The sequence below is a fragment of the Necator americanus genome, chromosome III (assembly GCF_031761385.1).
Source record: "Necator americanus strain Aroian chromosome III, whole genome shotgun sequence".
In the NCBI taxonomy this organism is placed as follows: Eukaryota; Metazoa; Nematoda; class Chromadorea; order Rhabditida; family Ancylostomatidae; genus Necator; species Necator americanus.
The window spans coordinates 11,157,035-11,293,732 of NC_087373.1; the positions used below are offsets into that span (position 1 = coordinate 11,157,035).

At 40.0% G+C, this 136,698-nt stretch overlaps 16 protein-coding genes across 23 annotated transcripts; 6 read left to right on the plus strand and 10 right to left on the minus strand.

Moving 5' to 3' along the window:
* Window positions 1-7,389: 7,389 nt before the first annotated feature.
* On the minus strand, window positions 7,390-7,923 carry RB195_009245 (uncharacterized protein; the record flags this gene model as incomplete). The annotated part of the gene is made up of 1 exon (XM_064189708.1): window positions 7,390-7,923. One exon carries the CDS (start codon window positions 7,921-7,923, stop codon window positions 7,390-7,392), a length of 534 nt encoding a protein of 177 aa, XP_064047292.1.
* On the minus strand, window positions 7,390-9,125 carry RB195_009246 (uncharacterized protein; the record flags this gene model as incomplete). Of its 2 annotated transcripts, XM_064189710.1 has the most annotated exons (3): window positions 7,390-8,018; window positions 8,082-8,779; window positions 8,854-9,125. In XM_064189710.1, 3 exons carry the CDS (start codon window positions 9,123-9,125, stop codon window positions 7,390-7,392), a joined length of 1,599 nt encoding a protein of 532 aa, XP_064047291.1. The 2 variants fall into 2 exon arrangements, with proteins under 2 accessions (XP_064047291.1, XP_064047293.1); XM_064189709.1 differs by lacking the exon at window positions 7,390-8,018 and having other exon boundaries at window positions 8,026-8,779.
* A 65-nt stretch (window positions 9,126-9,190) lies between these two features.
* Window positions 9,191-12,634, minus strand: RB195_009247 (uncharacterized protein; the record flags this gene model as incomplete). Of its 2 annotated transcripts, XM_064189711.1 has the most annotated exons (3): window positions 9,191-10,105; window positions 10,262-10,370; window positions 12,600-12,634. In XM_064189711.1, the coding sequence occupies 3 exons, from the start codon at window positions 12,632-12,634 to the stop codon at window positions 9,191-9,193; spliced, it is 1,059 nt and encodes a 352-aa protein (XP_064047294.1). The 2 variants fall into 2 exon arrangements, with proteins under 2 accessions (XP_064047294.1, XP_064047295.1); XM_064189712.1 differs by lacking the exons at window positions 10,262-10,370; window positions 12,600-12,634 and having other exon boundaries at window positions 9,191-9,964.
* Window positions 12,635-13,183: 549 nt separating this feature from the next.
* Window positions 13,184-19,982, plus strand: RB195_009248 (uncharacterized protein; the record flags this gene model as incomplete). Its single annotated transcript, XM_064189713.1, has 21 exons — window positions 13,184-13,291; window positions 13,920-14,052; window positions 14,110-14,221; window positions 14,318-14,459; window positions 14,515-14,624; window positions 14,703-14,824; window positions 14,878-14,949; window positions 15,006-15,161; window positions 15,836-15,960; window positions 16,271-16,414; window positions 16,677-16,802; window positions 16,857-16,958; window positions 17,027-17,078; window positions 17,164-17,285; window positions 17,583-17,705; window positions 17,777-17,976; window positions 18,038-18,138; window positions 18,211-18,290; window positions 18,353-18,444; window positions 18,534-18,597; window positions 19,881-19,982. 21 exons carry the CDS (start codon window positions 13,184-13,186, stop codon window positions 19,980-19,982), a joined length of 2,388 nt encoding a protein of 795 aa, XP_064047296.1.
* A 2,004-nt stretch (window positions 19,983-21,986) lies between these two features.
* RB195_009249 (uncharacterized protein) lies at window positions 21,987-37,947 on the minus strand (the record flags this gene model as incomplete). Of its 3 annotated transcripts, XM_064189714.1 has the most annotated exons (15): window positions 21,987-22,058; window positions 22,478-22,575; window positions 22,632-22,710; window positions 24,201-24,325; window positions 24,382-24,525; window positions 24,596-24,694; window positions 24,767-24,856; window positions 25,744-25,968; window positions 28,403-28,615; window positions 28,672-28,692; window positions 28,768-28,926; window positions 31,689-31,865; window positions 36,977-37,061; window positions 37,535-37,673; window positions 37,832-37,947. In XM_064189714.1, 15 exons carry the CDS (start codon window positions 37,945-37,947, stop codon window positions 21,987-21,989), a joined length of 1,842 nt encoding a protein of 613 aa, XP_064047297.1. The 3 variants fall into 3 exon arrangements, with proteins under 3 accessions (XP_064047297.1, XP_064047298.1, XP_064047300.1); XM_064189715.1 differs by lacking the exons at window positions 36,977-37,061; window positions 37,535-37,673; window positions 37,832-37,947 and adding exons at window positions 31,935-31,944; window positions 33,098-33,286; XM_064189716.1 differs by lacking the exons at window positions 21,987-22,058; window positions 22,478-22,575; window positions 22,632-22,710; ... (7 more) ...; window positions 28,768-28,926; window positions 31,689-31,865 and having other exon boundaries at window positions 36,969-37,061.
* On the plus strand, window positions 26,901-27,284 carry RB195_009250 (uncharacterized protein; the record flags this gene model as incomplete). Its single annotated transcript, XM_064189717.1, has 1 exon — window positions 26,901-27,284. One exon carries the CDS (start codon window positions 26,901-26,903, stop codon window positions 27,282-27,284), a length of 384 nt encoding a protein of 127 aa, XP_064047299.1.
* A 6,859-nt stretch (window positions 37,948-44,806) lies between the features above and the next one.
* RB195_009251 (uncharacterized protein) lies at window positions 44,807-46,217 on the minus strand (the record flags this gene model as incomplete). Of its 2 annotated transcripts, XM_064189719.1 has the most annotated exons (2): window positions 44,807-45,232; window positions 46,092-46,217. In XM_064189719.1, 2 exons carry the CDS (start codon window positions 46,215-46,217, stop codon window positions 44,807-44,809), a joined length of 552 nt encoding a protein of 183 aa, XP_064047301.1. The 2 variants fall into 2 exon arrangements, with proteins under 2 accessions (XP_064047301.1, XP_064047302.1); XM_064189718.1 differs by lacking the exon at window positions 46,092-46,217 and having other exon boundaries at window positions 44,807-45,064.
* A 7,692-nt stretch (window positions 46,218-53,909) lies between these two features.
* Window positions 53,910-60,180, plus strand: RB195_009252 (uncharacterized protein; the record flags this gene model as incomplete). Of its 2 annotated transcripts, XM_064189720.1 has the most annotated exons (22): window positions 53,910-53,996; window positions 54,101-54,181; window positions 54,514-54,678; window positions 54,767-54,879; window positions 54,957-54,973; window positions 55,037-55,112; window positions 55,241-55,376; window positions 55,547-55,654; window positions 55,720-55,829; window positions 56,262-56,432; window positions 56,502-56,646; window positions 57,122-57,223; window positions 57,298-57,460; window positions 57,515-57,611; window positions 57,751-57,898; window positions 58,023-58,113; window positions 58,167-58,254; window positions 58,600-58,698; window positions 58,783-58,924; window positions 58,979-59,130; window positions 59,280-59,402; window positions 60,105-60,180. In XM_064189720.1, 22 exons carry the CDS (start codon window positions 53,910-53,912, stop codon window positions 60,178-60,180), a joined length of 2,490 nt encoding a protein of 829 aa, XP_064047303.1. The 2 variants fall into 2 exon arrangements, with proteins under 2 accessions (XP_064047303.1, XP_013298202.2); XM_013442748.2 differs by having other exon boundaries at window positions 54,957-55,112.
* A 4,067-nt stretch (window positions 60,181-64,247) lies between these two features.
* On the minus strand, window positions 64,248-71,752 carry RB195_009253 (uncharacterized protein; the record flags this gene model as incomplete). Its single annotated transcript, XM_064189721.1, has 3 exons — window positions 64,248-64,318; window positions 64,375-64,478; window positions 71,673-71,752. The coding sequence occupies 3 exons, from the start codon at window positions 71,750-71,752 to the stop codon at window positions 64,248-64,250; spliced, it is 255 nt and encodes an 84-aa protein (XP_064047304.1).
* RB195_009254 (uncharacterized protein) lies at window positions 68,228-68,557 on the minus strand (the record flags this gene model as incomplete). Its single annotated transcript, XM_064189722.1, has 1 exon — window positions 68,228-68,557. The coding sequence occupies one exon, from the start codon at window positions 68,555-68,557 to the stop codon at window positions 68,228-68,230; it is 330 nt and encodes a 109-aa protein (XP_064047305.1).
* RB195_009255 (uncharacterized protein) lies at window positions 68,715-69,213 on the plus strand (the record flags this gene model as incomplete). Its single annotated transcript, XM_064189723.1, has 2 exons — window positions 68,715-68,998; window positions 69,048-69,213. The coding sequence occupies 2 exons, from the start codon at window positions 68,715-68,717 to the stop codon at window positions 69,211-69,213; spliced, it is 450 nt and encodes a 149-aa protein (XP_064047306.1).
* On the plus strand, window positions 69,887-71,073 carry RB195_009256 (uncharacterized protein; the record flags this gene model as incomplete). Its single annotated transcript, XM_064189724.1, has 2 exons — window positions 69,887-69,937; window positions 70,876-71,073. The coding sequence occupies 2 exons, from the start codon at window positions 69,887-69,889 to the stop codon at window positions 71,071-71,073; spliced, it is 249 nt and encodes an 82-aa protein (XP_064047307.1).
* Window positions 71,753-78,515: 6,763 nt separating the features above from the next.
* RB195_009257 (uncharacterized protein) lies at window positions 78,516-91,201 on the plus strand (the record flags this gene model as incomplete). 2 transcript variants are annotated; one of them, XM_064189726.1, is made up of 13 exons in its annotated part: window positions 78,516-78,594; window positions 78,662-78,716; window positions 82,671-82,806; window positions 84,010-84,082; window positions 84,148-84,232; window positions 84,340-84,471; window positions 87,506-87,684; window positions 87,747-87,794; window positions 88,655-88,752; window positions 89,830-89,946; window positions 91,020-91,059; window positions 91,109-91,129; window positions 91,197-91,201. In XM_064189726.1, the coding sequence occupies 13 exons, from the start codon at window positions 78,516-78,518 to the stop codon at window positions 91,199-91,201; spliced, it is 1,068 nt and encodes a 355-aa protein (XP_064047308.1). The 2 variants fall into 2 exon arrangements, with proteins under 2 accessions (XP_064047308.1, XP_064047312.1); XM_064189725.1 differs by lacking the exons at window positions 78,516-78,594; window positions 78,662-78,716; window positions 91,109-91,129; window positions 91,197-91,201 and adding an exon at window positions 82,467-82,480 and having other exon boundaries at window positions 91,020-91,088.
* On the minus strand, window positions 79,198-79,602 carry RB195_009258 (uncharacterized protein; the record flags this gene model as incomplete). Its single annotated transcript, XM_064189727.1, has 1 exon — window positions 79,198-79,602. One exon carries the CDS (start codon window positions 79,600-79,602, stop codon window positions 79,198-79,200), a length of 405 nt encoding a protein of 134 aa, XP_064047309.1.
* Window positions 79,822-80,577, minus strand: RB195_009259 (uncharacterized protein; the record flags this gene model as incomplete). Its single annotated transcript, XM_064189728.1, has 1 exon — window positions 79,822-80,577. One exon carries the CDS (start codon window positions 80,575-80,577, stop codon window positions 79,822-79,824), a length of 756 nt encoding a protein of 251 aa, XP_064047310.1.
* Window positions 81,267-81,740, minus strand: RB195_009260 (uncharacterized protein; the record flags this gene model as incomplete). Its single annotated transcript, XM_064189729.1, has 1 exon — window positions 81,267-81,740. The coding sequence occupies one exon, from the start codon at window positions 81,738-81,740 to the stop codon at window positions 81,267-81,269; it is 474 nt and encodes a 157-aa protein (XP_064047311.1).
* Window positions 91,202-136,698: the final 45,497 nt, after the last annotated feature.

The following is a 136,698-nucleotide window of genomic DNA, read 5'->3' on the forward strand; positions in this document are numbered from 1 at the left end:
ATCAAACTCTAAAGTCATTCAGTGAACTTAGATGACCAGCAGCATCACCCCACCAATCTGAGGTGGTACGACTTTCAGGTGGAGTATTCGTATACGGGATCGTAGATTATGGAGAGGGGGCTGATTCCGCCCATTTCTTCCTAATTGCCGTGAAAAACGGCCTGGAAGATGCGACGAGTGCACTAGGCTGGCGTGCTCCAATCGAAGTCGTTGTAAAAGGTAGCGCGCCGTGACGCTCGAAGCCGTATCTTTTGCCTGCTTCATCTACGATCCCGTATACGAATACTCCACCTGAAATCCGTACCACCTAAAATTCGTGGAGTGACTGGCTTTAAAATTCAAGGAAAACCATTTGTCCCCTTATTGCGTCCGTTTCAGGTATTTTATAGGCATGCAAAACCAACTGCTTGACGAATTCCATTAAATCCTCAATGGTTTTCTGACGGAATAATTTCTTCATGTAGGCTGCAATTTGATAATATTCTCACGCACTTCCTCCCAGCCTTGTGGTTCTACAAGCGACGGCCATACGAGACGAACCTTCGGGCATATGCAGAAAATTTCCAAAGATAGAATATTCATCTATTCTCTACAAAGACAAGTTCAAATATTTTAATTGGCTCTATAGACAACTGTTGCATTACTGGAATTTGGACGGCGAATATTTAAGAATCAAAATTTAATATTTTCAATCGGTATACATACATAATCCAATACAGAAGAGATTGAGAATACGCATAAAATTTTCAACGGCAAAATTTTTTCCGGCTTACTGATGTGTCCAAGGGCTCCCTGAAATGTCCTGAAGAAATCCAGTTTTGAGACTGCGAGCCATCATTAAGGAATGTAAAAGAAAAAGAAATGAAATTTATGAAGAAAGTGCAGTTTAAAGTGAATGAAATGAAAGTTGACATGAAGGAAGTGGGAATGACATGTGAAGGTGAAGCGGAGCGGAGTTGCATGATGTTCTCGAGTAAGTTGCTAAGATGACTTCATAAAATAATAAATTTGGACTAAACCATGATGTGATGATGTCTAGGATGATCCATAAATTGCTGCTTAGAAAATGTAAGTATAAGAAAGTAAAAAGTAAGCGAGTCATTAGTCCCCCTTCGATATTTTGCTTAGAGTGTGTTACGATAAAAACAGCAGCCCTCTTTCTAGGGTCCAGTCTTATAGTTCTTAGATAATTTTCTATCTGTAATTTTGTTGTTTTTTTATTGGTTTTCACTCAATTGTAAGTGTGAAAATAGAAAACTGGTAATCTTATCATAGAATATAAGTCAGTCGTCAACTTCAGAGTCGAGAAATCCTAGATCCTAATCTGATTTTTCTTAAATTATTAAAGATTGCTGATCACGGAAAGTGATTGGACCGAATTGGACCAGCTCCTAACCTCAGTGAAAATCTGTGAGTAATCATTAACCTATTTATTTAATTATTAAGATTTCATCCTGTTATGCTGCTTCTCCAACGTTTATAATTACAGCATTATAATAGCATTATAATATTGTCTCAACATTTTGACATTTTTTTAAGGTATTTATCATATATTATCATATTTATATTTATTTGTGTTATTATTTTCTTAAATTTGTTTATTTATTTTTATTTGTTTAAATCATACTTAAACTTATGCATTTAGTTTTATTTTGATATTTTTCATTCATATTCAATCACTTCTATGAAAGAGAATATGAAAACCACACACACATACACAAGTCCTGCAAATCATTTCCCTAATTGGCATTAAGCCATACCGCACTCTGTTCGAGCAATAAATTTTCCCGCTAATTTTACTTTTTTGCTATTTTAACTTCGCTGTGATGTCGATTTTTCTACTCTAAATCTCTATATGAAGCTCTCATATAGTTTATTATTTTGGAAATTTTGGAAAGAACCGAAACACATACCTGTCTATATGGCCGGCGGCGAATGCGATGTGGTCGTCGACTAGGCAAAGAAGCAGAGAGGGGGAAGGCGGACGTGCTATCTGGGATGCATGAGGAAAGCCGCTTTGCTGTCACAATGACTGCCATATAAACGTTTTCAAACGCTTTTGAAATATTTGTTCATTTTTCGAGTTACTGAAAGAGTCATGTTAAGAAAATAAATTAGATTTGCATTGGGGAGCAATGAAGATGAAGTGGAACATGTTTGGAGCTGACTGAACACAGCTGAAACTCTGTTTTTTTTCCTGAATGTTTATTTCAGATAAATCCTGTATCATTAGAAAACAAATGTCCAATATTAGCAGAATCCTTCCATTCCTACCAATTCCCAAACCACTGAAGTATTTTTATACATTACTATATATTATATACATTTTACATTTGTTACATTTATTACATTTGCATACATTATTATATATATATATATATTATATTGACATTAATATACTATTCAGAAATTTTCCTCGGATTGCTTACATACCTGTAAATTACCTGATTTAGAAATAGTTAGGGATACCTCAACACAAAATATGTATTTCATGCCTGAGGTTATGCTGTATAGCAAAAAAGCAGGTGCCGGTTATTTTTTGAGTTTTCTTCATTGCTCGCTTACTATCCGGATTGTTTAGAAGAAAATACTAATTGGGATGCAACCTGCATTGGACACAGTAGAATCCATCATGGTCTTAATAGAAAGATAATAAAAATAAGTATATAAATGCGAACATTAAATAAATAAATAAAAATAAATTAACAATTAAAACAAAACAAACAAACAATAATAACATAAATAACAATATAGGCTCCTAGGTCACGGCCATACATTCTTCCTTTCTGGCCATTTTTATTCTTCCTTTCTAGCCATTTTTCAAAAGTCGCATACCTATTGAAAATATTTTATGTCTCACTAGTTCTCAGCGTACGATGGATTAAATCTCCAACGGCATGATATATCGACTTTTAAGGTCTTCCTCTAAAAGGTCTGAAATTGTGTTATTCTATTTGAGATTTAGGCTTGCGAGTTCCTCATCCATTTGTGAGAAAAAATAACTGCCGCAAGATTTGGAGATGAACTCTTCCTAAGCCACAAGAATGTTTCTTTATTTTAAAAGGAAAATTCATTTCTTGCCGCGTCTTCACATTCGCATGTAAGAAAATTTCAATAGAGATGGAGGACTCTCTCCTCGCGAAAAAAAAGTCCGTCCTTTGTGAGGATTGCGTGAGATTTCAAATTGATATTTCATCCAAATGTCCCAAATTCAGCAACTAATCTACGCAACAGTTCCGTTTATTTCTCGCTCTTCCTCAAAATCCACCTTAGAAATCTAACCGAAAGAAATTTTTAAGTAAAGAAGTAAGAAACTGATAAACTAGTGACAGATTTATTTTCTTACGGCAAAAAATTGTTAAGGAGAGGATATTGTCGAATCTAAAGACATAAGTACAAGGCATCTCTGCTTAGATCCCATCAATTTTGCGCTCTCTCAGGGCAATGGTGGAACTTTGGCGCTATGTGTACTTACAAGAAATTAATTTCTTGCCATATACTACCACTATACCCATAAAACCTGTTTATTATATTACCCTCATTTCATTTCGTCGTTTTTTTTTTGAGGTTTTAACGGATTTTCCCTAGCGTCCTTCACATTAGCGTAAGTGGCGAACTTTTTCTCTTTTGTCATGCATGAGAAGTGAGCCCTCCTCTCTTTTGAGCCTATGGACAACGAATATGGGTGAATTGAGTCGAATAGAGACTTTTAGACTGGCGATGAGAGAGATCCCAAGAAGCATTTTTGTATTTTAGCTCCTAACAACTCCCTCCAATGTTATTCTGCTTGCTAAATCCATTAGTTTTTTTTTCGAATATAAACTATGCAGTGGTAGCGCAACTAACGAATATACTAATAGTCCGCGACGAATATGTTCATCCAACTGAATTCGGTTGAAGCACCGCAAAGAGAACGTATGAAAAATGTGTCAAGCATAGAATATGAGCATGCATCGCGTTCGGCGGATAAAGCCAGCATAGCACGAGAAGATCGATGCTGTTAGGTTTTCTTTTCCACGAACACATGGGTTTCAGGCTGCAATTCACGAGTACAAGTGCGCAGTATAAGCTCAATTCTCTTTAATCATCCTGAAAACGGCATAAGAACCGGCTTTTTCGTGGCAAATCCCCCTACGAAGCACCTAGCTACGTGTCACGTATGCCAGGGCGGGCACATGCGCCGCGTCTGCCAACGAGCGCGAGAGGCAGCGTAGATAGTATCCTATTGATCGTGCACTTGTCCACTCGCGGATACAGCGCGTATGTCTGCTCTAGAATATATGACACGTTGTTAGGTGCATCGTAAGGAGATTCGCTCCTGTAAGATTGTTTCTCACGCTGTTTTTCTGGAAAATTACGAGTAATTGATAGATGATTGCGCCCATACTCGTGACTTGAACCCCTCATTCTATCTATTCGCGGAGAAATCTTAACATTCTCAATTTCATACTGTGTTCCCATTAAACAAAACAAATAGGCAACGACTATAGTTAGGTTGGTTTTACGTTTGAAAGAGCACAGTCTATTTTGATACATTGCAAAAATGATTTTAGAATTTAAAAACATTGTAAGAATACCTTTGAAAGCTTTGTTTCCTTTCTTTCTCATGTATTTAATCTAATGAATTTGCACACAAGGCTTATGCTACACTATCACTTTCTAGATCACCACTTTAATTAGAAACAACGTACAATTTTCTAATTTAGAGTGGACCACATGAAAAGTGACGGGCTATGGAAAATCCAGACATACGGTAATTCCTTGAACCAAAGAAGCCGGTAAGGACACTGTACTCTAGAGCAGATTCTTCAAAAAGCCTGCTTTTTTAAGTGTAAGTCGTTGAATTCGCAGAAAGGTGGCATGAGGCATGGGGCATGGGAACTGATGGCGCGCATCTTCAAAAATTTTCCGAAGACATTGGATGCTTGTATTGAAGCTATGGTCATTCTGTATGTGATGTGTGAGAGCTTAAGTATAATTTTCTGACTATTAAATAGAAAAAGTATTTTTTATTTGGATCATTTGGTGCAAAATTGTGGGTAATTTTTTGCGTCACGCTTCACGTAGACCACAGTGTACATTTCCATGGCTTTTGCAATAAAAAACGAAAACAACAGTTAGGAGCAAATTCTACGTGAGGAATCAGCACTTGTAGGAGAAACTTAATGCAACTCTTTGTAATTTTCAAATTTCTGTCACATTCGCTAACGTAAAAGAGGCAAGTGTTGTGAAAACAAAATCATATTGTAATAATTGAGTGTACACCTGTTATTTATCTCTCTGCCACCCAAAATGCATCAGTTCAGTCGTATCTTTACAATGTACATTTATATATAATATGCATATATTCCTTATGTATATTTATAATAACAGTAGTAATTGTTCTTTCTGATGTTACCACTTACGTAAAGACGTGTGCATATTTCCATAAAAATCTTTCTGCTTTTGATACCGTATGTATATTCAGAGCAGAATTTCTGTATCCTCTAGTTACAATCTCAAATGATCCGCATAACAATGCTACCCCTATGCGAGCACTGATCTCTAAACATGGCTCTATTTTCATTAAAAATTTCATTGATTTCAACTTTTACTTCTAAACCAGTTATCGACACTGTCAAAGAAATAGTCTGTTTTCGTTGAATCTCCTGAAGTTGATCTATAATGCATTCCTCTATTCTCACATCTTCGTTAAGTACAAATGTACTCTCTGCACTTCATTACTAAAATGCATGCCTCTCTTTGAGCATAAATCCAAAAAAAAAATGAATATAAAAAAATTAAAATTAAGGTTAAAAAATATAAAAGATAAATTCATGCCAACACGGACAACATGCTAATTTGAAGCACTAACTTGGCGTATTGGTTGAAGACTGAGCACTACCGGCTCATACTCTCTACGTGGAAGAACAACAAGTCCTATGCCAAATACAGTTGGGTTGAAACGACCGAATGCGCTAAGCGGCTGCGCTCGAAGCGGCGCGGCAAAGTTAGTGATTGGGACCCATCGCAACGCTTCGAGCGCAGCGTTGCTTACGCAACTGCGCCTAACTTCATGTCATTTTGACCCCACCATAGTTGGTCGGATTCGATAAAGGATAAAAGATAAAGTTTCTGTTGTTAATCAATCCGCTTGGGATGCGCCCCCACGTTCACTTCAATTCAGAATCGTTTGAGGTTTATGAACGTGTAACCGGCTCATACAATGACTTGCGGTGGCTGCCGATGTGTCGCGTCAGTGTTTTTATCCTCCCAGACAAGTCTGGTACCAATTTATCGACCCCGGAGGGATGAAAGGCTTGGTGAGCGCTAGGGCGGATTCGGTCGGGTTCGATACCCGGGTATATAACAGGACATAGCATAGCAGCATCCATTACTCACTAATACTTTTCTATTGCTGACGGTCTTTCTCAACAACGTGCACGAAGTCTTCGTCGGGAAAACTCCGAGACGTTGTCGACTCGATAAATACAAGTAAATCGGCAAATAGGCCCAAATTCTCTATTTGCGATCACTAGTAGGATGCCTGTAAATCACAATGGAGCTAGGAAAAGAATCCAGATGTAGGTTTGCAGACATTTTATTTTAATGTTTTATCAAAAATTCAAAGCCAATTTGTTTGGTCTATTGCGTTGATTGAATGCAATTTTTTGTCTTTTCTTCACATGCATTTCTACAACTTTTATAAAGTGAACACCTCCGAGAACAGAACAATTGATAACTAAATTGTTTGCACAGAAAGGAAAAAACAGAAATCCTGCACAGTGCTCGTATTCAACTCTTCCGCACATTTGAGTGTTTGCTTGTAAATATCAGGGGAACGAAAAGAATTTTGAAGTAGAACTGCGGTGGTTCAGTTGTTCTCATTTTCTCTTTTTTCGCTTTCCTTTTTTCTTTTTTTTTCTTTTTTTTTCATATTCTCTCTTCTTTTCCCTTCTCCTTCTGGTGAACCGGAAAAAAGTCGTTGCCAGAAGAAAAAAAGGAAAACAAAAAATTAGGTTGTATATACAAATATATAAACAACTAAAGATCTTTATAAAAGTCTCCACTACAAGCTTACTTACTTGAACATGGCCCGCCACGACGGCGGGCCCCAGCATCCTTCCACTCGTTTCGTCCCCGCCATTGTCATCCAAGATGTTCTCAAGCTCGTGAGGACGAGACGAGGCCTGAGCCGTATCCACTGAGCCCAGCTGGCCACCGCAGCGAACACGCACCCATCTCGTTGGCGGCCCCTCGGGGGCGTTTAGCGTCCCTGGGATCCACTCTAGCGTTCTTTTAGTCCATCTATCGTCGATTCTTCTCATGATGTGACCGGCCCATCTATGTTTTGCTTTCGATACATATTCCGCTGGGTCGCGAAGACGGGACATTACTCTTAAGTCGGAGCTACGAAGACCGACAAGGTGTTGTGCGCCGGTTAAACTTCAGGAGACATCTCTCAAGGGCTCTGTGGGTAGTAAGTAGCTTCCTAGACGTGGCCGCGGTGTCTGCCCACGTCTCCGCTGCGTAACAGAGCGCTGGAAGGACTGTCGAGTCGAACAGATGGGCACGAAGATTTTGGTCCGTAGCTTCCCTGACGGCTGCGAATGCTGCCCATGCTGCTCTCATTCTTCTATTCAGTTCTTCCTTCAAGTCGTTTTCCATGTTCATAGAACGTCCAAGGTATACGTATGACGGAGTTTCCACGATTTGGAAGCCTTCAAGTTGTACTCCTCCGTCCTCGCAGTTCTTCATGAACTGTGTCTTCTTTCTGTTTATTCGTAGTCCTATTCTCTTCCCTACTTCGTTCAATTCGTTGAGCATCGTTTCTGCTTCATTGGTACTGCTCGAAAAGAGAACGATGTCGTCCGCGAAACGAAGGTTCGAAAGAAATCTTCCATCAACACGTATGCCCCTTTCTTCCAAGGATAGTGATTTCATTATCCATTGCAATGCAGCCGGAACAGCTTCGGCGATATAGTATCGCCTTGTCGTACCCCCTTTCCAATGGGTATGGTGAGAGGGCGGTGGAAAAGCTGTATCCTAGTCGCATCGTTCGTAGCAATTGGCTAATGTCCTCACATACGACGCGTCCACACCTTGATCGACCAGCGCTGACAGTATTGCATTCGTTTCTACGCTGTCAAAGGTTTTCTCGTAGTCGACGAAGGTTAGAACTAGGGGCAGGCGGTATTCCCGGCAAACCTCAGACCCCGACACGGTCTGGATGTGGCCAAGCAGCGAACCCTTGGCGGAATCCAGCTTGTTCTTGAGGCGGGCTTCATCCAGCGTCCTAGATATGCGTGTGAGGATGATCTTGGTGAATAATTTGTATAACACGCTCAGCAAGCATATCGGACGGTAGTTCCGAAGGTCCTCTCGGTCACCTTTCTTATGGATAAGAACGGTTCGCGAGGTCTTCCACTGGTCTGGGATCCTTTCCTTCTGAAGATAGGATGTCATGTGCGCTGATAAGATTACATGAAGCGGATGGCCACCAGCCCGAAGAAAGTCTGCCGATATAAAATCAGGTCCGGGGGCTGTGCCAGATTTCATGCTCTTGATAGCGACTCGTACTTCCGAAGGGAGAATCCGTGGTGGAGCTTCGCCAGTGGGGATGATTGGGCTTAACACAGGAGTTGATGAACGGAAAAGGTTCGAGTAGAACCTCTCCGTAATGATTTCCATCTCACGACGAGAAGACGTGCGAGTCCCGTCTTCGCTTAGCAAGGTTGCTAGCGGAATTCGCGGAGATCCCTGCGGCACTTCTTTAGACTCGTTCTTCTTTGTGCTGCTTCTAGAATCTTCTTCTGCCTGTACTTCAAAAGATCCTCCTGCAACGCTTTTCTGCAGCTAATGTTTGCTACTAACCGCTCAATGTGCGATGCATTCGGATCAAGCCTCAAAGCCCTTCTTCTTCCTAACAATTCCTTGGTGGTCTTCGAAATTCGATCCAAGTTTGTCGTGCGCGACTTCGAGGCACGTTCAGCACAGGCTCGTAATCCTCTGAGCAGCATCTCGTAGTCCACGTTTGGGTCCTCCTCGATGTGCCAGTCACCTTGGGACAGGGAGTCCTCGAGTACGCAATCGTCGTAGACGACTTCTTTTCTCCTTCGTTGCCGATAGCACATGTTCTTTTCCATCGTGTGGCTAAGTCGTATTTTCGCACGAAGGAGACGGTGATCAGAACCACTACAAAAGGATGGTACTACTGAGACGTCAAATAGACACCACCTCCGGTTGGTGAGTATGTGGTCGATCTCCGCACGAGTCGCGCCATTGGGCGATTCCCATGTCCACCGACGATGATCTTTTTCATGAAAAGAGAGTTCCCATGAAAGAGGCGAGCGGCGGACAACAGCCCGGCGAGACGATTGCCATTTTCATTCCGGTCCCCTAGTCCAAATCTTCCAATCCTGTATTCCTCTTCTGTGGCCTTTCCTAGTTTTGCGTTGAAGTCTCCGACAACGAACTTGTAAAAGGACTTCTCGTTGTGGACTACTTCCTCCAGCTCCTCGTAAAACGCGTCCAATTCGGAATCATCAGCTGCTGATGTTGGTGAATAGCAGTTGATGATACTGATGGATTTTTGGCGCAGAGGGCGGAGGCGAAGAATGGCCAGACGAGGTGACAGGATCTCGTGAGAATCGACGAGATGGACGACAGATGGGTGCACAACGAAACCAACACCGCCTACATTTCGCGACGGAACCTTCTCTCCACGAATGACGAGTGTACCGTCATTCATCTGTCGTACGTCGCTCCTTCTGCACTTGGTCTCCTGCAGAGCAATCACGTGAAATTTGATACGCTCTGCAGCTCCGAGAAGGGCATGCAGGTCGGCGTCTTTGGAAACTGTTCTCGCGTTGTAAGTACACAGTCTGAGACAGTCTCCATGGCGAGTCGTGCGTGTGTCGCCTTGGTCCAGAATCAATGACGTCCTGAGCAACCTGAGATTTGATCGCCTCTCACCGGTCGCCATACCGTCCGACGTCTGAGACGGCAGGGCCCAGTGTGCAGGGTACTGAGGCAGTGAATATGCTGGAGTGGCAAAGAGACTTTTCCCCAAACTAAGCAGCCATGCCACGGCGAGCTTAGCTTTCACCACAGGTCGTCGCCCAACCTATATGGATCATGGAACCACCTTGCGACATTTTGCCAAGACGGTGGTGAATCTTAGCAGTGGTTTACTCTTAGCTAGGCTTCCGATTCCGAGAAGTCGGAATGTCGGATGTGTCGAACTCCTTCTCAGCTTGGGAGACCCTGCCGGAGGACGAACCTCCGCTGTGCATCGCAGTTCGACGCCCAGTGTCACCTCCACGCCACTATGAGGCGGTAAACCGTTGTGGAGGCCACTACAAGCAATAATTGGTAAATGTGTATCGAATCTAAAATAAGATTTATATCTTCTCTATCTGGAAAACTCAAAACAGAACCTCCTCCTCCAATCAAAAAAGTCCCGGAATCGACATTAATCTCTAATTTTACTGTATTCTACTTATTATTATTTCAATCGCCAAAATAGAAGAAGAAAAGTCATTTTTTTTCTCGAATCAAAACCTGAAAGCCGGATATCGATCGGGCGAATGTATGGACACATCTTAGCGGGGAACTGCACAATATGACATTTTCTTTTAAAAAAAAAGCACATGCATCTTAAAGTAACGCGAAAAAAATAGTAGCGTCGGCGCCGCCGCCCTTCTATCCCAGGAGCACTCATTAATCGGGCGGAAATTAACAGTGCATAGTGCACACATCCGGAAACACTCCAAGTTTTTGAATTTCGCTGTGCGGGGTTTGAAGCGAATCGCTTTGTTTTTCTTTCCTTTATGTACGCGAACATTTTCGAATAAACATGCTGTTCTGATGTTTTTCACAGCGTTGTTTTCGAAATTTGCCAACGTCTCTTCACTATCCCAGGAACAACCCATTAGGAAAAAAACCGTCCACTTTCCTTCTCTATTAACTCGACATTAATTCTAGATTTTTTTTGTCGACACTAATTCTAGATTTTTCAATTAAGCTTCTCTCAGTTATCAACTTTTTCTCGAGCAAATTCTTTGAGAGTTCTAGAAAAAAAAAACATAAGAAAGGACAACCGCTTCTCCACTCCATCTCTCGTCGAATTCTCCAAACAAACCATTCATCTTGTCGCTCTCCTGTCCCTCTCTTGTGCTCAAAAGTAAAATTAGGTACTCAGTGGGGGAAAAACCTCGGAATGGACTATTTAGAGTAATGCTTCAGTACATTGATAGTTTCTAAACGATCAAAACTTCGGAACCTCAAATTCTCATTTTATAACACTAGACGAGTAGGAGCATGATTAAATGAACTTTTGAGTCATGTAATAAATAATCGATACTTTGGGTTCCCTTTAGTTTCCATAATTAAACCGAGACTTTCTACACCAAAAACATGTCCTCCCTCATTCGCCAGGCACGGCTCTCCCACCTTTTTTCTCAGTAAACTTTCAACGTCTCTCTTGTAAAGTTCACTCGACGCGAAAAAAACACCTCCGGTGCAATTGGAAAATCGAATTATTTATGGGATAACCCAATACAATAAATTAGCGTCAACAATGTCGTGTTGGTAGGAATGACGGGGAATCGAGCCCCCTCCTCTCGTATTTATTTGAAATCGGACCGCAGTTGCGTCCGTGCTTGCTGCTCACGTCTAAATTTCCCTTTCTTCTGTAATATTTTCTTCTTCACGTTTTACGATCCTTTCTCATCTTTATAAAGGTGTATGGCCTTAAGAATGAAAATTCGAAAGCAGGATAGAACGTGTTTTGTATATTTGTAAATTTGTATTGTTGTTATTATTTGTATATATGTTGCATCGCATGTTATTATTTGTAAATACATGTAGATTTGCATATACTACATTATATGTTTTACTTATAATTTTTCTTCTATTTTGTTTGTCAGTTTATATTGGTTTTTGTTATGTTTGTTTTGTGATATTATGTATTTGTATATAGAATAGGGGGAGGTTGAGGAAATGAGGGTTAGATAGAAATCTAAGAGGAGTTCGGAAAAAAATGTAGTTTTTTCTTTGTTTTCTTTGAGGGGGAGGGGGCACTCGACCGCACTCTTAATTCTGGAAGCTCTATCTTACTTTTTTCTCTTAGTAATTTTAGCTTACATGTACATAGATCCTGTAAGACTAATGCTTAGGTTTTAGGGTCCCCGACTCTTTTAGTCATTTACTTCCATAGATTTGGGCGCGGTTGAGTGCTGCCAACCATATTCCTAAGAATTATATGTATTTATGTTGCACTAGTAATTAGTTTACCCGAGAGTTTTTGTGCTGAAACATTTAACCACACCACATTTAAAGGCATCACCCTGCTGAAACCCGGACCACCCCACGAATTTGGGGTGGTCCGGGTTTCAGCAGGGTTATGCCTATACAGGATCGTATATTATGGAGAGAAGGGTGATTCTGTCCTTTTCTTCCTAACTGCCGTAAAAAACTACGCAGAAGATGCGGCTTCGAGCGTTCCGGGGCGCCATTTCCTACAACGAGTTCGATTGGAGCGCGCCAGCCTTGTGCAAGCGCCGCATCTTCTAGGCCGTTTTTTTTAACGGCAATTAGGAAGAAATAGACGGAATCACCTTCCTCCCCATGATCTACGACGACGTATAGGCATAACTAACTACATAAATGCTTATGGTATTTGTTGCAGGTGACCATTCTCATGAGAAATTTGACCCAAATCCAAATTGTAAGTGTATATACTGCATTTTAATGTTTCGTTTCCGAGAAGTCAGAGTCATCTGTCCGCGCTAGTTCGCTTTTTTTTTCCTAACGATTACTCATCCTCGAGAACACAGCACGAAACACATGCCTCGAAACATTTTCACCTCACAGCATGCTAGTGCTAGTAGTACACCAACTTAATCCAGTGTGAATCTGAGAAACCTGACTGTATCCGAGCTTCAGAATCCTCTAATTCGAGTCTCTTAGCTAGAGATTTAATACATGAGAATTTCACGTGCACTTGCTCGGTGAATCGATACCTTTGTTATTCCCGACGTTTAAACGTCGTCAAGGTGTCATGACAAACATTTCGTTTCCTCTCTGACAGCTGTATTTACGTTGTTGTTTTTTTTAATGCGTATTTTTGCTGGAAACATGAATGATATATTCTAAGTTTTGAATAATTCCGATTTCAGTTGTTTCCCCACAAACCGTCGCAATGGCGACGGACAGCTCTTCTACCGCCTTGATGAACCGATTCACAACGAATCAAGACCAACAAACAGCTATTCAATTCGCTTTTTTTAATGCACTTTTATTCGTTCTGGTGAGTCATGTACTCTTCTGTTGAGAAGATATTTTTCTAATATTCTGCAGAGTTGGAATTGAAGCACTTTCTCCACACGAAGTATTTATGCATTCCGCTTGTAAAACGAAAAAAAAAACACCTAAACGGTCGATAACAACAATCACTTAGCATCGATTGTAGGTCCCAGCGCTAGTTTCATCCTTTTCTTCCTCGGAAACAGCTGCACTTCGCACACCTTCAAGTGGTTTTTTTTTCGGTTAATATCATAGAACGTAAGTGGCTAACGTAGCAAGTATGATGCAAAGTTTTTAATCAGTAAAGAATGTTCTTATCAATTAGGATTTAGTAACGTTCTTGGATTTTTGTCGTTGCAGTACCTTCACCAAAGATCACCATCCATTTTGTTTTCTGGTCTTTTGACTTGGTGACTCTTGTCTTTCTTGGATTTTTTAAATTATTGGATGGAGTTTTTGCAACACTAGGAATGAGATTGAAGCAAAACAACTAGTAACGAAACATCTAAACCTCTAGTGCAGTGTTACTTATTTGAATTTGAACCGCCACTGTAGAAATGTATTTAAAAGACTGGCACCGTTCAAAAAAACCTTCGATTCTTAATTTTTCGAAACAAAGCCAACCACTTCAGACAGGAATATGCCTCTGCGGACTGCTTGCTTTGTACAATATGATGTACATGTTTCTGTCACCAATGTTGTGGGCAGTACTTGTTGGTACTGTATTGTTCCCGTTCAAAAAGAAAGTGACCGATGTTGTCCAAGGTAAATCATCCCTATTTGGATTCGCGTTAATTCTTCCTGACTCTTTCTCTGTTTTAGGATGGTTGAGTAGAATACAGGAGAAGAATCAAACTTTAGTGGTTGGGCTTATAACAATGCCATTTTGCAGCTTTCGAGACTTCTCCGAGTTCATTTATACAACGTTTATGAGGTAATCGACGTTATTATACAACACTAGCAATTTTCTCACTTTACAGCATTTTTACTTTGTCTTACTTTTGTGAGAATAAATAACTTTTTACTTTAGTCGCACGGGATTACAAGTGGCCATCGCATACATCGTCTTAAAGCTCCTCACTTACGAACGCACTTTCGTGTATTTGATTAGTTGTGCTGGCGATATCTACAGCATGATTGATAGCTTCATTGTTTTCTTCTCCAAACCTTGGGTAAATTTTTACCTCGTTTTACATTACCTTCGTTGTCATGTCATCAATTTTGCAGGTGCTCCCCGTAATCTTAGTCTACTTCTGCGCCTATGCGGCCTGGATTTACGTACAACAACCTGGAGCAGTGAACAAAAAACTGGCTCGTGTACTTTCTCTGCCAGTGTGGTAGGATGCCTGAAATTCTCTATTACTGAAGTTTTCATTCTTAATTCTTATTACTGTATGTAAGATTTCCATATCTAGGCTCTACGCTCTTTCGTTTATGTCATTTTACTTCGGCGTCTTCCGAGCGGCAGTGTTCAGTGCTTCAGGTGCAGTGCTTGGAGCTTTGTCGGCCGGTGCTTGGGTTGTGGATAATGGGACTGGTAAAACAGATACTTTCCTGGCATTTGTTCCTTCTTTATTCTATTGAATTCAGAACATAAAGATGACGACGAGGTTAAGCTCATCAAAGAAGAAGAGCCAGTTAAAAGTAAACCTCCAGCAGATGGTAAGTATAATATATGCGGAAATTCTGATTATCAACAATGATACGAATTTCTACAGACTCTGCATCCGTTGTCTCCATTGACAAGGCACTTGGTAGTGATAAACTCATCCTTATAATCGCTGCTTTATGTGCACTCTCGTGGATTGTTCGTCACGACAACGCCTTGCTAATTGTAATAATTCCCTTCATTTTTGCTGCGTTCGGGAGACTAGGTGAGTTCGAACTCATAATCGGATATATCCTTTTCTATTATTTACGAATCCTGAAGAGCAAATAGAGCTCGTGCAATACAGCAGCTTCTTGTCGATAGCCTTCAAGTCATTCCTTTTAAATTTGAAACAATAGGCTTCCAATATACAAACCACCACCGAAATTTGCACAGAGAACTGAGTTACCCCACGCATCTAGTTCAGTGGCTTATGAAGTTATTAAAGAGGATTATATGCTTAGGGTTAATCAATAAGCATGTGGTACGACAAGAAAAACGGTTACATACACGGTTTGCAGTTCCAGTCTCATATTTTCTATCCAAATAGTTTTTTTTCATCTATTTTTACTTTCACGAATTCTCGATTATGGTCTCTTTACGCGACCCTGTGGACCTTTTTATTCGAATACAGACATCTCTTCGGAAACTTTTCGATTGCTAAGGCTACTTCTGGTATTTCCTCCCATTCATCAATCTTCAGAATATTATTCGTAGAGTCTCTCTATATAGAAAAGATTCTGACAACGCATTTCCTTCAAGTAGAATCACCTCGGGGTTCTTCACAGAAGCATTATAATGGTTAAAATTGATGTGTGTTTCATCTCACAGCCTTTCATCGTACTTTCTGTAATATCATTTCCACAACAGTGTCGTCATTTCGTTAAGACACTTATTCAGGGTCTAACAGCGGCGTCTTTGCGGCAATTGGTGGAGCATTGTCTTCTGTATGGGAGCGCATTTACCCACAGGCTAAGAAACTCGTGGATATCACCGTTGCGGGTTCTTTGCGACAGTTCGTCAAGGTAGAGCTGTTCTAGCTAGTAAACATCATTTATAAGTCAAATAATTTGGTTGTTCTAGTTGTTTAAATAACGTTACAGTTCTCCAATGGTCGTAGTTTACCCTTCTTCCTAGAAGAATTACCAAACCTATCTGTTAGAACGAAAACTTGTGTTATAGTTTACAATCTTAGCATGTCTTAAAACATAGAAATCTTACAAAAATCTGCAATAATGACATAGAACAGCGCTGATAATTTTGATGTAATTTTACTGGAAGGATGATGTGCTTGCTCACTTTTTTAAAAAGATTTTTTCCTTTCCATTGCTTTAGGTGCTCTTCACCTCCGATCAGATGTTGGTGTCTTCTCTCTACGCAAAGATGGACGTGCTATCGTCTGTGGTTGTTATGCTTCTTTTGGCATTTTCTGCTATTTCCGGATTGATATTCGTTGGAATTCAGCTGCACAATGAAACGGTTAGTCAGATTCATGCAGTAGTAAGTCATTGAGTTCTAAAGTGTTTTAGCGGTCTTTTTCTTATGCACAGTGGAAAATAGTAAGACCCAAATATTTTCATCTGTCTGTTTGAAGGATGATAACATAACGGTTTCAGTTACATTTTTCGCTTAGTTAATATTTATCTATCTTAGATATATTCCTTGTTTACTGGAATTTATCTATGCTGCTCATAAGTTACGTGTATTTTGACCATTATGGGTGTAGTCAGATTCTGCTCAGGTTCATATTGCTCGCCTTGCTTCGAATGTTGTCAACTCTCGTCCAGATTGGGTGAATGCGGCAATGAATTTCACTGAGGATAAGCTGGAGGATCATCAAATTGACATCAATAATTACGTAGAACAGGTCGTATATGTTGAGCTGAGGTGTTGTTGCCAACAATTATTTTTTGCTTTCCAGGCCTATCAACAAGGTCGAGCTTGGCTGGCTTCGAATGTGCGAGCATTGGCAGATCCTAAGGATACTGTAAGAGCAGATATGCTTGAGGCGCAAGTAAAGCAGGTGAGTTTCTAGTATGATCCGGTTATCTCGTTCCTTATTTCCCTACTCTCAAAAGCAAAGCAATTAAGATTGTTGATAACCTGTACAAGATGTGGGAGCAGAGGAATATCCCTCAACCGGGTAATGTGGCATGATGCTTTCACCTCCGACTTTTTTATGACTTCGTCCTTCCTTTTTTTTACATAATTCATCTGGTTTAATTCAGAATCTACAACTACGCAAGTTCGCGTTGATTGGAAGACCCAATTGATGTCAGTCACAGATATACATGCTCTCAAGCAGGAAATCACTTTGATTGTACAGGAAAACATGGACACCTTGATGAACGTAGGTCTCATTCTTCATTTTCCAGATTTTTCTTTCTTGGATTTTCTCTTGACATGCCTGTAGAGGGTATTTTTGCCCTTACCGAGACCTCTTGCTGAAAATCTTTGTTTCTTTCCTGCCTCCTCCAGTAACAGCAACACAACCTTCGACTACACAACAACGGGTTGGTTAGCTCTCCTAGAGAATTTTCCGACGTTTCTCTAGGAGGGTCAGCAACTCGTTGTTTTGGCGAATGTTTGGTGTTTCCGTATTTAACTGTTGGTTAGAATTTAATCCTTTGAAAGGAACTCATTCTAGGTAGCGCGATCCCTGTGGGCTGTAGTTGCTACAAATTTGACTTTCATCATTTCTTTACTTGGTGCTTTTGCTGGTCTCATTCTCGACTTTGGAATGGATATTATCAATTTAGTCATAGAGATAGTGAGTTACTTGATGTTTCTTTATTTGAGATTCACGACTACTCAGTTACATGCAAGTAATTGTAAATGCAGATCGTCTTCCTTACTATGGTTTATTACCTTTTGTCCGCCTCTCGCGATCGTTGGCTTCCAATCGAATGGATGAGTAATTTGGCAGAATTGGTATCGGTGTCTGACTCCCAATCAAGAGCTGCTAGAAACGCGGTGTATTCTAAGCCTGCTTCAGCGGTATCCACTTACGATGTGACTGCCGCTTTCGAACAGGCCATTTTGTATGTGCTTCATTATTTTAACCAGGTTTTGTATAGTCTTGATGACGTTGAATTTATCTAGCGGCGTTTTTGTTCTTTCGTCGAAGATGGCTGTTTTTTACGGTCTCTACACGTATTTTGTGCACAGTCTTTTTGATCTTAACGTGGTGTTTGTTCCATGCAGTAAGTTTTTCAGTTTCTTTCAAGGCTTCGGCCCACCTTTTTTTTATTAGAATCCTTCAATTTTTTCTACAGTGCTCGCTGCTCTCTTCGCTGCCATCCCAATCATGCCTCCATATATTGTATGCATTTTTGGAGTCTTCGAATTATGGCTGGTAAATCATTTGAAGTCCAATCTTTCATCTGATATTGTCAGTAAGTCCATTATATTTTTCAGGCGCGTAGTGAATTGTCTGCCGCGATAGTATTCGCTTTGATGTCATTCGCACCGCAAATGTTCGCTGATGTCACATTCTACAGGGAAGTCAAGTAAGCATTACATTGCTACCCATTTTTTAATCAATTTGAACTGTCACATTGTCCTTTTATCGACTTTGATGGGAAGATTATATATTCAGATTTTCTCATCCTTACGTAACTGGTCTATCTATCATCGGTGGCATGTATTGGCTTGGACTACAAGTAAGTATTTCTTAACTAATCTTTATCCCATAGGTTATTATGCGCAAATCTTTGTTCTTAAAAGTTGTAAAAAAATGTAGAAATGTAAAATAACTCATACTGATTAAGTAAAGCCATTTCCATAGTTTTTGCTGAAAGCTTTTTCTTTGTGGAGTTTGAAAATTTGTTTCTGCATAACCGTCAGTTATCAGTTACTTTTGTCCCAGTTTCTTCATCAATTACAGAATTTTATCGCTGATGATCCTTGACACCGCATGTAATAGCAAAATAGAAACCTGTGCAAAGCAAGTAGTTTCTTCGGCATGTTGGCAACTTTCCAAGGTCATTACCGTGTTGGGTATCAGCAGAACGGAATGTTCAGGCTTTTGTTCCGATTATTCAGAAAATGCGAAAAGTTAGGAGAAAAACAACCCCAACTATTCACCTGTTAACTTACACGCTCCATGTAAAGTTCTTCGCTTGAATGTTGCTTTTAAAAGTTGAAGCAGTCAAATATTGACACTGTCATTTGACTATTCTTGTTTCATTGAATTAAACAGTTTTATAACTCCTTACTTATTTTGCAAAATTTATTGCATGTTTTTGGTAGTCGCCGCCAATTCGTGACTAGTATATGTTACGTAATTCGTAATTTCATGCTTATTTTGCTGCTTCAACCTGTGGTTATCTGAACGGCCTTACCCGTATCTTCCTATATAAAGATTCACTTTTTTGAGATTTCATGAAGTCTCCTGTTACCTGCAGTTATTCACGTCATTTGTTTCGAAAAGCTGTTGTTTCCAACTAATGAGGGGTCAACAGATTTTTTTTAGTTCAAGAAAAATCCCCTTTTAACCACAGATTTAAAAATAAGTTCACCTTGGTGCTCAGTTTCTCGTAGTCGCTCGTCGTGTCATGTTCTAGCAATGTTCTGAATAATTTTCGACACTAGTCATATGGGGTTAAGTGTAATTTCTACTGAAATTTCTTATGGATAGTTAATTTCTTAGTAATAATACACTGCTCAGTTTAAAGATTAAGCTATGCATGTCGAGTTCATCTAAAGAGAAACTGCGAACGGCTCATTAGAGCAGATGACACTTATTTGGAAAGTCCTTTTGGATAACTGCGGCAATTGTAGAACTAATACATGCGAATAAACCATAACTTTCGAAAGGGTGCAATTATTAGAGCAAATCAATCATCTTTGGATGTAGTTTGCTGACTTTAAATAATACACAATAACACATATCAGTACCATACATACAATCAGTAATAATACACTCTTCCTATCTATATTTCAGGGTGCTATAATTGGACCGATTGTTCTTTGTTCGTTCTTGGTACTCATCAACGTCTTCATGCAGTATGCAGGACCCAAAGGAGAGAAAGTGAAAACTGGATGAAAAAAGGATTGACTCAAAGAAGACAGGAGTATTTTGATGGAAAATCTGATGACTCCTTATGATGAACTTGCCACATTGTCAGCTTATAACCCCGTCTTTTGATCTATACTACTCCCACGATACTTACCGGTGTGCCACGTTATCCTGTGCTTTTTATTTTGGGTCATATGAACAGCTTGGTTTAGTCTTATCATCTCGAGTGAATTCTTCCTAGTAATTTTTGTGCCTGATACGCCATCATAACGACTTCATCCACTCTCTTATTTCTATTGGTAGTTTGTAGACTTTTATAACATCCAACTGAAAAGATCCATTACAGCAGTTGTTTCGTTGTTTCGCTACTACACTTGATAGATGATTTTTTTTTGTAGTTTTTTCTTCGCTCTGAAATTGTCGCTTCCTGCATTTAGTCACCTATTAAAGTCGTGTTTTATTCACGTCTTACAAATTGATATTTAGATGAACAAAAGTCACAAAGCCAGTGGTTACGGCCAAACCAACCATATGCCATAGAAAAGGGTTTGCTCTTGTGTAAGATAGGTGTGCTGCGCCTCATGAACACTCTCTGCATATCCTCCAAATTTTCGTCAAAATCAGCTCATTTACTCAAGAATTAGAACAAACAAAAAACTGAAGGTTTAGTTCAAAAGCCCTGTCTTTTATTTAGTTCCTCTCTTCAGTATCCTTAACGATTATCGAAATACTAATCCAAGGTGGAGGGAGATTTAAAGGCATCACCCCACGAATCTGGGGTGGTGCAGATTTAAAGTGGACACTTCCTATACAGAGCTCTAGATTATGGAGGAGAGTGATTCCGTCCATTTCTTCCTAATTGCCGTAAAAACCTGCCCGGAAGGTGCGGCGCATGCACAAGGCTGGCGCGCTCCAATCGAACTCGTTGTAGAAAATAGCGTGCCGGAACGCTCGAGGTCGTATCTTCCGAGCCGTTTTTTTTTAACGAAAATTAGGAAGAAATGGACGGTATCACCTTTCTCTCCATAATCTACGACTCCATATAGGCATAACCCACCTGAAACCCCGAAATAAGCTCAGTGCAGTTGCGTGTGCGGCTGTGCTCAAAGCGGTGCCATGGAATGTAGCGGTTGGGATGGTAGGGATGGTCCCACCTCGATCCCAACCGCCAGCTCCAACGCACCGTTTTCAGCGCAGCAGCTTACGCAACTGTACCGAGCTGCATGCCTACTATCCGTTCTATGGAATAATAGTATGTCTAAATTCCATCTATCTAATTTTTTTTCAGTCTCTATGCTTCCCAACTTCTTCAAACCAAGTTATTTTCAAATCCATTCCAGTCATTTCTTCTATACATCATAAGATGTGCCGCTACCACTAAGGAAAGAATTTAGTAGTGCACCTATTCCATCAATGCTCATATAAACAAATGAGGATGAACTACTACATGGGACGAAAGTGGGTAGCCTGTTTTTTTTTCGACTTGAATAATTGAAATAATTGCTTGAAAGGGTACCACCCTGTTGATATTTCTACTACTTTACCGCAAGAGCAAAAATCTCGCAGTCAAAATCATAATTTTGAAAAAATGATTGTCAAAATAATCATACGAGATATGACCTTGAAAATAATCACGATCCAGGAACATAACTAGGATGATCCATTCAGAGGCGAACGTGAGACATCCCTTAATTCGCAGTGAACTACGGAGGTAAGCTTGGATGGATGTTCCCCGTTGAATTACGCCAAGGATGACTTTGGAGATAACCGCGACCCATAGAAAGTACACAACTGGAACCATTCATCCGGGGCGGACACATGACTTCTCCATGATGTGGTAAGAAGTAAAGGTGTGAGTTTGGGCGGATGCTCGACGGCTCAGTACCTCTGGAGATATAAATGCATGTGTAATAAAATCATAGGCATCAATTCATTGTTGAAATACTAGCTAATTATGAACGTTCACTTCATTGTTGAAATTCTAGCTAATTATGAAAATGATGAGTTTGACTGTCATATAACTGATGGAGCTTAATGACTCTGTTGTTGGAACTTGCTGTTCTGGGCTTTGGACTTCAACGTTGATTTTCGCTTTTTCTTGCCCTGGAACTATTATCCTATTACTATGTTGTCGCATAGAACTTCCTCGTTTGTCATCCTTTGTTTTAAAGGCATCACCCCACGAATCTGGAGTGGTGCGGATTTCAGGTGGAGTATTCGTATACGGGGTCGTAGATTATGGGGAGGAAGGCGATTCCGTTCATTTCTTCCTAATTGCCGTAGAAAACTGGCCGGAAGATACGGCTTCGAGCGTTCCGGCGCACTGTTTTCTACAAGGAGTTCGATTGGAGCGTGCCAGCCCTGTGCGGCGCCGCATCTTCCGGGCCGTTTTTTACTGCAGTTAGGAAGAAATGGACGGAACCACACCTCTCTCCATAACTCCATAATTTACTATGCCATATACGAATACTCCACCTCAGATTCGTAGAGTGATACCTTTAAGGTAGTAACGATTCACACACCTTCTTCAAATTCAGAAGCAGGAAGGTTAAAAGTATGGCCATAGCTATGTTTAGAAGGATCAGCAAACCAAAGTAAAGCACGTACACGACTACTAGTCCTGAAAAGAAGGAAAGATATGTTGGAGAAGCAGAATAGCACGTTCGTGACTGATACCTCCTTCCTCCGGATGTCTGACTACTGCTTCAATTTCCACCTTTCCAAAAGTAGAAGTACGCAATTGATAACTCGTTTCCTAAATACCGTAAGCGCTCGGAATATTTTGAAATATTCACTAAGACATGTTGGTAAGGCTTACGGGAAAAAAGCTAAGTACTTTTTAACGTTTCATGTACACTTCGTTTTGAGAAAACCAAAAAACCGCCTATGGTGAGGATAAAAAACGTACAAGAGTGCTTGGCGTCTAGTAAATTGGTCCTGGCAGAGATTCGATGAACTGAGCAAGTGTGTAGTATCGGATCAATGGAATCGGTCTGGGTTCCGAGTGATGACGTGATTAACGAAGGTTGCTAATCCTTCAGCTGTGTTAAAACGACGTGAACTGAGGTGATGGTACTGTTGCGTAAGCGACTGCGCTTGAAACAACTTGGTGTATGTTGCGGTTAGGATCCACGTGCGACCATTGGCAGCTGCAAGAATGTGTGGGGTTAGCAAGGCTCCTTGGTCGATCCTGATCGCTACGCTCTACCATTTACGCAACCGCACTGAGCTTCATTCCGTTTTGACCTTACTGTGCCTACCATCTTATCGGAACATTTTAATATAAGGTACACACGAGTGTACAATGTACGGCGTACACTCGCGCCAGACTCTAACTTATAGTCCAGTTGCGTAAGTGGCTGCGCTTGCGTTGGGACCCTCAGCAGCTAGCTCCTTGACATGCGGAGTGAACATTGCTCCATTTCGAATGCAACCATCTACGCAATTCTACCATGAGCCTGGTCGTTTTGACACGGCATTATGAGATCACATAAAAGCATCGCCGTTTTCTCTGATCTTTTGAACGGATCTAGTAGTTTGCTTATTCTTGACGGGGTCCCATTACACAAGCTTTTAATGTCTATATGTTAATGGTCGAATGGGAAATGAAAAGAAGATTGCGATTTTTCAGTCACTTTACTTTTGCGGCTGCGTCGTCCAGTTCAAATATTAGGATCATTTTTATTCAAACCCTTTCTGAAAGCTTTATCCACAAATAAGAAGTCAGCTCATCCAAGATTTTCTAACCCGTTAGCCCTAGTATATCAAAGCAGATATTTCTCCATCCGAGAAGTACAATCAGTCGTGCTCACAGTCACTACATAGAAATAGTTCAATGTGATCATAAGTGCAATAGGGAGAAGCCGGACCCTCTTCAGGTGAAGGGGGTTTAGCTCATGGGGTGCAGCTCAAGTGAAAGCGGTCCTTTCGCCAGCCGTCCAGAAGTGAAGGGGGTCAGAGCACCGGCTCCGACTATCGCACTTATGAACGTGATCAAACTTCCGAAATTGCTACTTTCAGTCTCAACTGGAATTAATTTCTTTCATCATCGAAATTTGGTGAGAAAATATGATCGCGTATAACCGTCGAATACAGTGCGGAAAGTAGGAGTATACCGTAGGAAATAAGTTGCAAACAATTGTCTTAGGTATTCCTCTTCTTAAGGATCTTTCATGAAAACCCATGACGAATTTAATGAACATGATGGAGATCATCTAAACAATGAAACAATGAAATAGGTCTTACAGGTGTTATCAAGGTTTTAGGTTGTCGAATAAAAACTGATGTTTGGTTGCCTGACTGGATACTCTCCACAGATCTCAACTCTATAAGGTTAAGTTCAGGATTGTCCTCTATGTGAATACCGACACCTGTAAACAAAAAGTTCGTCCTTCATATTGTATAGAAAGACATGAGAATTCGATACCTCCGGAAACAGTACTATCGATTATCCGTAAAGATCGAAACAGCTCAGATGTGGATTTGATTGAAGTGTTGACTAATCTCAGCTGCCCATGTATCTCTTCCACGTTACCGAAAACTTCGATGAGTTCCGAAACACCATCTGGATCTAGATTTCAACTACGATGATCCTTTTGAAGTTATCCGTCACCGTGCCGTGTCCCATTAGATGGGCGCACCTGACCACTCTTTAATTTCCACATCTCCCAGAATTGATCTACAGGCTTGAAAATTTTTCAAATTTGCTTTTGTAAGCGGCTCTGCGTTGCAAGAAATCTCTGGAACAAAACGCATTACTGCTTCTCAGGTAGACTTTTGAAAAACATCTGAATATGAAAAAAAAAACCCACCACAACTCGGATGCATATTATTCTTGAAGTGTAGTTTTTCATTGTTATACAATTCCTTCTTTACACAAAGTTGTTTATTATTGTGGATTTCTGTAGTACGTTTACAATTTCAAGACGTATATAAAATTACTAGCAAAAAATACTTTGTAACTTTGAATGTAACTCGTACAATTAGGCCGATTTTAGCTACAACAGTTGTTTTGTTGTTCTGTATTGTTCGGCAATAAGCGTTATAGCGACAATACATAGGAGTGTCGGGATATATGTTTATCTGCGCGACCGCGATGCGCGCTCGGACGGAGGACAGAAGGAATATGCATCAAACAAAGGGAAACATGATTTTCTGCTCACACTTCGCTGCAGAAAAGAGAAGCGACTATAATCAGGTCAAAACGATCTGATTTGCGCTGAAGTTACGCACGCAGTTGCATTCGTGATGAGACCCTCCCCAGTTCCAGTCGGATTGCAGAGAAGAGCTAGGGTCCCGCGGCTGTGTCAACTCGCTCCCAACGCTCCAGGGAAATCATGTCGTCCTGGGCCTACTGTATAACGTAAACCACCTACATCATTCAAAGGTAGCTTCTCACGAAACTGACGCAAACCTGTGGGAAAACATAGAGTTCGGGGTTACTGCTACGAGTAGTGCAGCCCCTTCCAATTCTTCCTAAACGTCCCGAAAAACAGTGTGGGAAACGGCTTTGGTTCCTACGAGGTACGTTAGAACGCGCCACCCTTGTGTACGCGCTGCATCCATGAGCGAGCGGTCGAAAGTCAATGAGATCTTCTCAACAACCTGTCCAAGAAAAATCAAAGAATGAGCTGTTGAGGTCATATCCGTAACTCTACACTCCGAACACTATATTTTCCTAGAATGCTATGTCAAATACATCAGTTTCGTGATACACTGCCTACGCTAAAGTGATAATCATGGAACAAAGAGGATATGAGTAATAGCAACTATACAGATCTCCACATACCGTGCCTACCAGAACTACAGGTTACTTCATCACTGGTAGTATTTGCCAAGAAATCGACATTTTTAATATTTGTCCCATTTATTCGTAGACATCCGTTGATTTTATACATACGAAAACGTGCAGGTGGATCTGCTTCCATGGATTTCGAGAACGTTAAATCTCCTGTGATAATTCTGCATTGCTTTAGCTCATTAAAACTTTCCACTTCCTTCGTAAATTGACATTCTGAAATAGAGAAAATGTTCTTAAATAGAAAAGAAGAAAAAAAAAAGAAGCTAAATAAGAAAAAAAGAAAAAAAAAAGAAAAAGCTTGTTGGAGATCCTCGTTACTCTTTCTACGAGTCACATTGTAAAGGCAGATAAACAATGCGTATAAAATATAAAGTATTTCACTTTCCAAATCTCGACGCTACACTCCAATGGTCCGCTCAGGAAAGAAAACAAAAACAAAGGAAACATTTGTTCAAAGTTCATCTACAGACTTAGCAATGTGCAGCCCGTTATAAATAATACTAATAATAATAATATAATAATGGTGGTAATACATTTGTTTCTAGAAGTGCGAAAATTCGACTTTCCTTGAATCTTGGCATAGAGATTGCAACTTGTTGATAATCGAATTTAAGCAACAGCCAAGATTGTTAACAAAATTTATTACGGCTAACGTTTCGGCGTTGTCGCCTTCGTCAGAGCCTGGAAAGTAAGAACATTTGCAATGTATCCTCTCAAATGCCTCATCCAGAACAAGTTATCATCCCCTAGGATATTGCACCTGGAAACAAAAACCAAAAAAGCCCAAATCGTTGGGCCTACCTCAGTAGCCGCGTTGCCGTGATGTTAGCGGATATCCGCGTGGTGCAATCGCTCCGCTGATACTGATTAGGATGCGACCCGCATATGACCCCGTAGATCAAGCCCGCAAAGGTCTTGATACAGAGCCAGCTCGTTGGTCACGGCTAAGCACTCTTCCTTTCTATTCATTTTTGGACCTTTTGCATTTATCCACAACGCTTCTAAAGTTCTGCAAGCTATAATTTACGGTTCGTACGATAAAATTGTTCCGAAAACGATGGTTCCGAAAACCTAGCAGCAAAAACATTCTAGTTCATTGTCTTTCCGCTCACCCTTGGAAAACTAAGAAATCTGTGGTTAAAAACATGTTTAGGACAGCCGTAAGGGTGACATCAGATGTCCAGGAGCGGATCGATGCGATCAACCTAGCGCAACGCATCGCGAATTCTAACGGTTACATTGGTAACGTAGCACGTAAGCCAGATCTTGGTGCGCAGCGAGAATATGCCACACTGGTTGAGTCGAATAAGATCAATTTCTGCCTGCCCTTCATGACCGACGACCTGAGTAAAGCTGTACGGGCTAGTCTGGTGAAATGCGGTCTCGAGGACCAAGTGAGAGTTGTGGAAATACCTCCAACAAATCTCAAAAAACAACTAATTCGAAACAGAATGTACGACCGCTTCTGTCTCACTCCAGACTGTGTAATATGTCCATTCGGGAAGGGGACTGCATGGTCTCTGGTGTAGTCTATCTAATTTCGTGCAAAACATGTGGGGACCAATACATTGGCGAAACAGGGCGCCCCTTTTGTATTAGGCATTAAAGAACATCTAAGGGGGATGAAACAATCGAATGCAGCAACTCCCCTCGGAGTTCACCGCAGACAATGTCATGAAAACGTTCCTTTCTGCATAGCTGTCACAATTTTATCGTACGAACCCGAAATTATAGCTCGCAGAACTTTAGAAGCGTTTTGGATAAATGCAAAAAGTCCAAAAATGAATAGAAAGGAAGAGTGCTTAGTCGTGACCAACGAGCTGGCTCTGTATCAAGACCTTTGCGGGCATGATCTACGGGGTCATATGCGGGTCGCATCCTAATCAGTATCAACGGAGCGATAGCACCACGCGGATATCCGCTAACATCACGGCAACACGGCTACTAAGGTAGGCACAACGATTTGGGCTTTTTTGGTTTTTGTTTCCGGGTGTAATATCCTAGGGGATGATGACTTGTTCTGGATGAGGCATTTGAGAGGATAAATTGCAAATGTTCTTACTTTCCAGGCTCTGACGAAGGCGACAACGCCGAAACGTTAGCCGTAATAAATTTTGTTAACAATCTTGGCTGTTGTTTAAATTCGACTATCAACATTTGTTTCTGTTTTATTGAATGTGCGGATCTTTCCTAACCAATACACATATGGTCTTTGCCTCTTAGATTCATAGACGGTATGGTCAAGCCAAAACGACATGAAGCTCGGTGCAGTTGCGTAAGCGGCAGCGTACGAAGCGTAGCGATTGGGCTAGTGGTTGGAATCGAGGTGGGACCCTCACTAGCTTCTGTCGTCGTTTCAGTTCGAGTCGCCCGTAATCGTCAGCTATACCGTATCGCTTCGAGCGCAGCCGTTTACGCAGTTGCACCAAGCTTCATGTCGTTTCATATATTATATCTTGGTCTATGCCTACTGTTGTCTACCACATTGTGTATGTTGGTCCTCACAGCAGTCCGTAATGCAATACAAATGAAAATGCGAGTCCAGTAGAGCAAAACGACAGTTAAAATATCTAACACTCCAATTTTTTTCCCGTAATGTGGTTAACAGATGAGAAAGATTTCAAAAATCAGTATACTTCTTTCCTACCGCCTTCCTCAAGGATTTCGAATTTTTCCGAGGAACTTCTGAAAGCATATTTTAACAGTCCGATGGTTTCCAGTAATGGGTTTTGTCGTATTCTCATAGTAGGAAGATTTCTTGACGACATGAAGATCTGTTGATGTCGAATGACAATTCTTGGAGAAAGTATAAAATTGGTCAAACGGTTATTGTTCTCAACAATTAGTGCAGGAAAACTCTCTAAAAAATTTTTTTTGAATACTAAACAGAAGGAAGGAATTGCAACATGAACTGACCTTCCTTAACTTTTTTACATCCTGTAACTTCAATGTTGACAATTGAGCTCAGATCAAGCTTTGTAAATCCCGTTCCAACTATACGAATACACATACCAACAGTGGTTTTTCCTCGGAAAAGTTCTTCTGTTTCCTCTTCACTGATTCCTGATTCAGCTGCATCGAAATCTTGACCATCAATTTCTGTTTTTCCACTACACCTTGTAAGAATCCCTTTAATGTTCGCTTTGGTAATTTTTGGCAGGCCTGTGCATTCTGAAAATGGCTGAGTCGAGCAATAAGTAACGTCGGATAAACAATAAACCAATGTCATTATTTTGCCACTCACGACACTTTCATCTTCAGTTAGGGAAATGTATTCTCCACTCCACGCTCGTCATGAGAGAATTTCTCACATTTAAATGGGAGTGCTGGGGGGCACACAAAAGTGCGCTGATTGTCCCGATATCAAAGGCCCTATGTCGTTTTTTGTTTTCTGAGAGGTTTTTTCTTTTTCGTTGTTGAATGCGTTGAAAGTGACGCTGTTCATTGGGATTTCCTTCATTTTGCACTACACTGTTAATCTCGTTGTTGTAATGTTAATGTATTAGGGCGATTCAAGAATAATTTGAGCTTTTGGGATCATCAATTCATCTTTTCCACGTGAATGATGTGTTTTTATTATTATTCTTGATTTAAGGAGCTATTGAAGTTGTATGATTTAAGGTATAAATTTTGAGTATGGGCGCGATCACTCTCAATCCTTTTTAAAGGCATCACCTCACGAATTTGGGGTGATTTGGATTTCCGATGGCCAAAGTCTATAGGGGGTCGTCGATTGTAGAAACGGGTGGGACTCCGCTCATTTCTGGAAAAGGGTGGTGCGCTCCAATAGAACTTCTAAAGAACGTGATCCCGGAGCGCTCGAAGTTCTATTGCAGCGAGCCACCCTCGTGTACGCATCTCGCATCTTCCGGGCCGTTTTTTACGGCAGTTAGGAAGAAATGAGCGTTATCATACCCGTTTCTGCAATCTGCGACCCCGTATAGTCATTAGCCATCGGAAATACATACCACTCCGGATACATGGGATGGTGCTTGTAATTATGAAGAGAAACGGCGTGAGAAGATGTGTTTCCGATAGGACTTTCCTATGAAGCGGCTCACGACACCTCACGAATGCAAGTGTAGAAAATCGTCACGTCTGCCATCGAGCAAGAAAAACGGTAGAAGCAGCCCATGAATTGCCCGCTCGTTAAGAAATACGGAGCGAACGAATTCGCAACACGTTGTTAGACGCTTTGTAGTAGAGTACTAGCGACAGCGCCCTTTTTTTCACACCGTTTTTCAGGGTAATCAGGGGGAAATTGAGCGTAATCGCGCTCATTCGCGTGATCTATATCCCTAAACCTATCTTTTCCTGGATAGATTCCTTCACGATGTCGTCAATATTAAGAACATATGATGCTGATCATATCGAAAAGATATAACTCTCGTAGAATGCTAAACGAATAGGACTGTTATACGATCGTAAAGTACATATTTCCGTCCTTCATCGGGTACCTCAGACAATATTAGGATACTTTTCATATAATAATGTGAAGAACTGTTCATCTTCAGCGCCCAGATTGCGGTATTCCTACGGAGAAAAATCTTCGAATACTGAGTTCTTTCAGTTGTAATCGCAATACGGCATAAATGTCGCAATAAAATTCCCATTGTTAAAAGATACTTTTTAGAGAAGGTGATTTCTGAGTAGAACGACCGCGATAATATGAAGCATAAAATGAAGTGACATCTGGACAACGAACTTAATGATATCAGGAATTCTCGAGTAAATCGTGACTCAGAAATCTTTGGACTTGACAGTCTTCGAGTAGAAATCGGAAATGTTAGAATGACACCATGAATCTACAGGGACTGAACAGGCGGGCTTGATTCACTACTTGCACTACGTAGTTCTGCTTCTTATATCTACCCTTGACCTTAGCGGGTTCAAAACATTCTAAAGCTCGGTTCTTAGGCGGCTGCACTTGAAGCGGTGCGCTCGAGCATAGCGGTTACAATCGAGTGAGATCTTTGCTAGAACCACTCATCGCTGCAGTTCGCGATGGTCCCAACTTGATTCCAACCGCTAGCTCCAGTTCGCGCCAGTTCGAGCGCAGCTGCTTATATATCTGCACCGTGTTTCATGTCGTCTTGCCCCGAATATATACTCTGGACACATACCAGTTACTTTGTCGTAGTTATATGGTGCCAGTCATACAGTTATTTGGAAAATGGCTCCCATATAATGCAAAAGAGCCCTATCATCCAACAAACCGTCGCAGATCATGGTCTGATAAGTAAAGTGCCTAGGGTGATCGAAGTAGAATCCGTGGGAACAACCCTTCGTTTCTGAATTACAAGGTCGCATCGGCAGGCAGTTCAAGAGATGTCAGTACTCGCAGGGCATGGAACAGCGACAAAGAGATGGATTCTGTGCGAGTTCTTACTGTAGATAGAAGATGTTGATCAGAGCTATGTGAAAGGCATCACCCTACGAATCTGAGGTACGGCTTTCAGGTGGAGTATTCGTATACGGGATCGTAGATTATGGAGAGGCGGGTGATTCCATCCATTACATCCTAATTGCCGCAAAAACAGCCCGGAAGATGCGGCGCGTGCACAAGGCTGGCGCGCTCCAATCGAACTTCTTGTAGGAAATAGCGCGCCGGAACGCTCGAAGCCGTATCTTCCGAGCCCTTTTTTACGGCAGTTAGGAAGAAATGAACGGAATCACCCCCTCTCCATAATCTACTATCCCGTATACGAATAATCCACCTGGAATCCGCACCACCTCAGATTCGTGATATGCTGCCTTTGAGGGACGACACGCCTCAACGAGGATGTGAATAATCGATTCGAGCTATAAAATCAGATTATCTATTATGACATGTAAGTCTTTGTTTTACAGCTGTATCTTCTTCATTTTGAGTTTGAGGTGAGCTGATATTACGTAGTTACTCTCGTTAAAAAAAGAATTTATTATGTGCATACTTCCGTTTTTGTTCCCGATGACGGTATTTTCTGTCGTCTTTCGCGTCGTTAGCACCTTTGATGTTCTCCGGAATCTGGACCGCTGGGTCCTTTTTGAGCTCCAACCCTCAGAGTTTGTTACGATAATCAGTAGAAAAATAATTTTTCCAAAGAATTGAAGCTTCATAAGGTAGGCGGCTAAACTGTCACTTTTAGACATGTAGAGATATGGAAGTGCTGATTTTTCGCTGATAAAAAAGAGCTCACCGTTTATTATCTATCAAAGAGAGACCTCGTTATTGTCGTGGTCTTTCGGTCTGCGTCGACTGTGAAATGATTCATCCCAGGCCGTGGATATGAATAGGTCGCTTGTAAACATATCGTATCATATCACTTCATATCCGCTATCGGTCTATGTATGGATGCATGGGAACCATCCATAGCATTAATCAAGATCTGAAAACAATTTTCTGTTCAGGGAGTCAATTTATGGCATCAAAAGGATATCAATCTACTTGGGTTGCGACAACGCGTTTTTTTTACTGGAATTTCTAATCGTTGAGGTTTTGGTAAACGCGTATTGGCCTATACAATGAATTACGGGGCCAGTCGATGCTCAAGACAGTGTTTTTATCCTCCCAGACAGGTCTGGTACCAATTTATCGACTCCGGAGGGATGAAAGAGTTGGTGAGCACTAGCGAATCCTCGACCATGTGGCTACAACGGATCTCTATCCGTCTGCGCCACACCAGCCCTTTTGTGGCATTAATTATAGTTAATTTAGAGAACATTTGAAGAATTATTTGTTCTCTGGTACTTTTATGACTATAATATTTTAGTCCATTAATATTTAAAATATAACCGCCAGTTGTTGTTGTGTTGGGAAAAATGGACGCTATCTCTAAGAAGAAAACCACCAACAATATCCACGAAATTCGTTGATCGGTTGTTTCGGATAGGGTGGACGTTTATATTCGTCGCCGAATGTGTTCAACACAGAAAATGTGTTCTCCTTCGACAGGCATAATGAATAGGAGGAGGTGTTGGTGAAAACTGTGCTTTGTGGCGGACGCAAATGAAAAACGCAACTAAAATGGATCCTTCCGGACCGATATACATACCGTCAGTGTCGAATTTGTATTGGGCCTCATCCAGACGCGTAAGGTGCAAAACGTATTGCATAACATATCCCCTAACGGAAGGGATTTCCACATGAAAACGCAATCAACACAACTCCTTGCATCCATAAAGGTAGTAGAATCCATTCCATTCCACGATAGTGATAGTTGCCAGCCGCGTTCAATACAATATCTACGTGTTCCAAGAAACTAAAGTAATTCATGCTCAATTCACCTCAATTGTCCTGAAATAGGCGTGGGAGACTGTACGTCGAATTCTACTACGAGGCACCAGATAGCGCGTTGCGTACAGGGGCGTGAACATAGTCGTCGCGTCTTCTATCAAGCAGACAATCAAGTGGGAGTGGGAGTGGGCTGACGCTGACGCCGCCACTCCCACTCGCCGGCAGATGCGGCAAGAATGCATGTGCTTGCATACGTGACACGTTCTCAGACGCCTCGTAGGAAAATTCGATCGACATCGTTTTTCCCAGGACCATCAAGGGGAATTAAGCGTAATCGTTCTCATACTCCCTGACCCTTTCCTTTAGTGCTCTTAACTATCTCAACCTCATCGTCAAGATGGAGACCAATCGATTGACGCAGAAAAGTGACATAATTCTCATATACAACAGCATTGAGGCATGCGATCAAGAAAATTTCCTCGAGAACTAGAATTCCGAAGCAAAAAACGTTTGAACAACTCTTAACGCTTAAAATTTAACAAGCGATTCTGACATGCGGTAGTTCGGACGTCTTATGTCTTGCTCTTTCTTCACATATTTCCTAGTGATTTTGACTGATTTTCAAGGAGGAACTTCCGCTGTTTCTTTTTTCTTTAGTGATTGCTGCGAGCATTCTTGGAGTAGGTATTCACTAAGGAACTGAATCACATTACTCCGGAAATATTCATGAGCTCATACATTGGCAGTAATCGGCAAGAATACATAGCATATGACAATGTGATAGTAACAGATGTTATAAGAATATGCAATACATAAAAAAATCTGAATGGCTGAATTTTATTTTCAAAAAAAAAGTAACTGATTCAAGAGTTGTGCTCATCGAAGGTCTCATGCGGCAATTTCACATATGCCACGCCCATTTCGCAGAATAGCAATTATTTTGTTAAAAGCAGCGCATCACGAAATTGACGATTTTGGAACCTTTCCAAAACTAGGTAGGAGTAGAGGCTACTTCAAGAGTATGGGCGTGATCATACCCAATCTTCCTACTAACCCCCTGAAAAAAAACTTCTGGATTAGAAAAAAGCGTATAAGACAGCTTTGTTGGATAATATCTCCCAACGATGCAACTATTACACTTATTACGCGGCAGAACGCGGGCAACTCCATCGTCGTACAACGTCTACAAACCAACTAACATAGCTCAAATAAGCAATAGAAACTACTCCTTCCGCAAAATTCAGGGCGCGTTGCGAATTAGCATCGTTCTAACATTCGTAACAAGGTGTATCGTTGGAGGGACGGAACACAGAAACCCGGTTCATCCATTCTTCTGGATTGCTGATGGATAAATAAGCGTACTCACCCTCATATTCATGAACTATCTTCCTAACTCCATCTACTCTTTAAAATATTCAAACGCAGTCAATTTCGGGAATAAAATGCCGTTAATTACGCCATAGAAAATGTCCACTGTCCCAAATATTTCAAAGTGAACTGTTCAAAATTCAAATTTGGTGGATCAGTACGTGCTAGTCTTTCGACCGCATATTGATTTTTTGAAAGTTCTCGATAATTTACGGCACCATGATTCCTATGCAAAAATGACTGACTGATGAACATGAAAAAAAGGCTTTGTTTTCTCTAAGGCTTTGCCTGAACGGCATAGCGAAAATCTTTGCTGGCATCGATTCATGTAGAACGCAGTTTCGTTGCCAGATTTATTGAAAACTGGCTTCTATTAAGAATCGAATGGGAACGATCAACTTCGGACATATTACTGTATGGTTACCTTTGGAAGTCAAGAAGTGCCTTCTTCGTTTACCGTGATGTTGACAATGAATGGGAGAAGTTCCGCTCGTATTTTTCTGCACTCTGCAGGAATTTTAAATCGTTGCAAAACTCTGCAAGAAACGTAATGATTCATCTGTCGCCCATGAAAAATATTGGAATGTTCTCGTGTCATTGAAATGTTTCATACTAAGTTCAGATACACGGCCTTCTCGATGAAGATTTTAGTCCTCCTCTGACGCAAATAACTAAATTTCTTCGCCCCAAGACTTTGTATATATACAGCTTAACGCGAACAATAAATGATACCGAAAAAAGTGTCTCCTTGTCCTACAAAAGTGTCGACTGAAATTTCAACGTGTGTTGAGCAACATGTGTCTAGCGAAAATTCCGTCCAGGAATGCAGGGAAGCGTAGGAATTTCGTTGCAGGACCTGAACACGAAGTCCACAAGAGGTTCTCGAGCATTATGCGATCATGTATGGTCAAAACGGTTTCTGTCGCTGTTCCTGAGCAGAATCGCGGTGGTTCCTGGAGAGCAGGATCCTCTTTCTCATTTCCCAGATTGGAAAAGCACTGCCCTTCTCACTTCATTCCCAATGGAGAAACAGTTTCGTTAAAAAAAAATCCTCAGTGAATATGCATTGGATTCAAACATTCAACACACCAGTACCTCCTCCAAAGTTCAATTTATGCCTGAGAACGATTTCTACGGTTTTTTTTTTTTGAGAAGAAGAAAATTCAGCGAATTCTGAGAGACATGACAGTTATGAATAGGATGCCGAAACTCTGATATTGGAGACTCATTCGTTGACTTTTTTCATTCGTGGGTAGGATCGAGAATTGACTTTCAATTTTCGATCCTACCAACTACTTTATGGGGCTTCAACATCCTATATGCTATTTAGTTCCCCTCAAATCCTGCAAATTCCGCTAATAGTGAGCGTCATTTCGTGCCACATAACTTAATAACTTCAATCTGTTCTCGGTTCCACTTTGGTCTTTCATTTCTAAATTGAATCAACGGGAAGTTCCCAGAGAAATTCTTTCGAAAAAAAACTCCTCACTAATGACGCCAGTATTCTTGCTAACGAGCAACGCGAGACTGCGCTAACAGTTATCCAGTAAAGCATTTTTTTTTTGTATGAAGTATTTCTCTACTCAAGCGTCGAATGCACTTTGTCAGTGTGATACGTTACGACGTCGTGTCGGTGGACGTCCAGTGCTGGTCCGGCCCCACTAGTCGTTGTGACGATTGGGAAGTGACGATAAGGAGCCCTTCGCAGTTCTTTGTTTCCCTTTTGAATGATTTTTTTTCTAAATAACGTTTTTTACTGTTGTAGTTATGCGTGATTACGATCATTTCATAGTTGTAGAAAATTTCACCTTTTACCCTAACACCAGCGCCATCGCTTTATTGATTACTGTCCAATCGACTTGTGAAAGCGCGCCTCTGACTCACTCTGAACGAATGCGGACCTTTCCACTAAACCGGTTAGGATTTTTCTGAGTGAAGGATCTTAATAGGTTGGACGAGAAATTTCGAAGTTTAATGGAAAGATTGCTTGGTTGGTTTAGGAATGCACAAGGTGCAGTCGTTTCCAGTCGAAACCAGAATGCGGTAGCACTGGTAACACTTCATTTTTTTTCACATATCGAGTTGTGCATGTGCACCATATCTCTTTAATTTCTAAGTCGGTTCTGGGTCCCTAATAGCCACTTACTTCGAATTGTTAGGGTTCTATTTATAAAAATCATTCCACTATGGTCTACTTTTGGTTTTGTTTATGCGAAGAAAAAGACTTATTCCTTGTGGGACCTTCTCTCCCATTTACATTTTTTGCTTCAACTTCCACAGAGTGTCACAGGGATTCGATAGCACAAGCTTTACTGCATCCGCTACTCTCCAGACGGCTCATTTAGCCAATGAGAAGAGATTAAATTATTGCGAGCATTTCTGATTACTAGGAACCAACGATTCCCGCAGAGAATCTAATTCTCTCCGCTGCAAAATTAATGTCCCGCTTCTGTTTTGATGTTCACCTGAATCTTCATTCGATTCATATGTGATTCAGGAGAGCAATCATTTATCCTACAAGGCAGAGAATTGCGAAAAAAAAACCACTGGTTGAGTAGTGTTTGAGATTTCTTCAATCGATATCGAAGCGTTTCAGCTGTACACGTTAGCCTTGTGGTGCAAGTGAACACTAGACACCTCGAAGACGACGAATTTTCGGGGGGAATTTTCGAGGTTGGGTTCCCCAGCAGCGGATAGTGTTCAGAGCGTAGTTTACAGGAATCTGAATAAAAACACGCAAAACCAGACTGAAAATTATAAGTCGGATGCATCTACAGCATTAGGACGATCATTTCGCCTGACGAAACAACACTTTACACAGAAATGAGTGACAGACAGATATAGTGAATACGTGGAAGCGTGTCCTATCATCATTCGTACAGGTGTAAGAAGTTGCTTCAATGACGAGTTCTATCACTAGTATACTCTAATGTCAAGTTACGTTTTAGTCTCGTCGGACGTAAACAGTAGCTTTGTCTGACGAACTGATTAGTGTGGTGCTTCTGACCTATCTGAGTTCTGGACTTGAGAACATTGACTTGATAGAGTGCTATTTCGTTGTGATACTTGTAAACTATGCTCCTAACCTTTTTTTTTACTACTAGGAGTAAAGTGTAGGGTGGGTGTTTGCAAGAGGTATGGCTCTGACTGCATGAGCGATGGTTCCAAACCGTTCTAGTACAACCAACTCCTCACCTCACTCCTCGACACCAATTTCTCCTGGATCGATAAGTTGGTGTCAGACTTCTTTGGGAAGACACTGACTTGATCATGGGTTGGCCCCTGCAAGTTTAGAACGCTTGTTGGTCCCCAATTGTATAGGGCAACAAGTGTTCTGAAACTTCAACGATTCTGAATCGAAAAAGAATACGTTGGAGAATCCGAAGCGGATTGAGTAACGACAGAGGCACAGGGACCTTTTAAAGTGTCGGAAAATCCCTTCATATAAGAATGCATTCATATCTTCACAACAGTCTGCCACGCATTTCCAACCCGTCCTCCGAACGTGCCTTATTTCCATTGGCCTGTGTTTGCCAACAAGTTGAGTGAGCATCATTCACTTGCTCCGCTTCGACAACATAGTCCGCTCCTCCGCTCTGAGCTTCCATTCTATCTGGATTCACGTGAGTTTCTCTGATGCTGCCGTTCTTGTGCAGCGGAATGTCGTTCGTATCAAACGACCTTGTCAATCATATGCTGGTCCCAGTCATCACACAATCAAGATACATATATGTGCTTGTCGCTCTTCAGTTGCGTGAGAGAACCTCTGCAAAAAAACTTGCTTCGTCGAAGGCAAACCTGAACAACTCGACTGGAACGTGTTATTTCCGAACAATGTATTTTCATACGTAATTCTTTGAAGGGAAAAGTTCTTTATTTCTAGTGTTCGTCCTTATACAATGATATACGGTCAGATACAGACGACCTAACTTCTGATTCAATCGCTTTAGTGTACGGTTGCACCCGCTTCGGGACCTTCTCTGGCTCCAATCGAGTGGCAGAGCTCCACACTCCGAGCACCACAGCTCAAGCGATTGCACCTTAATTCCGGTCGTTTTGGTCCCACTGTATATAGTCCAAACAAAGTGAACTATTTAAAAAAATATATATGATCAAAAATAATTTGGCTTACTAGGAATTCGCTTTGGTCTAATTTTGCCTTCGAAGATAAAAACATCGCCTCATTCACAGTTTCAGACCCGAAGAAAGTAGTTTTATCCGAGCGGAGAACCCAGATCATTCGCGACGTCTGGATCATTCAAACCCTCCTATCATCCTTGACTTTCGGGATTTTCCCAAGGCCCTGACGTCAATGCTCTGCAATACAAACATTTTTTTCGATTCTTCCACCTATTTAAACCTACTTGTCTGCAACACTTCGATTTAAGAAATTATAACAAATCAAAACCAAAATATTGCAGAGTATTACAGTTCCAGCTATTTTCTCTCGGATCCCTTTATCATTCGTCGTATCTATACATACCCTATCTATTCGTGCCCTATCTTTAGAGAACTTCTTTTTTCTCTCTTCACTCCGATTTTTAATGGAGTTGGTAGGTGTGATGAGAAATTGGAAATGATTAACATCTAATCGTAAATTTTGCTGATGTACGGAGCAGGATAAATCTTGTCGGCGATAATTGCGTGAGCGCGGTGTCGGTAGAGCAGAGGAAATGTGTGTGCTAGGAAGACAGAACGACGCGTCGCGACCACCGGGTTGAACATATTCGAAGTCGCCTACAAACGTCGCTCTGCACACGGTACACTTCAACCAGATAACTAAGCGAAGTGCGGTAATAACAATAATGCCCTAATGTCCAAATGTTCATCTGGTAGGGTAACCTTTGCACCGACCTCTGGTATGAATTCCGCAGCGCTTCGCATCGAAACAGTCAGCTTTCCTCTTTTTCTAAAAACCTTATTGGTTTTGGCGTATTTTTCTACAGTATGGAATCGGGGTTTGAATGGGGACGGAAACCCATACTCCCCCCCCTATAAATATCCACTGAAATACCACCTCAGATCCGTGGGGTGATGCCTTTAAACAGCGATTTGAATCTAGAGTACCTTTCCACTGAGTCCCAGGCTCGAAGCACTTGCGGAATTTACTCACCATCTACTAAGAGAAAGGCTCTGACGTAGCTATGCAATTTGTCAGAGAAGCAAGAAGAAATGACCGAAGTTCTAGAACGTTCCATTTGAAGTAAATCAAAAACCGAGAGTAAATCATGACATCGAAAGTGCTTTGAAGAAAACTGAACCAGAGCTGACATATATCACGCAATTACATACTTCCCTTTCCCTCACTGCACTTGTAAATCAATCAGGTGGAGCTCGCCGGACGGCGACTTTTTAACTCTTTTCCCGTTGGAACTCGGGATCGTTAAAGGATTTCTCTGAAAGCACCAACTGAAGAGGAGAAATCGATGGCAACGACACCGTCGAAACGTTGCGAAACGAGCAATATGCAGCGTGAAAAGAAGACAACTCATTGAAAAGTGCAAGGCAGGAATTAGGGGGACGTTCTGCTCAAATACAATCAACTCAACGTGGACTATTCATAAAGTTGCTTTCTCGACGAGAAAACGTAGAACTAGCCCTCAGAGTACAGTCCGCTCCGAAATTTTTGATTTATGGTGTAATATTGCGTGGATTCTTACGTACAAGACAGCACGATCCCTACGCAGATATCCCTGTATGCAGATAATTACGAGCACATTAGGGTGCTCGTGGAATTAAGAGCCGCGCTGAGATTTGGCGGTTCTGCGATTTTGGTGGTTATTGCCTGTTCACAACAGTGCGCTCAATAACCACCAAAACCGCGGAGCTCCACGTGCGGAGTTTGGCGAGGGTCCCACAGCGCCCAAACGCTTAAGGTAAATCGATCCGGGGCATGGCTGAAGGAAGAAAGGAGATCGCAATTTCCGGAACCGACTATGCAGCGCGGTCCATTTTAGAACGTACTGAGACTTCCACCAGGTGCCTGTGTTGACCGCCGCGACCGCGCAGCTTTCGCGGCAACTCGCCTACTTTGTCCATGTTACACGTTTTCGATAGCCTATCCAAAAGCTAGTGATTCCTCTTATAATAAATGCATGCTTATGTCGTATTATATCTCATTAAGCAAAAAATCTATCGAATAATTGTAGCCGTCGATCGTAATTTCTGTTATTTGTTTCCCGGAAGCTACAAAAGTTGTTATTGCTGCCACTTTAAGCGGCTTTACTACTTCCTAGCGTATCGATAGCACCAATTAAACGACAAAAATGTTAATCCAACAAGTAGTTGAAACATGACAGGCTACTTCCTTCCCCAATAGTTGCAGTAGCTGGACGACGTGACTTAAAAAACAAGGCTGCAGGATCCTTAGCTCGTACGATGTCAATTTTCGCATCTGGACTTCACTATGTGGTAGTCGCACGGACCACACCAGATGTTACACGATTCAAATATTAAGATGTTTTTCGCCTTGCATACTTACGTATATTAAAAATAAGTGCAGATTTGGTTTCGTTCTTTTATTATTCGTCAAATAACATTGTTCTAAGTGAGAATAAGACGGCGAGAAAGAAAAATATGACTATTCTTTATGTATCGAACCTAGACGTGTCTTTTTCTTCATAGATTATTAATTAAACTTGTAATAAATCAAAAATGATCTATAGTTGTTGTAAAATATAAGTTATAATTAAAGAAATTACAAATCTTGCATAAGTTATATGATCACTTGTGTGAGGATGATTGTGGAATGAAAGGAATGTTCGCCGACTGAGAACTCGTCTCTTTTTCTTTCCTCTCCAATTACGGACTTCCTATCGGGAAACAAACACAATGGTCGACTCGTTAAAGGCAACATACCACGAATCAGACGTAGTGAGGGAAATCGCTGGAAAAGCTAGAGATGAGGTTGTAGATTTCGGGAACAGTGGTGGTTCCGCTCATCTCTCCCTAATCGCAGCGAAAAAAACCCGCGTATAAAACTCCGATTTTAGTTGCAACTTGTACACGCGCCGCATCCACCCGCGCAGCGGTCGAAAGCCAGTGAATTCTCCTCGGCTGCCTATTCAAGTGAAACCAGTGAATAGGTTGCTGAGGAGACCAGAACGTATACACAGAATAGCGTTCTAACGTTCCTCGTAGGAACTAAAACGGTTCCTACGTCTTTTTTTAGGACGATTAGGGAGGGGTGAACGGAACCACCGCTGACCCCGCAATCTACAACCCAACCTCTGACGCCTCCCGCAGACCTCCTAACCATTCGTGGTATACTGCAGAGCATGCTGCTGCGGTGCTGTGATCCCGCTGTGAATGGATTGGCGATGGAGCAGGATAGAGCTGTGACCTTCGAAAGGTTGTAACTGTGGATCAAAAGAGGGTGTGTTCATACTTCTGCTGTTCTCCGCTACTTCTGGATTCTGGAGTTCATGTCCTGCCATCCGCATCAGCACCTATCTAGTGAATAGGAATTTCCTGACAGGTGGGAACAGAAAACTCGTCCAGAATAGGGAAGAGCGGCTACGGTTGGGTTAAAAACCGATGATCTAGGAGTTTCGTTACGTTTTCAGAGATATATGCTTGGTTTGGACGTCATTTGTAGATGAGATTCGTTGTGAGATGCTCGACATTGAAACGGAGATCAGAAGTTTTTTTTTCAGTCGACTGCTGGCGGAGAGTGTGCCGGTCAACTAATCATCCTGTCCATTTCACCTCCTTTTCGGTTCTTTTTTTTTCTTCTTCTTCTTCCAAGTGTTGGATATCGATCGATTCGCTACAGAATTCGCTGCTTTTCCCTGTTTAGGATAATAAAGGCATACTGTACAAAAGACATACTGTATAAAATAGCACTAGTTGGGATTTCCCTTCTCAACAGTCATTTCTACACCTTTAATATTTACGAACATCCACTAAAGTGCACATCGCTAGGACTTCCGATTAGATTTCACGTGAGTTCAGCTGAGTTGCCTCCAAGGTCATGTGACACGCACATGAAGGCTCTAGAGTGTAGCTCTAGAATGGCATAATGTTCGCTCCATGAAGTCCTTTTTCGACGTCATATTCAGTGAGTGCTTTGCATTTGTTTTTTTTTCTTTTTTATCTACCACCTCCACATTTGCTACTCCATTTCGTTCACGTTGAACCCGCTCGTCCCCTGTCCCCCGTCCTCCCCCCGCTTAGAGTCTGCCCGTCAACGTTCTCCGCTCACTCTCATTCGGGGGCTTAGTCCGTCCGTCCGTCCGTCGCGCTCGCCATCCCATCGATCGTCGGTCGCGTTTCGCAAGCCCTCCTTTCTCTCTCTTTCTCTCTTCCTTCGCGTTCATTCTTCCAACCTTCCCACCACGAAAATCAAAATCCTCTTCTTTCGGTTCTAATCGGTTCGCATGTCTCCTCGGATGCCGCTAACTGCGGCTTAATCCATTATCGACTTATGTCCTTAACTTTTCTGAAGTCGATTGAAGTGATGTCGTCTTCATGATGACGTGAGGATTCCGTATCCACCATCGCAAGGAAAAAAAAACTTTAGAAATATTTCCTGCCAAACAAATCGCCAAGTCGTTTTCTTTCTTTTTTCTTTAGTCCAAGCGGACCTAATTCGCTTTGCATCATCTGTTCGTAGCCGCTCCGGTTAGTTCTCGTCGATCTTCTGCTGACACAGCAGTCGCAGGAACAGTTCCCACTCATACCCCTGGTTTCCCGGGAAATTTCTTCTTTCTTCCTAGGTTCAGTAAGCAGCAGATTTTATGACTGAGCAAACTCATGGTTCTCAGGATAACGTTTTGCGCAAATGCAGGAAAAGTACGTGTGTTTGCTTTTACGGTTTATGAAGTTGTCTGAAATCTGTTCGATTATGAAGGGAATTCACTCCTTAATTTCGGTAAGATCCTTACGGTTTCAACGATGAGCTTGTGTTCAACACTTCAACTTAGCTCATAGAAAAAGATTTAGTCAAAATTGAATATTGTTCGTTAAGCAATGGTGAGAAGCTTTGTGGTTACTCTCCCTTCAGAAAAAAAACGTCAAAGAAAAATTCTTTCGTTCACGATACACGTATGGAACATTCGTCACCGTCTTATGTCAACAAAGTCTGCAGCTCAATGCAATGTAAAAATATAAAAATGTTCTCTTTTGAAAATTACACTTCTATTCAATTCTTCTTCATTCCACTTTTTTTCGATTCATTTGAAAATTTCAAAAGTCAAATATCGTGATATTAGCATTATTCTGCTGTTCTGTGTTGTTTATGATGAGGGATATTAAAATCTTGTGCACGTTGAGCGATCGATTGGCACTGGCCTCCTCTGCAATGTAAATAGTGTTCATTTTTCGCTGGGCTTTCCACTCTTTCTCTTCAGGTAAGTTTTCATGTGGACTATTTTTAGCATTCTGCCATCTCAATCTGCAGTAGGAGTTTATTTTTTTTTTTAAAGCGAACCTAGAGCATTCCTTAATTGTCGCATGAACTGGTGAAGCGTAGGCTAGATTTTGGTTATTCACACTACTTTTTTTTTTTGTAAAATGTCCAGCTGTAGTCATATTGAGTTCATTTGGCTTTTTGTGGTTGTTTCCTTTGTTAATTTTTTTCTGGAAATGTAGGCAGAGATGGAGAACCAAAGCCAAGTCCTAGACTATCCTCCGCTTTCGTGGATATTAAAATCGTTCCGAGAATTTCAGCCACGTGAATGAACTCTGAGTTTTTACCTTCGCCACAGTTCACCAACTATTTTTGTGAATTACTAGTTTCTGGGCGGTATGAAAGTAAACGCGATTGTCCTGCTTTTTTTCCTGTGATTGTTTTCAGAAACCAATTCTCCGTTGATTTAGTGCCTCTGCAGCCTTTTTGTCTTACTTAACGTGCATTAGCAGTTCATTAGTGTTGGTCAGACCTCGTCAGTCTGTGTTTACGAATACATTAGTCCCTCAGAAATGAATGTCGACGAACATTCATTCGGGACAACCATGAGAAGTATGACTAAGAAGCGACGTAAAAACGTGATACGTGAAAAGAAAAGTCTCAAAAAGAGAGTAAACGAGATTTGTGGCAGTCAGCGACAACCAGCAGTGAATCGCATATGAGTAACCGTTGGTGTACATTGATTTTGCCCATTTCTCGCTTCTCTCTAGATGTTTCACATTCACTTCACATATTTCTTCCAACGTTGTTTATTTATTGCCTGGAGAAAAATGTGAGGTCAATACGTGTGAGTACCGATTGTGCCTTATAATTATCTTTTCTTCATTGTTCTATACGAGTTTTATGACTGACCCAAGTAGCAATTTTTATGACAGTTCTTCAAAGCCTTATCAGCAGCATAATCTTTTTTTTGTGCCGTAATTCTTCTGCGCTTGCGTTATTCTCGTTACAGGTGGGTATCTTAGAATATGTTGCAAATCCAGTTAGTACTGTAATCATTGTCTACAGAAAAGTCCAACTTTTTCATAGGTACTATATGTGTGAATTTGTGACGTACCTTATTGTAGCGTATCACGCACGAGATTCAACTTTCTCTTGTCTTCATTAACGTGACAGCAGCGTAGATCCGGGACATTATCATCTCGTGCGTTCGCATAATCCATATCCTGGCTAGGAATATGCACAGAAGCACGACGGTCTTCTGTATTTATGAATAATTTCCCTTCGCCAACACTTTTATGGCTCAAATGTAGTCGGGACAGGACGACTTGAAGTCTGGTGTAATTGTGTTGCGATTGCGGTCGAAGTGAAACCATCGCCAGCTCCAACTGGACTGCAGTGGTGAGTAGAGGTCTTCCCACTCCTCTTCGAGTGCAGTTTTTTTGCGCAATTGCACAAATCTTCAAGCCCTTGTATACCGGACTGTATGTTCCTAATTCTTTGTAGCTTTGACTAAATACTCCCCATTTGTCGACTTGTTTATGCTAGACATCGAGGGCTTGTGAGTAAAAAATGTCTACGTTACGTTACGTAGTAGTAGGACTTCGGCCGCTTATAAGTCTTCTTGCGTGATACTGTGTGGCTTGCGGTGAAAGTTAGGTCGTCGACCTTGGGCTACCGCTGTTATCCGCGACCACGACCAGAATTGACGCGGATGTTTTCGTTTTTGATTGTGGGCAGGTCTCGTGCTCAAAGTCAGCGCACATTGAAAATAAATCTGTTATTACCATGACCAGGCAATTGTATTAATTTTTCTACTAACCACAATTTGTTGAGAATAAGTGTTGACTCGCCACGTCAGTCACACGTAACCCGTGAGATTTCAACCCAGTTCACCTTGTTGTTGAAGAAGGTATTATAGATTGGAGCAGGTACTACCATTTTAATACTCCTACGGAATTGAATTTTGTAATACAAAATCAGTTTGATTTTAAAATGAGAACTTGGGAGCGGTTATTAGGTCAGAACGTTTGAGTCGTTGTTTTCTCTCGTTCTCACCCTTTATTACCCTTCTTCTATCAAAGTTCTTACTTTTTACTGTTGCTAGCTCCGGGTCCGTCTTTGCCGCAGCAACGGTGTGACTGTTGCAAAAGATGTCCTTGAGGCAAAAAGTACACTTGTGCCTCTCCATTCGAACTACACTACCTCACCTCATTCGCTGCTACAATAGATGCGAGGTCAGCTGGCAGATCTGCGACAGATCTTTCTCTCAATGTTTCGTTGTTTTTTATAAATTTCTCGGCAAAAGATGGGGAAACATCAGTTGAAATAAGCGCTCCAGCTCACAACGACGTGTTCCTCGAATTCCCCTCATGACTACTTCGTCTATTGATCGATATCGACCGGATGTTCGCTCTGATGATTGTCCACTGGCGCTGCGATCAGCGCGTCGTCCCGGCTACCATCACGTGACTTCTCGTCAGTCGGTCGATGCCCTTCCTCGTTGTGTCGATTAGCGTCACTCTCCATACCAACCCGACTGATTCCGATTATCATTACTATTTTGTTTGTCACTAGCCGCCAGACTAGTGTTTACTATCATTATTTATGATTAAATTAGGTTGTTTAGTGGAAATTGCATGTTTTCGTTTGCAGTTCGCTACCGACTAGTAATTCTTTCGCTTAAGATTGTTGGATTGTAAGAGACATTGTGTTGATGGTGACGAAGTTTGGAGTTGACGTATTTCTTGCTATACTCTAACAATTCGTCGCACTTTGATGAATTCAATTCTGCTGTTTTGTTGTATGCATCATTCACTGAATTCGTACCGCATGACATACTGTTGAAGAGATTGTTTTCGAAAGAATTTTATACAGAAACATGATTAACCTCCAATCACTTGTTCGGTTACTTTGTTACGTTTTTGAATATCATTACAGTAACCACTTCCAACCTTACTTTTCGAATTACTTTTCGAACGAAGCTGGCAACAATTTTATTTTGATTTAACTGCCATCAAGGATAATGGAATAAATGAGCATATAAATTAAGCTTTTAAACAACTGCGGTAAGCAGAATTCTATCTGTATCATTATATAGTCGATCAAAGCGATCTGCATCGTGGTGTAATTGCCTAGGCGGTGAGAGATGCTCGAGGTGGGACCCTCGTTAACTCTAATCAGACTACACAGATGAGCAATGGCCCCACAGCGCCACCTCAAAAGCAACCGTTCACGTTCCACCAAACTTCATATCGTTTTGATCCGACTGTAATAAAGAAATTCCTAACCATTACTGAGTGTTTTTACGATATGGTTGCTTTTTTTTTTCGATTTTGGAGTTTTATCTGATTGAAATATTGAAATGCGAGCTCTCCAACTCGCCTATTTCTATTAGATCGGAAGTTGGAAGATTTTTCTTCTGAAATAAAACTCCTTTTACAGCGTATGAGTTCCATCTGAGCATTCAACGTTCATTTCTTTTCATTTGAGCACAATCCTTCGAAAAGAATTCTCACCATATGAACAAATATATATATATATATATATATATATATATATATATATATATATATAAACGTAGACGAAAATGGGCATAATTAAGGGTACATTTGTTTTGCGCAAATACTGCTTTTCTCTTTTTTTCTCACATGTTGGATGATACTGTTCAAGTTGTCCTGATTCCTGTGAAGTTAATTTGTAGAAGATACCATGTCACCGTGGATCGTTAGTGTTAGAGCGGATGTGTGGCGCTGTAATTGAAAAGAGCGTACATGTCTCCTATGGAAGTGCATGCTTTCACATACTTCATTCCGTATTCCGCAGCAATAACGCTGCATTCTATTGTTCTTTCAGATCAGCTCATGTTCTTCATTCCAGCTACACCTCTAGGTTACTCAGCAATTTCAGCGTGAGTGGAGTCCAATTCTAAATCCAAAAACAGCATAATTAATGGGGTCGCATTTTTCTACCGGTCCGTTTGATGATACATTCATCACAGATTATACAGCAATAATATTTTTACCTTGTGTTTCATCCACGGAGTAGTAATATTGTTGACAAGGGAACTTCTTGTTGTGCGCCTAATACGTTTTTATAATTCGTCATATGATGTAATAGGTTTTAACAGGAATGAAAAAAATTTCATTCCATATCTTCGAGCGACCGTGACCTGATATATGATTGATGTACAACATCGCGGATAAAATTATTTACACCTTGAAAACTTCTTTTCTTTGCTTTGCAGTTTATTTCGCATACGTTCATGAATTCTAAATAGAACGAGGGCGGTGTAGCGAAGTCGGTAAGAGGCTCCGCTGTGGCTGCAGCATGATTGATCGGAGGTTCGATTCCGCCCTAGTGCGAACCAAACCTTTCACCTCTCTGGGAGCGATAAATTAGTACCAGATGTGCCTGGAAGGATAAAAACACTGACTTGACTCATTGCTAGCCTCCGCAAGTTATTGTGCAGCTTAGTTACGCCTTCGTAAACCTCAAGTGATTCTGAATCGAAGTGAATGCGTTGGCGCAATCCCACACGGATCGATTAACGCCAGGCTCTTTTTTCTTTATCTTTATCATTTATGTTCTAGGATTGAAAGATACTTAGTTACTGCGTTTATGCCTTTGAATAACTCGTAGGGTATTTCATCTTGTTATTCCAAATTTAAAAATGTCTTAGTTGGGGGAATTTAAAGTGCCAAAACCTATAAGCGGTGGTATATTGTGATTACTTCGATATGATCCCTGTTTATTACCAAACATTAACTGTCATTTGTCACTTCGTCTTACTGTCATTGCTGCAGTAAAGTTGAAGAACGTTCTTTATACTTGATGTGTAAATTTATGCGTCTAAGTTCTGAAAAAAAAACGACAGACGATAAAGAAGTTCTAACAGTATGATTGATGACATAACAAGAGAAACGAGAATTTGTGCGACAGTTCCCCTTCAATGAGAACTTTTCTCAAATATCACCAGCATGATGAACTTTCTGTGCAAAAACGAACCATCAAGCTTCGTTTTCTTTTGAATTCGTGTTATATCGCTCATAATTTGGGATTAACAAATTATTAGTTTTTTGTTCGATGGTCTGCGATCGTATGAGTCTGTGATCGTTGTGTCCTTCGCAGTTGCTATTCTTCTTTCACATTCCTCGTGTCTACTTGTACTTTTTGTTATCGTAAGCGTATCGCCAGTGTGGTCTTGTGATTTTGACCAGACTTCCTCGGATGTTTCGTTTCTCGCTTTGTCTGCAAACCTGAACAGAGAGCACTTCCAAGAGATTTCGAACTGCGTTCAGGTTGAATGCTTTGTTTCGTCTCCGTTTTTTTTTTGTATCTCTTTTTTTTTCGGAGGGATTTGCATTCCAGAGCGACTGGTCAGCGTTAGCCACTGTATCTTTTATCCTTTTAGCTTAGTTTTTCGTTAAACTATGTAAAATCTCTCATCAGAAATTCAACGTATACGCACAACAAGCAGCACATTTTTCATCCAGTGCTGTGTTGATGAGTATGTGGAATGTTTCGACTTCGTTTATTTCCCCACAAAATAGTTGCTAAGTAGCATTTAAAAAATGCTTATAAAACATTCTCTATTCCAGTTGATATAAAATACGCATGGCCATCCATAACACTCATTTGAAATCTTCTGTGGAAATTCTGTTGGATTTTGAACATGAACGTAATGAAAATCAGGAGCTATTCTACCGTATTACTTCTGTTCTTCTCAGCCACATCCTCAGCTCCTAATGGTCCCAACATCGTCCTCGTTCAACAGTATCCGGAGATATTGCACAACCTTTGTTAGATAACAGAGCTTGTGCAATATTGGCAGTAGCGGAGTCGGTAAGAGGTTTCCCTGCCGGCATGATCGATTGAAGGTTCGAAACCATGCTAGTGCTAAACAAGCCCTCCATCTCTTCGGGCTAGATAGATTGGGGTAAGACTCGTTTGAGTCGATAGAAACATTGAATTGATCCATCGGCCAGTCCTCGCAAGTCATTGCATAGGCCATACTCGTGTTCATAAACCCCCAACGGTTCTGAATTGAAGTGAACGCGGTCCAAACCCAAGCGAATTGAATAACGCCAGACCCTTAGTCCTTTTATTACACAAGCTCACTTCCAGATTTCTGCCTTTGCTCATATATCCTTGTGTAATTTGGTTGTTATCATCTTGACGAAGTCAGAAATGAAGTGTTTCAATTTGGTACCCTCTCCTATCTCTTCCCAACACTGTTCGGCTTTAGAATCCACAACATTACAAACGCCCTCGAATTGTATCTGCTTGTGTTCTTAGTGCATTACACGTGGGCGTATAATAGCACACAGTTGCGATTATACTATTCGAATAGAAACGAAAATGTGACGGGAATGTTTGTTCGCCGTTGACCGGATTTTGGTGTACTGTGCATGTAATACCATTTCTTACGAACTCCATCACATATTTAGCAGAAGTATGATTTTAGTATCATTTTCTGCGATATACAAATTAAAGAAGCTTTCAATGTGGTGCAGGTGATCAGAAATGATTACTGGAAAATTTCCGAACTTTACTTCCATCTCAAGAGTAAGGAGCTAGAGGAGGAATTTGTGAGCTTTGTACGATCTCAGAAAGTGACATCGTTTCTGAATAGAACGTTACAATTTGGAATGGATTCGAGAATAAATCTTCATCCGTTTCTTTTCTTGCGTCGTAAGAGTGGGCAAAAAGTGATCTGCGGCTTTTGGATTGAAATTTTTCTGGATCTCGACTTGGAATTACGTGATATTTACATTGTACTGTTGATTAAATCAAACTTCAAAGAAAGAAGTTCATCGACGTGTAGAATAGGAGTTTTGTTTCGTGGCTTCTGAGCAGTTGCAACATATGAAGTGTATTTCTTTTTGTGCTTTGAAGCGAAGTTATTTTAATTGCTCTCTGTTTTGTTCAGGAAATTAGCATTTACAGAACATGTGTTTCAACACATACTGCATAATGTCAGTCTTTTTCTTATCGAGGCGGCTGCGATTAGGAGAGAGGTTATCTTTGGGTCTTCGGACAAGCAATTGACGTGTTTTCAGCATTCTTCGGAGGTGGAACCAACGAGCGAATGTGCTCTTTTCTTCTCGTTACGACTTTGGATCCTATCTAGTTTCGTGTTAGTTATATGTGTGTTTGGGCACCTACTGGTCGCTGCCTCTTGGACCGCACTTGTAAACAAATCCAGATCATAAGTTAGCTGCATGATGCTTTTTTTCGGTGGAACTGAAAGTGTATTCGATATGAATTGATCGGTTTTCCGTTTCCTGGATGGCATACGGTGTTCGATTCGTCATCTATGCCGTTATTCGCATCGTCCTCAATAATATTTCGAACGAAAAGTATGATTTAGAGAGCTGAAAGCGGCCAAGTGAATCACGATATCGACAGGGAGGTGCTTGTGTCGAGTCACGGGAAAAAAGAGAGTTGAGGTTACTCACGTATTGTATGGCTTTTCATACTTTTCACTGCAACAGCGCTGGCACATGATGTTCTGTAGTAATTGCCATTCTAACAATTTTCACTGACGAATTCATTTGCATCTTTTTTTTTTTTTTGAACTTCACTATTCGAGTATCATGCTTCACAGAAGTTCCATTTAGTTACTAGCGTGAGTCGAATTTTGGACTCGCCATTGCAGAGTAATCCATTTATCGATAATCCTGTAATGGACTTTAAAAGGATTGGATTGCTAAGGAAACTCTACATAACTCTAGCGAAATTGGTGCTCATAATGTAGCAAGCATTTTTTTCGTTGTAGTTGTTATTATGCTACTTATTCTCTGCCGTTATCGTTAAGTGCTATTCGTCAAGCTTCTTTTCAATGAAAATGAACCAACTTAGTATGTACCTTGGATTGTTTAATTTCTACTCGACCGTATCCGTGCATTTCATGTGCGTCAATTTGAGCCATACTAACTGCAATCGATTGTTTATAAACATACTGAAGGACACTATAACGAGCGAGCAACTGCTGGCAGGGACCTAAAAATATGTAAGTAACGTCCAGCCTAAAGATCTATTTTCATGGAAACGCATCGACCTCTGAGTTTCTTTTTCCATTTTCGATCGCATTTAGCATCTTTAGATTCGGAAAGAAGACGCCAACTTTTCTCAGAACACCAAATGTAATCATATTAAATCACTGGTTGGTGGTTAATAACATCTCGTTTTCTTTTTCTGATCTCATTTGTTAACCCGCATTCAAATCGTTCCAGTCTTTTCTTGACTATGTTCAGCGACTTCAACTAGAACGTCCTCTCAACGGCCTCACTATTCCCGTCCGACTCCTGGTTGCTGGATAGCTATTGTTTGCTCATCGGGGCTAAGACCTTTGTTTTCGGACGACTCACTTGGAGGGTGGTGTCTACATAAATAAATGTATCAGCATTTGAGTAACGGCTTCTTCAGAGATATTTTCTTTTTCCCGCGGTCTGCAACAGGTCCCTTCCCCCAGCCTTGCGTTTGAATATCAAGCGGCTGTCTTATTGCGACTGCAGATCAGCTGATCTGTGACGATGGGTGCATGTGACTCTTTGATGTGTGGTACCTTATGAAACATTACATTGTTACATTCTGCTTGACAGAAAAATTTTCTCTCGCTTCTTTGCTTTTCTGTAGCATTTAAATTCTTTGATATTGAGTGTGTGTTATATCAGGCTCCGGTTTTATTGCTGTTGCCATGGTACAATCTTTTTAAATGCTTGTAATTAAACTTAGGAATAAGTTGTCTGCATGCTTTAGTTTGTTCTTCTTAGAATGGGACCGGTTTGTCACATTTTATATTTCCTATTGCTGGTCCCCCTCCACCTCCCTCCTTTTCTGAGACTGATTCGTCGATTTTAAGATAGGATGCGAGCTCGACAGATGTGATCTTGGAAAGGATTCTCAACGAAATGCAGTATTTTTGGCTTTCCATTTAAAACCGCTTTTCATCATCTGAATAGATCTACTCAGCGCCTTCGCTGTTAAGAGCGATTTTACCTTTCCGGAATTCTTTACTGCTCTGAAGCGGTGGTGTTGAATCAGCACTTGGAAAGGTCATCGTACTAGTTTTGAGCGTTTCGAATTACTCTCGGCTGCGACATCATTTCTATTTTTTGAACTATTTCTGCTAAGCGATAATGTAGTTAGTAAAAGAGCTAGCAATCACGTAGGGTCTAATTTAGCATCAGAAAAATCGCCTTTTTATCTGACAATGGAAGCATTATCTAAAGAAATCTCAGGAATGCACATTCCTTACTCGGCCGTATCCTTGAAGGTCAGAATTTTGCTGTAGAAGGGCGTTCCGTGTTTGTTCAGCGGTGCTACTGTAATTTGGTGGAATATAATGGCAGTCTCAGACAATTCGGCGAAGTTAGCTGTGTTTTTTTTTCCTATCGATTTCAGCGTTACACTCGAACTCGGCCTTTAATTTCGTCTTAAACTCATCTGTGACTGAAGTATAGGTTCAGATCAAGGACACACAACACATTTTCAGTTTAATCACTTGATAATAGTCGTCAGACTGCTTACGTACATATTCATTCGTTTTTTTTTTCCTGTGCTGTAACGAAGTTCGAATACTAACGGTGGGCGGACTCACGAGATTTGATGATAATCACTCTCTCGTCACTCCTCGAATTAGGGGTCTTTTTTCATTTTTATTTTTTATGAGGGACGAATAGAATTAAAATTACTAGGATATGGTTGCGAATGTTGAAAAGCAACGAATTTCCTAACTAACCCGCAGTTTTCCGTTGCAAGGCAATCGAATGTAACTAATGAGTCAATGCCAACGACCTTGTTTTTCTGCGAGTTTCATTAACAAGGACTACAAAATTTCTCTTTTTGACATTGAATTATGTTTGTTGATGCTCAAGATTTCCTGTTCATCCGGTTTTGTCCATTCATGCCTGTTTCTATTGATTTATTCGAGTTTACTAATATCTAGCTCTTATTGAACATTTTATTTCATTGATATTAGTGCGTATGACAAAGAACGTAATCGGCAAAGTTTTCATACTTGGCATCGTTTATGGAAATTTGCGCTTTCGATTGTAACTTTTCGGTTTTTCTTTTTTTTCCAAAACTGCCCAAGTACAACAAAGATGTTTTACCAATCCCTTTCTAATGTATGCTGCACTTCTTACCGCATAATTCTTCGTACAATAAATCGTTACGTGAGTGTTGCTAGCAAGTAAAAAATTCCGTTCCAGGCGTATGACAGCGGGGGAAGACGTCGCATTGGCGGCGCCGTCGTTGCGGGACCTGTCGGCGGGGGTCCTATGCCAGAAAACTCAACTTCAGGTAATTTTTGTAGTTCACTTGAAGGTTTTTTTTAATGAGTTTTAACTGATGTATTATTGAGTTTTCTTTTTCTTTTTGCAAACAATCAGCGCTTAATGTTGTAGGATGTTGTGCTGAAGATGCATCTGCCTCTGCCTGTCAGCCATTCGTTATTTAACAAGAAAAAAGAGGAATGGCAACGATCAGTGAGTTTTTCATGCAGATTTTCACGAAGCGAAGCTGGTTGGATTGGCGTAGGCGTTAAATACAACTATATTAAACTTATCCAACTGTCAGATACTGAAGCTGCAAACACAATGAATGCGCTACCACTAGATATCTAGACATATTTCTTGTGATGTCATGCGCCAGAGAGATTTTCATCTTGCATACATCATTTCTTGAATCTTTTGCAAGCTTGTAGAATGTGAATTCGTACCATTAATCTTTGCTTCGCAACGCATGGTTGTTCTATGTTCAAAGATACTCTGCTATGAAATACTCATGGTTTGAACTGTCGTAGGTGAAAACTTTTCAGAAAGAACCACAAGCGGCTGAGGCTTTGCGAGCTTGGTGTGACTCATCGCGGTTGCCGTTATCGCACCTTGACTTAACTGGGGCAGATTTGACGGACTCTCTACTAGCTGACCTACTAGAAGCTCACCAAAATGGAATAACGCAATTGGATCTTACTAATATCAAGGTATCACTACGCTTGCAGCGTGTATGTGTTGTTGTGCATACGCTAATACATATCTCTTCATTTTAACTACATTATTGTATACGTTTAGGGTATTTCTGATGAGACAAATGCGCTTTTGGATCAACGAAATGTAGCTTTTCCTAATTTGCGATCCCTTAAAATGACATCTATGGAACTGCTCAGTCGGCCACCTCCACGCAGGTGATCTTTATATGCCTCGCTTATATTTGGCGCACGCCCTGTGTACCGATTTTGATTCAAAGCACATAAAATTTTAGGAAAATTGGCGTCGCAAGTATGGATACTCGTAACATACCAGTGTTAGGTGAAGAAGACCTAGAAGGTGCAGGAGGTTTAGATCAAATGCGAGAAAACAGAGGAGGACCATCGCATTCCACCCATTCAAACCAACAACAGCAGCCGATTTTCGAGGGGTCTGTAATTCCGAAAGCCGCCCAGCCTCTATCGACCGCTTTATTCTGCTTTTTCACTGTTGTATAAGCATAGTTGTATAAGTAGTGGGCCTGTTGCCAGTATGAGACCAGTTATTTATTTCGTTTAGTTGTTCAACATCTTTCAACGGAAATAATCCTATATCGACCGAGCCAGCAGAAGAGAAAGTTTGGGAGGAGGAAGAACGGGAGCCTCCAGTGTTCACTTCACGATGCCCTGGTGTCACAACGCTGGCACTTCCTAAGGTATGCTCTACATTCTGTCTTAGTTTGCGCCTTTTATAGTTTCACATTTATAGTTCACATTGATTCAGAAGCTTGTTTGATGATGTTACGAGTGTTGTTGGTATTTCGTAATGCGAGAAACAATTTGAACTTTATCTGTGAACAGCTACCCTAACACTTGCATTTAACAGGTAAAACGATTCCCAGAGGATGAAGAGAATTCTCCGAATGATTTGCTCCGTCGCGTTTTCGAACCTCTGAAAGACCTAACAACCCTTGATCTCTCCTACTGGAACCGAGTATGTGTGGTTTTCCTTTCGTATAGGTATTATTTTATATTTTGTCTAATTTGATCAAATTTCAGATGGAAGATCTCAGATGTATTCATCCTCTTCATCTGACAACGCTGATTTTGTTTGATGTTCCCGACTTGTATCGTACCATTGACAGCATCATAACTATGACGGAACTCAGGTGAATGCTAATTGGATAGTCCTGATTTACTGGAAAAAAAAATCACTAGTAACAGAAATGCAATGTTTATTCCAAAAGTAAGGATTGGGGCCTTATTTTCAACTTTGGTCCTCCTACCAATGTGGCGTTTGTTCATATTAACCCTTACAATCTCCTAATTTTGAGCAAACTGAGTTTGTAAAAAGTATTTCATGAAATCTACTTGCACAGTGGAATAGCATAGCTGGATGTAGTTAGTTTCGATTTTTTCCGTTTTCAATCTTGATTCTGTCTTCTGTCTTCCGTTCTGATCTGTTGTGACGTTAAGGATGATTGTACATGTCAAATATTCTAATTCTTAATGGAAATGAAGTCAAGGGAGAACTAAATTAATGAAATGAGATTGTGTGAACATTCATATTGTGATTTAAAAAATGGGAGCACGTATTTCAGATTTCTCGACTTGTCACAATCCACACGAGACACAGGTCTTTATCCAAGACCAGTTACGGCGTTGCACAAGATAGTTACCAATCTAAAGGAGCTAACTTGTTTGGATATCTCGTCGACAAATCTTGCGGCCCAACCAAGCCCAAAAGACTGGCCAGTGAAACCCGACATGCAGTTCGTTAATCTTTTGAGTTCGCAGCTTTGAAAGCTTAAATTTGTGATTAACGATTTTTTTGTTTTTAGTCAGGGTAATGTCCGATCGGATATTGTTGGACTGCGATTTCTCAGCAAACCACTGGACTTTATTGGACTATTCAACTGTGAAAATGCCAGTCATTTTGGTGAAATACCTGCAAAACACATTTCTGGTGACGCCAATGAAGATCAGGTTAGTTACCTGCTTTCTTCACATTTTATTTCGGAATCCTCTTACTGTTATGGGAAACTTGCATTCTTTCCGCTTCATAAGTGTTTTATTTTTTCTTCCATCTTCCCTCTTTCTTAGTTTTATTTCTTACATTTTATTGTCGATGAGGGTCAGGTTCTATTCAAACTCGGATATAAAAATAACCATACGTAAACATTTCCAAATTTCAAAACATGGTAGTTGAGAATTTGTTAAGATAAAATTTTATGCTTTCTTCCTCATTTTTATCATCTTCTGTTTTCAAAGAAAGAATCTTTTTAAATATTTTTTCTAATTTTTACTTCGAAGTGGATGAATAAGTAGATGCTCCGGAAATTGCTTATCTTCAATTCAATTGTACATATGTTTATCTATGGAAAGAGCGGAATATTGTAGAGCCACTCCTTCTTAACCTATATTTTCACTGCAGCTTAATATACTACTACTGCTGTTTTAGGTGATTATGGCTCTCCAAATGTACAAGGACCGTGCTGGTCTTCTTCAGTCGGTATTAAATGAGAGCTACCAACTTTATCGTTTTGGAAATAGCAATCCATTGGTAAGATTCACCAGCTGCTTGAAATCTTTCTTTTTTTTTTTTTTTTTGTCTTCATTAAATTACTATAACTTTAGGTTCGTCATACAGAAGCGCTTCACTTAGTTTTGAATGCTATGCAAAACCATCTTGAGGACAGCACCCTCCAAATAGCAGGCTCGGCTAGTCTTTTCTACATTATACGTAAAGTGGCCATGAATCGTGACACCAAGAAAAGAGTAGTTAGTGCTCTTTTGAGTGGTAAGTGTGGGGTCAATGAAGTCTCTAAAAATTATGTAGTATTGGCATATCCAGGAATGGAAACACATATGGAAGAACAAGTTATGGTTAGGAATTGTTGCCTCTCTTTATGCCAGTTCGAGATTCCACAAGAGATCCTGTTCGACTACAGGTTGGTGACTCACTCTTGTCTTCACTTTTCCTTCATGTAACTCATACATAATGTATAAAAAAAGAATGAAGTTAGAGAATGAATGGAACGTTCAGAGTGGAAGCGTTTCTGCGCTTATTGTATTTTTGATGTATTTTAGTCGTCTGGCTATTTTGTTGGTAACCGTCCTGCAACATCACAACGCAGACAATTTGACACAGCGTATTGTCGTCTTCCTTCTAAATTCAATGGCGTGCCATGTGGAAGGTGATCAGAAGGTCCAAGTTGGCAGTTTTGGAGCTATCGAGGTTGGCATTCGCCTCAGCTTCTTGTCTTTGCACTTGTTGCTCGCTTTCTTTCGCCTTATTTTTTCCAATATTTTTTTCTTATTCACTTCTACATGAATTTCTGCTAGTCCCACTGCTTCTTTAGATGATTCTTGATCAAATTCGTCGAAAGTTGACGACAAATGTGTGCGATGACGTCATGGAAGTTGGATGGAGCTTTTTGTGGAACATTACTGGTATATTTGAACGTTGCAGTAAAATTTCAGGATTCTTATGATCTTCTTTTCAGACGAAACTCCAGTAAATTGCGAACGTTTCTTGCGAGCTGACGGTCTTCATTTGTTCCACATGTGTTTTGATGCTTTCCGAAATGAGCGGTTCGTTCCGTCTTATTGACTTTCGAGTTTCTTCATATTCCTACTTTTGCTCATTCTTTGGAACCTCCGATATTGTTCTCATATTATACTACTTTGGCTTACTTTCATGCAATCCATTTCCGACTTATCTGATTTCGTTTTTATTTTCATTTAGTTTGTTCTCATTTCAAGTGAATAAGTATCCAACGTTGTTGGGACTCATAAAACGCTAACTATGCTTCCTGAACATATCATTTGTTTGCCCTTATCCTTTATCGTTTGTTAGATGATAGTTACGAGTCTCGGCGCACCAATATTCTTCGTTTTTTGCTCGATCATGTGTTGTACGATAAGCTATGTTTCCAGAGAGTTGGTTCGCAATATGATGGGTCTAATAGGGAATATTGCCGAAGTTGATGGTCTGCGCTCTCAGTTGATGAATGACGATTATGTGAAAATCTTCTCGTATGTGTTTATTTTGTCTCAATCTTCAGCTCCCGTGATAAGATTTTTCTCTTCTTCGTTCATCAATCGCTTTTATTCTTCCAGTGCTCTGTTAGATCTCGTGGAGGATTCCATTGAGATCAGCTACAACAGTGCCGGTGTCTTAGCTCATATGGTGAGTGATGGTGAGGAGGCGTGGAGTTGTTTGACAGTTCGTCGGGAGCAGGTCATGGCCAGCGTTGTCAAGGTGGGCAAATTTTCTGAATAGCCTATAGGGTTTAACAAGTTGAAGCTCTTACAGGCTACACAGTCATGGAGGCTTGATACAAGGCGCTTCATCAATTACCGTTCGTTCCGCCCGATCCTTCGCCTACTGCCATTGTGGCATGCGTATGCAAGTCAACATTGGGCGGTTTGGGCATTAGCCAATTTGACTACCACTGACGGAGCCAAGTTAGTGTACATTTTACTTAGTTTGGCTGATTTTTTTTGCAAAACTTCGTTTTGTAATTTCACTAATTCCATTTCCGTTCTCTATCTTAATGTTTCACAGTTTTTAGATTTTTACTGCTTCGTTTTATACGTTGAAGTTGTACTTGTAGGTACTGTGCTTATGTGACTGACGAAGGAGGCATTCCTCTTTTGGAACAACTTGTGACTGATGAACGAACAACCGCACCTGTGCGTCATTTGGCGAAGATGGTACTAGATAATATTGAGAGTTGGTAAGCTTCTTTATTCTTTTCTTTTCTCTTATGCATTTTTCATTTTTTTTTCTTCCTCTTCTCTTCTTTCTATTGATTTTTATATATTGATGATTCTACTGCTGCCTTTCAGTGCGTTCACAGGTGAAGGGTGTTTAATGTAATCCAACGATTGCTTCATGACTACATCAACAGTTTGTATCAATAGATTTTTGCTTCTGTTTTTGAACTGCGTTGATGCAAAATAATTGGATCGACGCGTTGTCCCAATTTAGAATGTATTTAAGGCCACTATTTAGACAATATCATTTAGAAAAAATTAAAACAAGAAGTTTTCTGATACCACTTCAATGTCAATATGCTTCCTCTTTCATCTTACCGCGCGTTAACTCACAATGTCGCAAACAGCATGCTACCTATGGGCTCTAACATACCTCTTGAGACAGTCAAGGCTCTTTCTTCATCTTCAGTTTGTTCCAACCACAGTATATTGTTCGTTGACATCCTGTTTTATTTGATTCTCACCAACGAGCAATACGTGCTCATGGCTTTGGTTTTTTTTTTTTCTCACAGCTTTTCGTAATCAGTTTTTCTACAATCTCCAGTATATTTGGTCCATTCTAAAGCATAGCTACTAAAAATTTGGAGGTCTAGGAGATTCTTGTCGATGTCTCAACAATAATGCTAGGTTAACGAATGAAAATACATCCGTTGCATTTCTAGGCGAACTCATTCGGAACGAGAGCGATCAAGTGACGATTTGATGATGGAGAGCACGGAGATGATGGATACCTCATAGACTTCTCAGCTTAGGAAAAGCTGAGAATTTGTGGTTCCCATATCATTTCGTATGCGTATTAATTATCACCAATTTGGACGAGCAGTTCATCAATTGTTGCTGCAGTTCACATGTTTGACCAATAATCTTTTTTTTTTTTGGTGATTATCCTGCAAAAATTCGCTTTACCCGGCGTACAATATGCGTAGCTTCTGAAGAGATGTGCTTTTAACTCATTTTCGGTTTCTACAAGCGTTTTTATGTTTTATGGCAAATTTCCTTTCTACATGGTGTGAAATCGGGTCTCTGAATAATCGATGATTCCCCCCTTTCTTGTGTTCGTGCCCTTGAGAACCTGATTTTTCTTCTTTCTGTCGTCTACTTCTTTGCCATTGGAAGCTATATAGCCTTAACGCCTTCGCTATGCGTATATCTCTCCGTCTTCCCCTGATCCTTTCTTTTCTTTTTCGGTTCATTTTGGTTTGCTTTTACAGGTCTTATTTTTTTTTGTTATGAATAGTATGTTGTTTGACGATCAAGTTGTATCCATATTCTTCTTCTGAATACGTGGAAAGACAACTGTTTTTTCTTCTCCCAAATCCTTTCAACGTTTCTCCCGAATGTGATTTTATGCTGAGCGTACCAATCCACGGTACTGTTTTCCGTGTCTTTCCCTAAATTTCTATCCTTTCATCGTTTATTTTACGCCGGTGGGCTAGGCCCGATCTTGGCAATTTATTGATTTTACCGCAGCTGCAATTGAACATGTCGTAATTTCTAAGGTAATGTATTTGCAAGATTTTGTTGCTGTTCGACTAGGTTTCAGATTTGAAGCAATCGTGAAACTTGCCGTAATCTATCAATATTTCGCTTGTTTAAATTCGACATTGACAAAGTACACACCTCAAGACTAATGCTTTAGATTTTTTGAATTTGGAACTTATTGTGATCTGGGAATGAGATTTTATGGTAGACATTCTGTTAAGATTGGTTATGTTACGGACGGTTTTGATACGGTTGTCGCTAACTATGGTGCTCCTATACTATGTTACCGTAGAATTGCCATTTCTCAATTGCAGACGATATTGCGGTCAAGGCGATAAAATGCTGGGAAGTTAGTATATGACCTTCTCTGAAGACTTCTATTGTCCTCTATCCCCCCAATACAATCGTGATATTAAATGGCTAGTCCAGAGTACCGTTCAAAGCCCATCCATATATCTTGTATGTGTGCCGATGCCAATCGATTCATCGATTTTTGCTCGTCGATTATTTCGTAAGGCTGATTGTAAATACGTTTTTCTTCCTTTTCACGTCGTCTTGTATTTGTACATTGTATTTTTACCTTTCCTTTTGTACTAATAGTGCTGCTGCAGTTCCCCTTATAGTTCGGATCTACCTGGGTGGTTTTTGTGTGTGTGCGTCTAAGTGTGTACGTATATATTCAATAATCACATCTTCTATATTAACTTCATAATTCGCTTTTGAGATGGCGCCCTTGAATAAATGTTCAGCAAAAAGAAGAATACACGAAACATTCTTAATGGTTATTTGAAAAATTGAAAGATTCGTTCAAATTGGAACTGGAAGGGTGCAAGGACGTCTAGTTTCAAATTTTGTGACCCATCAGTGTTCCGACTGTCGGATACCTTTGGTACACGGTGCCTATAAAAGCATGACGTTCTACGTTGCCGTAAGAGACTAATGTGTTCAGATGGGGGGAATTTGAATTGTTTGTCTGAAAATGAATAGGTGTGATTCTCATATAATCGCACTTAGATTAAGTGGAAGATGAAAGATTTTCAAAATTTTCACGCAATATGTCTGCGTTTCAAATTCTAAATGGATCTTCAATGGAGTTCAGTCAGGTTGCGGCCTTGCGAGTCTGCGAATCGCGTGATATCTGGAACGTGGTACGCAGAACTTAAGTTCGAGTCTACGAGAGTGTCCTAAAGGGTTTGAGGTTGATCAATCCGTCACTTGTGATAAGCCAGTACGTCCTACAGCTGTTCGGAACCGCAGAGGTTCATAAAAAAAAGAAAATGAGTATTGAAGAAGGATCAAATTTTTAGCGAGACGAGGGAGTTCTGAAACAGTTCTTGAAAAACTAGGAAGAAACACACATGGGTATCCATCATCCATATGTTGCATCAGTCTGTAGGTGCACTCGTACATTGAAGAACGGTGAGCTTCATTCCTGAAGCTAAAGCGTAAAGGATATAGCGATTGGCGTAGATCAATTCGCGTTTAGGATGTAGCAGCTTCGATCGAGCATCGTTTGAGGTTTATGGACGCGTCTGGATGCGGGCAACGTTGGAGGTTGCGAGAGTCGACTAATTTATTTAGTAAGTGCACTTCCATTCCAGGCAAATCTGCTGCTAGTGCATAGAGTCGGAAAGCTTGGCTTTCTTAGGGCACGAACCATCGACGACAAGGACACAGAGTAGTGGTAACCTCGTATCACTACAACTACATTCCGGCTCCTATATGACAGAAACAGAGGAAAAAGCCGTTTGCAGTGAATCGAAGAAAATCGTAGAGAACGATAGGACACAGAAAATTGGAGAGGATAAAGTTTCCTAGAAAACTTTGGATTTCTAGGAGAGAATTTCCTGGAAATACTACAAACACAATTTTATGCGTTTTGAATGGTTGCATCCAGAGAAATTTTTACAAAAAAAAGTTCTGCTCTTGCTGCTACGTACTTTCTCATTTTTTCTTCATTTTCTTTGCCTCTCTATCCATCATTGAAGTTACCATGTTAAAGCTTTTTTGCCCGTACCATGTCCCTTGAATGTTAAGGCTGGGAATGTACACATCTTTGGAATAACCTACACCAATGTGATCTACAACTCTAAATATATTCACTGGGAAGTTTAGAAGCGTTAACCGAAAAAAACAAACAAACAGAACTGAGCTAATAGCTGGATTATGAGGTTTACCTGGAACCACGCTCAATCACTACGAGAAAAGTGGGATTCTGCTGTCGAGGAACCTACACAATCAGCGGTCGTCCATAAAATGTCTGCCGGACCTCCTCTATAAAATCTATATGATTGGAAAAGTGAGCAACTTCTCGCCCAGTGTTATGTTTGCTGTTTGTTGCTTACAGTAATACCTGAGGGTTTCCCTATAGGTGAAACCAACGGAAGTTGCGCGTGACAATTCGAAGGAAACACAACAAACAAAAAAAAACAACAAGGAAGCTGTTATGATAAAGACGAAATAGGAGCTTTATAGGGATAATTATCAAGGTGATTTTAGTTACACAATAAACTACAATTTAAAGGTATCACCTCATGAATCTAAGGTGGTACGGATTTTGGGTGGAGTATTCGTATACGGGATAGTAGATTATGAAGAGGAGGTGATTCCGTCCATTTTTTCCTAATTGCAGCAAAAAACGACACGGAAGATGCGTGCCGCACAAGGCTGGTGCGCTCCAGTCGAACTCCTTGTAGAAAAAATTGCGCCAGAACCATATCTTACGGGCCGTTTTTTACGGCAATTAGGAAGAAATGGACGGAATCACCCTTCTCTCCATAATCTACGACCCCGTTACGAAACTCCACCGGAAATCAGTACCACTCCAGACTCGTGGTTTAAATGGCAAGATAATCAAAAAAGGGCAGCAATGAAAAAAGGTCCATGGAGGATAAGTTTTTGCACGAAAGCAAAAATATTTCATAACTTAAAGACCTCGACTAGAAAAATCCAACTGAAGATACAACAATACGCATTGAAATTCATACGAAAGTAGCTCAAGTTAATTAAAACCAGCATTCAGAGAATTTTTTGGGGAATAAATCAGTTTTTTTATCACTGTAACGACTATGCGATGAGTACGTGAAACATTATTTACAACTTCAAGAACGATGTTGCAGAACATTTTACCCAACGTATATAACTCTTTACATCCAGAGAATTTATCAACGAAAAGTGCTTAAACTGAATTTCATATTTTTAGAGATGTAAGTAGTTGCTTCGTTGCTTCTTTCTTTCTACACGATCAGTTCCAATGCCTCTGATCCATCTGACTTGTGTATCTACAGAAAGATGTTTTGCGTATTCATTCAGATATTTGCGAACTATGTTCTGAACAATTTTTTTTTTGTTCTGAACATTTTTCCTTCCTGATTCTTTTGGACTTCTGGGTAATCTGACATCGAGAACTCTTCGGAACGTTGAGCTGACCGAGTAGGAAGGCAAAATCACCGTTCTTATTCTCCATTTTGTGGCCTAATAGTGCACATCGCGAAAGACTCGCTTTTAGAAACTCGGCACTGGAAGTATAGTAATTTCTTTGGAAGTGCGAGTTTCTGAAGTAGACGCCTGTTGCTGTGATAAAGGATGGCGCATAACAATCTCACATTTTAACCCCTTTAGCGCTTACGTCATGGAGTGCCCTTTTTGTTCAGGCTAGCGCCAATTAAGAGGTCAAGAATCTACATAGAAAGAAAAGAAACTTATAACATTTCTGAATAGTACATGAGCTTTATTGAGGAATTGAATTGATTGAAATTTATTTATTATTGTACATTTTATTAATTGAGTTTTAAAAATTACATCTGACAGATGGCGGACGTAGTTGCTACGTAGGTGCTGAAGACGTCCCCGGAAGTTTTTACATCAATTTTCAGGCATGCTCAAACGGAATGGTATCGATTTCCTGCACGATCTTGTTCTTCAAATCTTCGAGGGATCGAGGAGGATGTTCGATAACATCTTCCTTTAGATATACCCAAAAAAGTCACATATTTTTAATTCTAGTGACCGTGTTGGCTACGCTACGTGTCTGCTTAGTGTTACTAAACGCCTCGGAGAACATTTCTCACAGCACTCCGAACGTCGTGCTAAATATGTAGGTTGTGGGACAAGTCCTGTTGAAACCATGTGATCGGTATCCAAGTCTACCAGTTTAGGGACCACAAGGGTCTCTAACATTTCAGTGGTGTGTCACCGTCTTCTTCAAAGAAGTATAGGCCGATCATACCATTAATCAAAAACGGCATTTCATGTACTTTTCAGAAGTTCAATCTTTTCTTTTTATGTAGATCCTTTCTATTTTTAATTTATTCAGAAAAGGAGACCATTATGCTTGTATCTATAAAATCACCCTATATCTATAAAAGGCTGGCCATCTTTTCAATCCAATCGCACTCCTGATTCCAACCTGAGGCAATGATAATTTTGGAAAGGAGGACCTCAAAGAGGACCCGAGACAGTCTTAAAGCTCTCTTTAGAGCTAAAAGATATGATTTTTGCTCTACTTTAGTAATCTCTCCGCCGTCTCATTATGGTTTCTTTGAGGGTTTAGTTCCGCTGAAGACTTATCTGGAATGGATGCTGTTCACACTTTTAAACAAGAAGAACAGGAACAAAAACTTCTTTTTTTATTTTTACAAGGTTATCCCGTTAAAAATATGCAGTTTTTTCAATTACGATGTAGAAATACTCTTCGTCAGCGGCAAATGGAAAGGCGCTTTGATGCTCTCCCGGAAACATGGAGGAGAATTAGTAGAAGTTTGAGAAGAGTATTTTTGATTCTAGATTTTGAACAAAATTGTCTATTTTTTGGTTTCAAAAAGTTAATAAGGTATAGAATACCCAATACTTCTCATTCTAACCTTCATAGTCTCTTTAACTAGATGTCGTGTCAGAAATTTCCGGCTTTTTTCCTTTTTTTTTTACTCTTTTTTCATTTTTTCTGTGGATCTGTGTTTTTTTTTCTCGTCATTATTTCTAGCAGATAAGATTGTATAGTTATAATAGATGAAATTTAGATGGACTCAATCTTGGCAACGAATTAACGCCTCCAAAGATGAATAAGAGGTCATTGATTTGTAGTTTCGTCACCCCGCTATCGATAACATCGACTTTTAATTAGATCTACCCGGTCATCTGGCATCCACTTTTTGCTCACCTTTCCCATTGTTCTTTTTTTACGGTGTTCAAACCAAATCTTTTAGCTAATCGAATGGATTTTGGGGTGAGAACAACTTTCCTACCGACAGGAGAAATAACAACATTGGATTCAAAGACGAACACACTAAGGAAAATCCCGGAACTACCAGATACTGGAGCTGAATTGTCTTTCATCAATGCGTTGGCTGATGAACTCCGTCTACCCACGCTAGAAAAGAAAACGTTACGTCTGTAAGTGATGTGGATAATGTGCTCTATCGCAAGTTGATCGTTACTGTAATATTCCCCTTAGGGGCGGAGCCACCTAGCACGTGAGGCGGAGCAGTCTCGCGGCTGGGCCTGGAGCACACAGGGAGCAGCCAAGCCACTGGATACCTGCAGACCAAGGACCGATCAGGGACGCATGGGACGACGACACCAAGGACCACTTTGCTAGCCTAAGCCTCACGAGGATGCTAACGACGGGGGCGAAACCCAGATCATCTGCTAGAGGTAAGGCTTCTTCTTGTATGGGTTGAGAGCTGCTTCCACTGTGCGACGCTTACTGGTAGCAGCGAGTGGTTCACTCCTCGCTGCCGTGAAGTCGCAGGTATCGTGCAGCGGCTGCTGGTACTCCCCGCTTTTCTTCCTCGTGCTCCGGTTAGTTATGTAGCTGTGTTCATGTCGCTTATTTTGTTTTTCGGTCGTTTGCATGGAGTGCACCCATGCGAACGGTCTAAGGGGAATGGGAGTGATGGCGGTATGTGTTGTGTTCGTTATTATGCTATTGGTTCGCAAAAATGAGAAAATCAAAAAAAGCGAAAAAGCTAAAATGGACCAAAGAAGTTAAAAAGTCACAAAAGAAAAAGGAAAGAGAACCCGGCGAGGGTATAAACTGCGTTTTAGTTTCCGCGCGAGGTAAGTGATGTTCCGGTGCGTTTGATATTAATGCTGATGTTGATGTTGATATAAGTTTGCCGGTGCAGTGTTCGTGCTGATGATATGGCTTAGGGGGTCCAGTAGTGCGGTAGGACAGCTAGGCTGTTTAGCGCGTTTTATCCTGTGATGCGGTCGTTAGCTGATGATGACTTGAGATGCACCGAGGTTGACGTAAGTTGACGAGCGCGCGTGATGGTCCGGACCCGTTGTTTTAGCCTGGGGCGAGGTCATGACCGAGCAGCGCGAGGGCGCATGAGGTCATGCCTCGGGTGACATGTATATGGGTAGTAGGATGGCCGGTACGGCCTGATAATTAGATCTGTGTTATATTGGCCGGTATGGCCCGTTATCTAGACCAATGTTGCGGATATGATGTGGTGAGTTGTTTTGTTCATATTACTTGTCGGTATTGCTTGTTTTGGAAATACTCGTGATAGTGTCTGCATTTCTACTCTGCTAAGCTCCGTCATTCTCGCTCCTCTTTTCCCTTCCTTTTGGCTGGGGCTCTTTTCTATTCGTTTTGCGTTGGGCTGTTCTTTTCTTCTCTCTCACACTGGGTTTTTGCGCACTTTCAAATTTCGAAATTCCTTCGCGTTTGGGTTTGAATTGTAGGGTTGCGAAATCTCAAGTAGTCGATTTGGACTTGGGCCAAGTTGTTGCGAAACCTTGGCCAGTTCGAATTTGCACGTGGAATTTCGAAACACTTTGGCGGGATTTGGTGCGTGGGTATTGCGAAACCCTCGAGCCAAGCCCGCGAGCCCCGCCTCCGTCCGGTCTTTCTATATAAGAAGCCTACACAATCCGACTTAGTTTTTTATTTGTGATCATGTCGTATAACCCTGATCGTATTTCTTTATTTTTTTTTCGTAGTCATGCATTCGTTTCCTCATGCTAGTTCTTTCAGTAGCACCTTCGTTTTCATTGTCTATCGCGGTATTTCTTCCTTGTCTTTTTTCCTAATCTTCCGCGTCGTTGTAGTATTTTCAGTCCACGACCCCCTCATATAATGGGCACTCTTTCAATTGAGTTGCTTTCCCAGATCTTTTTGCTACATCTTTCCTTATTCCATTTGAATCCTCCGCAGCTTCTTACCTTCGCAACTAATTATTTCTGCCATTTTACCTCTTTTGAATTCCTCGTGTTGGTTTTGCGGCGCCTGTTATGTGAGGATAAGTCGCGATAACGTTGGTGGATAACGCGATAACGCCCTCCTGGTGTGTGCCTTTTATGTGGTAGGTCCGCCTGTCACTCGTTCGCGCACTCTCTCTTCTGGTTCTAGGGCTGTTGCCCCGATGTCGAGTTCTGATTCTAGGGCTGTTGCCCCGATGTCGAGTTCTGATTCTAGGGCTGTGCCTCCGATTTCAAGTTTAGAGTCTAGAGCGGTTGCCCCGATACACAGATCAGTTTCTTTGACGAGCGCCACTGGGCGGCTCCTTCGTACTTTGCAGGAACTCAACGACGGCGACAACGCACATGGGAGAGATGCGAAGACATTGCGCGATGCTGCTGCCTTGGCAACTACGGAAGTATGGAACGACGCCAGGTCAGCAACCATTTCGTTAACAAGGAAAGTGGACGAAGGTACTCCTACCTTGCTTCACGATATAGGTGAGTCGGGAACGGGATTGCTACTATCCCTATTGTTGCAACTTATAGCCCGGATGGGCCGACACACAGACTAGTGCCGTTTACATGTTCAGGCGAAACGCTGAATGCTAAACTTGGTCCGAGCCGCTACGACCGGCCAGGACCCAAGTAGTCAGAAGGAACGGGTCCTTGAGGATTTTGTGGCTAGGTTGCGTCCTGACATTCGCTACTACGTCAAGTTAGACAACCCCTTGACGTTCGAGCAAGCGGTAGCGAAGGCCCAAATGGTTGAGCAACTGCTAACCGAGGCCACAACTGACCGCTTGATCAACCCAGTTAGCGCCGCACGCACCATAGAGGTGAAGGCGGTGGCAGCGGAACCGCCGCGGACGAACTTTGGAGAACGTAGGTATGTGCGCAGAAGTTTGTCTCGCACGAACCGGCTATGATTCTTTCAGCAGTCAGCACCAGCAAGGAATCAGGATGTTTTCCGCTAGCATGGTATTCCCGACCGTCGACTTATTCCTAGTCGCTCGAACTCAAGTCAAACCAAGTCCTCCACAGTTGACTCGTGTTTCAACTGTGGAGGACTTGGTCATCACGCTCGACAGTGTCCATCGTTGACAGTACAACTGCCAGCTCTAGGTGGGCGTCAGTCTAGCCTTCGTGGTGCCTTACCGTTTTCTGATCGCCAGCGATTTTCTTCCTCCTCTGTTAATGCTGTATATCCGAGTCTCAGCACTCATGAAGCGGAACGAAGAGCTAGCAAGTTCTGCTTTTGGTCAACCTTCTCAGTCTTCTCTATGATCTCCTCATAATTTACCAGACGTTCGTTTATTACTTGCTTGCTCGTTGATTCTTTCGTTGTGTACCTCAACTGATGCTGTTTGTGTTAATTCCCCTTTTTCGGTTCCTGATGCTTTCAACGCCTTTAGTCTTGTTACTATTCGTTATGATCGAGTCGCCGCTGGATTTTGCCTGGGGGTTTTGCTTGCTCTCGTCCTTTTGGGGGCCGCTCGTGTGGTCAATGGGTTAGTAGTAATTATAGGCCGTATTTTCTTGAGGATAATCGCGGCATGGCTGCGACAACGCACCTCTGTCCCGGTAGAAGTCTTGGCTATTGCCAATAAAGACCAGTTCTTCGTGGCACAAATTCCAGTTAGAGTCAATGGGGTCCTCGTCCTCGTGTTAATAGATACTGACGCCGGTATTAGTATAACTTCTAGGGATACGGCGCCCTTACTGGGGTTGTTTGCGATGGGGGACACACCCGCCATGCCTACAGTGCGCAGTAGGCATGGCAAGTGTGCCTGTCAAGCTTAGCGGTCGCGCTGATCTCCGATTTGAGGTTGGTTCGCTCACCCTGTACCAGCCTGTCTATTTTGCAGAATCTGCGTGCGTTCTTAGTGAGGCAGAAGCCTAGCGCCCAAGCCCGCGTAATGTGCACATCTAAATCTATTCTAGCCGAGGTAATATGTGATACTGCAAGCTTCACTATCAGATGTGACGAGAAAGGAATTGAATCAATCCTTCGCTTTAGCTTTAACAGAGCGCGTATTGGCATGACATGTTCAGTATCATGCGGAACTGAAACGTCCACACTTGAATTAGTGGGAATCTTGAAATTCACCCACACTGCTAATGCAATGATAAACTCATGACATCAGGGACAAACCAATTGTCTCTACGAAACTCAGTGGCCGGACTTCTTCCATATTGCAGACATGTTTATGCACTGGTATAAGACAATATTACTAACACTTAGGACTCTGTTCATACTAGTGGGAATGGCTTACTTATGCATTTCTACGTGTGGAGTGAGATTTGGAATGTTCGCGTTTCGCTTATTTATTCGCGTTGTCCGGCAGTTTCTTCGTATATGTGTTCGCGTTCCAATCTTTCTGTCCACTCGTCTCTTTCAAAACGTGCATAGTAAACGAGTATGAACACTTCGGCACGCACAGCACCGGCTTCGAACGCGTATACAATCATGAGCTTCTAATTATACCTTTACACGACAAGCGTGTTTATCACTATCGTTTCAGGATGCCTCGAGGAATTGAATGGTGATACGAGCAATCTATCGCGTATAATTAAAGATCTGAAGAATCGCAAGTTGTTCGGTTTGTAACTGGAAGAAGACCTCGAGACTCTGTTTCAAGCCTTCCACCAACACATCAACGTCTAGACCACTTTGAGAATACAATGGAGTCACATGAAAAGCGACAAAGCATTTCTCTTGGCGGGAGCAGCAGAGCAGATTCTGCTACTAAGTAGATGCTTCAGGACCGCGTATTGTCGGACCATAAGATCCAAGTTGATCAAGTGGAAGATCAAGAATATTGCTCCAAGATGGTCCAAGAGGTCAGTGGGCCAGAGTTACCTGCTCCCGTGTCGGAATCGTCCAGCGATGACAAAGTGGAGCCCAAAACGAAAACGAGGAAAATACGAAAGGAACAGAGAGAAAATAGTCGCGTGGACTAATTACGAGCTATGATCCGACGAATGGAGATTTCGAGTCTTTCTCTTTTCGAAAGCGAGAGGAGCTTTCACTCGAAATCGAGCCTGGCATTGAATGCGTGTTCTGTGGTATTCGCGGCGAGCATTTTTCTGACTCATGCCTCCGAATACAAAACGGAGATACGCGTTACAAAATCATTCGCGCGGCTTCATTATGTGTTCACTGCTTGGAAGACTGCCCAACGTCGCTCCAGTGCAGGTTTAGAAATCGAGAATGCTGGTACTGCAGTCGAGTGAGAGGAACCGCGTTTGAAGATCTGATTCTGCGAGACAGCGGACACTACCCCGCTCTCTGCAAGAGGATCGAGTCGGCGAGGATAGAACTGGCGGCATTGCGAGAGGAGAGTCGCAAAGGAGGAGGAAAGGACAACGACTCCGAAGAATGATGTCATCTTGGAGGCGGAGTGTCGCCCAACGACTAATGATAATTGTTAAAGGTTTAATTACCCTAGTTTGAGGTAGTGTCAGAAAGTACCGCGTGGCCTGACATCGTCCGTTCGCGTGTCAGAGGAGCGAGGAAGAATAACCTCAAGACATTACTCCAGCTGGATTATGAGTCTTACCTGGAACCATGCTCAATCACTACGAGAAAAGTAGGATCCTGCTGTTGAGAAACGTATTCAATCAGCAATCGTCCCGCCATAAAATCTCGACCGGGCCTCAGCTCAAAATCATAAAGTGAGCAACCGCACGCTTGGTGATCGAATGTTTCCCAACAGATGATACCAACGGATGTTGCGCGAGAAAATTCAAAAGAAACAAAATAGACAAACAAACAAAAAAAGCTAAAGGTGAAGTAGGAGTTTTAAAGGGATTATTATCGAGGTGGTCTTAGTAAGACAGCAGAGACTACAGTTGGAAATGGCAAGATAATCAAGAGAGGTAGTAACGAAAAAACGTCCAAAGAAGTGTTTTGTTTGATTGTTTAATTCAAAAATTTTCAACAAAAAAAGGCCAAGGTTACGATGCAACTGAGTGGTTTGAAGATAAAGGATAAAGGACAAAGTTTCTGGGACAAAGTTTTTGATCAACCCGCTTGGGATACGCCTCCTCATATACCTTCACTATACCTTCACTACCTACTTTCACTTCAATTCAGAATCGTTTGAGGTTTTCGAACGGTAACTGACCTATACAATGACCTGCGAAAGCTAGCCGATGTGTGAGGTCAGTGTTTTTATCCTCCCAGACAAGTCTGGTACCAATTTGTCGACTCCGGAGGGATGAAAGGCTTGGTGACCACTAGGGCGGATTCGAACCTATGATCGATCGTGCAGACAGCAGAGTCTCTAATCGCTACACTACACCAGCCACAAATACAGCTAATATGTAATAGCAATAGTGAATTAAAAATAGTATATCTACAACAGTATACCCAATGTCTAATACCTAACTTACCTGAGTTTTGTTTTTGGTTTTTTTTTTCAGGCTTTTTAAACCTTTCGTACTGAATCATCTTTGTGCCGGAATCGGGAACACGGGACTGTTCCCTGCTCCTTCTTCTCTTCTTGCTGTTTTTTTTACTCTGTTTGTCTGTGTGTTTTTTTTTTGTACTCATCATTGCCAGATCCTTTTTTTCGCGCCATTGAAGGTAATAAATAAATGAGAAAACAAACAAATTCAAACAGTTTTCTTATTGCTGAAGTATTTGCTGGAAAATTGGTAATTCTGGAAGAGTGACGCACGATTGTGTGAGATATACCGAACATCCATTTATAGTCAAGAAATTATAACTACATGAAAGGAAAGATTTTAAAGACATTAGGTCTTAAAATCATCAAAATTAAGCATCTCTAAAACTACCTGCCTTTGAATTTATTTGCATGTGTTAAAGACGTTGATGAATGTGACCATAAAAACGATTATATTATCCTACACCCGAGAGAAAACTTGCAGGAATTGAATGAGTTCTCGCTGAGGAACGAAAAATAACAATTATTCCTTCAATTATACAGGCACAGATAAAGATGTGCTAAAGTTTTCCAGCTTGCCTGTCAGCTACACTGAATTGAACACGCTTAACAAAACACATTAGAGGATAAATCTTTGGAAATTAGATATTATTTTCGCGAAATCTTAGCAAAACTCTGCTGTAATTTTTCAAGTGCGGATTTTGCTAATTTGGGTTTAAGAGAACGTCACTGAAGAAAATAATTTTGGAGGATTTCTCTAAAGAAATAGAGCAGTCAAGCAATCAAGCACTGCCTCCTTCATGTTTTATCGTAAATGCTATTAGTGTTCAGTAGGTTGGGACCCAAGGTCCTCTGGTGTTTTTTGAATTTTAGTAATTCATCAAGATAAACAAGTAGAAATTTGACGAGACGTTGTAGCCAGCATTTTCAAATATTATAACAGAGCTTCAGATTTCTGGAAGCCGGAAATATTGCTTATTTTCTGAATGGATTTCTGAGCACTGTCTGTGGTTGGTGATATTCTTATCTAATGAATGGAAAAAGCAGCATCCCCATCGCACATTCGCCCGTCAGTAATCGTCTTCTATCAGCTGACATCTTCTAATTTACATATCAGCGTATGTGGACTGTTCGAAGACGATGCAGGAGGCGACGGCGATGGCGGCGGTTCGCGATGGCTGCTGCCGTCGTTTAGAACGCTCGTTTGTCAGGACTTAGTGCAAATTATGCATTTGGTTGAGCGTAACCAGACATATCGCTACAAATCAGCAGCAAATCTTGAATCCAATTAAAACAGAGCCATTTATTTTAGTTTTTGCATTTAAATACTGTAGGTAATTGAATAATTTTTCCCTTCACATAGAATATTATCTAGGAGGAAAAAAAATGACATCACTACCTTTCTTCTAAACATCTACAAAGGAATGAAGAGTCTAGGAAGAGGAGAAACTGTCCATGTTTATTTTAAATCTTTAACTTTAATACTTCTTTTATACTGCTTCTATTTTAGCTACAAAACAGAATTTTTGAGCAATATGAGGAATTTTTGCTAGCGTTTTTTCTCCTATGTCCACTATTCTGTTCATTAAATTTGCAAACATATTACATTTAGAGAGCAAACGAAAATTGTTTAAAGTGCGTAAGAAATCACAAAGAAAGAAGGATTCGTAGTGTCTAATTACCTTGTTTTTTTCATACTGAAAATTCCAAAATTCACAAAATTGTGTACAACAAATACAGATAATCGGTCAACACAATCTATAAAAATAAAATATGTTTCATCATTTTCAAATAAAACATAAAATTTTGTTGTAACATGATAACATTTAACGATTTAACATAAAAATGTTTGGTATCTCTTAGATATAACTTGAGATCTTTTAAGGCTGATTTTTCTGAGAAAACCACTACGGTAAATTTCCGCATATGTACGAATCGTAATGTAAGACGATTTTACATTCGTGTACCATCGGTAATAAGCGAGAGTTTATTTTTTTATAACTACTTTCAATAAATCTCCCCGGCAAGAGAAACTTTTTTGTAGTTTTGCCCTTCTTCGCTAGACCCGTTCGTTAAAAATGCGAAATGAATTCGCTGCTGATGGACGATTGTGAGTTCGCCAGACCGCATGTCAAACCACCGTTGTTCTGGGGCTCATCTTCCTACAGGAACCTTCCGTAAACAACGCTCATCACATTTCGCATCGCTGTCAGTAGAAGCAAAACCATTATTGTCGGGATCATTGACGGCACCAACCGTTAGCGCTGACGTTCAGAATCATGTATTTCTTCGTCCAAGAACCACGTTTAGCAGTCCATAAGTGCCTGACTCCTAACCAGAACACTCAAAGGCATCACCCCACGAATCCGAGGTGGTACGGATTTCAGGTGAAGTATTCGTATACGGGATAGTAGATTATGAAGAGGTGGGGGATGATTCCGTCCATTTCTTCCTAATTGCCGTAAAAAACGTCCCTGAAGATGCGGCTCGTGCACAAGGCTGGCGCGCTCCAATCGAACTCGTGGTAGAAAATAGCGCACCGAAACGCTCGAAGTCGCATCTTCAGGGCGGTTTTTACGACAGTTACGAAGAAATAGACGGAATCGCCCCAGATTCGTGAGGTGATGCCTTCATTCTTCGATTCTTTTTCCAAACATTTCGAAAACAACCAATACATTGAGGGGCTGAGAATCACAAAAGACGAAGCGATTCCATCTGTTAAAAATCTGCAGTTCCTAATATTACGTATTTATTTTTTTGAAATTAATTTTACCTTGTCAGAGGAGAAGCGGATGCAATTTTTAGTGGCAAAATTATTTGTTCAAAAAAAGTGATTGATATATTTTTTTTAGAATAGTGGTGCATAAACCTCTTGTTATCGGCACTCATTGGAAAATACATACAGCATATTTTAAACGAAAAAAAAAACCAAAGAAACAGGTATGGCCCAATTTTTCCTTCTTTTTTCCAATTCTATAATTGTTAGAGAATAGACAGATATAAATTCTACCGAAAAACCTATTCGTTTGGAAAAAAAAGTGGTTGACATATTTTTGGGAATAGAGGTGGCCGTACCCCTTCTTATCGTTCAGGCACTGGAAATGCAGCAGAGTTTTAGCCGTAGAAATATACCAAGGAGGGCAGACTTAGTCTTTCGTTCCGGATTTTCTATTTATTTTATTTATTTATTTATTTATTTACCAGTCTGAACGTCCATCTAAAGCCGGACTTCAGACTTTTTCCAGTGTTCACTTCGTTCGCCTTCACCGATCAATAGGAAATAACAGTAGCGACTTTCTTTTGCGAAATTACTACTGTTTTTTTCTATCAACCTTTTCTTCAATTTCTTCTTCAAAAATTTACGCATAGATGGGAGACTTCATGATTTTCTTCCTAAAAGTGTCAGTACTATATTTGGAGAACAATCAAACTTGATTTTACATCTATGTTTCTCTGAAATCTCCAGAAATTGGAAACATTGGTCGAAGTATGAGTTACCTCAGCTCTCAAAAATTAGCACAGAATAATGTGCTAACATGGAATGAGGCGAATATCATCATCATAGTGATGAAGACAAAAGTCTACGTCAGACCACGTGAACGTGTGTTGGCTTTTGTTGTATCTAAGCAGCCGTTTGAAAGTGTGTTTCCACTTTGGGAAGAAAGGATGTTAGCAGCATCAGGGAAATATGCTTGGAAATAGATACGCGAATGAGTCATAGAAACCCATTCTGCCGTTGGGGCTCCAGCTCACCAAACGGACGCAATGATAATCCTCCCCTCTCTTTTTAGAATTATGTTCTGGACAATGGTGGAAGGGTAAAGTTTTCCTCTATCAGGTGTACGGCCATGGTTCGGCACCCAACCGGGCAGAGCTTTGCATCATTATGGAGTATTTTCGTGACACGCAGACAAAAAAACACACACACACACACACACACACACACACACACACACACACACACACACACACACACACACACACACACACACACACACACACACACACACACACACACACACACACACACACGGACTAAGCGCATTATTATATAGCATGATTATATTGAGAGTTTCCAGTAAGCACCAATGTTTTACTCATGAATCCATTGCATTGGTCGCATGTGCAGCAAATTTACAGCATATGCGTCGCTTGAAAGCATTCCACGTCATTTTCGATAAATTAGCAATCGATCAGGAGATGGTGATATGAATAAGAAATGAAGACTATATGCCTTGTTGTCCTAATTTGCATACCTCGATCAGATTTTACATTAATGGATTGTGCCTATTTTGACTGGATGCTCTTAGCTATTAAAAGCTTCCAAACAGATATGAATTATGTAAAAACTTCTCGTTAATCTTCTGTAATCTACATTTGAGAACAATTCAATAGTGTTGCTTATTTAAATTTATATTCAATATACCATAGAAACTAATCCTATTATCAGGATATGGATTGGACAATATGGTCGTAGTTTTACATAATTCATATCAGTTTGAAAGCTTTTAATGGCTAAGATGGCATCCAATCAAAAAAAGGCACAATCCATAAATTTAAAACCTGATCGAAGTATGCAAATTAGGACAACAAGGCAAGATGTGTTTTGCATATAGTATATAAATCATTGCAGATCACTCATCACATTCCACTGAACGTGTCTCCCCTCTCAACTACATCCCTTTCAAATTGTTTGCTGTTTTTTAAAATTTATTTTCCTATAGTAGTTTTTGAAGACGTTTCAATACTTTTAACGTGTTTTTAACTTAAAGGCATCACCCCACGAATCTGGGGCGGTGCTGGTTTCAAGTGGGTTGCACCTACACGAGGTCCTAGATTGTGGTGAGGAGGGTGATTCCGTGCATTTCTTCCTAATTGCCGAAGAAAACGGTCCGGAAGATGCGGCTTCGAGCGTTCCGGGGCGCTATTTTCTACAACGAGTTCGATTGAAGCGTGCCAGGCCTGTGCACGCGCCGCATCTTCCGGGCCGTTTCCGGACTTCCGGACGGAATCACTATCCTCCTCTCCATAATCTACGACCCCGTATAGGTATAACACACCTGAAACCCGCACCACCCCAGATTCGTGAGGTGATGCCTTTAATCGACGGTGCAATCTTGTTGCCTAAGCCTCTAGTAGGGCGGGTGAAGCGCAGTCGGTAAGAGGTCCGCTGCACGATCGACCGATGGTTCAAAACCGTTCTAGCGCCAAGCAAGCGTCTCGCCCCTCCAGGGCCGTACTAAATTGGTACCAAATCCAAACCAAAACATACTAAATTGGAACCAGACTCGTCTCGTAGGATAAAAACACTGACTTCACACATCGGCCAGCCACTGGAAGTCACTGTATAGGCCAGCTACACGTTCGTAAACCTCAAACCATTCTGAATTAAAGTGAACGTGGTGGCGCATCCCAACCGGATTGTTCAAAGCCAGTCTCTTTACCCTTTATGGGGATAGTATCCTTGAGGGAATGGTGCATCCTCGAAATCCTTATTCCAAAACTTTCGATTTTAAATGGACAAAATTCAAACATTTAATTTTCTTATCCTGTAACTCGAACAGCTCCATTGACAAAACGGATAGTCCTTGCCAGCGGCTTGAGGCGGTGAATTTTTCAGGTACTGAAATTCTGATGCATTGTGTTATTCCTTGAGATCATGTTTTTTTCAAAAATGCCTGGAATAAAAGATAAGACTACTTCTTTTTACTGGTGGAGGAAGAGAGGATAGTTTTTAAAGGGAAAAAAGAAAGAAGAGAGCACGTTTTAGTCTCGTGTAGGATTCTTTGTTTATGATTGATCGTTCATGTTTCCGTAAAAAATTCATTGATCCTGTGCTTCACTTCCGAAGATCACTTATTATCCCATTAAATAATGTTTTTTTTCTGTTGGATGGGTTTTTCATGATCGATTTTCTAATTAACTGAAAAAAATGGCATGGTTTTGAATGAGAACTGCTGTAGGTTGAATAGAAATTGGAAGAGGAAATTCTCCATGAGGTTTCTATTGTGCATTTTATTTTCTGCGTTTCTAGTAACTACAGTGAAATCTTTAATCGCCAAAGATGTCTACGGTAAGGAATTTTTGTTGATGACTTCGCTACAGTAACTGACGAACTACATTCCATTTCTTAAATTCAGATCCGACGACATGCGGTCTACCTGGACCTGGCTTCAAGAGTAATAAATTGAAAGCGTAGGTCACGACAGCGATTTTAAAAGCAGGAACATAGAGATTTTCAATGTTGACAATACATGTTGGGAGGATTTAGGACATAAATTGTAGATCACACGGGAGATGAGGAATGTCTCCTACTGTTACAATAGAGCTCAGTTCACCTGACGAGGCAACTCTTTCCTCTAAGACAAAATAAAGTGGAGTTAAGAAGTTTTTTTTTCGAATGAAATTACGAGATGAGACTTTATATCGATACGAATAAGGACATCTACCTTACTCCTCTCATTTCTACCCTAGTATGAGTGTAAACGGTTATCTCGTCGGGGAATAATAAGGACTTTCTTCAATGTTGGTGTTTTGTACTTTCCTGCCTTTCTTAGCTTTTAAATTTTACCTTTAGAATAGGGAATCCGGGATCGAAAATGTCTTCCGGACGAGGTCTTTGAAGCTACTTTAGACTTCTTTTTCTTCTTCTTCCTAGCGTTTGTCCTTCATCTTCTCAGTTATCGTGACGACGCCGAAGATGGAGCGCGCAGTGTCGTTGGATACTTTCTCTTTTAGCGTTACACCTATTGTCCACCTTAACATCCGCATCTTCATAGCGTGTAACAATCTTTCCAAGGCTTTCGTCGTCGGCCAGTACTCGCATCCGTAAAGGGCAACAGGACGCACAACCGTCCTGTAGACCTTCGACTTCAGTCGAACAGGGAATTTTTTTGTCGCACAGTACGCCTGCTGCCATTTTCCATTTCGTCCATGCCGTATTAACACCTGCTCGACCTTCTTGATCAAAGTCGCTTGTGGAAGTCACTTTGAATCCAAGGTACTTGAAACAGTTCACCTTGTTTAATTCGGTGCCATCGACACAAAATGAACCATCCTCTATCCTTGGCCCGCACTCCATGTACTCAGTTTTTGATGTGTTGAGGCGCAATTCATATTTCTGCAGCCGATCCTTCCAAGACTGTACTTGTTTCTGAAGATCACCTCAAGACTCCGACGCGAGCATGACATCGAAAGAGTAGAGTCCACGGGTGCTGCTTCTGGATTTCCTTCGTTATCGTGTACATGCACAGTATGAACAGCAGGGGTGAGAGGGATGAACCCTGGTGAACCCCTACTTCTACAGGGAATGGCCTGCTTGTTCCAGCAGCACATCGGACAACGCTGGTGGGCTTCGCATAAAGCAGCTTTGTCCACCGCACGTATTCTTCTGGTACTCTGTGCGACCTCGTGGACATCCACAACAGCTCATGTAGGACACGGTCGAAACTTTCTCGAGATCGAGAAAAGCAAGATGCACACTGCGGTTCTTCTCTCGATGTTTCTCCAAGAGGATACGGACAGTATGGATAGCATCTATGGTGCTGCAGTCCTTCAAAAAGCCGCACTGGTTAAGTGAAACGCTGACAATTTTCCTCAGACGAGTTTCCACGACACGCTCAAAATCCTTCATCGTATGGCACAGCAGTCGTGTAGGCCTGTACGAAGTGCAGTCAGCAATGTCTCCTTTCCCTTTCCAGACAGGCACGGTCACGGAAGTTTGCCAAACGTCTGGAGTCCGTCCTTCTGCAACGATCTTGTTAAATAGAGTTGCGAGCCACACGGACCCTCGATCTCCTAGCAGCTTCCAGACATCAGCAGGTATGTCTTCAGGACCGGTTGCCTTGTTCGACTTCATTTTTGCGAGGGCAGCACTGACTTCGACGGCAGTAATTGGTAGAACAGGACCCTCGACGCTGGGAACAGTTATGATCGGAGGATGACAGAACTCTTCGTTACACAAGCGGTTGTAGTACTCTCGCCACCTCTCCAGGATCTGACCTGGGCGACGCAGAACGGCTCCATCAGCTCCCTTAACGATCTTGGTGTGTTCCATATCCAACGTTGAGCGATGTCGCGCTCTGACTAAACGATACGCTGCCCGCTCCCCTTCTCTGGTAGCTTGTAGCGGTCCGACTTCGCCTTGGAGACTGCCTTCTTAGCCTCCCTCTTCGCCGCGGTCAAGCGTATAACGCTGGAAGTAGATGACCACATTTCTTCCACACTACGAGTAGGGTGGGGAAGTGCAGATGGAGCCACGGACGCAAAAAAATATCTCCTTCCGATCTTTCAGATTCCACCATTTGATACGCTGTGTTTCAGTTCTTGGATGTCTCTTCCTTGGACGGGAGATTTTCAAGCCCGTAACGAGCAAATGGTGTTGGGCAGCGACATGGTCTGAAGGGATGACTTTTGAATCCTGCAGAAGTCGGCGATCTCGTCGGCGTAACATCCAGAAATCTATTCGTGTTTCTCGACCGCCGCTGGTGTACGTGATCAAATGCGATTTTCTTTTCCGATACTGCGTGTTAGCAATGATCAAGTCACTTGCAACAGCATACCAGGATTCGCAACCCGTCGTTGTTGCGAGCTCCAAAACCGTATCCACCATGACAACTCTCGAACCCATCTTTCCGAGAACCGACATGTCCGTTGAAGTCTCCTCCGATTAGAAGTACTTCTTTGCCTTCCAGGGATTGGACGTACTGCTTCAGATCTTCCCAAAAGCACGCCTTCTTTTCTTCACTACAGCCCATCAGGCGCATAAGCAGATACGACTCGCAATTCCACTTCTCCTGTATCTACTTTTACAGCCATCAAGCGCCCCGATAGTCGATCCACCGCTGTGACGCTATTTCTAAACGACTCGTTCAATATGATACCAACGCCATTGCGATTTGATGTGCCGTGGTAGATGAGCTTGCAGCCATCGCCTAATTCCCTTGACTTGGAGCCTTTCCAGCGAGTCTCCTGTACACAACATATGTCAACACGGCGTTTTCTGAGACTGTCTGCCAGTTCACGACTTCTTCCAGTAAGCGTCCCAACGTTAAGTGTTGCCAAGCGCACTGGATGTTGCTGGCGATGGCGGACTAACTTCTTTGGCCAGCTCCGTCCTCTAGCCGGTAGCCCTCGCATATTTGCCACATTGCTCGGGCGAGGACAATGCGCGTCGCTTCTGGGGTACGCTCTAGCTTCTGAAAGACACATAGTAGACATTAGCAGTATGACGCGACGGGGGTGTTGTCCTCGGTCGGCTTGTCGCACTAGCAGCCTGGCACCGGAATCGTCGTACTACCCCCTCACTTAGCTAGCCTGTAGCCTTGGCCCAAGGACTGGGCTACTAGCCGGACACCTTTGTGGCATGGTTGAACCTGCCGAGACGAAGTCTCGCCACCATAGCTGCCCGACGGCAAGGGCCACCGCTGCGCCGCTTTGAGGCATGAGGTAGGATTTGCAGCAGGAAGCTACTTTAGACTATTCCTTCCTATTTCCAATGTTCGACTGTCCTTGAATCTTGGCTTGTTGAATACGTAGCTCTCTTTTGATTTGCTTGAGCTATGACCAAGATACGTGTTGATATTTATCAACGCCTAATCTTTCGGCGCTTTCGCCTTCGTCAGACCCTGGTAAAATCAAAGCCATTAGTGATTTGTTCTCTCAAGCACCTTATCACCTACAAAAAGCATCCAAACGGTAGGCAAGCTCAAATAGCAACGCACTGGCTAGTGCTTACCTCATTAGCTAAACTTGGTAACGCAACAGACCACCACGTACCACAACTACGAGTCACAAGGGTTTTACAGGGACCTGACTGAAGGGTTTTTCATAAAAACCTGACGGGAAACTTGTGACTCATAGTTGTGGCACATGGTGGTTACCAAGTCTAACTAATGAGGTAAGCACTAGCTAATGTGTTGCTTTTTGAGTTTGCCTTCCGTTTGAATGCTTTCTATAAGGTGATAGGGTGCTTGAGAAAATAAATCACTACTGGCTTTGAGTTTTTCCATGCTCTGACGAAGGCGATAACGCCGATGCATCAGCTGTCAAAAAATCCCCCTAAATTCTCTAGAACTTTTCCGTGATCTTCATTTGGTCCAGCCTTCATAATCAAACCAATACTAGAAAATCACAGAAAGTTCATTTTAGAGAAAAAAGAAAAGTCGTTGGAAATGATGTAAAGAAGACTGTGAAGAGAGAAATTGATAACGATTATTCTGCGGACTATATTCCTACTGCTTTGGATGAGACCGAGGAGGATGAGAACGATCCGATGCGAACAAAGGTTTCCAACAGTTTTCATACCATTGGTCTTAAAATTTAGCGCGGAAATTTGTGAGCAGCAGTGAATCACCACGAACCGGACGTACGCGTGATGTTGTCTAATATTTTTCTAAAAGAGAAATAAGTATTAGGTTCATGCATAAATCTCCCGTTGCGACTCCCTTGTGAATATTTTAAAAACGGAGAGGTCTGGAGATCGACCGTGTGCACCGTTCCCATCATTTGCTCGACTTCAGTTCTCGGGCATCTTGTCCGGTCCCTCCTCCCAGGGAAAACTGGAATAAGACTTGAAACAATCTTCAAATGATCGAGCATAAAACTAAAACTAGAAAATATGGATAGGCATAAAACTTATGCATCAGCCTAACCGGTAAAAAAGGGCAACGACAAGAGTAAATATGTGTCCAATAGGAGTAACAGCACAACACAAAGAAATTATGAAATTCTACGAATGTAATACTTTTTCCATGCGCAAAAAAAAGAGAGTTTTTGCTTTTTAACGTTTTATATGTCAGGATCTTATTGGTTATCGACCTAAGTTGAAAGTCATGAAATGTTCAGGATATACAGACATCTTTTTCTTTCCTTTGGAAATATGGTAAATCCTCAACTATTTTTTGTAGCGGCTTTTCATAGATGCGAAAGATTTAATTCACTTAAAAATTAAGGCGCTTACAGGGTGGATTTGAAATGAGTGAGAAAAATGAAAAATTATGAAAGATTTTCCCGTTATTGCTATTAAAACAACAGCGATGTCGAATTCCAATGGAATTTTCGGCTACCACGTCGAAGCAAATATTCATTTTCCGGTGGAATGCTCTAGATTTCCTTTTTTATAATAGTTATTCTTTCTATTCTCCTATATTCTTCTCTTCAGTTGCTCGGTAGGGGCCTTCAATATGCACGTTGTAGAATAGAAAAGAAAACCGCGGAAACGCACGCACGATTGAGTGATCCAGGCGAGATCTCTCATGGCCATAGTTTGTTAATTTAAATACGAAGAAAAGACCAACGACAGAGATCTCAGCTTTGCTCACGGAGACGAACGAGAATGGAAGGAAAAAATGAATGGAAAAGGTAAAATGAAATAGGTTGGAGGCACCCGGCTGCACGTAACACTGGCGAAAAAACAAACATAACATAGAAATGTTGTGAAAATAAAAATAATATAGTACAAAGAATGTGATAAATATATTCGTTCCAGGTAATGGGAGGTGAGAGAGCTGCGAAAGATGAACTGCCGTGGGCTGTGGCTCTTGTGATTAAACCGGCGGATGGTAAGCGTGAACCAGCTACTAATTTCGAATATTTCAAATGTAATTTCCATATTTTTTCGTTGCAGATTTATGTGGTGGGACGCTTATATCAAGGCGGCACATAATCACAGCTGCTCATTGTTTCAGGAAGCAGCTGAATGGCACTTGTAGGCAAGTTGCTAAGGATGATCACAAAAATCTCCACTTACTAAGCTTGATTTTGTTTTGTTCTTATGTTTGGAGTGAAGGTTGTTTGACAGTCATGTGTGGATTTCTAGCGTTAATAATATGCTACCTGAGGGAGACGTTGTGGCTGGGACCGCCGTTGCGCTCGGTGGTACTTGTCTGGTGGAAGACAAAAAATACAACTGTGCTAAAGAAGATGTTATTACAGTGTTCCGCATTAAGAGGTAAGTATAACTAAGGAAAATAAATAAGGAGAGTACTACTGGATTTAAAATACAGTATGAAAAAGACTCCGACGGTTAGTGTATACATATTGTTGTGATCGCGACGAATAACCAGAAAGATGCTTGATAATGAGGATGAATAATTTTATTTATTTGTTTATTTATTTATTCGCATACACAGATAGTGCACCAAAAAGAAAAAAAAACACATTTTTCTTTGTCAGAATAGTTAAGAAAATGTCAGTGGGGCCTCACGCAGTCTTTTTCGTGGCGGAAACGCATCAACATGTTGTTCTCCTACTCCAGAAAGTGAAGATTCCTCTCATGACATTTACTCCCCTAATCCAGAACGCTTTACGTCGGTTTATTTATCTGCATATCGGGATACGAAAACCTTAGCCCAAGAAGGAGCACGTTGCGATATAGAACGAATAATGTTATCTATCCTCCTTTTCCTGACTTTTTACATCCAGAAATACAGCAAAAATGGTTGCGTACGCTTAGAAAACTCGAGAAATTTGATGGTTTGAAATAGCATTCAAGAAATTTTGTTTGGGTTGCTGGTTTCTTTTGAGTTGGAATCAGGCATCGTGGGTTGTTCTTTCTCTGAACAGTAGTAAAAGTGGCAAAGCAAAAATATCCAGGAGCATGATGGCTTCTAGAGGCAGCAGATTACTTAACGAATAGACTAATTGAACCCACGAATTGAGGATGCGAAACCCGGTAAAGTGGAGTAAAGGTGAAATGTAGAGATTGAATAGAAACATTGAAACAACAACTTTTTTTCTGCATTCCCTCCGAGTAAGGGATTTCATCACAAAAGAAGGAGGGATAAGTTGTTTGATGTTAATCAATCCGTTATAAATGCTCGGAGTCCTGATCACGCTGATTCTTTTGGTCAAACTTATGGGAGCAGAGTTTCTCTCTGAGTAACGTGAACCGACGCCCTTAGTGCTCCTGATGCTTTTGATTTCTGGATTTGTTTGGTGGGAGCGTTTTGAGTTTTAGCGGGAAAATTTGTAAATTACGTGCAGAAATGAAGTGGTGGAAAGAACTTAGCTTGAAAATTTCCGCATTTCAAATCATTTGAAATTTCATCACGTTATCGTCATTGATCTCACTTGACACAGTTCCAAGATTTTAATGGATCGCAAGGTGATTTGTCGCTAAACTTCATATGTTAATAGCCTTAAATTCAGATAAAATACTCTGAGTCACTCTGACCCCTTTTTTTGGAACAAATTCATTTTTCTTTTAGATATTTGTTTCAGAAGGATGAGTTATTACATATGAACTTGAGAGGAAATTTACTACTATAACATTGCAATCATGTTATATAATAACGCGCTCATTCAGTGTGTGTATGTGTGTGTGTGTTTGTCTGTGTGTCACGAAAATACTCCATAATGATGCAAAAATCAGCACCGGCGACGTGCCGAACCATCGCCATGCGCCTGTTAGGGGAGCACTCTACCTCTTTACCATTGTCCCAATCCATACAGAAATGGATGTTGTCTTTGATAGGGTAAGTTAGTTTCTCTCATATGTTAGTGAGGGTAAATAAACTTTTATGTGAATGTAAACTTCCAAATTTGCAAACTATCATCATTCCGTATAGTAACGGGCGTATTCTGTCACGTGTGTGCGTCTGTGTATGTGTGTGTCTCAGTCAGGAAATCCCAAAAAGAGAGGGAGACAGATATCGTAGCGTCGGTTTGGTGCGCTGCAGCCCCAAAGCGGTAAAATTGGGCGAGACGGGTCCTACGGCGTCGAATTCGTGCCCCGGAGCCAGACAGCTGTAAAATGGGGCGGGACGGGTCCCACTGGGTTGAAATGGTGCGTCGGTGCCTGGAAGATATAGAGTGGGGAGGGACGGGTTCCACTGCGTTGCTTTGGTGCGCGGGAGCCACAACGCGGTAGAATGGGTTTCTATGGGCCTTTTGCATATCTATTTCCCGGCATGTCTCCTGATGCTGCTAACATCCTTGAAAAAGAGGAATCACACGTGCTAACGGCTGATCAAATGCAAAACATAGTAGCCAACAGTTTACGCGATCTGACGTAAGACGTTATTTTTACCACTACGATAGTGATATTCACGTTATTCCATATTAGCACATCATTATTTGCTAATAGTTGAGAATGGAGTAGACTCATGACTCGAGTAATGTTTCCAAATCGTGGAGGTTTGAGAGAAACAAAGATGTAAAATTAAGCTGGATTGCTCTCCAAATATAGAACTGAGCGTTTAGGGAGAAACCATAAAATCTTTCATCCATGCTTAAATTTTTGGTTTAAAAAAATTGAAGAAAGCGTTGATAGAAGAAAGAAATTATAGTTTTTCAAAGATATGTAGTCGCTACTGTTATTTCTGTTATTTCCTATTGATCGGTGAAGGCGAGCAAAGCGAAAATCAAAATAAGCGTGAAGTCCGGCTTTAGCCGGACGTTCGGGCTGGTGTAGTAATAATGTAGTAATGTATAATCTGTAATAACAGTAATGTGATATACTACATAAAACTATAATAATCAATTATCACAAATATGACACATACCAACCATCGGTTACATTTTACCTGGTGCTACAAGTTTTTAAAAGTTTTCTTTTGAAAAGAAAGATTTTTGTAAGGACGGTGGTGCACATTAGTTCATTTTCAAGTAATAAAAAAAAGAGTGTCCAGTATAATTCTAAATTTTCCAGTAGTCGTAATGTTCCTATAGGGTTCTTGGGAAAGTTTCTACAGTTTCCGAGAAAAATCAGTAGAAATTCTACTGATCAGGGGAATCGCTCTGCTTCAAAAAAAAAGCTTCCTTCGAACATACTAACAGTTTTTTTTTGTTTCTTGTAATCCATGCTCTATGCGGATTTAAGTGGAACTGATCCTTAAAAGAGTTGATGCACATAATATACCATTTAAAAGAAACAAATCCCAAAATTTTTGAGAAACTTTTCAAATTTTTGGACAAAACACCATTTTCCCCTCTAAAATGTAAAAGATTGTAAGATTTAAAAATGAATCTCTTGTTTTTTTCAGAATATCTTATAGAAGTTATTTCGAGTTTGGATATAGATTTACACGTGACATCGCTATTCTCGAGCTAGCTGATGACGTTCCTAAACATATCCATCATATTTGTCTTCCTCACATGAACAAAAAGATCAATATAGGTGACCCATTGTTAAGGATGAGCTCATTTGGATGGGGCGCCGACCGTGAGTTTGGGCTACTTATACGGTTTTTTCCACATGTATTGCATTTATACACATATTTTAAGCGATAAGAAATCTCACTATGGTAATATTCCTCCAGAAATTGATGTTAGGTAAGATTTTGTGATTGATGGAGGCAGTATATCACAAAATTGACGGTGTTGGGATCTTTTCTCGACGCAAATATGGCGGCAGAGGTGTGGGTTATCACGGGATCACGCTGTATTCCGAGAAGTAAACAAAAAAAGAATAAAGCGTCTCTCTTCAATCAATCCGCCTGGGATGCGCCACCACGTTCACTTCAATTAAGTATTGTTTGAGGTTTACAAACGTGTAACTAGTCTATACAATGACTTTTGGGGCTACCCAATGCAAAGTCAATGTTTTTATCCTCCCAGACAGCTCTGGTATCAGTTCATCTACACGGGAGGGATAAAAGATTTTGGTGGCACCGTGGCGATTTCGAACCTCCGATCGATCGTGCAGTCACAGTCGGAACTTCTTACCGACTGCCCTACACGCTCCCTTTGAGTTCTTCAAGTACGCCAGAGAAAAAACCTAAGAAGTAGCCTCAGTGTGAAATGTCTCCCTACGATGTAATTAGTTGCGCGATAAAACGTGAGCTATTCCATCACCGCTCGAGTTCGGCAATCCAACCAATGCAACCGAAGTAAGTACCAGAACTTGTTTCACCCACACAATCGGCCGCACGCGCTGCGGTTTCCCCTTCATCTTACTACCTGTAATAAGTTGCATCGTTGAAGAGACGGGATCTCAGAACACCAAAAACTCCACTTTTTCTTACAACGTTTTAACGTTTACGTAAGAGAATTGAGCATAGCGCTATACTCGTAGTCGTGAACTATATGCGCTCATGCAACTGTCTTTCCCTTCTGACATCAGAACATCGTCATGATATGCTGCCTTCAAACAATAACAATTTTGAGTTGTTTCGAGTTCTTATTGGTTTAAGGTGTGAGAATGACTGAAAAGGACTGCAGAAAAATCGCCCCCGAAAAGTTGTCTGACACTTTCTGCACCATTCGACGTCCCGACCAAAATCTTGGCGTTGTGGGTGTTTGCATTTTTTCACAGATTTTTTTGAATTAAACTTTATAAATTTTTCTAAATCAAGTTATGCTTGGAAAAGTAGAAAAATATAGTTAGTCGTTGTTCATTCGGAAATAAGTTTTTTTTTTTATTTTTTTTTTTTTTTTTTTTTTTATTAAAGTTTTTTTTCTAAAGGGGGGGGGGGGGGGGGGGGGGGGGGGGGGGGGGGGGGTTGGGGGGGGGGGGGGGGGGGGGGGGTTTTGTTTTTTTTTTTGGTTTTTTTTGTTTTTTTTTTTTTTTTTTTTTGGTTTTTTTTTTTCCCCTCAAAACTAAAACTTCCTCCCTTCTTTCAGGCCCCCCCCCCCCAAAAGGAAAAAAAATTTTTTTTTTTTTTTTTAAAAAAAAAAAAAAAAAAAAAGGGAGGGGGGGGGAAAAAAAATGGGGGGGAAAAAAAGGTTTAAAAAAAAAAAAAGGAAAAATTTTAAAAAATCCTTATAAAAAATTTTAAGGGTTTTAATTTTTTTGGTTTAATTTTTCCCCAAAAAACCATTTGTCACATCCATTAGACTGAGGACATTCTAATGAAGTCGCCTAAAAAAGTGTTTCTTTGTTTATGGCTGGCATTAATGGGACATCTTACATCAGAAAAGAGGAAAAGTTCATTTATTTACTTATTTATTTTTTTGACTTGAAAACACCCATAGGTGTGCCAGAAAACAGAAAACAGAAACAGGACACAGCGGAGCTCTCTAGAATTTCAGTCAAAGTTTTAGTTTTCTACAGAAACAGTTTGGCCAAGGCTTTTCATTGCACATTGCATGATGGGTTCACGGGACATTTTTCTGCTACCGAAAGTGGGAAATCCTAGAAATATTGTGTCCAAACCAAACATCACTTCCACAGTTAGATTTTCTCGTAGAAAGGAGAAGGAAATTGAACTATGTAATACTTTTCGTTGCTGTAATAACAGGCATTTCTCCACTTGCCGTAAGTGAAATGTTTTATTGCGAGATCTGTTTCCCAGATCCATGACCAGAATGAATCAATCTTAGGTGAATCTTCTAGGATCGAATAGTTATGCTCAGTTTTCAATTTCAGGGCGATAGTGGTGGTGGAATTACAGCAAAAATAGACGGCAGGACATATCTTGCTGGGGTAGTGTCTGGTACAACTCCATACCTAGATAAGAAGAAAAGGCCAATACCAAGCGTCCAGGTACCTGAAATAGTAGATATTCTTATAAAAATTAACTAATGTAAAAGGATAACTTTTTTGTATTGCATGTAGACTAATCTCTTCTCGGGATTCTCCACTTCGACTTCAAATCAGAATATCTTCGAGTTTTCCTGAATACGTGTCTAGCGTTTTAAAAAATACTTGGGGTGGGGGGCTAGAAGGAACGAAGTCAGCGTTTCTTTTTAATCCAACCAGAAGATAAGCCTGGTTGTTTCTTTTTTGAGTTTGATCTTTTTCTGACCTGGTGGAAGTGAAACACTGGGGTGGCTTAGAAACGTTTTCAGTCATCGACCGGTGAAGCAGAGTGGAACCACCCCCTGCTTCACCCGGCGCTTATAAAAATTTCCTGAAAAATCCCCCATATTTGATTTATGATAAACAAAAAAAAAACAATCGTTGATCAGCAGATTTTATATACTTCTGCAGTAGTTATAATATCCTGTAATTCAATTACATTCGAAGCCGCTAAGTTCCTTTTTTTGAGCAGATTGTGCTGCTGACATTGCTCTAACGCAGAAATCTTCAATGTCGTGTACTACTTTTCCCTGCCGAACAAAATTTGTTAGCTTCGTTTTTTGTTCTGGCAAACGTGTCGGCTTCCTCGCCTTCTTCGGAGCATTGGAGGCGGTGAAATTGTGATGTTAGCTGAACACCTTTGGTTAGAATTGTGCCTCTAATGTGCGTAAAAAGAAAATAGGTAAGTAGATAATAATGAATAAAATAGCACCCGATTTTAATCTATAATGCGACGATTCGAAAGAAAAGTCGAATTTTGTGCTTTATATGAAGTGTTCTTTTGATATGACGAGACAGTGGTAGCACTCGAAGCTTTTTCACCCTTCATTGATATTTAGATTTTATACATTTGAATAATCGACAGTGGTTTTTACAAGGACAAAAAATCGACTATATTAGCAATGTTTTTACTCTTTGCATATCGCTTCATCAGAATCAATTGAAAAATTCCATTATCTGTCAGCTCTCGACCATTTCAACAGAATCGAAAGCTTCGATTATATTTTAATTTTTTTATTAATTTGTTGTTCTTTAAGATCTTCACGGACATAACTAAGTATACTACTCTAATCGACAGTTGGCTTGGAGCGAAAAAATCCAAATGAAATGAAAACATTCTTCTCAGAAAGAAGCTTTATCTCTAAAGGTTTACTTACTATTAGATCTGTGAGTTGATATTTTTCAACCGAAAAAAAGAAACTGGCGTTTTATAGTGTGAGTGCGGTGGGTCGCTTTCGACAAGCTGAATTCTCTTGAACATTTTTCATGCAATAAATAATTTCGCTCGATGAAAGTACAGCATAAATATTTTTGTGTTCTGTTCCCTATGAAAAAATGAGTACACTTCAAATAACCTTGAATAATTTGCGTGGGTGGGAAGAGGTTATTCTCTCACTGCGAAGTTAGCAATACAGGGAGATCCACTAGCTCAAAGAAGCACCGGTTCTCTGGATTTTCCATAGCCCGTCACAATTGATGTGGACCACCTATATACTCGCCGAACGAAATTAGATCAATCAAAACTGATTTATTGGACACTAGACGGTAGAAAATCACAGCGGAAATCAGTCACAGTCCTCGACCCGATCTGACATTTTAATCCTCAAAGAAGCACATGTGAACAAATCCAGACGTCACTAAAGTGGTGGACGAGCTCGGCTCTCTGCTCTTTGACCTCTTGTGCACGGACAGCGCGGCATTCCCACTCCGGCCAGGATGGTGAAGCTATAGGAGAAACAGGATAACTGGAAGTTCGGCTACCTTTGATCTAGTATATATCATAATGGAAGCATTTACGCCAAATTCGAAATTATACCCCAACAGATGCCGCGTGAAAACGTTAACATCTTGCTTTGCCGTATTGTCCTCTGCTTAATCATGGATTTAGTAGAATGGACAGGAGAAAAAATTCATTTTCTCCTTGTTACATGGAGATCTGGTCAATTTCCGGGAAAACGCTAAAACATGATACCGTTCACTGAAAGCATTCATCGAAGGTGACCGGACCACAAGGTCCTGTCATTCATATTAATATTGCGTCCATTCTGATGGCTTATGGCTTATGCCTCCTTTTCAATGGCTGTACCAATGGTATAACACAAGGGATCTCATATCTATCTTACTTCTTTTCGATTGCCATTTCTGTACGCTTAGAAAAATCAAGAAAAAAATAAGAGTGGATTATTTATTGAGATGTAATCAATGTGTCAATTCCCTCCTATATGTTTCACCATTTTACCCTTCTTGCGTAGCACAAAAGAAGCTATTTTTTCGCATAGCCTTTGGTGGATCTCCTTCGCTATTAAATTGTTCTCATTCTACATCTGCGGGTCGTGTGAATTCCTCCAGTCACCGTCCGCGCAGAAACCACAGGTACAAATTTTTTTAGCATGGAGAAATCCGAAACACTGCGATAGTCACCGCCACTGCAGCTGCTTCAACTGTATCTCCGCCTTAGATAAATACAAAAGCAACTGACATTTTTCTCAATATTTTCTAGACAATCACTGTACTTTGGTGGTCTTGTTCTTCTCGCGTCCCTCCTATCTTCAGTCCTCCTCTATTATCACATTGATTCATAAATAACTTCCGCCTAGGTACATGTACCTATTGTTATTGTATACGCATACAATTGGTAACTCTAACAAGGGATTTTCGTTATCGCTACGTAGGCAGAACTTCGACTTGTCTTTAGGAAGCAGTCTAGTGTCGCGTACGTTACGTTTAATTTTTCTTGTTCACTTCGAAAACAGAATCAAAAAATATACTTACGCCATGTGATGCTTTTGGGAATCTAAACGAAGTAATAGTGTTGCGGCCACGGCTAAAAAAACGCAGTCTGCGTGGTAAAGGAGTGATGGCCGATCAGGGGTTTAGAATTTGGTCTGTCAAATTCTGTTACGGAGATCTGAACCTGATAGACGAACCAAAAAGAAGGAGAGAGAGAGGTGTAGGAGTGAAGGTGGAGACCGCTTCCATACTTTGACGTTTAGTTTTAGTTTTTTTTTAGTTTGAAGTCGTTATTGGTGCAAAATCCGCGTCAAACAACGAGAGAGTAAGAAGAGATGCTCAAAAGGTCGGGTGCGTGTAAAGAGGGTCCCGGCGGAATTTCGAGCATGCCCCGGTCATGCCTCGTTAGAGTCATTAGCGGTGGTGCGTGTCCTAAAATGATTCACCTTCGTTGGCACCTAAGTAGCTGACTCTGCTTACCTACCGCTAATCATACGCTGCATCACCGGCTAGGATATAATTCAACAACAACTTAGTAGTTTTTTTAGAATCAGACACATTCACTGCAATTTTGTGACGTGAGGTGATCTCGATTTTATAATCGTACCAGCAATCCTCACGTGAAATTCCAGGTAAGGATGTATCTAATAGCTTCAAATTACGTGCACAAAAATTTTCGTTAAAATGGAACATTTCAGCTTTCAAAGGTAACGGTAATGAGAATTATCGCTATCCTGTAACTTCCAAACTTATTTGTAACTTATTTTTTTTTCTGGACAGATGGACCTTCTGTATTTCTGACTTCTTGGAACCTACAGGAAGAAAAAGAGTTCAAATTTGATAAGATTTCCAGACTTTCTGAAGGTGACATAAAAACAAACTCACTCCCTCCCTTTACTAGGACACCATACAAAATCCCATGCACTTCTATCTAACACTATCATTCTTTGATTTATTTGCTAATTTCCACTCTCCTTTGCATATTTCCTTGTGACTGCGCAGCTTTCTGCGTCTCTGTGGCTAGAAGAACATCTAAGACGGTTGTCTGCGTCTTCATGAACGACTGGAGCGTGAAGTGACCTCTTCGAGGTATGTTCGCCTATCCGCCATCATATCTGCTGGGCACGTTATGCCTAGAGAAATTCGCAGAGAACCCGCCGGGACCCTCTTTACCGTTCCCTCAAAAGTTTACAATCACAATAAATGATCATTAAGGTAAATGTCCATGAAAAACAAAAGGGAGCTTATTTGTGACTCAACCTGATACGATGTTCTTCGTATCATGCTTATACGTGTATTTATATGCGATAGATACGATATCCCAAACAAAACATCTTTGTTTCTTTTGAATAGCAGATTTCTGACAATTTCTGACAAGCTTCAGCTCACAGTATGCTATCCATGCTACCTATACCTCCTTCGCTTAAGGAAACAAGGCGCAGATACAGACTCTTCGTATGGATTTGTATGGTGTAGTAGAAAAATGGACAATTATCTCTGATGCGTGTCGTCCTTGCTTCATTATCACACGGATTCGTCGCCGTTTACGACTTTTGCATGTCTTTATTTCCAACAACCGCAGGTGCGGCACTTCCGTCGATTTACGATCTCCAACTACTAGCATTTGCTCACATCGACTCTTATCGAGCGGAGACAATACTGGAATGTATTTCTCGATATCTCAAGTTATGTGAACGGGTGTGTTCATCCGAATGATTGCATTTGGATGAAAAGGGGAAATGCACTTAGCAGACAATTAAAAAAAAAAAAAAAAATATTATTTTTTTTCCTCCTTCTTTTTTTTTTTTTTTTTTTTTATTTTTTTTTGGAAAAAAAAAAAAAAAGAATTAACAATAAAAGGATTATTTTTGATGAACATCATGATCATGATATATAGTAACGGGCTTATTCTGTCACATGTGTGTGTATGTATGTATGTATGTATGTATGTATGTATGTATGTATGTATGTATGTATGTATGTGTGTGTGTGTGTGTGTGTGTGTGTCAGTCACGAAATTCAAAAAGGGGAGTGCGAAGGGTCCATCGGCGTCAAGTTGGTGCCTCGACGCTAGAAAGCTATAAAATGGGGTGCGAAGGGTCTACCGACGCCAGATACTTGTAGAAGCGGGTAAGACGGGTCCAGCGGCGTCGGATTGGTGCACCAACACCAGATAGCTTTGAAATGGGGTGTGATAGGTCCCATCGGATCGGTGCGCCATAACTTTGTGCAGACGTCGCGAAAGGTAAATTAGACGTTGCAACCGTTCCATATTCATGTCCACTGCACGTGTTGCATTGCACCTCTATGAATTCTCCACGGATCTCTTTCCTAGCACGTTTGCCTCAACTTGGTACCATGCCTTCTTCAAAAAGTGGAAACACCCACACAAACGGCTGTCTAAATGGTACCCAACAGCTTACATTATCTGATGTGGAACTTATCTTTATCAGTACGATGATGCTGTTTACGTCATATTATGTTAAAACATCATTCTTTGATAGCTTCTGGGGAAAACAGGAAGAACACCCATACTTCGAGTAATGCTTTATAATTGTGTCTATATTATATAGGAACCGAAGGAGTGTTTGAAGCTAAAGTTTGAATATTCTCAAAACGTAGAGCTGACGCGTTAGAAAGAAGACTATGAAATCTTTTTCTTTTATTTATAGTAAAAAAAGAAAGAAGAAAACGTTGCTAGAAAAAGAGAATTCTGATTTTACAGAGAATGTCACCACTATGAACTTCTATTGATCAGTGAAGGGGAGCATAGCTAAAGTCACAGAAAGTCTGAAGTCCGGCTTTCCGTACGTAGATATTTCAGGAGTATCTATGAGAATTGATTTGCTCATCACGTTCATAAAATCATATCATTAAATCATTCGTTGTTATTTCATTAAAAATAATCATGTAAATAATCATAATCATATAATAATCATCATATAGTAATCATAATTATGATAATCATGGGCTTATTCTGTAGTGTGTGTGTGTGTGTGTGTGTGTGTGTGTGTGTGTGTGTGTGTGTGTGTGTGTGTGTGTGTGTGTGTGTGTGTGTGTGTCGGTCACGAAATTCGAAAAGTGGAGTGCGACGGGTCCACCGGCGCCAGATACCTTTAGAACGGGGTGTGGCGGGTCCACCGGCCCCAGATACCTATAGAAGCGGGTGCGACGGGTCTACCGGCGTCAGATTGGTGCACCAACACCAGATAGCTTTGAAATGGGGTGTGATGAGTCGCATCGGATCGGTGCGCCATAACTTTGTGCAGACGTCGCGAAAGGTAAATTAGACGTTGCAACCGTTCCATATTCATGGCCACTGCACGTGTTGCATTGCACCTCTATGAATTCTCCACGGATCTCTTTCCTTGCACGTTTGCCTCAACCTGGTACCATGCCTTCTTCAAAAAGTGGAAACACCCACACAAACGGCTGTTTACGTCATATTATGTTAAAACATCATTCTTTGATAGCTTCTGGGGAAAACAGGAAGAACACCTATACATCGAGTAATGCTTTAGAATTGTGTCTATATTATATAGAAACCGAAGGAGTGTTTGAAGCTAAAGTTCGAATATTCACAAAATGTAGAGCTGACGCGTTAGAAAGAAGATTATGAAATCTTTTGCCTTTATTTATAGTAAAAAAGAAAGAGGAAAACGTTGCTAGAAAAAGAGAGTTCTAATTTTTCAGAAAACGTCACCACTATGAACTTCCTTTGATCAGTGAAGGGGAGCAAAGCTAAAGTCACAGAAAGTCTGAAGTCCGGATTTAGCCGGACATTCAGACTGGTATATAATAACGGGCTTATTCTGTCACGTGTGTATGTATGTATGTATGTATGTACGTGTCAGTCACGAAATTCGAAAAAGGGTGTTCGACGGGTCCACCGGCGTCGCATCGGCGCGCCGGCGCCAGTTATCTATAGAAGGGGTTGCGACGGGTCCACCGGCATCGAGTTGGTGCGCCGACGCCAGATATCTATAATATGGGGTGCGACGGGTTTGCCGCCGTCGGATTCCTGTGTCGTGGTGTAGAAGTATCGCGCAGTAACTTCGTGTGCATGTCGCAAAAGGTAAATGGGACTCTGCTTACGTTTCATAGTCGTATCCACTTTCCACGTTGCTTTTCACCCCTACGGCAGTTCCATTCTTGAGAAAGTGGAAACACGAATGCTAACTCCTGCTTATATAGCAGCCAACTGTTTACATGATCTGATGTGGAGCGCTATCTTTATCGGTGCGATGATGTCCTTCTCTTCATTTTATGTGAAACATCATTCTGTGATAACTGTTAGAGGAAACAGGAGCAAAACCTCTGCTCTGAGTAATGATTCCATGTCGTGTCTATATCACATTGGCATCGAACGAGTGCTTTAAGGTGAAGTTTAAATGTTCTCCAAATGTAGAACTGACGCGTTTACAAAGAATACTATGAAATTTTTATCCTAAATTTCCTTTAAGAAAAAGAAGAAAACGTTGTTAGAAAAACACAATTCTAATTTTACAGAAAATGTGACTATTATTAATTTATTTTCATTAATCAGTGATGGCGAGAGGGAGCGAACACCACAAAAAGTCTGAAGTCCGGCTTTAGCCGGACGTTCTGTCACGTGTGTGTGTGTTTGTGTGTGTGTGTGTGTGTATGTTGTGTGTGTGTGTGTGTGTGTGTGTGTGTGTGTGTGTGTGTGTGTGGGTGTGTGTGTGTGTGTGTGTGTGGTGGTGTGTGTGTGTGTGTGTGTGTGTGTGTGTGTGTGTGTGTGTGTGTGTGTGTGTGTGTGTGTGTGTGTGTGTGTGTGTGTGTGTGTGTGTGTGTGTGTGTGTGTGTGTGTGTGTGAGAGTTGCGAAATTCGAAAAGGGGTGCGACTGGTACACCGGCGTCGAGTTGGTGCCTCCACGCCAGATATATATAGAAGGGGGTGCGACGGGTCCAGATAACTACTAAATGGGTTGCGACGGGTCCCGCAACGTCGAAACAGTGCGCAATAACTTTGTATGCATTTCGCAGGTAAAGGTCGCAAGTAGAGGTAAAGGTTGCAGCCGTTTCATAGCCGTGGAAACTGAGCGCGTTGCTTTTCAACTTTATGACTTTATGACTTTATGACTCCCCGCGTGTCTATTTCTTTCTTCACTCGACTCAAGTTGGTAGCATGCCTTCTCCAGAAAGTGGAAAATGCATGTAAACTCCTGCTTAAATAGTAGCGAACAGTTTACATGATCTGAGGTTCACGTCATTTTATGCCAAAACATCATTATTTGATAACTGTTTGGGGAAACAGGGAGAAAGCCCATATTTCGAGTAATGCTTTTAATTTTCGTCTATAATATATTGGTAAGGAGTGTTTGAAGCTGAAGTTTGAATGTTCTTCAAATGTAGAAGTGACGCCTTTAGAAAAAAAGACTGTAAAATCTTTTGTCTTTACTTATAAAAAATATGAAGAAAGATTGTTAGAGATACACAAGTCTAATTTCACAAAAACGGCACTAATACTATTTTTGTTGATTAGTGAAGCGAGCGTAACAAACACTACTGAAATTCTGAAGTCCGGCTTTAGCCGGACGTTCAGACTGGTAATATAATAATACAAAGTAAATACAGTAAATAAATAAATAAATAAATGGTACATCTCAGGAAGGAATGAATTGTTGAAAGATATATTTTTTGAAGATATTCACTTACATACAGGTAACCTATTAAACTGTCAACCATATACAACAAAAATAAGTCATTAAAATAAGTACGAATAATTGTTAAAAACGTTAATAGTGTTAATAATGATAATAATGGAAAATTTTCAAGTAACATGACCATTCATAATCACAGAACGATCCAAAAAAAAACAACATTTCTTCAAGTCGCCAAGAAAAAAATCTTCTCAGGCTCAGTTTCTCCGTCGACTTAGTGGTCGACGCTTACACGGTGATTGAGCATTTCTTGACTTGGTGAATAAACGACTCCCTTTGACCGGCTCGTAAACCCTGATGCGTAATGAAATCGCAGCCTTTGCAATTTTTTTACTCCAAGAATCACTCGTTGAATGTCTACGCTTGGCATCCGAACCATGTCTCCGATCCGTGGGGAGAAGTAATTCTACAGGATTTGACTGGACGCATGCGAACTTCTCATTGCAGATGAATGAGCACCGCAGAGAGAGGTTAAGCGGAGCAGCGAGTTGATACAGAAGCGGGAAAATGTTAGAATACGCCCGCTTCAACTAGTTTTGCTGTAACAACCTTGTTTTTTTTTTCTCTTAAAAATTTTTAAATTAAATTAAACTAAAACAATTACTTAATAATGGTACAATTAATTTTAAAAATTTTCTAAACAAGTATCAACAACTAATTTACTTCAATTAATTTGACTTGTAATTTAATTTTTCATTACTATCACATGCCTTTCTCTTCTTCCATTCTTCCATAGCCATCTTATATATTTTTTAATTCCTTGTATATATTTGTTATGATCATTAATTGTATTATTGTAATTTATTGTACTTATTTTTACCTATGTGTTGAATCATACTATCCCCCTTGTTGATAGTCAAATTTAAGCAACAGCCAAAATTGTTAACAAAATTTATTACGGCTAAGGCTTCGGCGTTGTCGCCTTCCCCAGAGCCTGGAAAGTAAGAACATTTGCAATATATCCTCTCAAATGCTAACCTAGGGGATGCCTCATCCAGAACAAGTCATCATCCCCTAGGATAGCATTTGAGAGGATATATTGCAAATGTTCTTACTTTCCAGGTTCTGACGAAGGCGACAACGCCGAAACGTTAGCCGTAATAAATTTTGTTAACAATCTTGGCTGTTGCTTAAACTCGACTATCAACAAGTTGCAATCTCTATGCCAAGATTCAAGGAAAGTTGTACTTTCATACTTTCCCCCTTTTACATTATTAACGAGGATCAGACAAGTACTATATTCTCTAACGCTTTACGCTTAAATTTTTGGTCTGACATTGTTGGCACTTGTTACACTTGTTACTCCTTTCGTAGCAAGCCTAAAATACCAGTTCTTTCATCTCCACGCACATCGGTTGAGCGCGGTGAGCCAGTATACCTTCCTGGGGAACTCTCGGTGCTGTATCTGTAACTTGCATGAAGAGGACATTTTGCTGGCTGATGTTAATGGATGCCACTGATATCTATGACCTACCTGCACTTTGATAATTCCACAGGTAGTATAAATATATCTAATAAAATGATGGAAGATAAAGTGTCTAGTGTTAATCAATCCACTTGGGATGCGCCCCCACGTTCACTTCAATTCAGAATCGCTGAGGTTTTCGAACGTGTAATTTGCCTATACATATAATGACCTGCGGGACCCAGCGGTGATGGTAGACATTTTTTTAAGATTGGTTTTGTTACGGTCAGTTTCGATACGGTTGTTGGCGATAAGGTGCTGGGAAGTTAGTATATTACCTTCTCCGAAGACTTCTGTTGTCCTCTATCCACCAATACAATCGTGATATTAAATGGCTAGTCCAGAGTACCCTTCAAAGCCCATCCATCTATCTTGTATGTGTGCCGATTCATCGATTTTTGCCCGTCGATTATTTCTTAAAGCTGATTTTAAATACATTTTTCCCTTTTCACGTCGTCTTGCATTTGTACATTGTATTTTTACCTTTCCTTTTGTACTAATAGTGCTGCTGCAGTTCCCCTTATAGTTCGGATCTACCTGGGTGGTTTTTGTGGGTGTGCGTCTAAGTGTGTACGTATGTATTCAATAATCACATTTTCTATATTAACTTCATAATTCGCTTTTGAGATGGCGCCCTTGAATAAATGTTCAGCAAAAAGAAGAATACACGAAACATTCTTAATGGTTATTTGAAAAAATTAAAACATTTATTCAAATTGGAACTGGAAGGGTGCAAGGACGTCTAGTTTCAAATTTTGTGACCCATCAGTGTTCCGACTGTCGGATACCTTTGGTACACGGTGCCTATAAAAGCATGACGTTCTACGTTGCCATAAGAGACTAATGTGTTCAGATGAGGGGAATTTGAATTGTTTGTCTGAAAATGAATAGGTGTGATTCGCAAATCGCACTTAGATTAAGTGGAAGATGAAAGATTTTCAAAATTTTCACACAATATGTCTGCGTTTCAAATTCTAAATGGATTTTCAATGGAGTTCAGTCAGGTTGCGGCCTTGCGAGTCTGCGAATCGCGTGATATCTGGAACGTGGTACGCAGAACTTAACTTCGAGTCTACGAGAGTGTCCTAAAGGGTTTGAGGTTGATCAGTCCGTCACTTGTGATAAGCCAGTACGTCCTACAGCTGTTCAGAACCGCAGAGGCTCATAGAAGTAAGAAAATGAGTGTTGAAGAAGGATCAAATTTTTAGCGAGACGAGGGAGTTCTGAAACAGTTCTTGAAAAACTAGGAAGAAACACACATGGGTATCCATCATCCATATGTTGCATCAGTCTGTAGGTGCACTCGTACATTGAAGAACGGTGAGCTTCATTCCTTAAGCTAAAGCGTAAAGGATATAGCGATTAGCGTAGATCAATTCGCGTTTAGGATGTAGCAGCTTCGATCGAGCATCGTTCGAGGTTTATGGACGCGTCTGGATGCGGGCAACGTTGGAGGTTGCGAAGGTCGACTAATTTATTTAGTAAGTGCACTTCCATTCCAGGCAAATCCGCAGCTAGTGTATCGAGTCGGGAGGCTTGGTTGGGTTAGGGAGCTAACCATCGACACAGACACAGAGTAGTGGCAACCTCGTGTCACTACAACTACATTCCGGCTCCTATATGACAGAAATAGAGGAAAGAGCCGTTTGCAGTGAATTCGAAGAAAATCGTAGAGAACGATAGGACACAGAAAATTGGAGAATATAAAGTTCCCCAGAAAACTTTGAATTTCTAGAAGAGGATTTCCTGGAAATATTACAAACACAATCTCCAAGTCCTCTCTACTGAAACCTCGGCAGTTGATAGTGTAACGTGCAACGCCATTTATATTGGAGAAACTGGAAGGATGCTGAACGTGCGTATCAAGGAACATTTGGCTGGTAAAAGGCGAGGGAGTTCGATGACACCATTAGGGCGCCACAAAAATGATAAGCATGATGGAAACGAGTTTGAAATAAAATGTACGATATTAGCGCACGAGAAAGGAATATCTGCTAGGAAGGCTTTGGAAGCGTTCTGGATTTCCGTCAGGAATCCGTCCATGAATAACAAAAATGAGTGCTTATCAATTATCAATGACTTCTTACCGTTCGTAATACTCTGTGAGCTATAAGATTGCCCCACATGCAGCTCCTTAACGTTATCCAGACACCAGTACTTAAGGATACTGCACAGTGCGTAGATCTCATTCGCTTTGGTGACAATCTTTAAGAACGCGGTGGTGTACCAACCCCGCTAGTCGGTGAAACTGGTCAGTTGTTTTCCTTTTAAGGTCTTGCGTGGTGTACTTGGAACAATATCGGGGGTTGGCGAGGAGAGAGGAGGAGTTTGGTGGGATATGCATGGTATCAGAGACCTCGAACCATTTTCAGGCTTTTGAAAAAGACGAGTTTGTCGAAACGTCAGGCCAATAAAGAAGTTTCACCTAAACCTCGTTGGCATAACAAAAAAAAATTGCAAACACAATTTTATGCGTTTTGAATGGTTGCATCCAGAGAAATTTTTACAAAAAAAAGTTTTGCTCTTGCTGCTACGTACTTTCCCACTTTTTCTTTATTTTTTTTTGTCTCTCTATCCATCATTGAAGTTACCATGTTAAAGCTTTTTTGCCCGTACCATGTCCCTTAAATGTTAATTTTTTTTTTTTTTTTTCCCCCCCCTCTTAAGGCTGGAAATGTACACATTTTTGGAATAACCTACACCAATGTGATCTACAACTCTAAATATATTCACTGGGAAGTTTAGACGCTTTAACCGAAACAAACAAACAAACAGAACTGAGCTAATAGCTGGATTATGAGGTTTACCTGGAACCACGCTCAAACACTACGAGGAAAGTGGGATTCTGCTGTCGAGGAACCTACACAATCAGCGGTCGTCCATAAAATGTCTGCCGGACCTCCTCTATAAAATCTATATGATTGGAAAAGTGAGCAACTTCTCGCTCCGTGTTATGTTTGCTGTTTGTTGCTTACGGTAATACCTAAGGTTCAGATGTTTCCCTATAGGTGAAAACAACGGAAGTTGCGCGTGACAATTCGGAGGAAACACAGAAAACAAAAAAAAAACAACAACAAAGAAGTTGTTATGATAAAGGCGAAGCAGGAGCCTTATAGGGACAATTATCAAGGTGGTTTTAGTAACACAATAGACTACAATTTAAAGGTATCACAGAATTAAGGTGGTAGGATTGAGTATTCGTAACGGATAGTAGATTGAAGAGGAGTGATTCCGTCCATTTAATCACAAAAAACAGGAAGATGGGTTCCGCAAAGGCTGGTGCGCTAGTCAACCTTTAAAAATTCGAGAACATATCTCGGGCCGTTTTTACGCAATTAGGAAAAATGGACGAATCATCTCTCCATTCGACCCTAGAACTACGAAATCAGACACAGACTCGTGGTTAAATCAAGATAATCAAGAAGGGCAGCAATGAAAAAGGTCCGTGGAGGATAAGTTTTTGCACGAAAGAAAAAATATTCCATAACTTAAAGACCTCGACTAGAAAAATCCAACTGAAGATACAACAATACGCATTGAAATTCATACGAAAGTAGCTCAAGTTAATTAAAACCAGCATTCAGAGAATTTTTTGGGGAATAAATCAGTTTTTTTTATCACTGTAACGACTATGCGATGAGTACGTGAAACATTATTTACAACTTCAAGAACGATGTTGCAGAACATTTTACCCAACGTATATAACTCTTTACGCCCAGAGAATTTACCAACGAAAAGTGCTTAAACTGAATTTCATATTTTTAGATGTAAGTAGTTGCTTCGTTGCTTCTTTCTTTCTACACGATCAGTTCCAATGCCTCTGATCCATCTGACTTGTGTATCTACAGAAAGATGTTTTGCGTATTCATTCAGATATTTACAAACTATGTTCTGAAGAATTTCCATTTTGTTCTGAACATTTTTCCTTCCTGATTCTTTTGGACTTCTGGGTAATCTGACATCGAGAATTTTTCGGAACGTTGAGCTGACCGAGTAGGAAGGCAAAATCACCGTTCTGATTCGCCAATTTGTGGCCTAATAGTGCACATCGCGAAAGACTCGCTTTTAGAAACTCGGCACTGGATAAATTTCTTTGGAAGTGCGAGTTTCTGAAATAGACGCCTGTTGCTGTGATAAAGGATGGCGCATAACGATCTCACACTTTAACCCCTTTAGCGCTTACGTCATGAAGTGCCCTTATTGTTCAGGCTAGCGCCAATTAAGAGGTCAAGAATCTACACAGAAAGAAAAGAAACTCATAACATTTCTGGATAGTACATGAGCTTTATTGAAGAATTGAATTGATTGAAATTTATCTATTATTGTACATTTTATTAATTGAGTTTTAAAAATTACATCTGACAGATGGCGGACGTAGTTGCTACGTAGGTGCTGAAGACGTCCCCGGAAGTTTTTACATCAAATTTCAGGCAGGCTCAAGCGGAATGGTATCGATTTCCTGCACGATCTTGTTCTTCAAATCTTCGAGGGATCGAGGAGGATGTTCGATAACATCTTCCTTTAGATATACCCAAAAAAGTCACATATTTTTAATTCTAGTGACCGTGTTGGCTACGCTACGTGTCTGCTTAGTGGAACTAAACGCCTCGGGGAACATTTCTCACAGCACTTTTAACATTAACATAACAGATAACATTTTTTTTAGGTATACCCAAAGAAAAAAATCACATATGTTCAAATCTGGTGACTCTGCTGGCTACCATACGTCTCCCTTTAAAGAGGCTAAAGCCTCGGAGAACATTTCTCACAGCACTCCGAAAGTCGTGCTAAATATGTAGGTTTTGGGACCAGTCCTGCTGAAACCAAGGTATCCAAGTCTACCACTATGGACCTAGAAGGGTTTTTAACATTCCATTGCAGTGGCCATCAACTTTCTCAAAGAAATATAGGCGAATCATAGCAATTTTAAAAGCTCAACAAATGAAAATGGTATTTCGTGCACTGTTCACAAAATCATGCTTTTATGTGGATTCTTTTCATTTTTTTAAAATTGATTTGTAATGTGGAAGATCATTATGCTCCGCATTGTATCTATAAAAACCTCTTATTTTCACAATACGTTCGTAAGGTAAGGTTAAGGTAAGGGTTTTCTGTGGCTGTTCTCCGCCATCTTTTCTATTCAATTGCTCCCCTGATTCTAGCCTGAGGCAATCATAATTTTGGAAAGGAGGACCCCATAGAGGACCAGAGACAGTCTAAAGAGCTCTCTTTAGAACTAAAAAAAACATGGTTGTTGCTCTATGCCAATCACTTTCCACCGTAACCGTGTTGTCTCTTTGAGGGTTTAGTTCCGTTGAAAGCATTTCTAGAATGGATTCCTTTCGTACTTTTAAGCAAGAAGAACAGGAACAAAAACTTCTTTTTTATTTTTACAAGGCTATCCCGTTAAAAAAAATGCAGCTTTTTCAATTACGATGTAGAAATACTCTTCGTCATGGGCAAATGGAAAGGCGTTTTGATGCTCTCCCGGAAACATGGAGGAGAATTAGTAGAAATCTGAGAAGAGTATTTCTTTATTCTGGAAAGGAAAATTGTCTATTTTTTGGCTCCAAAAAGTTAATAAAGTATAGAATATCGCATTATCCATAGGATTACTCACTTCTTGTCATTCTAACCTAGTCGGCATAAACTAGGTGTTTTTTTCGAACCGAACTTTTCCCATTTTTTTCTTTTTTCCGTTTACTCTTTTTCCACTTTTTCTGTGGATCTTTGTTTTTTTTTTCTCGTCATTACTTCTAGCAGATAAGATTGTGTGGTTATAATAGATGAAATTTAGATGGACTCAATCTTGGCATCGAATTAACGCCTCCAAGGATGAATAAGAGGTCATTGATTTGTAGTTTCGTCACCGCGCTATCGATAATATCGACTTTTAATTTGATCTGCTCTGTCATCCGGCATCCATTTTTTGCTCAGCCTTCGCACTGTTCTTTTTTTACGGTGTTCAGACAAATCTTTTAGCTAATCGAATGAATTTTGTGGTGTTTTATAGCTTAACTTTTTCTATAACGCTCTCGTTCTCACTGTAGTATCGTTGCCACATAATGTTCTGTGTGAATATTTTTCGTCAATTTTTATGTGAAATTCGTGACTACTTTCCAACTAACTATGCTGCTAGCAAAATGACTTCCGTTTCTGTTTTGTTTTTGTATTTTTACCAGCAATAATTCTTGTCATTTATCCCCACTTTTAGTTTTTTTTTTTAAATCACAACGGTATCGATCGAGTTTCGTTTACGGTGAACTCACCGCTACAAGAAATTCTGAAATTCTGCGTTAATTTTTCTCCGTAAAGGCGATTACATTTTTTTGTGGCCACAAATCGTTCGCTTTATAAATGTGACTAAATTAGTTCGTTTAGTAACCACCTTATTTTTCTATTTTCTTTCTCTTCTTCTCAACCATATCGACAAAAAATATATCCATGAGTTTTCTCAGGAATTTTTCTTCTTTAAGTCTAGTTGCTCTTACGGTATTAAAAATGCAGAACGATGAAAAAGAGGAAACCTTTTTTCGAAAACAAACCATTTTCTTTTGCTCCATACTTCGACTGCAGTAGAAGTTGACGAAGGCGGAAGTTAAGTGTTGAGGTTTCTGTGTATTGCCGGATTCGGGAAGGCAAAAATTCATGAACTGCATAAAACGTCCCCATGTGCTTCCAACTGTCCTACATTCTGGGACCTTCGCTTAACCCGGAAGCTGCTCATTAGCGTATCATCTCTATCAGACGGTGGCTCGGTAACATCATAACGACACGTCATGGGAATATAAAAATGTTAGTGATGAAACCAAAGACACCATTGTTTTTCGAACATACTATACAATATTATTTGTCTGGTTTTTCTCGCACTCGAAGTTGGTACTTCGTTGCGGGACCTAGTCTTTTCCCGAATAGATGTGTCCAGATATGTTGTGGTTGGATATATATGTACATATATCCGGTGGTTTTTAAATAGGTTTCGGTATATCCACCTACCCTACCTCTGAGCACGCGTTTCATGTGAAGTTATTCCACTTTTGTCCATAAACGTTATTGGCGTATCAATCCACTTGGGATGAGCCCACATATTTTACTGTAATTCATAATCGTTAAGGTTTTGGAACCCATGTTGGCCTACACAATGACTTTCAGGACCTACAAGGAAATGTACGTTAATCTTTCTGCGTCTTTCTGTGTCGATATATAAGGTCGGTGTTTTTATCCCCTCAGACATGTCTGGTACGAATTTATCAGCACGGCAGGAACCAAGGGCATGTTTGGCAATGAGGCGGTTTCGAACCATCGAGCATGCGGTAACAACGCGGAGCTCTTATTGACTGCGCCACACCCGCCAGTACAGCCCTTTAATCTATATAATTCCCTATAATTCCTGGTTGCCCATAAATTCTTGTTTATTAGAAGCAGAACTATTTTTTTCTCATCCTAGCGCAGTTCACGAAGACACGGTCGAACTGCACTGTAATGAAAAAATTCCCTCGTATAAGGCATCACCCCACGAATCTGAGATGGTACGGATTTCAGGTGGATTTCAGGGGGTGTATACGGGAGAGTAGATTATGGACAGGGGGTGGTTCCGTCCATTTCTTCCTAATCGCTGTGAAAAACGGCCCGGAAGATATGACGCCGCACAAGGCTAGCACACTCTAGTCGAATTCTTGTAGAAAATAGTGCGCCAGAACGCCCGAAGCCGTATCTTCCGGGCCGTTTTCTGCGGCAATTAGGAAGAAATGGACGGAATCACCCCTTTCCCCTAAAGTGTTTGATGTGCGATAATGTAAGGAAGTATAAATATAATAAAATAAGTATAAATATAAAGTATAATAAAGTAATTAATCCAAACCTTCTATTCAAAGCCATTTTATTCATCATGAAATGTTTTTTCAAACTATCCTAACATTAGCTTTTCAGTAAAAAAATAATAAAGATATCTTTACATTATGTTTTCTGAATTTTTTCAAACCCCTTTCCATAATCTTCTCTCCCGTATACTCCACCTGAAATCCGTACCACCTCAGATTCGTGGGGTGATGCTTTTAGGCACAGGTAACGTAGGTTAAGCAGTGATGAGATCTGCTAACCGCCTGGTCATTATCAAAAATCAATAAACTCCGAGGAACCGCACGGACGGTGATTGACCTCTCTCGCTAAAGACACGTTCAGCTTATCGCTTTAGCAGTTACAAACGCATCTGCTCGCATTCTTAATCGTATTATATATATTTTTTTCGTTTATTTCCTCTCTATTGTAGCTCAAGTCGCTGTTCTGTGAATTTTTTCTCAAGGAATTTTTCGTCATATAGCATTGTTGGATTTTTTTTTTGATAGCGCACTTCGTTTATTGAACTGGAAGGGCTACCGCTGTGAAAGAAAGTTATTGAGAAATAAAACATTTTTATCGTGGGAACCTTTTCAAATCAATAAAACATTTTGAATGACTTTGAAAAATGCAAACGAGAAACATTTGAACTAGTTCTCAAATGAGGGATATTTTCTGCTGGGTTTTTGTTCTATTGCTTATTAAATAACTTTGGACATTCTTCTCATTTGGAATAAAAAAGAGGAATTCAAAGATTTTTGACAATCAACCAGATTCTTGCGTCCGAGAGGGGGGATTTTGGATAAATTGATCTCTAATCGATCGATGCAATGGGTTAGATATCCTACGTCTCTTAAATCACCATATGAACAACATTCTTTTCATAACCCAAGAGCTTGACCATACGTCGTAAATGTCGAATACTCGAAATATGGTGAGCATTCGAAAATATGGGAATAATAGCGGCTGACATCTTTTAACGTTTACAATTATTCCGAAATCCATTTATAATAAATATTCCTTAGTCTAGAAGTGAAATTTTCGTCGAAACGTCGAAACATTTAATTGAAGAAAAGGTTGTCCGAAAATTTTATGGTTGATCATCATTAATTTTTTCTGCTCCTCATTTATTCAGTACAAATGAAAAAATGCTGGAGGATCTCCAGGGCTTTGTGAATACACGCATTCATGTTCGGACTTTTCAATTTTGATGGATATTGTGAAGATTTCGATGAAACTTTAAAAGAACAACTATTTGAAATCACATTCAATGACTTCGCCGCCCTCGAACTCGTGCAGGCAGAAAATCTACTTTCACTTACCTATTTACTTTTTTGCTTCACTTCTCTACTTAACTTTAGAAAGAAAAAACAGGTGAGCCGACCACTACCAAACTAATATTTGCATTTCTAAGACTTCAATCCAACGGAAAATCCTAAAGTTCACTTTTAGAAAAGTAGGATCTGTACGCTATTTACTTCATATTCTTTTTTTTCTCAATATTCCTTTAGTAAGCATTCGTTGAACGTGATTGAATACCTTTAGGCTGTGAATTTTTGTAGAAAGAAGACAGAATTAAACTATTCAAATTAGGTCTAGAATGAACTGTGATAGAGTTTTTTCTTCATGAATTCTAAATATATTAGAAAAAAAACTTTATTATCCAATTTCTAAAAAAGTGACATATTAAAAAAACTTAACACAAATAATATAACATAGCACACTTCTGATCCATCAAATTTGAAGGAAGTAGATATTAAAGTATTGATTTCTGCCTCGTCGCGAATATTTTTTTTGTACTTGAAGCATTCGGGAAAGAGTTGAAATGGTATTGTATATTTTTAAATTGTTGGACATTTTCTGGCAAACTGCGATCCTAACGTTCTTAAACAATTTAAAAAAAATAAATTTTGAGAGAAAATGATGGCTAAAATTGCTAGAATTTCTCTGTAGTGCTCTCAGTTTTTTCGACTATTTATGTATTCCGCTTTGTGTAAACGTGTGTGTTTTACGTTAGGAAAATCTAATGTTCCAAAAAGTTTATGACTTTTGATGAATCAATTAAGTTAACGCCTTTTCTCGGGGAGATGTTATTACACATAACTCTGTTTTTTCATTGTTCCAACCTAATTCATGAACTGACTTTGTTTTTGTTGTGATTCGTGAGTTTCGAGCACCTTTTTTCGACTATTATTACCTTATTCTTTGTTTCCATGCAGAAAAGATCACGAAGGAACATTTCTTTAAAAAAAAAGATGCTCAATCGTACTAAATTACCTTGGCTAGAATCGTGCACGGAACCCTGTTCTTTGGTCGTTCTATTCTTTTTTTTTCGTCTTTTCACTATGTATTTACCATGTTTGTTTTGCACTTACTCTAGCCGCGTCCTTTTCTGAGATGCCGTTGAGCGAAGTGTTTAAATAAATGAATAAATAAGTAATTAAACAAATAGACGAATAAATAAACAAATAACTGCATAGTGTTAGCTCCAAGATGGAAAGATTTTGAGAAGTTAATTAGAAGTTGTTGAAGTGATTTTCTTAATGGGATTCTTAGCATAACGAGAAATCGTTGCAAAATCAGCTTCAAGTTCTCGGATTGGATTTTAGCCGAAGATATTGGCGTTACCGGGTTCATGAAGATCGAATCCCCTATTTATCGGTTCCTTTGAATCGGACACCAATTTTAAGATGATCGCAACAAATTTCAGTGCTATTTCCTACTTTGTTGACCAGCATTACTCCCTCGTATATGGTTGGCCGAACGGGGCGATCGGCGTCCAAGACGACGAGAGCCGATGAATTGGACTGGTTCTAATATGTATTACGATATCTCGGACAAGTTTTTCTGCAGTTCTATTTGTTATTAGCCACTCTTCACATTACGAGAAAATTTTCGCCGATCCTAACAAACATTTGGGAAGCATTTGGATGCATTTCGTTGATGTACATGAAAGGGATACGAATATGACCGTAACGGGATGCGGCTGCAGCAGCAACAGCTGCAGTCCCCACAGCTCGGCTAACCCCCTTCGCGACGCTTCGTGGCCGCTGTGGCCTTGATTTTTAGTTCTGGTTTTCGTTGCGCTTCGCTTTAGATTTCCATCATCAGCACACATACATACACACACACATATGTAATGCAGGTCATGCAGAGAACGCGTAATATTATTTTGACTGTTCTCTTGTTTGTCGATTACTGTTTTTATGCAGCGTAAAGTAGGCCTCACTTCGTCCGTGCGTCCGTTCTTGCGTCTCCTCCAACTATCATCATCATCATCATCATCATCGTTATTCCTCCTTTCAAGTTAACCGAACCTAACTCCCCTTCCCCTCTCCTCCTCCTCCTCCTCCGAACCGATCGCAAAGCGCTCGCAAAACGTTTAGTTGACGATCCCTGAACCGGGCCCGCTACGATTATGATACTTGTGTACCGGTATTACTGCTACAGTATGCCGCTATAGTAATAAACCAGTAGTAAGCAAGGTGTGGTTTTGGAACAAGTTCTGTAGACCTTGGGTTTGTGGTACATTTTGCATGCACGGTTCTTTCGTGTGGCACAATCATTTGCATGCATTGTTTTGTTGTGGTTAGACTAGTTCCGTACTCATGTACTTAAATCAAGACCTCGTCTTGAAAGAAAATGCGGAAGTAGAATTTGATGTGCAGACACTTTTAGCTTAAAGGCATCACTCCACGAATCTGAGGTGGTACGGATTTCAGGTGGACTATTCGTATACGGGATAGTAGATTATGGAGAGGGGGTGATTCCGTCCACTTCTTCCTAATTGCCGTAAAAAAACGGCCCGGAAGATACGGCTTTGGGCGTTCTGGCGCACTATTTTCCACAAGGAGTTCGACTGGAGCGCGCCAGCCTTGTGCATGCGCCGCATCTTCCAGGCCGTTTTTTTTAATGGCAATTAGGAAGAGATGGACGGGATCACCCCCCTCTCCATAGTCTCTTATCCCGAGTATAAGAATACTCCACCTGAAATCCGTACCACCTCGATTCGTGGGGTGATGCCTTTAAAGGAACGTTAAGGCAATGAGGAGGCCAAAATTTGAAGGATAGGGAAAAAATTTGTTGGCTTCAAAAAGGAAATTCGTTAGATCGAGAAAAATAAGGCTAAGCTTGTTTCTTCTGCGCTCAGAAATTATGAAAAAAATGGTCATTAAAATAAAATTAGAATAAAAATAAAATAACCTAATAAATAGCCTATTTATAGCTATGCGTTATAATCTAAAAATAACCGTGTAATTCTTACTAATTTCGAATAATAATCCTGTAATGTTAAAGTTCCTGGGAAACTTATGAAAATTTCGCTCAAACAATATCCTGGGAAATTTCCCAGTATGTCCATATATACTGCTGACATTGCCTATTTCTTGAAAAGTCTCCCCGAATTTGTCGAAAAAGCAAAAAAAAATCGCATTTAAAATTTTTAAACTGCTGTAGCAGCGTGCATATGTAGTTGCAAATGTTGCGCCAACTTCGTACTGTAATGGATTCACTCGAGCAATTTTTGATGGATTTTTTTTTCAGACGAGGGAAAAAATTCCAACAAGTTTCTTCCGTCGAAAATATTTGATGTGTAACTGTATCGAGTCTGGCCGTGACTCATAGAATTTCGCGAAATCAGCTGATTATTTTGTTCTTTTTTTGACAACGGAACACCGTTATCGAACTTTGCACTGCTGATTCACTTTGTTTTATAGGAATTGTATCCATTTTTCGTCGTCGTCGTCTTGCAAATTAAGTAACTGTAGTTTACTTACAATCTTAGTTATTTACTGTAAATGATTTAACAGCTATTTACTTACACCCACTGTTTCACCTCCTTTTAGGTATGATAATTTGATTTTTCAACTCTTCAGAAAAAAAAAACCTATAAAGTCGTGGAATTCAGTGTTTTGAAGTAGAAAATCCCCTAATGTTGACAGTGTAATGAAAATCGATTTGAAATGGGGTTTTTGAAGAAAAAAACTTTTGCAAAACGGGCATCATAAGAAGAAATGGAGAATAGTGTTAGAGTTACGAGGACACAAATGACAAAAGTTTTCATTTGGATGAGTCTTCAACGTTAATTACAGCCTAAATTGCGGCATTTCTTGATCGAATTATTGATTTATTTAATTTTTGGGAGAAGTGTTGATTTTCGAACAATTTTTTCTTCAAAAAATTCAACACACTGCCATTATCGGTTTGTGAATCGAATCCATAATTAAATGCACGCAACATCCATCTCCGGTATCCGGTTTTTTTTAAAAGGGATCCTCAAGAATGGATCAAAAACCAGTCCATGACCAGTTGGAAATTATTGGAAAAAGGCGAAAATTGTAGAAAAAGTGTTTTATTTATTCCTGATCTCATGTTTTTTTCCCAATTTCTATCTTTTGCTTGTTGAGTTTGAGACCTTTTAAACAGCTTATTTATAGATTTTTTAGAAACCCCACCCTTTTTTCTTAGTCGCTTTCTTTGAGAAAAAAGAAACTTCTGCAATCGCTATCGCTGTTCGTTTGTGTATTCGCCGAAATGAGTCGATGATGATGTAAAGGTTCTATTTAGTAAAGAATTCGAATTGGGCGAGGTTACAGAACATTTTCGTTGCAGAGATCATCAGCACCGCACTCACCTTTGCGAAAATTAGTTAAACCCCTAGGAAACCCTAAAAATTCGCAATTTATTATTGCATTGCAAAAGAAGCATCGCCAACCTAATCGCTAGCATGTAACAGAAAATATCCTTAGCAAAAATCAATATTTCATGGGAAGAAGATTGATATTAAACAAGTAATATGAGTTCTTGCATTACAGGAACACATTGTCGGAACTTCATCCATTTAGAAACACATTCCAGCGATGAATTTTGAGAACATTACTTTAGATGGTGAGAGTCTTTTAAGTGATAAGTTACTACTGCTAAAACGTTAGATTCATCACTACTATTATCAGTAGAAATATGCCGGCATCAAAGTAAATTGATAGTTTTTTTTGGATTTTTTTCAAAAATGTTTCCGACGTAATAGGTTTGGTTTTTTTTAAAGAAAAGATTTTAAAATCTAGTAGGAAGTAAAAGCAAAATCTAGCATAGGTTTGAATACAAATTCTGGTAGTCACCGAACGGAGTCGATCCTGGAGGGACTTTGGTGCATTAGCTGATGTGGATGTTTTGTGGTGTAGTTGGTTTTGATCTAGGCTGAGGAACAATATCTATCGATTAAGATCTTCTGATCTTTCCGGAGTTCCAGTGGAAATTTCACTTTCTTGTTGTTAAAATCTCATAAATTTTACTCCTTATTCGCTTGTGCGTGGGAGTAGTTGGTTCCGTTCTTTCGAAGTGCATGCATTGATGCTAAGTTTGCGGACATGCTATCGTTTTTTGTATGCAATTATGTTGCAGAAATTTGCGCTAGAAAATCGAGCACACACGTACGTACGCACGGTTCAATTCTCCAGCTATCATTGATTCGTGTCGTCGAATCGTCTAACCTCATAAATAATTCTGAAAATCTTCCGTGAAAGTCGTCGTTTTTTCGCTGGAGAGGGAGAGAATTTCTCTTAAAATGTTTAAAGACGATATTTACTGGATGTTGACAATTAACATTCCGTCGTCTAAATTCAGAAAAAAAATCTATCTCGTTTCATGTGTGATGTAAGAGGACATGAAAGTTTTCTTCTCCTTCTTTTTTTGGATTTATTTTGATGTAGTCAATTTTTGACTTCTATATGCATAATTGGGAGGGAAAAAGAAATTTTCCATAGTGATGGAGGCTACCGTTAAAGCGACCATGGAGAATTCTTCGAATATGTAAGGTTTTTAAAAGTGCTAATATTTGCTAAAATCTTTGTGTTCCATCAGAAGCTCATATTTATTGATTTTAATTTTATGTCGTGCTGCAAACTTTTCTCATTAGATTTTTTAAAATCAATTTTTACTTTGAAATATTTTTACATCTTGTATTCTAACCGTTAATATTTTTTAGTGCTGGAATTTTAAGCGAATAGTAATAGAGTACAACCTTTCTATTAATTCCTGGCTGGAATTTTTGTAGATGATTTTTGAACTTTCTTCCATTTTCAATGTTCTGGGGTCTCTGAGCAGCGGTAGTTCCGCAGTGCTCATGACGTTGTTCGCTAGAAGCAAGACAAAATCACGAAATGCTCCCTACAAATCCAGAAAACAGATAGATTAGGAATAGCGGTCTTATAAAATTACCTGACGAAGCAACTCTTTACAACAATCTTTTTGGCTGGCTGAACCGATGTGAAGTGGATTTCATTGCTTGCACGAGTGTAAAGCAAAGAATAAAGTAAGTGTAGTAAAGAGTCAGCCGATCGATTGATTTCACCTTCAGTCCACTTTACGTGGTCCCAGTAAATCAATACCCTGAGTGTAAAGAGTTGCATGGTTGGGTAAATTGATCGGTCCACTGTAGCTGATCCACTAGTCTTTTTTATTCGTAGAAGTGTTTGACATTTTTGCTCTGTTCCATACAAAACAGGTACTGAAGTCTACCTATTAACTTTTACTACATATTCGTAGGGGAATTTCGGCGATGGCTGCTTCTAACTGTTCCTAAAGCAGCTCGAGAACGTGGACCTAATGTGTTTGTTCTTGCGAGGATAAGCACAATGGTAATGAAAAGCATCGTGTGATTCTTTCTCCGACCGTTACGAAGTTATCCTACATGATTTAGTTAGAGCCATGCGACAAACTCGGTGCAATGGTGCTTCGATGTGGGACCTAATCGTTACCTGAATAAATATATCCACTAATATAGTGACTGGATATACACTCGTATTGTTTGACGGCTTTAGTCACTGAAAATTTCTCATTAGAAAGCAATACATCCAAGCCACGCCCACATATCCACCGAGGGATATCCAGGTGGATAAATTATCTCGGGTACATATTTACTGTTTCGCATCATGCTTTGGCTCCAAAGCTGGAAAATTCTAGAAATTTTGAAGCAATATGTTGTTTTTTGTAGTTTAAGAGTCTATAAATCTTTATTTGTCCCTAGTTCCTCTACTTTCGACCATAATTGTTAATCTCTCCTGTAACCTGTGGTGAGGAGGTCAAAAACATTGGGATAACCACTGTGGGGTAAAAAAAGTGGTAATGAGCTTAAGTATCCTTGTTTGTTAACGATATTTTCTTAATCGTTTTAGGTATCTTTATTCCTTAACTCTAAAAATTTGTTTAATTCAACTATGAATCATGCTAGTAGTACAATAATGCAAAAAGAAGTGGTTGACCTTATGAGGTATTGATGCGACTGCAATTTGGGTGTGGTTTTGGAGCGCTCAATGGGACACGAACAATTTTTGAGAGTTTCAAGAACTCTTTTTTTCTCACAGAGCGTCGAAAGGAAAGGAAATGTACGTTCGACCTTCGCGGAAGTCGCTAAAAAAATCTACCCAGAAAAGAAAAGAAAATCTGCTATATATGCAACATTTAAGATCTTTGATACAATTTTAATATAAAGTAAATTTAGCTCATATTGTAGTAATGTTTAGGTTTGGTATAAATATGTGATTAGTGTATGGTAAAATTACAAACGTTTATGTCTTTAATTTCCTTAAAAGGGAGTTTTTCTCTTGAACAAGTTATCTATGATGCATTTCCTTAGAGAGTTTTGTATTTGAGAGATTTTTTCCGCTCTGGTCTTTTACAGGCGACTCATTTTTCTAGTACGTCTAAGATTTATTTGCTAGTTAATAAAATTAGGGAAAAATCTGCTAAGAATTCCTTCTATCAACTGGTTCGGCATGAATTTCTAAGGATGAGTGGTGGGTGATTGCAAGCCTCTACCAGTGCGCTCACAGCTAAAGTTCCTTTGTTTCCGAGATTTAGGAGATTTTGCAAATAACTAGAACTCGGGATTTCTTTGTCATGCGATGAAAACAATGATTTTCATGTAATCAAAAATATATTCTTCCAATTATTTTGAGGCGTGGTTGAAATAGCCGTGAAGAAATTTCAAAGAAAAAAACCGGAAAATTTGTGCTTTGAACAAGACCATCGACGATCATCATTTATCAAAATCAATAGTAATTGCCGGCCAAATACGATCAGACGAATCATTCACTGAAGAAATGCAACAATTTGTGGGCGGCTGTTATCAAGTGTGTAAGATTTTCTGAAAGATAATCATCAAAAAGTAACGTAAAAAATTAAATTAAAAACAATTTTGAGCGAAATCTGAGCGGATCATCGCCAAGGAAGTGAGTAGTATAGAAAATCAAGAGAAAAGTGTGCAACTCACTGGATATAAGATTAACAACAATAAAAAAAAACTCTCTGTTGACAAGAAAACAATTTTTGCTCTTTGGAAGTTAATAAATGGGAACAATAAATACTTATTCCAATCAATTATTTTTCAAAATTGAGAAATAACGCAGAATTTTAATCGGACGTTGAGATGAATGATAAGTCGCTCGATAGGAGACTAGATTTTGTGGATGGAAATCCTAACACTAAGGGATAGATAGAGCTTCAGTCAGTAATAATTGTGAATGTTTCCCGGTTTTCGTTCTTACATGTTATTCCAAGATTTCCCGGATCGTGGAGGAAATTTTCCAAAAGTTCTGCATTAGGGCATTTTTCAGTGACCGTGCTCATCTTTACGTTTATCCTTGCTCAACGTGGCAATGTCCAGCGACTTGAACATTCTTAGTTTAAAGAATCAGATAATAATCAAAAATAAAATAAATAAAACGATATTTGTTCTTATTCAAGATACAGTAGTAATGAGGTGAAATGTGTTCATAGAAGTCACATTAAATCCAGAATGTTTCTTTTTTTCTTGCATGAATTATGCAAATTCTTCAGGAGAATCGAATGATTATAATGCCTCTAAAAGTGTCAATGGTCTAGAACTGTCAATCAGTCAACCACCCAAAATTGACATAATTGGATGTAATTCACTTGAGAAAATTGAAAAAAAAAACAACTAAATAATGCAGGAATTTGATGTTTTATTCTTCATTTTAACATGGAAAAAAATTATCCAATTTTTTTTTACTATGAAGGGAATATTTCAGACGAAATTCCGATGCTACATGAACTAACCTTGGTTCTCAATTACAACCTTCAAAGAAACAGAATCGGACTTTTTTTTCATCCGTTTCAGTATCAGGCCTGTATTTTTGAATTAATCAACATTGTCTTGGAGGAATTCCTGCACTAGCCATCTTTTTTTGAACTAATTCATCATTTTGTACGCGGAATCCTTGGCAAACCAGGACCGGGACAAGGTTGATACCGTATCAATTGGTCACATTTCTTGGTGAATCACATAATCATGCAGTGAAAGAAAAGGGAGAATGGAATATGAAGGAGAATTAAGGATACTCTCCCAAATATCACTGTCTATCGATTGAGATCAAATGAAACTGGATGGTCAAAATGAGAATAATCAATACATAGCTGATTGATAACGCTGTTGCCGGAGGTTTCTGCCTACATCAGTAGGGGTTTCTGCCTAAAGTGCTTTATTGTTGTTCGAAAAAAATTTTCCTTTTTTTTTAACTCTTCCTTCAAATTGTTTTAATAGTATTTTGATTTTTGTTTGTTTTTGTTTTTTGTACTATTTTTTGTTAATCATTAAGAGTTGTTTATTTATTTCATTTTTATTTTTTTATTTATTGGTATCTTTAGTAGTTAAGAATAAAGATCGAAGCTAATTAGGTACAGATATAATGTATCTTCAAATGTTGGAATGCGCTACCATATTTGCCTGTAACTCAACATGGGAATTGTAAAAATATTTTATCGATTTTACTGTTTTATCGATTACTTTTCGATTACAGTGTTTTGTATAGGTATCCTCTCATTCAAACCAAAAAAGAAAAATCGTACAGGTGTTCACGTTCTCTAAAATTACTTTGTACAATTTCATTTTAAGACTACATATTTATAATGCTACTAAATACAGTAATTTTCATGAATTTTGAATTCGATTTTCATGGTTGTCATGTCATTTTTTTACTTTTATTATTGATAATTCTTTATGGGATATTAGTTATACTTCGTTCCACTACATTAAATTAATTTTTCAAAATTTCTTCAAGATATTCTTTTCAAGAATTAAATGTCGTGAGAATTTAATGATTTTGTTTTATATAATATCTTTTTCAACTCTTTTCTTCCTATTATTCCTCTCTTTTTTATAAGTGTGATGTTTTCTGCTTTTTTTTTCGCTTCGTTGCGATTTATAGTCGCTAAGCTCATGCGTAACTGTTACTTTTTTGAGGTTAAAAATTGTAAAGCACTACTTTAAAAGTAAAAATCTAATTTGTAAACATATAAAGTCCTAAAAAATTTCTCTAAAATTTCCTTCTCTCGTTTTTTTCCTCCTGTTTGTCCTTTGCAAAAATAATTTCATCGCTAGATAACGATTGGGAAGAAGAAAAACATTAACTATTGAAAATCTATCAAAAAGATCAGTGCGATCGATCGAATAACGAATAATATCGCTGATCTTTGTGGACGATCGTTCTTCCTTTTGGGAATCTCACCTCGAATCTGGAATGTGGATAGAATTTCTATCGTTTATGTTCACATCAGTTTTGTAGTTGCTCAAAAAACGTTAATAGGTGAACCGTTTAAAGTATATTTTGTTACTGAAGTAAATAAAAAATAATAACACATTGATTCGTTGTGTCGGTAGAAATTTTTTTTTACGGTGCTAGGGGTCTTTGATGATCCTTTGCAGAGGTGGGTGACCTTTTATTAATTATTTCTGTTCTACATTTGTTTTGATAACCAATTACCCTGTGTTTTTTGAATATTTACTCTTCCATTTTGTTCCTAGGGTTGAAATAAAGTTTTTAAAATAATCTTTTTTAACCAATCATTTTGGAAATTAACAAATATGGAAAAGTAATCTCAAATAGTTATCTTAGCAAATGCTTTTATTTATGTGCGTTTTCTCAATTTTCACTTTCTATTCATTCCAAGCGTCTGGTTTATTTTTAAGTTATTTACATCTATTTATTTGAATACACATGATTAAAGTTTTTCTCATGAATTGACATCGTGTGTGGTATTACTCGTACTATAAACATTAGTTACCTTGAAAAACTTTTTAATTAAATCACAACCTTTTCAAAATCTCAAATAGATAAATTTAAGCAATTAATTTGGTCGAATTTTCATTCCTTTCACAATTCCACTAAATTTCCATTTCACATTATTGACGATTGCAATGCGAGAATAAAATTGCTGCTTGATTTCCGTAATACTCTCTGCATGAGAGGGTATTAAGTGTTTTTCTCCTGGATTCTCATTAAATTAATGATTTGTGCCTTTCAAAAAAAATTACGCAAATCCATATTCACTCGCCTATCCTATTTATATCATATTCCTATATGAGAACCCACCGACCAATTCCCGTACGTGTTTTTGTGTTGGAACGCCACTTCTTTGGTCCGCGCCCTGTTACCTCTCGTGGAAAAAAAAACTCGGCGACCTCCCGTCACGGCTCGGAAATTTTGAATATTGATCGTTTGTTGTTTGGTTGATGTGCTATTGTGCACTTGGCTACTTATGATTTTTTGTATGATCTTATCACTATCAAGGATTTAAGATCCGTTACTTCTATAAGGATCTTAATGTCCCAGACGATGCTCTTTGTAAAGTGCAGTAGTGAAGGGAATTATAGCAGACATTTTTTCCGCCCGTTTAAAACGATTTATTCAGCTACCTATCACCATAGAAACAAATTTTCTCATAGTCTCATTACGTATAGTTTAGAAAAATTACGAGGAAGAAAAAAGCCTTTTTTCTACCCTATGCCTCTATTAATTTCTTCGTACTTCTTCCTGTATTGATCCGATACGTTACGTTTCTTCTTTTTTCCTAACTTTCTCGTAAATTTTACTGGAACTTCAGCAATTCTATCATCTACGCACAATAGGACCAGAAATCTGTCACCTTCTTTATTGATATATTAGGCGATATAGTGGGAGCGAATGAGATGAAGAAACGATTTACGGTTGATCGTTCATTTAAGAACTATTACTACGGGTTGTAGAGTGAAACCTTGTCGAAATTGGTGCCGTTATTCGTGCAAAGTTACTCGTAATATCGAATATTTCTTCGGTTATTCTCAGTTTTTCAGTGAAAACTCCCCGGAAAATCGATATCTTTTCGAATTTTTCTCCCACCTGAAAATCTTATAATGAGGTCATTTTCAATTTCGTAGCATCGATTGTTGCTGTTTTTGTTTCGAATTAATCCGATATATTGATTTATTGTGACTATTATTATTATTATTATTTTATTTGTGATCGAGTCAAGGTGATTTTATTTATTTTATTATCTATTATTTACTTTTTGTTTTATTTCATTTTATTATTTTATTTTATTTATTATTTTATTATCCGAATCTGAGCAGAATGTTCGTTATTGATTGCTTATTGTTTGCATTCTTGTGTCCTTAGGCGTTATTATTTAACCATTTAACGAAAACGTGGCTCACCGATGAGCCGAACGCTTTTCAACGGTTATTTTTCATAATTTCCCAATTTTAAAAAAATCTGTTTTGTATCTAATTTGCTTTAATTTGTATAATTGATATTATACACATCATGGACCAAGAATTATGGAAGTCTCGCTAGCCAGATGTGCTAAAAAGCGCTCTCTTTCCAATTTTTTTTTAAAATAAGATCAATTTACTTGTACTTTTAGATTGAGATTTAGTCGTTTTCAGACGAAATACGGTGCTTTTTAATTACAATGTTGTTCTAAAATAATTCTGCAGTTTTACGGGTGGTTTTTTCTTTGTTTAAACCGTTTATTTCCTATCCACTTCTCCACCGTGTACGCTACACGCTGGCCGAACGCGTTGCGGTTGCCAGAATGAACATAAGAGGTGACGGCTCTGGTAATTTCCTCGCTTCAGTCTTGGACTCACCGTTATTTCGCTTTCTCTTTAGCTTTAGCTCTACACTTTATTTTTTATGTTTCTCAAAATTTGACGATGAAATTTTTTCTGTCTAATTATTTCTTCTCTTATTTTTTTCCTCACTAATACTTTTCTTTTCACTTTTCCCTTTCCAGTTTCTTAAATTACTCAACTTCAACGGGAATTTCTTTATCAAATATTATTCTTATCAACGCAACCTCACGATCACCTTAAACAAACATTAAACAACATCAGCAATTGCGGACACTGGAAGAAAGTGATCTCAGTGGAATTGTTTTGTCTAACGGCAGCAGACTCGTGTAGAAATCAGAAAGTAACCAAAAAAAACACGTTGGGTGAGGCCTAATCGATTTCTTTATTAAACAGATTAAATTAAATCTAGTTGCCCTAGGGGCGTTGTCACTATGGAAAATTTATGCACAAGTTCTAAAATTTAAAGAATTTCCTTCCAATTTTTCCAATTTTCTTGCATTTGTTTCACTCGTTGCGTCATTGAAACGATTCTAATCATCTGCATTTTGCTTAAAAAACTGAAGTTTTCTACCTTTTTCCATCGATTAACAGGATTCATATATCTCTAAGTAGATGAAGTTCGGAAAGAAAGAAAAAAGAAGCTTCTTGGGAACGACCCTTGCTTTTGCTTAATTGCTTATTCGCTTAATTCCGAAAAAAGAACCTTCGTCTTGACAAATACTCGCCAAGATGCTGAGTTTTTTAAATCCGTTATTTTAGAACTGCTGAAACTTTTAAACATGAATCTGTAAACGATTCCGTCGGAATTTAAAGGATACTTCGGAGTTTTTCATGAGGATTATCCTCAGATGTAGGTCAGCTATGTTTTCTCCTGTTTTTTTTTTTAATTGATGAGATTGAGAAAGCTCAATAATGAGAGAAAGCAATAGGTGTCTAAAAGAATTAATTTCAAATTTGTCAAATTTTTGTATTCTTGTAATTTGTACTTCAAATTCGTGGATGAGAAAGACTGTAAAAAAACTCTTTTGGAGAAAAGATTTGTGAAAAATTACTATTAATCTAAATATGTCACATGAGAAGATCGTTTTATACCTCGATTTGTTCCAGAAAAGTTCTGATTTTCTAAGGAAAAAAGGGCTATGCCGCTCATGAAGAGCAACATCTCATGAAGTTGAATGCTAGGCACTTCCGAGGAATCCTTACCGCGCGTAACAGGGACCGTGAACGCTCATCGCCTTCTTCGCGCAGCATTTATCACAATGTGGCTGGTAATTTTTCGGGGTGACGGTCGGCGCGGCGGCGATGGCCGCCGCGCGCCAGCCGTCGGGCGGTTTTTGAACCGAAATTTCGTTGGAAAATCGTCCGAAAGACCTTCAAAACGGTTTGTGCCTGCGCGTTTTTTTTCCTAGCCCGCTCCGTCGAGTCGCATCGATTCTCACAAATTCGGTGAAGAAATGCGAGTAGAAACCAGGGAAACAGGGTTTTGTGCTGATTTTTCCATTACTCTCTGTTCCACGCTCATTTCTTTCCCTCTACATTTCAATTCTAATCGAAACCTTTAAATCTGACAATAATCATTGGATTTTCCTTCAATACTTGCGAAATTCTTGAATTTCTTCCTTCTGTAATTAAACCCCCTTTTCCAAATTTTTCAAGAATCCAATTTTGAGTCTGTCAACTTCAGTTATTTTCCATTTCTATAATGTTGGAGACAGAAGTTTAATTTTCTTCTTTTATCCTTTTTTCGGGTTAGGTAATGTTCCTTGTTCCATAGACCAGTTCGTCAAGAAACGAATGACAATGATGTCAACAATTTTCAACAACGTGGCCCTCGTTTTTTTTTCTTCCAACCAGGACCTGTGTGCTACTTTTTACATTGTGATCCCATTGCCATCAAAACCACCATGAAAATATTTTGAAAATTTGTTCTGTTCTAGGACGCTTTTCCCTTATCGTTCTGCGGTTTTTTCTCGTACATTTGTCGAAATTCAACTTTGAATTTCTCGTTTTTCCTCCTCGATTCGAAACCAGAAAAATGACGTGTCGGTTATGAAATGACATTATATTTCCCATAAAGTTGTACTCTTTAATTTTACAACCTCAACCCCGTCCTCGTCTATAACTTGTCTTCGATGCCAATTTGAATACTACGTGCGCTTTCCAGGTTCTTTGTGGATCTACACACACACATATTGCAGTTGATGTTTTTCTAACGCTCTTCAACTGGTTTCGAACCAGCTTCCTTGACGAATTCTTTTCCTATAAGGCCTCTCCGCCTTGCCTCTACGTATACAAGCTTTGATCAGTTTAAAAGAAGTTAAGGTGGTAAGAAGAAATTCGCTTGAGTACCACTTCTCAGCGATGTATTTTTCCAGATCACATCATCGTCGTTATTTTTGTATCGTGTATTCTGTGTTGTTGTTGTTGTTGCTGTTCTTGTTTTTCCAAGAAATTATGGGAGAATTAGAGAATTTTTGTCTGTCCCTTTCCGAATAGAATATGCTCTTGATCTCTCAAAATATTCAGATTTGATCTACCCATCGATCTTTTTTCTGCCAATCAATCCATGTATCCTCCTCTTTTCCGGGTGAATTGTCTTATTGGATTTTTTTTTCATCTTCTTACCAATCTCCAAATTTGTCGCTATTTTTTGAGTGCTGAGTTTTTCCTTAGTAAACATACAATCTCCAAGTTTTTTGGAAAGAAGAAATCCCTTTTTTTAAGAAATTTTTTTGAAACCAGCATATTCCTCAATTTTAAGTCATCGTTTTTCACTAGGGAAAATTTCTGAATTTATAGAGGTATTCATTTCTTTACGCTTACATTTCTTTACACGAAAACTTATTCCTACAATAACATCATAAGAGGAGAAAAAATCTGGAAATTTTCTCTTACCCAAATATGTGTAGGCGGCGAAAAATAAATTCACCACTCGAATTGCATCTATAGTTGCACTTTCGTGGGGCTGTAGATCTCTTTTCCCGTAGCTGCAAACTTTTTCGATCTACTTAAAAAACGTTAAGCACATCCTCGTTGCTGAAGTCAAAATTCATGGGAAATTCTACATCCCTCTGCATAACGGTTCTCCTCTCCTTTTTTTTTTCGTTCGTTTCCGAAATTCCCATCACAGCCGGGCGGTCGGTGTCGACTTTTCATTTGCGCCCGGTCGCCTTCGTTCACCATATATCTAGGTCATATAATTATTTCGCCGACCGCCTCCTTCGCATGCAAAAATGTCGGTGTAAACAAACTCTGTTCAACGTCCGAAGTTGGTATGTGTCGTCGGGCGGCGATCACGGTTGTGCCGGCTTGTGCATCTTCGTTTCTCCGTGAACAACGGATTTTTTTCTTAACTTGTGAGACGAAAAAAAACCTTTGAAAAAATGTTTCCAGAGAACAAGTCAAGGCTATTCAGTTTTCGAGAAAAATTCTGCCCAGCTAAACAAACCTGTTTCATTTGGTAGCGTTTTTTCGCCACTGCCAATGCTAATCTGAACAGATTTTTGTGTTGTATTCTCTGCGGCTGCGGCAGCAGCGATGCTGGTGCAGCCGTGTTGCCGTCGTCTTCTTTTCGCCATCACCCCCCTATCCGCAGCTTTTCTCAGCTTCTCGGCCATCTCCAACACTTTCACATTCTCTCGTCGGCCATTGCACGGGTTTTATTTTGAATATGTGTGTGCGGACAGCCCCCCGTTTTTTCTCCCCTCACACTGCCACAAAATATTGAGCGGGCACGTCCTGGCTGGACCTTGCAGCAATATCAGCTGAGCAGGGGGCAGTGCGAACCCGTCGTTTTTTTCTGCTGTTGTTGTTGCTGCGGGTGTTCTTCTTGTGCACTACGTAGCAAATTCCTTAGGTGGGCGTTTTTAACGTCGTAGATTTCTCCTACAGCAATGCTATCAAACACTTTTTTTTCGGAAGAATCATCTTAAAGCAGAGCAAGCTTCTCAAGAGCTTCTCCACATCGTCCTTCGTGGTGATGATGGTGAGGTGTTCTTTCTGTTTTTTTTTTTCGAGACGCGCTCGACTTCTTTTCGTCTTATTTCGAAGTGTCTCCTTCGGTGCTTGCTGCTCTGAATGTGTTATCAACATTATTTCCGATCGATCGCGAATTTTGCGCCTCTTGCAAATGCCTTCACCCCCGATGTAATGGGACATTTGATTCAAGGCTTCGGTACCGGCTGAATTTCAGCTCCTCCCACAGGGTATCTAGCGCGTGGGACCCTCTGTGGCTGGGTCCCCGTATATGTGACGTCCGAAAAAGCGCTGATATTCGCTTATCGTTCACGTTCGTTTATGAGATCGGGTGGTTTTCGACGGTGGTTATGAAGGACTGGCGAAGAGAACCAGTAGCATGTACACTTGTGAAGCGATTCAAGTGCATCCCAGCTACTACGGTCGCTGCTGCTGCTGCTTCTGCTGTGATGGTGGCGTATTTGTGGCTGAAAAGCCTCGGCTAGGATTCCTGTTTCCTTGGATGACTGTTTCTGTTGCTGACGATGACTTGCTTTGCCTCATTTATGCCCTCATCAACTGTTTATTCTTGTGTTTTCCCAGAACCCGGTCATCAATGGACTCATATTGTACACATCAGGTTTTGGATAATTCTGATCTCATGCCTGCTAAACTCGGGGAAATTTCTTCACGTTATCAGTTACTGTATTACAGTGATCTTCCTATGGAAATTACCGTCTCATTAGAAAAAATCTGTTTAGAACCCGTGATCAGCAAATGGTGATTTTATGATTTTCAAATTTTTGTCAGTAGGTTTATCGTAAAAGTTAAACTATAGTCGTTAATCATGGATGAGACATCAACCGGATCGTGTTAGTGCTTCTGACTCAGTCTTTTAAGATTTTTCTATGAAAATTCCTTCAAACTTTCCTGTAGTCGTTGGAAAAATTCTTTCATTAATTCCAAGTTTCTCCTCGGTAGCATAGCGGAAGGAAAAATCCGCCTGAAATCATAGATGAGTACTTATTTTGGTGATACGAAGCATTTTTCGCCATTCTACTTGCTTCATTTCTATATTTTCTCAGATTTTCTGGAATTTTTCTTTGGTATCGCGTTGCACTCCTATTTCCGCATCTAAAATCCTGCCGTCTGTTCCGTACGTGTTCAGAAAAAGTCGGCACTTGATACTATTTGCTCTTTTCGTTCTTCTCTTTCAATGTTATAACCTTCTGGTTTCTTGGAAATATTGCAAAATCCTACCTCGATCTCCGACTGTTTTCAGAAAATTTCTTGGATATTATATTTCTCGGATATTTTTACCAATAACTTTTCTGTATAGGACACATAACTTTGTTGTAAAAAAATTGGGCAAAGTTTTAGTGAACTCTGCTGTTCTTTCTCGTTTCTGTTCACTGTTTTAAGGCATACGTATGAGTGCTTTCAGTAAATGAAAAATAAAAAAATAAAATAAAACATAACTTCATTTCCTTAGCTTGTAGTTTCTTTTTTTTTTTCGTAATTTTTCGTTGAATTCTTTTCAACGAGAACGACCCACTGATTTGTAGAAAATGAGAGAAAATAATTCTCTAGTGATTTTTCCTTTAATTAACATCTGCAAAAAGGCCCATCGAGATTTTCCAGCAAATATCCATTGTAAATTAAGAATCTGATAGAGAATTTCTCTTTCCTTTCTATTTTCATTGATATTAATAGAAGATTTCTGTGTAAAAGTTGCATCATCGTCAATCATGAAAAGTTATAGAAATTTAATATGCCCTTTGGATGTTCCTTTTATTTCTCCTACTATTGTTCGTTGGATTTTTCAGTTAGTGGACTTATTTAAATTAGCTGGCGTTTGCATTTTTTGTTTAGTGTGGAGTGGACAGAAAAAAATGCTGGCCGCTCATCAAAATCTTATCAAAAGGGTTATTAAATTCAAATGAACAATCAAACAATAGATAACTTTTTTTCCAATGAGATTGGTCCGGGAATTTGGTTAACCTATGGTGGTCCTTTGTATATATCTTCCTTCAATCGCTTGGAACCACTTGGAAGTGAAAAGTTTTTTTTTTTCAAAATCATTCCTCTTTGTTACGTTACGAAGTATTTTTTTTTCTTCTTGGAAATTTCTTTTCCAGTTTTGGGTATTTTGGATTGATTTTTTTTTTAATTTTCACCATTTCTCAATGTGCTTCAGTTTTTTTGAAAGTTAGCGTATTTTTTTTAAATTTCACTAAAATTCTTCTACGATTCCCACAATTCAACAATTTTTCTCCACCCTCTATTCCAGAACGATAGAGCACCCATGACTTACCTGTCAATAACTATAACGTTCGTTTAAAGCTGAGAAGGGGAAATTTTGTTGGCTAAAAATTTCCAGCCAAATCAAAATGAAAAATTCTGTTTTTCTTAGAAATGAAAAACACTTGAATTTTGCTAGATATACTCTAAAAATGTGAATTGTTGGATACATTGCAGTTTTTACGTAATTTTTAAAAGATACAGAAATAAAATATATTTCTATACATATCTACTCCTCTATCACCTCGCTTTCTGTCAATATTTGTGAAATTCTCAAAAAAGTAGATTCGTTTGGGAATTTTGTTGGATTTCCATACGTCGTACGAGAAATTTCCGTATGGTGTTTGCGACTTCTTAAATAATACTCCCGATATTGCTCTACTCATGATTTTGCGTGCTTGCTAGAGCTTCTCTTAAAAATTTCCAGATCAAACCCTACATTTTTCCATCACCTCAGTTGCTGATCTGATATCCTTCCCTGAAGCCTAACATTCCATTCACGTCGATTTTTTTCGTAGTTCCTCTTCTCCCCTTTATTCCTTCCTCGTTCGTCTAAACCTATTTTCCATGTTGTAAAATATTCGACAATGGAATGAAGCCAACTTTTTCGATTTTTACTCTTTTTTTGCTGCGAAAATATTATTTGAACTTTGAGCACATCTAGGTAGAATGTAACGGAAGAGGAGTGGGACTATTTCTTATTTCTTACGAGGTAAACAAATAATAGTTTGACAACATCTTTTTAAAAAGAGTTTAAAACTCAATTTTTACCTCTCCAATTTTTTTTCTTTTCCTATATTTTTTTACATAACGGTAGCAACACATTTTACTCATACGACAGTGATACTCGCTTCTTTCTTTCCGCTTCGGCAAAATCGTAGAAAATTTGTTGGCTATAAATTCCCAGCCATCTCGCGACGAAAAAAAAAAAACGTTTCCAGTAAAATTGAACAGCACTTGGGCTCTCTTATTGAACACAATAAGATCACGATGTAGAATAAAATTTTAAAATAAATCTTAAAATTTTCTAAGAGAACTCCTTTGAAGTCCAAAGAGAGCTTCATCACCAATCTTTTTCTTTTTTGTATAAGTATTTTTTAGACAATTAATTTAAACTATTCACTTATTCAAAAATGAGATTCTAGAACAACTATGTACAACAGTAAGCTTTATTGATTCGAATATTGCTCTTTTATTCTCTACAAGAAATTTTCCGTACAGAAATGATGCTATGTACTACTCCGTCTCATTTTTTTTTTCTAGTGTTTACTTCATTTGTTTATCTTTTGTTTCTCTTCCCATATTGTTCTCTACCTATTCGTCTACAACGTGATTCTAAATTTATTTAGCGATCACTTAGGACAAAAAAGATAACTAGAAATGAAGTAAGATTTTTGAGGAACAAATAGTTTGCAAAAATATCAAGTGACTAATGGTCAATTCGTTTTTTTCAAAGTATAAAATACATTTCTAAAATGCTTAGGGCGCGAGTTATTTACATTTTTTTTAAAAGACTTTTCACATTTTCATTTCCTCGAACATTGCAGTGTTACAGTCAAACATAATGGGAAAGTTGTTTTCTATTAGGTTTGACAAAAGAAAAATTTCAATAGCTTTGTTTTTTAAATCGTGAGAACATCAACATTAATATTCATTTGAAACAAATTTTGCAAATTTCAGGATGAGGCTGAAAAAAAACGGCGTAACGTTAATGTAAAATGTACCATCACGCCACCACATATTGTCACTGAAAATATTCCGTGGCGTGATGAAGGCACCTCTCATGTGACATATCCATAATTTCCACAAATTTCTAAAAATGTCCATGATTTGTGAAAATTTCGAAATAATAACACTACGAGTTGTTTCTATCACAATCCGGAAAAATTCAAATTTTTTGAAATTTTTCGTGGGACAGCTCTACTCTTTAGAAGAAGGAAAGACCTACTGCGATGAGTTCTGCACTGTAAATCCCATTATTTCAATGCAACGAAAAGGAAACCACGTATCTTGCACACACGAGGCGAATTTTCTGGAATTTTCCAAGCTAGGTGGAAGTAAAAATAATGAATTAGCTAAGAGTTTTCATGATATTTCATGTGGATCATTTCTCGAAGAAATTTCCCCACAACTGTTTCACTCAACCGTGTCTGCAGAAAACGCGGATGAAATTTCTCAGGATTTCTCCGGAATTTCTCTGACATTTCAAGATTTGAAAGGGAATTGTGTCATAATTGTTTGCTTTGGTCTCTTTTCGCTAGAAGAATGTTCCGGATGGAGTGGTGGAAATTTCCGGAACGTTTCATGAAGCCTCAGATACGGTTACGGAAGACTTTTATTCACGGTTCCTCAAGCCTCAGTTATCAGTTTTATCCTCTACCTTTGCATAAAAGTAATAAGTTTTACAAAATTTCAAATCTAAATAACGAGAAAAATTGGAAAGATATTTTTTCCGCGTACCTTCTATTCATTATGTGATGATGTTATGATTTCCGGCCATTTTGTAGTCTACTCTTTACCTTGAAATATTATTTGTCCTTTTTCCCTTGGGAAAATAAATAAATGGTTCGTGCGCTGTGAAATTTCTCCTCTTCCAGTCATAAAGAGGTACATTTCCCTTTCGCTGACCATCCAAGTGATTTCAGTTGTGAAATTAGTAATTTTCTCTGATGAAACTATGCACCTGTACATAACTCACTCTAAACCTGTTCACATATTCACACAAACGATTAATTTCCATGGAAATTTTCGCTTTTTGTAAGGAATTTGTGATACGCGTAAAAATTCCGACAGCCTGATCACTCATTAGCTTTTCGAGCGATAAGTTCACTCCTGGATTGGCTCTTCCAGTCCAAAATCTATGAGGGGGAAAAACGCTCGCCTGTTAACGGCGTTTGCTATTTTCCCAGACAGAATATGAGGATTTTTTTCATATCGTATGTGCGGATAAAAGATTAAAAGCTTCTTCGGGTTGAAAGCCTTTCAATGGCTTCTCCACATTAATTCTAAGCGTTCCCATACGTGGACTCATTTTCTGACCCATTGGACCCATTTTTCCGAAATTTTCTTCTTTTCAAATACTTAAACAAAGCTATGACCACTTCAGTGAACTTCTGCATTTTTAATGACCACTCGAAAAATTCATAGATTTTACGGACAAAGTGGTATTGTTGCAAATTTCCGGAAAATTCTGTGAAAATCTCAGCACTTGTCCCTTTAACTTATGATCTGGTGATGAGTTCTTGTTATAATTTGAGGGGGAAAAAGAGAAACAAATTCCTGAATTAGTAACTACGTGTGTAATTTCCCCAGAAACTTTTCCACTGTTCGTACACCGCTTACTATTCTTTTCGTGTTGGGACCATACATCCCTTCTGAAATCCCTCATTTTTACTAGCTTCGAAAATACTAATTAAATCTACTTTCTCTCTTTTTTGTTTCAAAAAAATGAAATAATTCTGTGTGAGTTGTTTGTTGTAAAAACGAGTGCTAAAGTAGAACAACAAAATTAATTTTGAGGTCTTGAGGTTGTGAAGAATGAATAAGGAATGAAGGAAGAGGGAAACGTTTCGGAAGGAATGAAATCCTAAAGAAATCCTTCCGCTAGCCAGTTGAAGCCCAATTATCTCATCTTATCCAATTACACTGCCTTCCAACTAGTTACTTTAACTCTGGCGAAGAACAGTCAATACAGTTACAATCCTCTCTGTCTCTCTCTAGTCACCCGCAGTCACAGTAGTCTCCAGTTCCGGATGACTATCCGTGATACTGTAAAATTCCACCAATGTCCACTATGCCGGCGATTATTCAGAGAGATGGAATTTGCGAGCGACCGACCGGCCGGCCTGGCGCCGTACTCGAACCTAATTCAATTATTCGGGATTAGTTTTGTAGTGCTGTGACCACAGACAGAGAGCACTATAGCAGTATTCCCATTGCCTCAACGACGCAATCGGGTTAATAGCGAAATAACCGAGATCTGATGTTGTGTGTATGTGAGCCGAACAGGCAGCTAGCGGTCCGCGCATCCGGACACACTTGGACGCGCGGGCCTAACGGGTGTAGGTGGCGCGAAAAAGCCACGTACTGAACGGTAACGTAGTTGTCCGGCTGGATGTTTGGTCGGCGCTGCCTGCGCGCACGCGTTGTACGCTTGCGCGCGTGCGTATGTATGTATGTGTGTATGTATCTATGTATGTATGTAATGAGTTCGTTATCATTCGGTCGGAATGAGTGCGTATATGTATGTATGTATGTGTGGTGGTAGTGCGTGCGTGTGTATGTATGTGTACCGTACCCGCCCCGGACTACTTTTTCGTGTCTAGCCTCTCCACAATCCCATCACTATTTTCCAACATCTATTACAGTGTTCCCATCAAAACGGCCATAAAATTATACCCTCAGTGTGTTCTTTTCAGCGAAGACCCGCACCGGGAGCCGTTCGCTCTTCGGACGTCGTCGTCGGACGGTTTTTGCCGGCACAGGCCCCGTCAAAATCCCGTTTGAAACCAGCCTCTCACTCGCATTAATTTTCATGTAAAATAATCGTAAATGGGCATGTATATGTGCTGGCCGCCATCGTCCCCCTTCTCTTCACCATCATCATCATCATCACCACCACCACCACCACCAGCACTACCATCCGACGATCACAATATCCCTTCAATAGTCCTTGTTGGAATGTTTACAGTTTTTGGATGTTTCTAATCATGTAAACATTCCTAAAAGTCTCTCGGCGTGTGTGATTGTAGTTGCAGTAACTTATACTACGACCGTGACCACTACTCTTCACTTCGCCAATGAGTCACACTTCAAGCATCATCGTCTCATCCATCGTTGGCAAGTTATCAAGACAACTAACACTATTCATAGAGATTTTGATCTTCGACCCTTAATCCGCGACTCCGGATAATCTTAAAAGCGGCCGCAAGAAACTGAAGGCTGTTCTCGATCCAAGTATAGCATTGGTCACCGTGGATACTATGTATTTACGTCAAGGTCAAACTCAAGCTAGTACAGATTCAGTAGTTATAGTCGAAAGAATGAATGGATTTGTGACAGTTGTCCGTCCTCTGAACGCCGGGAGACTCGCTTGAATAATCCATTATTCACATCACCCACGTTTTTTCTTTCGTCTTCAATCAAGAGTCGCTGCTAACTCGTCTGCTTGTGTTTGTGGGTGTATGTTAGTTTTTTCGCAGTAGTTCCCTGCCTTCCGCGTACGCACCCCGTCTGCGTAACCCGTATCGTTTTCGTCTACTTTTATCTGAATTTGCTCTTATTTCTCTCTTTATCTTCTTCCCAGTGAGTTTTGATTTTGTCAATCCTTCATTTTTCAGGGGAAATTCAATTTGTCCGCACGTATTTTATGGAGTTCTCCTCTTAATATCCACATTTTCCGTACGTTCGTCTCCGTTTGTTCTCTGTTTGTTTGTCTATGCGTTCGTTCGTTTACAATCCATGTTTTGCTGACAATTTAAAAAAAAAAAACTAAAAATAAATCGGAGTGTCTATTGCGCGATTTATTCTCTCACACTCAATCACAATTAAAATTAATCAATTTTTTTGTTCTTCCCTCTTCGTCCTCGATCGTCGCCCGATCCTCTGTGCCTTTTTGTTTTCATTCTTCTACTTCTATATGTGCAAATTTTTTCCACGTTCTTTTCTCTGTGTTTATATACCTTTCCTCGTATTTTTTGTCTACCTATCTGTCTTCTTTTTCTTCGCTTAAATTTTCGCCTATCTCAACTGCAATTTCGGTCTCTGCATATGGCTGTCGCTTTGTTTTTATTTCAATGCGTAGAAGGTTCGTTTATTGATTGATCAGCCTTTATCTAAGGGCTTCCACATCTTGTATGTTTGTCCCTTTACGACTTTGAAAATATGAAATGAGAAATCCAGAATAAATTCGAGTAGTAAACCATTTAGGCGGAGAAGATTCGATTTCGAGACAACGACAATTAAGGAAGGGGTCGAGATTTCTAATAAAGAAGTGAAGGTTAATAGGTGTTTGACTAAGAATGTGGAATTAGAGATAAATCACAGAGTTCATATTACCGGAGTAATACTCGTTTGTCCACGCAACCATTTAAAAATCAGGAGTACAGACAATAGAAGATCCTTACCGTCTAGAAAACTGTGAAGGAAATTGTTTAAAATCAGTCGCAAATTACTTTTCTGTTAGTGGTCTTTGGGCTGAGGGTGAAAGTCCTCATTTTCTGGTTTGCATGCATTCACTAACTCATTCACTCGTTCATTCATTCATTCACTCATTCATTCACTCGTTCACTCATTCTTTCAGCCATTCATTCATTCTTTCTTTTGGCTACAAAACTTCCAACAATGCCTCCACTTGCAAAAAAGTAAGTACATATAGTCAACGCCAAACATGTTCAACCAAGCTACCGCGACACATCTTCGATTGGAACAAAGCAGAGATGTGAGAGAGTGTGCGCCAAGGAGAGAAAGAGCGCGCGCTGCGGCGGCGGCACCGCGCTGGGACAACAAGACGAGTACTGAAGCTCCATCTAATATTTTTTTCCTTGGAAGGATGAAGCGGGACGGGAACGAAACCTCTGGAATGTTCTTTTGAAAAAAAAAACACACTCTATCCAGTACTGTTTATTTGATTTTTTGACGCAGACTCGATGAGATGGCACTTCGTTGCGGGACCTAATCGTTTGTAGGATAAACTTGTAGCAGTGGAACCCTTTATTCTATGTCGCTGCGTGGCTCATCTACCGATTTCTTACTGGGTAGTGTTTCAACCCCGAACCTTTTATTTGCCCGAGGGCAGTTATAGTAGTGTCGAAACGGCATGAAACACAGTGCAGTTGCGTAGGCGGCTGCGCGCGCAGCGGCGCGGTGGAGAGTGGCGGTCGGAATTGACGTGGGACCATCGCGAGCTGCAACGCAGTGAGCGATGCAAGTAGGGGTCCCTTCTTGGTCCCAACCGCGGCACTTAACCCCACTGTTTGAGCGGTTACGCAATTGCACCGTGCTTCATGTCGTTTTGACCCTACTGTACTCTTGTTGGATAAATAATATTGAATACGGTCCTGGTCGACTACTGGGTATCGAAGTCGGTGCTTATCTGGTACTGAGTGGTACTGTGACGCACGTTTCCGCTAGTAGCGCACTCACATCGCGCCGTTTTGCGCAGAACGTGGGCGTCAGACGGGCGGAGTGCATATTGATGGACAAGGTTACAGTTGACGCGGTGCGGTTGCGCTGTACAACATAAGTACCGACGTATCTGTGTTTGTTTCTTTTCATATGTTTCCAGCTCATAACTCTGTTTTTCATAAATAGTACCTAATACGTTCAGTTACACATGACCATCACAAACCATCTATTCGTCCGTTTAATATTTTCATGTTTATTTGTCGTCCTTTCAACATTTCTCTCCCTCTTCTTACCATCAACATCCATCTGTTTGTTTGTCTGTTTATCGGTTGTTTTTTTTAAAAGGTTTTGTGTTTATTGGTAGTATTTCCTGTCTCTCTGTTTTTTTTTTCTGTTCAATTTTGTACTACTGGTCTGTTAAGTCTGTCATACGTCGGCAAGATTTTTTCGTTGAATTATTTGTATCATTATTTAACAATAACCAGACATTCTTCTCTTTAAACTAGAACTACTTAAGTATATTTTTCTGTTTATTTGTACCCATTACGCATTTATCTATTTTTCTTTTAACTTTCCGAAATATTTTTTTTCACAAAGTCAAGGCGACTCTTTTATACGCAGCGCCAAAATTGCCCATACACATGAGTTTATGACTGTAAAATGATGTCATAAAATGAACTACGTCATCAATTTCCCAAACAACTTCCAACAGCGTTGTGTGTAAGGGAGTTTAGAGATGGTCTGAGATGGATTTATGGGAGTCCGCCGTCGTGGTCGTCCTCGTTGTCGTCGTCGACGACGACGACCACGTACATATGAGAAGAACTTATATGCGCGATCGGTGCGAACATCCAGATTCGAATGGTTTGCCCTACGGAGAATGAACGCATAGCATTTGTGATACGTGGTTCCTGTTCCTGGAAATTATCCACGACTACCGGCGCCGTCCGGCCGGCCAGCCAGCTCGCTTTAAGAGGCGTTCGTTCACAGTTCCAGTTATGTTATAAACATCACTTTCAAGAGGTTATTGATAAGCAAAAACTATCGGTCTCACCACAACTGCTACTACTACTACTACTACGACTACTAGTCGCAGCGATTACGAATGCTAATCGAAGAAGCGATATGAGTAGTGCGGCGCTTATTTTGCGATTGCGATCCTTCTAGAAGTATAGGCAAAAAAGGTTAGTTAACATGAGAATTTTCCAGGTGAAAAAACCTTCGTAGAACTCAAATCCGGGGAAAATATAGTTGAGGAGGGGGGACTCAGTAGCGCCCTTATTAATGGAACCTCTATCTCACTTTTTCCCTTAGTAACTTTTGCTTACATGTCATAGATCCTGTAAGACTAATGCTTGTGTCTTAGGGCCCCGACTGAATTAATAATTTACTTCCAGAAATAACGGGACCACTGAGTTTCCCCCACCAACTACATTTAATCCCTCAAATTCTTGCTGCTAAGCATCACATTTATGCCTTCATTTTTTAAACGTCATTTATGTCATTATTCGAAACGTTTGAATTTTTATATCCACAAAAAAATATCGTCATAGATCAAGAGTAGCCAATCGGTTAAAGTTAGATCCTTGGTTTTTCATGCGTTGAAAAATTCTAATATATATTTTATTTTTCTCCAATACCTAGCAGTTTCTCTATCTTTTTAACTGCTATTTATTCTCTGAAATTGCACTTCTTCGTAGGAATACTGACAATTT